The 129,309-nt window shown below is 39.7% G+C and overlaps 6 protein-coding genes across 8 annotated transcripts; 1 reads left to right on the top strand and 5 right to left on the bottom strand.

The window, feature by feature from the left end:
* Positions 1–5,924: 5,924 nt before the first annotated feature.
* arhgef40 (Rho guanine nucleotide exchange factor (GEF) 40) lies at positions 5,925–47,277 on the bottom strand. 2 transcript variants are annotated; one of them, XM_044341470.1, is made up of 27 exons: positions 47,057–47,277; positions 38,519–38,608; positions 37,564–37,671; positions 34,203–34,488; positions 32,506–33,664; positions 31,997–32,235; positions 31,720–31,866; positions 30,773–30,887; positions 30,031–30,124; positions 29,807–29,893; positions 28,723–28,839; positions 27,524–27,622; positions 27,207–27,358; positions 25,522–25,660; positions 24,825–24,944; positions 22,930–23,121; positions 22,298–22,810; positions 20,749–21,170; positions 20,038–20,287; positions 18,919–19,008; positions 16,454–16,660; positions 14,841–15,020; positions 14,343–14,523; positions 12,937–13,047; positions 10,653–10,762; positions 9,077–9,120; positions 5,925–8,821 (listed from the first exon to the last, which is right to left on the bottom strand). In XM_044341470.1, exons 1-26 carry the CDS (start codon positions 47,057–47,059, stop codon positions 9,094–9,096), a joined length of 5,238 nt encoding a protein of 1,745 aa, XP_044197405.1. In that variant the 5' UTR covers positions 47,060–47,277; the 3' UTR covers positions 5,925–8,821; positions 9,077–9,093. The 2 variants fall into 2 exon arrangements, with proteins under 2 accessions (XP_044197405.1, XP_044197404.1); XM_044341469.1 differs by having other exon boundaries at positions 31,720–31,908.
* Positions 47,278–54,932: 7,655 nt separating this feature from the next.
* On the bottom strand, positions 54,933–62,196 carry LOC122974471 (mucin-22-like). Its single transcript, XM_044342505.1, has 8 exons — positions 60,279–62,196; positions 59,805–59,906; positions 58,488–59,690; positions 57,843–58,445; positions 57,508–57,770; positions 56,056–56,562; positions 55,213–55,404; positions 54,933–55,082 (listed from the first exon to the last, which is right to left on the bottom strand). The coding sequence occupies exons 1-8, from the start codon at positions 62,194–62,196 to the stop codon at positions 54,933–54,935; spliced, it is 4,938 nt and encodes a 1,645-aa protein (XP_044198440.1).
* Positions 62,197–65,178: 2,982 nt separating this feature from the next.
* On the top strand, positions 65,179–66,547 carry LOC122974542 (zinc finger protein with KRAB and SCAN domains 1-like). Its single transcript, XM_044342580.1, has one exon. The coding sequence runs from the start codon at positions 66,140–66,142 to the stop codon at positions 66,488–66,490; it is 351 nt and encodes a 116-aa protein (XP_044198515.1). The 5' UTR covers positions 65,179–66,139; the 3' UTR covers positions 66,491–66,547.
* Positions 66,548–74,857: 8,310 nt separating this feature from the next.
* LOC122974539 (putative ferric-chelate reductase 1) lies at positions 74,858–77,076 on the bottom strand. The gene is made up of 6 exons (XM_044342578.1): positions 76,955–77,076; positions 76,619–76,810; positions 76,393–76,488; positions 75,777–75,909; positions 75,466–75,648; positions 74,858–75,315 (listed from the first exon to the last, which is right to left on the bottom strand). Exons 1-6 carry the CDS (start codon positions 76,982–76,984, stop codon positions 75,272–75,274), a joined length of 678 nt encoding a protein of 225 aa, XP_044198513.1. The 5' UTR covers positions 76,985–77,076; the 3' UTR covers positions 74,858–75,271.
* A 23,411-nt stretch (positions 77,077–100,487) lies between these two features.
* si:cabz01007794.1 (putative ferric-chelate reductase 1) lies at positions 100,488–103,388 on the bottom strand. Its single transcript, XM_044342579.1, has 6 exons — positions 103,264–103,388; positions 102,928–103,119; positions 102,710–102,805; positions 102,247–102,379; positions 101,953–102,111; positions 100,488–101,798 (listed from the first exon to the last, which is right to left on the bottom strand). Exons 1-6 carry the CDS (start codon positions 103,291–103,293, stop codon positions 101,755–101,757), a joined length of 654 nt encoding a protein of 217 aa, XP_044198514.1. The 5' UTR covers positions 103,294–103,388; the 3' UTR covers positions 100,488–101,754.
* Positions 103,389–114,623: 11,235 nt separating this feature from the next.
* On the bottom strand, positions 114,624–127,460 carry LOC122974014. Of its 2 annotated transcripts, none has more exons than XM_044341846.1 (22): positions 127,162–127,460; positions 126,419–126,491; positions 126,243–126,308; positions 125,586–125,642; positions 125,414–125,485; positions 124,769–124,828; positions 124,615–124,674; positions 123,279–123,338; positions 122,773–122,844; positions 122,594–122,656; positions 122,188–122,265; positions 121,615–121,674; positions 121,385–121,444; positions 120,979–121,050; positions 120,133–120,210; positions 119,909–119,962; positions 119,461–119,490; positions 117,431–117,505; positions 117,285–117,324; positions 117,124–117,169; positions 116,459–116,873; positions 114,624–115,404 (listed from the first exon to the last, which is right to left on the bottom strand). In XM_044341846.1, exons 2-22 carry the CDS (start codon positions 126,488–126,490, stop codon positions 114,928–114,930), a joined length of 2,067 nt encoding a protein of 688 aa, XP_044197781.1. In that variant the 5' UTR covers position 126,491; positions 127,162–127,460; the 3' UTR covers positions 114,624–114,927. The 2 variants fall into 2 exon arrangements, with proteins under 2 accessions (XP_044197781.1, XP_044197780.1); XM_044341845.1 differs by having other exon boundaries at positions 117,431–117,508.
* Positions 127,461–129,309: the final 1,849 nt, after the last annotated feature.

A 129,309-nucleotide genomic window follows, 5' to 3' on the forward strand; every position in this document is an offset into this window, starting at 1 on the left:
ATGGTTTCCACACACATGCCTTTTTTTCAGTTGCCAACCGCTTAGTCGTGACAGGTGCACATATCCTCATCTTATTTGTTCTGCCATGGTTTGGAGTGCTTTCTTGTACTACAATTTCCTTTTTATAATTTTCTTTACAACAATTTTAAAATAAATTTTTGGCCCCTAGAGGGCAGACGACCTCCAAAACAAGCTGCAAGACACACAGCCCTGACATATTGTTGTCTTATAAACTTGTTATGACTAATGTGGCTGACCAATAATGGACTGATTCTACCTACATGTATTGTGTATCTATCCAAAACTTGATATATTGCATTTCTCTGTGCCAAAAACTATTAAAAACATGTCAGTGAGTTACACCTTTGCACTGGATGATATGTTCCTTCACCCCAAAGAGTTTTGGTCATGTTAGTTTGTTTAGAAACAGCTCCAAAGACTAATAACAGCAATGATGTTTTCAGTCTCCGGAGAGTAGTTCTTTGTAAGGCCGACACCACAGAGAACGCGCTGGAACGTGGTGCCGGTTTACAGAGCTTTGCTAGCTTGTTGTGCTACATATCTCAACCTCTTGACTTTATAGTAAAGTTATTGACAATCTACAATGTAGTACAAAAGTCAAGAGGTTGTGATATGTAGCACAACAAGCTAGCGAAGCTCTGTAAACCGAACTGCATTCTTGCATAATGGCCTTACATGGAAATACTCTCTAGAGACTGAAAACGTGATTTGTCGACAATTAGAAAATTATAGAAAATCACCGGCCATGTCCTTAAAGTCAGATATTTAGCTTTTTTTTTTTTGGCTTGTTAGTCCACCAACTTCCAAGAAAAATATCTTTTGCTGTTAGATTTTTTTACTCTCTTCACCAGCTGGTCACTAATGCGTCTGTCTGCTGGGTTTATGCTGGGCTGGTAGCATTTTGCTGAACTTAGCTGCTGCTGGAAACAAGGCTGATGAGAACAGTGAAAATGAACCGAACAGTAACTTTGCCTTAAAACCAAAACAATTAGCTAAGAGAGGGTGAAAGAACTGCAGAGTTGGGTGATGATTCTCTGTGGGTTTGTCACTGTGAGTGACCCCCTTTTCAAATTGTTTGTCATTGGTTTTTCGCTGTTATTATAAAACATACCGGTTGATGCTGCTTTAAACATCACTTAAAAGCACAATCTGCAATTGGTGCTCAATACGTTTTCTTCTTTCAGTCACATTTCAGCCAATGCGGTGTACATACTGGACCTTGTATTGAAATGGGGGCACTAAATGAGGATTGGGCCTTTAATTACAGCCCTCAAATTAAAAAGTACCTTGTTGCTTTACACCTACCAGAGAGGATGAAACCGTTGTTCTCATTTAGGGTTTCAGGATCCATAAACGTTGCCTACAGACAGCTGTGAGTCTTATCTACCAAGTTAATATCTCATTCTATGGGAATCTGTTTGAATTTATATCCATGATCTAGATGATTGATCTTGATTTGGAACATATCTCAGCGTGCTTTGGGAGCTCTATCATATTATCCTTGGTCAAGAAAACAGTTACTTCAATAAGTTCAACAAGTCCCGATTGAACTCAAATATTATTATTAGATTTTCGCCATCTGCTTTATCTGCTCCATCTGCATCAGCATTTATAAGTATGAAGTACTGAGTTTAGAGTAGACTTTTTGTTTTTCCTACAAATTGTTCTCATGTTCCATTTTCCATGTGAGTGGCTTGCATGAGCGAGCATGCAGTAGAAGGGCAACAATGAAACAGTAGAGTCAAATCTACAGTACGTGGGCCAGGATGTGCGTGGAGTGGCGAAGCCCACACGCCTCTTCCACCACCTCTCAGCCTTTACCAAAGAGAGTTACAGAGCGAGATAAAAATGGTATCACAACAACAAAAACCCAGTTAAATACACTGTTAAGTAATGAATGCAGGAATTTTCACCTTTCCTGTACATTTTGTTTACCTCATCCTCTCACTGTTAAATGCTTTGATTTATTCTTCTCAATAACAGGGCTCCAGTCTAAACAGCATTTAGATGTAACCTCTTCCTGTGCGTGTTTTCTTTCTTTCCCAACATATACTGTAGATGAATATCAGTTAGTTGTTAGTCTGAAAGTTTTCCGGCTAAAGGCCTTGGTTTTAACATTTAGAATTGATGTGCTCAAACACTGTGTGAAGGTAAATGTTGGCTGGGAAATTCAAATGTCTTTGCTGACGCAGAACATATCTCCTGGATCAGCCATTGTAAGCCTGCTATTGTGTATCTGAGAGTGACTGACTAAGTCAGTGGCATATGTGCAGTGCATGCTTGTCTCAGTGTGTGTACATAGTAAATCAATGTGTGTATATGAGCGCACACGTTGCACATTTTGCATGTCAGCAGCCTATATATGTGTCTACAAGTGCATATATGTATGCATGCTCTGTCTGCTGATGTGTTCCTGCAACTGTACTCTGTAGTGTGTGTGTGCGTGTGTGTGTGTGTGTGTGCATGTATAGGTGTGTGTGTGTGTGTCCCTTTCTCTCTGTTTGTGTGTATGCTCATGGTACATATGTGTACGTGTTTGCGGCTGCCACAATGGCATCATCACCCGCCCCTGACGCTTTGATTGTTTTCTCCGCCGCAGCAGAAATGCACCAATTAATATGCAGAGAGTGAGTGAGACAGAGACACACACACACACACACACACACACACACACACACACACAAAACACAAAAAACAACAACAAAAAAAACAGCCGTGAGGGAGGGAGACGAAGAGGGAGGTGTGATGGAGAGAGGAGTGAGGGGGGGGGGGGGGGGGGAGAAGAGATGGCACAGAGAGAGGGAAAGAATAGGGGGAGATGAAATGAATGATGAGGGGAAAGTGTGTGTATGTGTGTGTGTGTGAGAGAGAGAGAGAGAAAGAAGGAGATGGAGTGAGATAAGGGGCGAGGGTGGAGGGGAGTGGGGGGGGGGCATAGATGGAGGGGATGAAATTTGATACATGTTTGAGTAAAAACAAGAGAAGGAGAGAAAGAGAAAGGAGTGAGGGATGAGGCGGGGTGAGGAGGAGGAGATCAATATGTACATATTCAGTGAGATATGGTGGGAAATCAATTGAAAGGAGGGGAGGAGGAATTGATTCGGGGGGAGGAGGAGGAGGTGGAGGAGGTGGGAGGGAGGAGGAGGGGGGGGGGGTCACAAGGAGGGAAGGGGGGGGGGAGGAAGGAGACGAAGGAGGAGGAGGAGGAGTGCAGAGGTGGAGTGATATGTGGCTACGGCTGCTGTCCTTTTTGTCGCAGTGTCAGGGTATTGATACTGTAATACACTCCCCCTCCACCCCACACACACACACACACACACACACACCATCACCCTCACCCTCACCCACCCCCCACCCCCCCCCCCCCCCCCCTCACAATGCTGCCGTGACAACGGCTGTCGCGGCGACGCCTACTGGCACAATGCAGCCACAATACTGAGGGCACTGAAGCATCACACACACACTCAGAGAGAGAGAGACAGAGAGAGCATAGCAGGCCAGAGAGACAGAGAAAGAGGAAGGAGGGAATGAAAAAAAGAAGAAGGGGAAAAAAAAAGGAGGAGGAGAGATTAAGAGGGAGGGAGGAAGATGGATGGATAGAGAGAGAGAGAGAAAGAGAGAAAAGGATGGAGATGGGGATGGAGATGGAGGGAGGGGAAGGGGACGTGGATTGATGGAGAGACAGGAGCGAGGGGAGGAAGGAAGGAAGGAAGAAGGGGAGGTGGAGGAGAGATATGGCGGGATAATATTACATGTGTAAAAACGCCGGAGGGTGTGTGCCCATAGAAACATGTTTAATGGCTTTTATGATTGCAGGGAAGGTTGTGTGAGGTGCGTTTTTTTTTTTTTTTTTTGAGTTATGTATGCACTGCATGTGTGCAAACAACAAGGTGTTTATGGTGTAATGTGAGTCCATGTTGGACGACAAATACAGCTTATAAACCTCATATGTTTATATTTATACATACCTGTGTCTAGACTTTGCGTATGAATATGTATACATGTGCAACCATGTATGTATACTGTATATACTATTATTCGGCTGGAATTTTGGAATAAATTATTGATCACGCTCACTCGCTCCTTATAATAGTATATTTGAGCAATTTTACATTATCCTTGTGATCACATCTGCTGTGTTGACACTTGATTACTCTCTTTATGAATCATATATGACAGTACATTATAAGCCTGCTGCTATTTTGGCCAAGTCACTCCTGTGAAAGAGATTTTTAATCTCAGGTTGGCACTTTCGTGGTTGAATAAAACGGGAGAAAAAGCTCACGGATGAAGCTGATACAGTACTGTAACAATGCAAATAAAGCTGCAACGGTTAGTTGATCGACAGAAAATGAATCGCCAACTGTTTTGATAATCAAGCGATCATTTCTGAGTCATTTTTAAAAGATGAAATACAGAAATTCTCTGGTTGCGGCTTCTGAAATGTGGCTGTTTTCTGGTTTCTTTGGTCTTCAGTGACAGTAAACTGAATATCTTTGCGCTGTGGACTGTTGGTCCGAGACATTTTAGGTTCCACCGTGAGATTTGGGGATTGGTGATCGACATTTTTCACTATTTTCTGACATTTTATGAACCAAAACGACTAATCGATTCATCAAGGAGCCTTAAATGCGAAACAAAAGTGGCGCTTTAAATCTGAAATCAGCATTCAAAGGTTGTTTTTTTTAAGTGTTCATTGTGGTGGCGGTTTGTGTCATTGGTGTCAAACTTGTACTCAAAGCAGAAAAAAATAAAATAAAATAAAAAAAACACACATCACTGCCTGCTTTGACCTCCCTTTGCCAAAATGTCTGCGCCGGCATATTACTGTATCTCCCCCCAACATGCACTCTCATTTACAAAAGAAACGCTTGGCTGGCTGCCTATAAGTCAGTTTATCCGCGTGAGATGACCAACGTCCCTCTTTTTCTTTCCCTTTTTTTCTCTCTCTCTCTCTCACTATCTCATACAGTGTGTGTGTGTGTGTGTATGATCTATAGTTCCCTCCCTCCATCACCCCCCCTTCATTCCTCCCTCCCTCCCTCACCCTAACCCTTCTTAATATGATGTAAAAAGCTAATCGCATGCAAATGTCTGTTGTCCCGGTAACCGGGCCTGAAAAATCCCTTTGATGTTTCCCCCGACTCATTCTCTTCACGTTCTCTTTGTTCGCCACAGTCTCGCTGCTTTGTCAACATCCCCCCTTTTACCCCGCTCTCTCTCTCTCCTTCATCCATTCTGCAGCTCTCTCGGCCCTCTCCTAGTTCTCTCCATTAGAAAAAAAAAAAAAAAAAAAAAAAGTTCTAACTCTACTTTGTGTCTCCCTCTTTCTATAAGCCCCCCTCTCTATTCTTCCTCTCTCTTTTTTCCCCCTGCCTCCTCTCCCCCTCGTGCTCCTGCTCTCCCCTTGACTGTGCCTCTCTGTCTGTCTGCCCCTTCGCCCTCGCTCATTTCCCATCATTCCCACCTACTGTCTCCTGTCCTCCTCTGTCGCTCCCTTTCTCTCTCTCCCTCAGTTCTGCCCCTTCCTGTTGCTCCCCCCCTTCTCCCCCTCTCCCCCCTTCTCTCTCCCCCCCCATTTGCCCACCCTTTATCTCTCATTCCTCTCTCTATGTCCCTCACACTCGCATGCACAGATGGACACACACACTCTCAGACATGCCCTCCCTCCTTTCGAGAATTTGATCCCTGGAACTATTTGATATGGCGCTGCACTGTAGTTATCTAATCATTCTGGTTTTTGTGAGGCCCGGTGGAAGCAGCAGCACAGCTGGCTTTCAGAGACCACTCATTACAGCGAGTTTGGGGTTACAAGGCTACAGGCCTCATTTTGAGGTTAGACCTGCAACAAGGTTCAAGCACAACCTCCAACCCTCCCACCCACTTAAATCCCCTCCGGGAGGTTTGGAACTTCCATCCAGTTTTAATTCAACACAGAAATGTAAAAAAAACAGTCAATTTTCATCAAGTAAGCATAACATGCATTTCCAACATTCCTTCCAAAAAAAAAAATGTAAACATCAGGCAAAAGTGTGTCGTAGAAAAGAGCAAGAGAAAAGTTTCCATACATTAATACTGCCTCGCAATGGCATACAAATGTGAGGGATTCTGAATATGACAATCTATACTGCAGCGAGAATGAAAGATGGTGTTCATTACGTTGCTTCCAATATAATGCAATGTACCAAACAGCTAAAGGCTATGAAGTGTACGGGCTTCTCCAAGCCAACAAATTACATATTGATTCAGAACACGGCTCAATAGCCATTTGCAATTTTTGAATTTGGATGCAGATATGAAACGTGCTAAATCTGATAACTGCTGCTGCCGTCTGCAGACACAAGCTTGACCTCCCGCTGCTGCTAGCTTTCGCTACCTGATGGTTTCATATTGTACCTTAACCGTGATATTGTTTGATACACACACTATCCAATCAAACTGGTGAGTGGATGTTGATTGCTTTTACTGACTGTATGCTTACGGTCATAAAATATGAACCACATCATCGACAAAATATTCAAACCTAGAGGATGCCTTTTTTTTTTTGTGGTTGCATTGGATGAAAAGTTCCAGATATCTTGTACATCATTTTCTACATGTTTCTTTATAATTCAGTATTAATACAATGTACAGTATATGGGAAGAGTCTGAATAAAACTCAGCAGTGTAACATGTATGTCTATTACTGGACCCACTAGTGAATCTTGTGGTGTAGCAGAGGTTAAACTGCTGTTCTGCAGAAGTGAAAGTTATTTTTATCTTTTGTTCCACTTGCTTTGAGACATGGCATCTCAATATTTAGGATAAAGCAATCCCCTGACATCTCAGTAGCACCATATCAAACATTTTAAGCAACTGAAACAAGACAGAGAGTCTACAGCAATGATAGTGGCTCTGTGCTTTAAGCTAAATGCTAACATGCTCACAATGACAGTGCTAACATGCTGATGTTTAGCAGATATAATGTTCACACCGTCTTAGTTTAGCGTGTTAATATGCTAACATTTGCTAATTAGCACTGAACAAAAAGTACAGCTGAGGATGGGAATGTCAGTTTAGCATTTGGTCAAAACCAGAGTACAACAAACGAAAACTGCTAAATGAATGTCAGGGAATGACCAAAGTGATTACAGCTCAGTTTGACATGAACATATGAAGCAAATTTCATGACAGTCCATCCAATAGTTTTTGGATGGCTGACATTTCACAAAAAAAAACCCCTCCAAATGTCAATCTCACGCTGGTGATAGAGGAAAAGTCACAAAAGTCAGTAGGGTTCATCTCCAGAGACCACGAATGTCTGTACAAAATTTCATGGCAATCCACCTGATAGCTGTTGAGATATTTCAGTCTAGACCAAAGCGGTGAACCAAACGCTAGCATGGCTGAAAAAAAATCTGATCCAAACAAGCTGAAAATAAGCATTAAGGGAACTCTAGGTTCTTTGGGGGAAACCACTTTAAAGTCAGGTTTGATTAAGTTACCTCTTTAAGAATGATCAGATGTAGTTCATGTCTCCTGGCTGCAAGCACAAAACCAATAAAACCAGAATAAAGCATTTTTAACAGAACCTCCTTTCTCCATTTTATGGAGAGAGCATTTCAATCAGGAAAGCTTAGACTAAATGTTAAGACAATACCTCTTTGTACACATATCAACATTGCACAGACACCCATTTTATACATTTGGTATACAGAATATGGCATCTTATATCAAAAGGTATAGTATTAAATTCATTACCAGTACTTACAAGTATACCAAAGAACATTTTAAGGCACCAATAAGCTCATGTTGCTGACATAAGTTACACTTTAAAGAAGACTAAATACCATTTTGCCCTTAAAAACAATACTATTAGCTTAAACATACACAGTAACAGAATGTATAGCAGTCAGATATGATTGGACGTCCTTTTCATCATCAAGGCAATGTTTACTGTACGTGTTCAGATGTAACCTTGCCTGTCGTTGATTTAGCCACTGTACCAGGCTCGAAAATGGCCACAGTGTGTGTGTGTGAGTGTGAGCATGTGAATGTGAACAGTGCTCCACTGTCTTATAACAATAAGAATGACTGCATGTGTTGAGCGACACTGTGTGTGCGAATGTTTGTGTGTGTGTCTGTGTGTGTGTGTGTGTGTGTGTGTGTGCATGCTCACACCACCCCTGCTTCATTTACATAGATGCTATCACACCTAGCCTATATCACGCATTTTTACACAGGCTGTGGGGAAAAAAAAAGCCTACAGTACTCCATTCAGCGTTATGAAAATGACAAAGTACACAATACATTCTAAATCTGCAATCCTACGGTGGATTTACGCCCCGCATATTACTTCCTGTTTATTATCAGATGCTGGGGCATGTGATGTGTACAGTCAGCCAGCCAGGCAGTCAGTGGTTCAGACCAAGTGGTTTGGCCTAGTGGGGAGCCGCGGGGCAGACAATGGCCGCACTGTGTGGCTGAAGTGCCTTTGGTGTCAATGACTCTGCCAGCAACTGAGACTGGCAGATCCAAAATGGCGGAGCGCAGAGAGCCCTGCTGGTGCTTGTCATGGTTTAAACAGGGCAGTGTTGATCCTTTTTGGATGCAGCTTTTTTTATTTTTTTTTCCCGGGGATTCATATCAGATCTGCTGGCATGTTAGTTGTTTTAAGGAGATGAAGAGGGCAAGAGGAAGAGGGGAAATCGGAGCAAACATGAAGGAGAAGTTCAGATAAAGTCCAAGGGTCTCCTCATGGTCCTTTAAGTCCAGTTTGACTCCCCCAGAGGTGAAATAGAGATGTTCCACGGTCCAGTTTCTGAGAGAAGAAGAAACCAAAAAATTCAAATATTCAATTCTTCTACATCTTGAATTTCATGTTCTTTAAATAAGCATTTTCCAGAGTGCATATGTGATTTCTGTCATTAGAAAAAGAGTCGGTAAAAGGTGAAAAAAATCTCAAAGCGAGCAATGCAGGGATGCGGTGACATGAGCAGCGCATGTAAAGAGAGCAATAACAGAAGGAAGGGAAAAAAAAAGATGAAAGAAACATGTGATGAACACAGTAACTTACTCTTATTGAGATGACAGTTACACGGCTGTAGAGGGAGACTGACTCTGGAGAGAGAGAGAGGGAGAGAGAGAGAAAAAAACAGTCACAGTTTTTATTCTGGGCTAAAATGTGCGTTCATACCACAGCGTGCGTTTGTGCGGGCACAGGCGTCAATCCACCCTCTGTTGTTGAATATGTGCATATCGCTGTCTGTGTGTTTGCCCTATCTGTTTGGGCTGCGTGTGTCCGTCTGTCTGTCAATCTGTTCCCAGCGCAGTCTGTTTGCCAATCTGTCATATTCTGTTTGCTAGATAAGGAGACTGAGAGAATGTGTGTTTGTGTTTGTGTGTGTGTGTGTGTGTGTGTGTGTGTGTGTGTGTGTGCACAGAGCAAATTCATTTAAAAACTACCATCGAGATGGCTGGAAGGTATTGCTGTTTCTTACAGCTAAGCAGATGCATGCACATTGTCGACAGTTTACTGACATATAGAAAGCTTTGCTGTTTAAAAGGACACTTTTCATATAATTCACCACACTGAAACTGTATCATTCCTACTGTAGTGTGGCTCTAGTAGGTAGAAAACCATTTTCATCCGGGGGACTCCCTACATTTTTGGTACATGTGGGCCTTTTTTGACCAAATAGTCCTGGGAACCATGGAGCCTCAGGAACTAAATTGATTTCTTTGTGAAATACTGTTTGCAGTTCCACAGCAGCTGGATGACAATCAAGATTTTTTTAGTACAAAATAAACACTTTATAAGATGTAACACATGAGAAAAAATAAATAAATCTTGTGCTGAAAAACCTATAAACCCAAATGGGCTTATGAATGCAGCTCAGCCAAAACATAATCATGCATGTTAGGCAAACTAACTGGGAACTTTTGTTGCCTGTCTTCCCTTCCCTTTCTCTCCCCTAATTTCTTGTCACCACCAACTCTATGTGCACGGGAGATTTCAAGCATCCACGGCACACTTGTATAAGCTGCACAGTCATGTCCAAACTAGTTGTGATGTCACAAATCCTGCTCGTAGGTACACGCCTTTAACTTAAAGTGAGCTCAGAGAAGCTCGCCACTTTCAGCACGCGAATGCGAAAGCAGCCTTTAAGTGTCAAATTCTGCACATACATCATTCTGCACAATAAGCAAAACCCATTTTTGAGCGGAAGGGGACTTTTAAAGTAGAGCTTTAAAGTTGCTTGTTTTTCAGAAAAGTCAGCAAGCCGACTGTACAAAACTTGGTTTACACTTCATTAACATTACAAGAAACTCTCATCCCTTGTTCTAATATTGATACTCGTGACAGCGAGTTGCAATTTAAATGAATGTTGTACTCTCCATGGAGCAGTCTCAAGGCTGCTGGGCCATTTATATTTCCTAAAAAACCCTCTGTGATGGACAAGCACCCATGGTTCCAACGGGAAAGAAAACCCCCCCCTTAACCTTCTGTTGTCACTTCACATTCCACACTTTTCAAATCTATTTTTAACCATGGTAAAGTTTTGAGTAATCTGTGCCAATAAAAAGAGTCTTTATCCACTTTTTGGGATCACTAGATTGTGTGTGTGTGTGTCCCTACGCTGTGAACCCACCTGTGAGTAACTTGTTGATCCAGAGTTTCTCTTGGGGTCCCTCCCAGACGCTGGGGATCCCCCCTCCTTCTGACTGCCGACAGAGGAGGAGTCTGAGCAGCTACTGTGGACTGAGATAGCAAATAGCATTAAAATACATCCAGTAGGTGTTGGACACATTTAAAATATGTATTTCTCTCACTGCAGTGCAGGTAATGGAAATTCAAATAATGATGCCATTCTATATTTAGACATCATTTGCATGAACTGGATGCTTGCCGCTCACATTTGCATTGTGTTTATGCACTTTTACAATGTAAAATATCAGTGTACTGTATCACAATGTTTTCTTGAAGTGAAAAAACTGAGGGACCCGGCACGGAAGAGACAAAGAGAGAGGAGTCAGAGTGAGAAGGCATTTTCTCATCCTGTTCAATGAATTTCTAACACCGTGTTCTGTCCCAGAGGACAATTCATGCATTGAAATCCTGAGCTGCTGCACTCAATGAGACACCTGGTGAGCAGTATGTGCATTACACCAAGCTATGAATGGGAAATGACTTTGGCTCTAGGGCAACTGCGGCCTTTAGAGACTGGATGGTGGGTCTGGAATCTGAGGAATTACAGTATATTTCAGATTGGGTGTTTTATTTTCTTTTTTTCTATTTTTACCATGTGGATGGAACTCTCTTCTTAAAGGGAAACAAGATTTTATAGCATCAATCTGTAGTGTGTGTTCCAGGAATAATTTTTGTGACAAACAACTTTTTTTTTTTTTTTTTTTTTAAATCTGCCTGTCCTGGTTCTATTTAGCTATATTTTCCAGGTAGGATTAAGGCTATATTTCAGCACGGAAACTGTTGCGAACCTGTGAAACAGTATGTGTGGGTGGAGAAAGCCCTAATGTTAGTGATAGCATTAAGTATTATAGTAACACCAAGGGTTTTTCAGTGACTTTAACTAAAAAATGTTATTGGCTGTATTTTTTTATAGATTTCAAAGTAATGACAAGTTTCTTTCAATTTTTATCACTGCCTGAACATTGACCACATATTTACACTGTGATTTTAGGAACAGAGATAGACAATATGGCTAAAATCCTTATTAAAGCAGCACAAATCAATGTTCTTATATTAACAACAGATTAAATGACTGTGTTTATTGTGAAAGGTGTTGGTCATAGTGGCGAACCCACTATGACCACTCTGCAGTTCCCCTCAGTTTTACTGTGCGTTTTAGCATCTTTTAGCTTATTGTTTCGGTTTTACTGTCTGTTTTGGTTCACTGCTCTCATCAATCTTGTCTCCAGAGACAGTAGGAAGCTCTTTTCAGTGAAAAAGCTCTAAAAAAGCTACTGTATGCTACCTGCTCAGCACCAAAGAGCAAACAGACAAAGTTAGCAACTAGCTAGTGAACGAAGTTGAGCTTTTAGCTGCTTAAGAGACAGAAATGTCTCTCAGGAGTTGGTGGAGACAAAAGTGCTATATGAAGAGTGAATATTGGACTTATATTTGTTAGAAGGACACAAACATGACTCAGAATCAATGCTAATGTTGCTTTGTGTTTGCGTTTTAGTATAGTAACATGTTAGCTGTATCTGCTTTATATAATGACATACAGTTGCTTCATATCATCATGCAATGATTCTGCTAAAAGTCAGTAGAGGAATCAGAAATATACAAGAAATGCAAGATAAATCGGCAATAGCTGTCTCTAGGATGGATGTTTCCTTTAATATTCTCTGTTTATGGATACAGTACAGGAAGCGGGATGAAGACACAGTGTGAATGTTGTGATGGGGTTTGATCATAGCAGAAGTAAAATGTCTTTCCAGAGCTGCATATTCTCTCCCGTCATGTCACAGCTCTTCAAAATTTCTCAGTGTGAGACAAATATCAAAAATTCATAGAGTAGCCTGGGGGCGCAAGATTGAAAACCACCCCCCCCCCCACCCCAAAAAAAAAAAAAAACATGTACTGCGTTATTACCTTGTCACATGAGGAGATACACCCAAGAACCGTTTTGTTTCCTGTCTGTAATCTCAGGGCCAAATCACTTTCAGTTCAGAGAGCACATCTGAACAATCCAGTAATCCAATCTGATCACAACCAACTTCCCAAAGCCACAGTTCAGACTGAAACATGTTTTTTTTTTTAACGGGAAAATTTGTTTTCCCCAAAAAACTTTGATGCAAATGCGTTCTTCCTGTGCAGTTCCCCTACGAACACAGTGCCTTTAGTATCTGCAGCATCCCACACATAGTGTCAAAGTGTTAAAGATGTAATCCTTCTAGAGAATACAATACCTCTGTCACTGAGACTGCAGATGGAGTCCAGCTCTGACGCTTGAGTTCCTGTTGCATCTAGCAGCAGCTTACTGGAAACTCCCATACAGAGTGACTCCTTCAGACACAACTCTGGGACAGCAGAGAGAAGAAATCATTAAATGAAAATGAAGAAAATGAACTTTATCATCTGAACTAACTGCCTAAAAATGTGTTAGTCCCTTTTTTATATACCAGCTGCAGTGCATCTTATCCTGTGTGATACCGTAATCTGAACCAACTACAGGAAGTGATCCTGAGATGCGAGGTTTTATGGATACGAGGAGATGGATGGGTGGTGACATTCGATAGCCAACATTACCCTGTGTTTGGAAAGCTGGGCTTAAACAAATGGACGACAATCAAATAACAGAGTTGACTGATGCTGATATTTCTTGTTTTGTCTTGTTTTGGCTCTTCTCTATCTCTAATCAGGCCACAGGGCACGCAACTTGTGAGTTAGTGGGGTTTTTTTTTTCCCAGTTTATTTTTTTACAAGATAAATTTCGATAAAAAGAGCAAGTGTAGTGTCACTTTTCTTTACAAGATGAATTTTCTGTCTAAACTCAAAAAATAAACTACTGACTAAAAACTGTCACCACTGAGGTTCGGAGCAGATTTTCACACTTACTTTCCACATCACAACAACAACTTCAGCATGCAACCATGCTCACAGTGATAATACAAACATGCTGATGTTTACCAGATATAATGTTCACGTTCATAAGATGTTTACCATCTTAGCTTTAGTGTGTTAGCATGCTAACTTTTGCCAACAACAAAAACTACAACTGAGGCTGATGGGAAAGTTATTAGTACCCAAATTATAGGACAATTTGAACATTTGACCTGATAATTGTGCTACATGAAAAGTCAGGAGATCACCAATGTGACAATTCCAATTAAATTTCAGGGGGACATGAACGTCTGAACCAAATTTCAACCGCATGGTGGCGCTAGAGGGAGAAAAAATCAGGGATCATCAAAAGTCATCAGGATTCATCCTTTGGGGACCATAAATGTTTGTTCAATCCATCCAGTAGTTGTTGAGATATTTCAGTCTATAACAAAGACTCTACAGAGCGACTGACAGACCGACAACACCATCCTTAGAGCCACGCCACAAGTGTGGCTAAAAAAATGGCAAAGTGACCCTACAATGAACTGTTCACCCGTCAGTGGTGTTGTCCTGCTTTATAAGGAGCGTATGGTGGGATCGTGTGCATAAAATGAACGATACAAGATCAACAATATGGGAAAATCTCTTGACAATGCCGAACTTTAGACTTCATTCCAGTTTTGTGTGGATTATAGATTGATGAGGGTTTTCTAAAAGTGTCAGACAGAGTTTAAAGTTGAGGCCTCTGGGGTCAAAGGTCATACTGTACCTGTGTTGTTGATGGCGTGTGTCCATAGCAGATGGGCAATGTCTTGAGCCCAGGTCTTCCTGGATTCCCTGTCCTGAGCTTGCAGTGTGATGAAGTCTCTGGTCCTAGAAGCCTGTCGGACCCAGACTTCAAACTTCAGTCCCTCCTCGCCTACACTCTGAGTCAGACCCATCTCACCCGTCTGCGGGGAAAAGAGGATAGATTTGTTAAAATAAAGAAGAGGACTCAGGAAAAACTAAAGGAAATGTCAGAAAACGGTGAAGTCCAACTGAAAGTAAAATAAAGAAAAGTAAAAAAATCAGAAAAGTAAGCAGCTCAGACTCAGTTTGTCTTATTCTGCTTTCAATTTAATCAATACAGAAAGTGGATTTTCCTCTTCAAACACTGAACGTTTGGCAGAGAGCGAGATAATGAAAAGTGAAGAAGAAGAAGTGTGTGTGAAACAGAGAGAGGTAGAAGAGAAAAGACTGTGTGTGTGTGTGTGTGTGAGCTCTGTACCTTGATGCTGTGTTTGTAGCTGTAGGCGGTGCGTCCCGGGCCGGTGCTCTTCTGTTTGGTGAAGACGACGACATGCTGGTAGAGGAAAACGTTCCTCACGCCCGCCCGCTTCCTCCGAGCTCCCCCGCACACCGTCAGCTCGCCCTGCCTCACCAGCTCGCCGCGCTCCGCCACCGGGATCTAAAAATCACACATTACACACACGCATCACACATTAGGATGCGCTTATCTTGGCTTGAGGCCCGAGCCCAAGGCCTTACTCCGCAAGATACTATCTTAATTTTTTAATCTTAAGAGGCCATTTAGTCTTGAATCATGTTTTCTTTGCCAGAGGGTTGAAATAACTTCACTTGTTTCCAATCCACTTTCATTTGGTTAATTAATTATCTTAAAACAAGTAACGTTATCTTGAAAAAATAGGCAGATTACTGCGCTGGAGAATCCATAACACACCAAAAAAAAATGTTGCTGGGAAAAAAAAGGGCCAATCAGTACAATTTTTGCTGAAGAACAGTTATAAATTTGAGGGTTTTCATGGGGTTGTTGACACACTTACTACCTGACAGGAGCTGAGATGTGTTTTGTTTTGTTTTCGGAGCAAAAATCTCAAACCGTCCCCTCCTTCACCAACTCAAGTTGTCAGTTTCCAGGCGACTTGCGAGACATTGCAGCTACAAAGCTTTATTCTCAAGTCAATAAAAGAAAAAGTACAAAGCAGTATTATTACTACAGTGCCTCGCATGGTGACATATTCCCATCTTCACAAGACACTTCTTTCTATTGGATCTTTGCTCTAATTGGCCAGCTGACTCATGTCTTTTGTACAACTGTGACTTTATTGTTCATGTCAATTACAGGGTTGAGACTTCGCCATGCTGTCGCAGCTCCTACCAGAGACAGAAAGAGGTTGATAAAAATCAAATGTTATGTAATGCTCCTTTAGGATTCACTATTAGACTAGCTTACTTTCTATAGTCGCAAACAAACTCAAGCTTTAAAAAAAAAACAACAAAAAAAAAAAACGCCACACCACGCTCTGACAATAAAATTTAAAAGGACTGGTAATCCAGCAGCGAGCGGTGACACAGAACTTTATTTTTAAACCTCTAGAGATGTGTCGGTCATGATATAAGTGATGCTTCATATGATTATGAAACATCCACATCCACACCCACCTAAACACACACACACACACACACACACACACCTGCACTTACAGTAATTTCACCTGGAGAGCTTTTGCAGCGCGATTTGAAGTAGCTCAATGGGAGTGTTTGTGCTGCCGTAATGTCTCCCTTCGCTCAGAAGGGGGAGGAGAGGAGGTGTGTGTGTGTGTGTGTGTGTGTGTGTGGGAGTTAAACATTTGTCACAACCAGCTCTCATGGTTAACCTAAAGTGTATTTGCACTTTTCTATACTGCAAATAGACACCAATAAATTCATTTTTTTCTCAGAAGAATGAAAAAAAATGTAAGTAATGAGCCTTAGATAAAAGATACAAAAGTGATAACAACTTTGTGACCTCCACAAGATGAGTTCATGTCCCTCTAAGAAAAGAAAGTGGGACTTGATTCACAGTCGCACAGAGTCGTAAACTGGGACAGGCGTTCTCACCGGACATCCGACGATGAGGTCACTGGCCCGGAGGTCCTCGCCGTGGCGCTGGGCGTGTCTCAGGATGGAGAGCGCAGAGTCGGAGGCAGGGTTGATACCCCCGAGCTCCTCCAGGGCCTCGCAGTACTGCTCCAGTCTCTGAGTGGGAGCCTGAAGGCAGTGAGGGAAGGATAGAGGGGAGAGGGGGGACGCCGCAGGGAGTTTGGACTGGAGGAGAAAGGAGGGGGGGGGGGGGGGGTTAGACCTGGTGGACTCCTCTGGTGACCCCATGTCACATCGAGCCTTATGAAGAAGTCAACTGTAAATCAAACCAGGGCTCTGTCTGAAATCATTCATTATATAGTACAGTATAAAGTGTGTGTGTTGTCTGTTTAGTGAATATTATCATACTTTGTACGGCATACTTAGCCACAGTGATGGTTACGGATCACGATTATTACAAAAAAAGGCCATTTTAGACAGATGAAATGACCTGAGAGGTGTCCAAAATATTTTTTCCAAAAGTTTGAATTTTGCCATCTAACACACTACTGTATATGGATCAATATATAAAATTCCCTATGTAGTGAGTAGTAAATAGTGAACAAATGACTTGTTTCAGATACAGCCTAGATGTACGTATATTTTGAACAGGTATCAGTATTCAACTTCCAACGTAAGAAGGTAATTTTCCGGGTGAAAGTGAGGAAATTGAGTGTGTTTCTATCATGTGACAGTCAGTTTTTCTATGGCAAATACAAATTGTGTTGTTTAATAGTAAAATTGTGAAAAACTCTGAAAGAAAACAAAAAATAATAATTTTTACTAGTTTCATGTATGTAAGTTCGACATGCAAGACCAAAATTAATCAGAAATATAAAAAATATAAGGAAACAAACATTCAAAATCACACTTTTTCATTACATATTATTATTATTATTGTTATTATTATAATAACACCAGTTACAGATGCATAGCTTGTTAATTCACAACATAAATTATAATAATTACACATTACAATACATAAAATGTACAAAAAAATATAAACCAAACAGTGACACCAAACCAAAAACAAAACATCTGAACAACATGATGTCAGAGAAGAACTTGTGAATTCACACGTCTCTATGAGGAGACTCGATTATTACTATTATTATTTTTACTGTGTATATTCGTGAGTGTTTTAAACAAATATTTGTTGAATATTCATGTTAAATTATCAAACCTTTTTAGATTAAGCTTATTATGGTCTCTTCAGAGATACTATAAACATGAACAAATAAATTATTTGATTATTCAATGACTACTACATGTGTATGTTGTTGCTTTTCAAAAATCTATTTCAGCTGAAGAGCTCTTTTGGTGAACTACAATTACTGCACCACTTGAAACGTATTTAATCAGGAAAGTGATTGTTTTAGTCATTATTCTTCAAATTCACAGGGAGCCAAGCTTGATTTTACAGGCATTATTGGTTTAAAAAAAAAGTCTCAAACTCTATTTTTCATTTCCACTGATCACAGAAACCACGTGAAAGTAGCCGCCGCATGATCTCTTCATCACAATAAAACTCATCGCCAAAATGATCACCATAATCATTTAGCCTCAACACCAGCTTCCCATCCATCACCATCACAATAACCATAAACCTTCTTGTAGCCCTGATCCTCAATGTGTTCAAGCTGTGTTTTTTATAGTTTATTTGATAGGAAAAGACACAATGTACAAAGACAAACTGAGAACAAGCTATGCAAGTATCACAGTGTTTATACCAGATGCTACAGACACTATGATATGCTAATGGGTGCTAATTTAAAGCTACTGCAAGACGTGACATGAGCTCACGCTGCCTCCCTGTGGTGGTTTGGTAGAAATGCTCCTTTATGGGACACTTCACAACTTGAATGTAGCCTCAGAGATCTTAAGCGCTGTGATCTCTCCTTGTAAAGTCATCTTAGTAATCTCATGATGCTGTAGATGTATTAGTTTTAGTTAATTGTAGCTTGCGAGCTCAAATTACTTTCCCTATAATCCGCCTTTAATTGTCTTTTCTAGTGTACATTAAACATGTAATTAGCTTTACTGTATACAGCTCATTTTTAATTGCTGCCACAGTTGGATAAAGCAACTTTAATTGGTTTGTGCTTGTGATGTGTTCCAAAATTACTTATAATGATCTTTCAACACTGTGATTTGAGGGATTTTCTGAAAAGAAAATATGCAAATAAAAAATCTTACGACCCTGACACCCGTATTATCTTTATAGATTCAGGAATGTGTGATCATCAGTGAGAAAACTTGGCACTTTTCTCTTGATTGAGACTGTAATTATTTCTTCAGTGAAATGACAGCGGAAAAAGCAGAGAGACACAGTAGGTAATACTGGTCATACTCTTCAGATCAGATGTTTCTCCAGTAACTCTCTGATGTTTAAGATTATGAAAGAGTTCAGTTTAATCTGAGAGAAGCAAGGAGAGAGTTCTTACCTTAAAGAAGTCAGCAGCCTGTGTTACCAGTGGAGAGTCCAGTTCTGGTTTAGTCCTGATGTAGTGGGAATACTGCAGAAACTGCTCCCGCTGCATGCGAGAATGAGACGTGAAAAAAATAAATATGAATAAGAGAATTAAAAGTTGAAGTTTCATAAATCTGATCAATTCCACAATAATTGAGTTAGAGAAAAAAACGATTATTTATTCTTTCCTTAATTTGTAACTACTGTTTTGAGTGTTAACTGAATACAATTTACTTATCTGATCTTTTATTTGTGCAATTTCAGTAAATCGTAAATCTAAATCTGTAACATTTTTATATAAATAATGTCTGATACTGTACTCCATATTACACATTTATGTAACATAAAAATAACTCAACCAGTTCTAAATCATCTGATGCGCATGATGTGACTCATCAAAATTCTTCCCTGCTTTCTAAAGAAAGCATTGACTGCCAAATTAACATGAATTCTTGAGATATTTGACTCAAAACACATCTGTATCCTAGAGTCTCCAAATAAGTGTGAATAAACCTTTTCTAGCCCTGCAGGCTGTTGCACCAGCTATGTTTAAGTTCAAACATAGTTTAGTAGGAACAGATTACACCCTATAGTTACGACGAAAAGTTAAAATTTACACCTTTCCTAAAGTAAGTAAGTTATTCTTCATCAATTGTTGTCACAGAGGAAGGAAAAGATGGAAGAGACTAATGATAGAAGGCTAGAGGACTTTTTTTGTTGGTGACATATTACAATCTTTTACAGTTATGATGACACTAACAGGCACTCTCAGTGTTGTGTAAAGTTACTGTTACTTGGATCATCTAATCTTTCATTACTTGCCTCCAAATGTCAGACAATTAAATTCTGTCATCAAAGATGTCTTCAATAAAATACAGTGACATTCACAAGGAGGTCTCTGGTAAATCTTTATGAATAAAAACATTATTTTTTTTAACAACTTAGGTCTCATTTTTGTGGTTTCAGTCCTCCTTCCAAGGTCATTTTTATGTACAGTCAAAAGTCAAGCAAAAAACTCTATTTCCATTTCACAGTTTTGTGCATTTTTACTTTAACTCTAACAAGAATAAAGCTTAGTTCCTCCTGAACTTACATATTTACTGAAACAGTCCTGCTGCAACAAACTTTGCAAAAGAGCCCCCTCCATGGCAGGTAAGAGGTACTGCGAGTGAAAGGTGCTCAGGCTGGCCCAGATGGGGAAGAGGGTGTCAGCCTTCCCCCTGATGGAGGCCGGGGTGTCTGAGAGCTCCAGTAAGGGGAGGTAGGTCTCCTCCACCCCCTTCAGGACAGTCACGTACTGCCTTTCAGAACTCAGCATCCTACACCAGAGCAGGTACAGCTTACTGCAGGGCAGAGAGGGGGGGCAGGACACGTCAAGAGGAGCAAGAGAACCGATGAGAACATTTGCAAAAGAGGAACAAATGTGGGTGTAAGAGCAGAAGCGGGAGGGAAGAGGAAGTAAAGATAAGCAAGTAAGATAGCGGTAAGCAATGTAGAGAGATCAAACAGTTAGTGATGATAAAATTATCTGAGATTGGATGTTGACTGATAAAATAGCTCTGAAACAGACTTCAGTTGTACTTAAATTATCCCAAGAAGGATGAATCACGTCTCCCTTTCATCTCAGCCCAGCCTGCTACTAATGTAATTTATAATGTTGGTCTTGTTTTGGAACTCTCAGCCAACTCAGACCTTCTCTCGCTCATTTTCTCACACACACACAAGCTCCCACGCAGACATTTCAACAAAAGTAAAGAAGGGAGAAAATAAGCTAAAGGAAGGAAAAAATGACACAAACACACACCTCTGAGCAGTGGATCCCGCCCTGTCTTGCCCTGTTTCCCTCTCAGTCCTGCCCAGCAGCACGTGTTGCCGTGGTGACCCCGTGTGGTCCACCACCTCCTTGCTGCTGACCTCAACCCCTCGGATCAACACCCCTCCTCCTCCTCCTCCTCCTCCTCCTCCTCCTCCTCCTCCAGTGCTCCCTCCAGTGCTCCCTCCAGTGCCCCATCCAGGGATTGCTGCAGCCATGCTGGTAGTGATGACCGGGTCAGCTATCGCTCGTCGCCCCAGCCAGGACATGGGGGAGTTACGGCTCACCCCGCTCACTGGGGACTCCGCAGGTTTGGGGCTGGCCGTGCCTCTGCGGGGGGCCAGGAGAGCCTGGAGGTCGAAACTTGGGTGTCGTTTCCTGGGCGGCTTGGGAGGGAGCGGGGCATCTGGGGACTGTGAAGTGAGGGAGATGGTTATAAGTATGACGTTAGCAATATGTTGCCTCTAGCCGTGATATAATTTTGGAATTAAATTTATAAGACAAACAGACCAAAACTGGAATATTAAAAAGTCAACTCTTTTACACCAGACAAGGCCAGTTGCCAAAAAAGATATTAAAGTTCATAATAGTGGTTTTAGACCATTAACTTCACTATTTCTTGTATTAGGTTCTTCCAGGCAGTCTGCGGTTTCCTTTTATTTCAGTACATTATGAAAATCAACCTCCAGAAACCTGTTTGAGATAGTTGACAAAACAGTCTCAACTCCACTTACTCACTTGTTCCTGACCTTTTGATCATATTACATGGTGTTTGTCAGCAGATGGAGTTAGCTTGGCTGTCGGGGAACTGTAGATTTTCAAAGTTTCCATTATTCCGAGCATTTTCAGGACTTTCCTCTTCTTCTGCTGATGACGACCAGACTCCAGAACAAGTGAGTAAGTAGACTTTGAGTGTTTTGTCAACCTCTGTTTCCAAGGTAAAGAATGAGCTGTAATACTACACATTTTGGTACCTTTGTTTCTAACTATAGTTATGTGGTTATTTCAGGATAATGCAGATGTTAGCGAGGAATGTTTTGAAAAAACTCTCCAAGTTGATGCATTCAAGGACACTCTGACATTTGATAGTAGGTTGCAAATGGAAAATATTGCTGATGGAAAAGTCTGAGATGGTACCAGACATCCTATCAAAAGGACAAGCTGACCTATGAGCTGGTAGCCAAATAAAGACTGAATACTCCTCTGCAACCCCCCTGAGACAATTTCTTTAATAGCCCCATGTTAATTTTAAACACTCTTTCATAAGATTTTCCACTGACTTCTGTCTTCTTTTTCTAATTCAATTGGTCAAATTTAAAACCACTGAATAACAACATGAAGTGTCAATTGGCAGCTACAGTCTGAAAGCAGTGGTACTGTACATGAGTCAAACCCTGCTGCAAATGTATTAAAAAGTCATTTCTTTTGGTAAAGGTCAAACATCCCTCTTTTTACAATGCTGTAAAATAAAATAGAACAGACAATATGGCAAGTAACACAGACATGATATATTCCATAGCAATGCAATGCACCAACTCACGCTCTTCTTTGCTGGATTCAGAAGGTTCTGCAGGAACTTCCCTCCTCCGGCTCCCCCTGCTCCTCCCCCTGCTCCTTCTTTCTTATTCCCTTTGTCCTCTCCTATCTTCAGTGTGGAGCAGGTCTGCGGTCTGAACAGTGATGCCAAGGATCCCCAAGACTGCAGACCCCCTTCTCCTCCTCCAGCTCCCAGCCCCCAGTCTCCCTCTCCCTCTGGGCCCATCAGGTCCCACAGGCTGCTGGCAGACGGCGTCTTGGGCTTCCCCTGGCCTTGATTCTGGGCCCGTTCCGTCTGGAGGAACCTGGGTTTCACTTGTGCTACGGTCCGCTGGTAGCGCTCTACCGTCTGGGTCCAGAGATCCAGGAGCGCCCCGCCGCCCAGCTCCATTGCTAACGACCGTGCATCCTGGAAACGGGACGGGGGAATGGGAGGGAGGGAGGCAAGGGGGCAGGTGGAAGAAGAGGAAGAGGGGGAGGAGGAGGTGGAGGACACTGCATCGCACCACTGGGTGGCCTGCACAGGAGATGGGAAAGAAAAAATGACTGTTGTTTGCCCTTAGGAACATTTTAAACTACTCATGTGTGTTCATAACTTCCTGCACACTTAACAGATGCCTTCCTGTGGTGCGGTACCTCAGTCAGTGTGGACAGCAGCCTCTGTGTGTTGTCCAGGGTGGTCCAGCAGTCAGACAGACAGTGAGACATGTCCCTCAGCTTCTCCCTGACCGGAGGAAGTCGGATCTGGACATCGTTCAGGCCTGTCCAGTCCAGCTCGCACCAACCCTCCAAATCGCTGAGCACTGACAGAGTCTCGCTGTGCAGCTCCTAAAAAATTCAGGAAGATCCACCGTGATGTCTTTGCCCAGAAAAACCCTGACGTATGAACTGTACAGGCTTGACAAGATATACTTGGGAAGTCATGAATGGAATAAACATAACTGTTCTGCTGGGAAAACAGCACATTAGCCTTATCCACAACAATAAAAGGAATATCCCACTGGACAGCAAAGTGGGTTTAAAATACATCTGTTTACATTTTAAGGTTTAGTTATTGACTCCTCAAGTCTTTCAGTGAGTAATTCAGAGTGACATGTGTACTAAAGGCTCTTGCAGGGCTAATATGATTCATAATCTTTGAGTTGAGATGACAAGAGACATATTGTTTTAGTGGAAGACATTTAGGCCTTTTCCATACACATGTGCTGGCTTGGCTTGACTCGGTTTGACTTGGCGCATCAGCCCAGCGCGGCAGGGATTTGCATCTCCATTATAACAGGGCTACCCGCTTGAAGGTGTGTCTTTAACTGATGACGGACTTATATTGAGTCAAAAGCAGCAGGCTGTATACATCATGGCTGTGACTGGTGGTCGGTCACGGCTGTAACGCGGTGCATAAACATTCATTTCCTATAAATTCTTTGCAATAAAAGCCTTCCGTTAAGTTTGTCAGCGGAAAGCTTTTAATATGAAGCAGCAGCGGCAGGAAATGTTTTCATCAGCAGTAACTTAACATGGCTTCGATACAGATGAAAGCGATCAGGAAACGGTTCAATAAAGCAGATATCTGAAAGTACAAACAGAAACACAGGAGAGAAACTAAACTTCAAACCACAGAGATTCAGTTAGACACAGAGACTTTTTAAAACAGCTTTCTCTTTGGTCTCCAGCACAGACATTAGTGCAGACTCGCAACACACACTTGTTTGAGGAGGAGAAGACGGGGGGAAAGGGGGGTCGTCATGGGTCGGCTGCGGTCGGTGAGACGTCACCGCAACATGCTTAGAAGCAGGTTGGGTGCGCTTTGATGGTCCATCTTAGGCGTGACTTGACGCAGTAAAACTGGTAATGGAAACGCAAATCAATGCGGTATGGTATGAATTGGCGTGGCCAGCCTCCACTGTGGTTATGAGTGAGAATTATTGGATAATGGTAAATATATAAATGTAGTGTAACAGTGGCAGAAGAGTAAACAAGTCTGTGAATTGAAGCAGTAATTCACCAATATCTATCTAAAATTAGCTAACATTAGCTACCGTAAGCTACTGGTCATACCAGACCAAATAAGGATGTATAAGCAAAAGCCCTGAATGTACTGAACTGAGCAGTGGTACATTCGATTACTTTAAATTTTACTTTTCATTTGAAACAGGAAGAAGATGTTATTTTATATTTTGAAAGCTACATACTTTGACTTTAAAGACACTATGTGTAGGAATTGTGCAGTATGTGATTACAAAATCTCCAGATTTTAACCCTAAGTTTTTGTTAATAGAAAAAGTAGACATTTTCGTTGAAAATCATTCTTGATACTAACACTGGATGGCGCCAAAGTAAGGAATGTTCAATTTCCACACACGCTTTAATTTTAAGAATTCACCCATGATAGTGAGTGCATTGAAATTGTGTGTTTTAACATGAAAATAACACAAACAATATTAAAAAATTACAGCAAAGCAGCATTTTTCATGTATAGAAGCAATTCAATATGTGTAAAAAAAAAAGCCACGCATTAAAAACCGAGCACTCACATTAGCCGTTTCTCTGAACGTCTTGAACTTCTGTTGTTTGAGTGAGAGTCTGCTGAGAGAGAGAGGGGGTTCCTTGTAGTCATCCAGCTGTGACTGGACTTGCTCAATCTCCTTATCGCACTGGGAAATAAAAACAAGGAGAGAGAACGCAGGGTGAGAGGAGGACACAAGTCCGTATTTGACTGCATACTGTACTGCGACGGATGCTTGTTGCACTATGTGGACAAGTTGAGGGAGTAGAGTCATTATGATTCTAAAATGAAACATATTTTGCAGAAAACACATAATTCACAGAGGCAGCACTAAATAACAGCAAATCAGGGCGTTTCCATCTGGCGCCTGCTGGGAACAGAGAAGGGTGAGTCAGAGCAGTCAAAACTCCTTTTAGACAGTGCAATGCTGGACACCGACGTGTTGCCTAAAAACAGCCAGTCAATTAACATCCCTAAGGCTGTCTTACAGCTGGATAAACAGAGTGTCATGATCAGTAGGTTTGTCTTTGCTCAACAAATTTCCTCTGAAATTCGACAATATCTGAGGTGAAAAAAAAAGCAATTACTTAACCTTTTATCTATCATGCATCAGCAGCTAGTTCATAAGTTTGCGCGCAAGACTCAGGAAAGGCAGGAGAACGGAGAAATTCCAGCTGTGTCAAATCAGAATTAAATCACACCCGTCTTCTTCCTTCCTTACTCACCTTTTCCAGTTTGTCCACAAGCCTGGCTAGTCGTCCAAGTGCCTCCAGGTCGCGACCTCTCTGATTGGACACCCGGACGAGCCGGTGGAGGGCGTCGTCCACACTGTCGTAGAGTTTAGAGGTCGCAGTGAGAGCAGCCCTGAGGAGACAAAAGTCAATTAACCGTTGAGCAGGTAATGACAGAAGAGCAGGAGTGAGAAGCTGCTTTTTTCTGTTATTTTTTAAAATTCTCAGCCAAAAATCACCCATTTTGGCTTGTAGGAAAGATGTAATTATGAAAAACAAAAAGCCTCGCAGACCATCTGTCTAGTAAAAAAGGAAACACATCAGCCTATACTTGTATTTGGCCTCTTTCTCATATAGCCTGAGCCAAAACTCATTACTGGATAAGAGGAACAGCCACAAATACAACAATCTTTAGATCTATGCTGTAGTTGGGCACAAACAAACAAGCTGCATTGCTCTGTCCTCCATTTGATGTTACGTTCCCTTTCTCCTCCAGCTGGTTTTCATTTTTTGGGCTGAAAACAACTTTTTTAGGATGTGGAGTATTTTTAACCTGTAACTAACTCATCTTGACAAAATAATCCCACAATCATACATTATACAACACATGGGAAGGCTGAGGGCATGCAGATCCCTTCTTTCCCTTGGGACCAAGCTGCTTGTGTAAAGTGGTTTCTGCATGTGAGTATTTGCCCAATTAAAATTGTTGTGTATATCATGAGTTCTTTAAAATAGTCCAACTTCAATGGCCCTGACTGATTCAGATTTCTGCAGTGTGCAGTCTCATTAGCATCACAACAAGAGGAAGCCTATTATTATCCAAATATATGCAAATGCACAGTGCGACTCAACATAGCAAGTGAGATAGTTCTAAAAAAGCCTCTAGGATAATATTAATTAATATATCATACATAACAATACAGTGTATTATCTAAGAGTATTCCATCAATTTAGCATTGCACTCTAATAACAATGTCAGACTCACAATATACAGTTTAAAATCAATATATTGTTTTTTATTCCAAACATTCTTCTTCCTTGTCAAAACCTGGCGCCTACATTACCAACAATGCAACTCGACATGATTCGCACAAGTGTACAGATTCGGGTGTGTTATGCTAGTATCGGCTAACGTGGCCTCGAGCTGCTAGCCTTAAGCAGGGATGAGGAAAGGGCTACAGAGGTCTCACTTCTTTCTGACTCTACAACCCCAGATTTTTTTCATTCTCAAACTTGTAGTCTTCAACCATAACCGACGCTGACTTATGTGACATCACTTGAGGCAATTTATCAGGCTTTGCGTGGCTCACGAGAGGCTTTATACAATTTTTTTCACATATGCAACAGTACTCCCCAAGACCTGTAAACAGAGTTTAATGTGTAAAAAAGAATGAAATTCCCCTTTAATACAATGGTGTGGGTATTTTAATAATAATAATACTGACCAATACCTTCCATGTACTGTTTCAACATTCATTGGTGGTAATTGTCAGTATTATGCTACATGAAGGAAGCTAATTCTGTGTGAAGTTAGCGGTGATGATGCATTCCTATGTTTGGTGCTATGTGGGAATTTATGCTGTTGATTATCAGAAGACAAAAGAATGAAATATGACAATAAAAGGGATCACAGGAACCCCAAACGTTCTAGCACAGCATAAAAATGAGGCCTGCGCTACCTGCAGTCCGGCGACTTCTGTGCCAGTCCAGTCGTGCTATTGGTTAACCCTGCCAGCCAGGCCCCACCCCTTTGCTGCAGCTCAGTTAAGCGTTGGTCGGCCAGGACGCTCGCCATGAGCTGTCTGTGTCTATCAATGCTCAGAGGAACAGCCTGAGGAAGAACAACATGCTTATTAATGTTTCTCTGGAGACATTTTAAAGCCAGCATACATAAATTACCAAACTGAACTTTGGCTTCCATCTGATACACTCATGACTGATACACTCACTCATCACTGATGCACTGATATAAAGAGGTTAAAATTCATATCTTAACCTTGATGTTGTCTGGCATTGGCTCAGTGTCCATTGACTGCAGTGTGTCTCCTAGGAGTGAGAGAGCACTCTCACAACGCTCTGTCAGACTCTCGAGGCTCTGGAGAGAAATAAATGGGGAGGTGGGGGGAGGGAGTTGGAGAGGAATCAGTGATTTCGGGCTCGTCTTTCATCAAATTAATTCATAGTAACTAAAGAAAATTGCATGAAATCCTTTCTTTCTTATATGTTTTTCCAACATCCATGAGAGAGGTCAGAGAAAAGTCCGAGGACAGGAAAATGTTTTGATCTGTTTGGATAAAGTAATATAAACTGTCAGGGGAAAAAGCCATTAAGAGTCCTTGTTCTTGGACCATCTTTCCTTGATTTATCCTCCACACCCAGTTCATCATGAGTTTCTGAAATCACAGACCACCGCTGGACGACCACTTATTCCGGCCAGCATCTTCTTATCTCTCCTCCCTTCTCTGTAAACTTCGCCTTCTCTCCAAACTCTCCTTCTTTCCTTTTTGTGGTTTACTGTTTACATCGAGGAACAACTAAATCCTCAATAAGAAACAAATCAAGAACTTACTGCTGATCTACCTGTTAGGCACCATGAACAGGAGTTGCTGTACTTTGCTGTGGTGTTATCTTTGTTGTGTTTACTCTGCACTCATTACACACTATTAGATTTAATTACCAAAACAAGAAATCAGTCATCATACTGAGAGACATGTGAAATTTCCTCCTTAACCTCAGCCTGTAATTAACATTTAGAATAAACTTTTGTCGATGTAAGTCAGTACAAGAACTACTAGTGCTACAGCTGAGAAATAAAACAGATGATGGATTTTCACACTGAAATTAATACTGGAATCAATTCTCCCGCTGTGACATATTGGTATCTACTCTTGAGACCGGTGTGTATATGCAATAACCAAACTGTTAACTCCTCTGTGAGAGAATGTAATTCATACAAGTGACATGAACCTGAATAATTCTGCAAAAAGCATAGATATCACTTGATCTTAAATGCCTGAAGTGATCATTTCCTGCTCAATTTCCTCAAGACCAATCTAATTCACGCTCAGGTCAGGAAATCTGGCAACCTCAGTTCTGTAACTCTACCACTGAATAGAAAATTTAGTTGGAATAAAAGAAAGAGGAAAAGAATGGAAAAAATGTTTATTTTCCAAAAAAAATACATGAGTTTCTCACCAGTCTAAAAGCCAGCCAGTCTGAATGACAGTGGGTGAAGTCTCCATCCATCTCTTTGGGCAGCTGTTGCTTGTCTACATACTGCTGAAGGACCACTGTTCCTCGCACCATGTGGACCTGGACAAGACAGGACAGGATTAAGGACACAATACGACAGAGTTAGGATCTATGTCAAAATGATGAGAGATTTTTAAAAAAGAAGGCATAAACATAAGATATGAAGAGTATAATGCTGTAGCATGTAGACTGTAGATACTGTAGACTTTAAAAAGTTAATAATATTTTGCAATGACAGCTACAAATATGATTTTTTGCTCCTTGACATATTTTTTTGAGGTCAAAAAATGCTAAAGCGTGTCTCCTCCTATTAAACTCAGATCACCTACATTACTTAACTAATCAACAGGAATACAAACAGTTACTGTACTACTAAACTACAAAATGATCCCAAGAATGCAAGATGCAGAGCCAACAGCTGTTTTTTTTTCTAACAGTGTTAACATCTTTTGGGCGGGACTTCCCTTTAACATGGATGGTTTTAACACTGCCAGGTCGAAATACAAACCACATGGCAAGAAGAATTTTCTCATGCGCGTGTGAAAGAAAGAACTTGCTAATCAATGCAAAGCAATGAGCTGAATTACCAGAAAAATTGAGAGGTATTTGCAAACTCAAGATCAGCCAAATGCATGGAAATCAGACTTATTTATATTCAAGCACCGTGCAAATATGCACTACAGCTAAGAGCATCTGACATTCATCAAATTTCAGCAAGGAACAGAAACAAAGAATGGTTTATAAAATGTTATTTCCTCTTGTATTTCCTCATTTTGCATTTTGTATATGAGAGCAGTCATCCCTGTTGTTATGATAATAGGAAAAAGGAGTTTCAGGGACTTTCATTTTGCTAATGTTTCCCCCCACAATTGGTTTGTGTTCCATGTAGGTTTTCTACCTGTGTTTTAACATTTACATTTGCAAATAAAAGACATAAAACTAATTGAACTAAAAGGAATAACTGAATGAAAAATGTTGTATGTGTTTTTGTTGGTCCATAAATTGTAAACATAATTTATGAGCTCACCTCTGCTCCTTCCAGATTATGAGAAGGGGGCTCCTGTTGCTCCTCCACCAAAACCAGAACAGATCCAAGACTGCCAGGAACCAGCACCTGGAACACACAAAAAAAAAACGCACACATAAAAACACATGTGCTTGAGCTACTTGATCACATCTGCAGGCAAATTAAATCACACAAGCAAACATTTAGCACATTTGGCTAAACAACGCTTTATTTTTCTGTCTCACCTGGAACAATTTAAGTGCAGAGAGGCAGAGAGCGGAGGGTGGAGAGCGTCTGCTGTCCATTAACACCGTGAGACCTTTTTCTTTGGCTGCAGGCCTGATGAGGAGAGAAGTGGATGTAGGGTTAAAACAGGGGCAAACAGAAGTTAGAAGAGTTGTACTCTGAAATGAGACTTCTGTGATATGAAAAATAACTGTGTATGCCTACTCTTCCAAAATTATATATTTAGTTTAAAACCATTTATAGTACTTTTTAAAGGATGGCTACAGTAGTGTGTCTTCATATAATTTCTTCCCAAACCTGTTGTGGAAGTTTTGTTTTAACTTGCTGTGAGTGTGAGGTAAACTGGAAATCTTAGATATGTTTCTTAAGGTGACTTTGACTGAGTTTGTTATGGTTTTCTCAGCTTTTTGGCACATTTTCTGTTTGTGTAGCCCCACCTTTTGCTATATTTGGCAAAGTCAGCAAAAAGCAAGTCAAGTCAAATACAATAATGCAGCACGTTTGACTAAACAAGTTTCTAAAACAGCAGAGTAACGAGAAAAAAAATGACTCAAGTCGAAGTAGGCGTGCAGCTGAAAGGAGTGCATGAGCAGATGGTGAATCAAAGACAACAGGGATTTTATGTTATTAAAGGGGGAGGTGTGCAATGAAATATTATCCTAAAGCAATGACCAAAGCTATTAAAACCACTGAAATGTATCTCTGAATTAATTTTCTGACTGGAAGCAAATGCAGCCTTACCGAGTGATCCTGTAATAGCTGGCCAGGACCCGGGCCATCTCCTCCTCACAGAAACCTTCTTCTGATCCATCTGTCTCTGTTACAACCAGAGCACGTCCCAACCTGTCCACTGTACCTGGGGTCGGTAGGCATTAAGCATTGAGAGATAAGGCCAAGATAAAGTTGCTGCATGCTGAGACTGATTAGACATTACACTGGTTTATTTGTGTTTTATAATGGTATCACCCACTTTGATTTGGGATAGCAATTTTTAAAGCTTTGGAGCTACAAAAGGAGCATCTTTTTCCCTAATTTCTAAGAAGATTTATGGACATTTATCCACAATGGACATCAGATATATTGATATCTCTGGAGAATGTAAGTCACACTGAATCTAACAGTATGTGTACCATGTATGTGTGTTCAGATTTGACTGAGTTATGACTAAGACGATGAAGAAGAAAAAATGGGTGCGATTTTTGATTGGGTGCTAACACCTGGGAAACAATGGATGCGTGAGCAGCGCCTGTGCACTGCAGAACCTCTTGCTTTTCATTTCGGCGCCTATGTTAACAGGTTAGAGCAGCCACACAGCTGTCTCACATGGGCTGCTGAGTCGTGTCATCTAGAGATTCAAGGTCTTGCCTTTTTTCTCAGCGTGATGCACGCGGTTCTCAGCAGAAATAGACAGGGAACACGATAGAAAGATAGGGCTGCCAGTGGCAGAAGTGCCACAGCAGTTCAGTGACGCACATGCACTGCTGAGGTTCAGGCATCCAGTGTGTCCCAGGCATAAGGGTTAAAGCCCACATTAGCCCACTTATGTACATAGGTGTACAGGACAACAGCAACAAAGAGAACAACAAAGTCACACATCTACAAGACTAACTGCAAAGGCTCTCCATGTGCTGGAGAGTTTTGAGGCTGACTAGCATGACAAAAATACATTAGACCTGTAAAATACTTGCCTGTCAACTTTAGCTTCCCTGACTGGAGAAGCTCGGTGTCCAGTTCCCTAAGCAGAGGAGGCTCTTTGGGTGTAACGCCATTTAGTTGGTCAGGACACGTCTCTGCTGTCCCTGCCTCCTCATTCGAGTGGTTAAATAAGGATGTGCCTGATTGACCATTACAGACAGGCAAAGATTCAGCTTTTGTCTCTGTCAAGAGATACAAAGGTTATAGAAAATATTCTAGTGGTATTTTAGAACCTAATGTTCATGCATTAAATTTCAGTTTTCTTCACACCTGCACTGCTTTTCTTTGTGTTTTCTGTCCCCTCATCAGTTGATGTGCGCTCTCCATCGGGTTCGTGGGCCTGTTCTTTTGGCTCTGATTGGTTCTCTTCTGTGATTGGAAGTTGTGTTGAGGTAGAGCCAGTGGTGGGACTTGGTTGAGGAGTTTTACCCTGCAGTTTCGAGACCCTCTGGTGTGCACGGCCACCAGACCTAGCCCTCCCTTTGGCCCCCCTTCCCTTCCTCTTCCTCCTTAAGACAAAGCACAGGAAGGTTTTAATAAGGTACAAAAGAAAGTTAATAATTACATTGTTCAGACATAATGTTCTTCAGGATTTGTTTAAGATGTGTCTTTTGCATCATCGGCTTCAGGCCTATATGTGTGTAAGTTCGGACAACCTGTACCTTGTGCCCTGAGGTTTACACCTAAGTGTTACTGATTTGTACTTTCATATGTAAGTGCGAAAAATCAAAACAAATAAGAAGAAAGAGCTTGGTGCCCCATAAGAGGTAAATCTGTACCTTGGAACTCTGAATCCTGCGGTTTTAACTTCCTTTCCTCTGGGACACACTCTGTTCTCATTTTTTCCGTCATCCCTTTCTTCTGTCACCTTTGCATTGGATGAACTCTTCATTTTAGTTCCACTGTTAGTGATCTCTCCGCCTGCTGAAACTCCAGTGAATGGTCTTTCTGGTGCATCTGATGTCGGGGTGGTGGCATCACTGTCTTCGCTCAGTGGTTTTTCTGTATCCTCAAAAACAGAGTCTGAATGAGATCCATGATCTGAGTGGCCCTCTATAACATGCCCAACTTTGTGGTTCGTCATGTCAAGGATTTCATTTGTGACCAAACTATCGCCACTCTCAGAGTCTTTACTTCTATGGTCATCTCTGCTTGGCTGTGTGAGCCCATTAGTCTCTCTCTCCCTTCCCACGCCAGGCCTCCTCTCTTTGAACGGGCCATCAAAATAAAGCCGGTGGTTTTCCAGGCCCTCAGAGTCTCTACTTATTTTATCTCCTTCATCTGAGTCATGAACAGAAGAGGAGTAAGACCGCCTTCCTCTGCCTGGTTCAGTGACCCCTGTTGGAGGCCTAGGCGATAACACGTCACCTTTGGGGGTCACCCCATCTCTTTTGGCCCCAAAGGCAGCTCGAAAGCTGCCAAATCCTTCCATTCTCCCATAACCCCAAGCTTTTCCTTTCCGGAGTTTAATGGCCTTACCTCTCCTACACAGAGGCAAAGTCTTGGTCTTACAGATCCCGTGCATCTCCAGGTACCTCTGTCTTGGGTCAACCCCTCCGTCAGGACCACCTCTGGGCTCCAACAGCTCTACATAGTCCCCGTCAAGCTGAGGGTGTCTTGCTGTCCGCCCGAGCCCATCTTCACTGCGCCTTCGCCGGGGAGCAGCAGACTCGGAGTCCAAGCCATCTGGTAAATCATCATCTTCCTCCTCATCCCAGGACCAGGAGTCCAGTTCTCCAGAGGATGAGCCACCCCAGCCCCCAAGGGTGCTGCCCCCCTCACTGGGTAGGCGGTTGGATATGGAACCCTCGTGGTTGGACATCAGGCCCAGCTCCTCAGAGGGGTCGTGGATGAATTTCGGGTAGACAACCTCCTTCCATGGAAGGCGCACCACACCATCACATGTACTGACCAAGCAGGTGTCAAGACCCCCACCAACTGTGAAGCGACAAGAGAGGAGTAAGAGTAAATTAGAACATTGTGTGCTACTTAAGCCAAGTTTACTGTATGTCAAGTCATTCTACTTAAAATAAGAAGACACCAACATAAGCTGGGTGGAAAACAAATGTTTTCAGTTTTAAATTTTTGTTACGTCATTCTTTAGCTCTGTTGCTAGGTTTTTCTTACTGCCCACTGACACAATATATCACTCCTATCTCTTGTTGCCCTTCCAAATGTTCGTAAATTTGTCTCCACTAGACATGCACACATCTGTTTTCCCTGTAGTCTTCTTCACAGTCAAAGCTGCAAAGGTTTAACTAATTTTCACCTAAAAACATGATAATAAACATAATCCTAGATTAGATTAACCTCATAGACTTTGTCCTGACTTTTAACCTTCTAAAAAAAGAAATCAGATCAGAAATTAATTTTAAAAAATATCTGTTTTATCCTGGTTGTTTGGGTAGAAATGCTTTCTCGTGTTTGATGTGAGAACAAAAAATTTAAACGTAAGTGAAGGGCATCCTTCCCTTACCTTCCCTCTTGTGGCCCCGTTCTTTGTTGACACTGTGTAGCCACTCCGTGGTGAACACAAGGGGGTGTTGGGACTCAGGTACCAAGATTTCCTGGACAGTGCGTCCCCCAGGGGCCAGACATTTTAGGGCCAGTCGAGGGCAGCGTGTAGAGAAGGGCACCACCTGCAGGTAGAAGTCATTACTGCGCAGGAGCCTCCAGTCTAATGTGGAGAGCTGGACGACCACTTTTTCACCCAGACACAGGGGCCAGCCAGAGTGAAGGAACAGGCAGCCCAGGTACTGAGACTGAAATGAAATGTAGAGAAGTAGAAGAAGAAAAGGAGAGGCAGAATGTGTATTAGATGTATAATTAAAATTACCAACTATCTGCATTAAAATTACATCTTACATGCATCTACAAGTCTTCTCTCTTTACCTCTTGTGTTGTGCAATCACTGCTCTTTTGAAATCTCATCTTTCAGAGCCCCCTCTTGCCAAAAATCGTATCTAATGCTCACACACAATCTGGCCCTACCATTCACAAAACACAACCCGCATGAGCCAGTTGGAACCCTCCTGCATGTCTGTGTTTGGCTGAGGTACTCGGATGAGTCGAGTTTCTAGAACTGATACCACACCAGTCAACAGAATTCACAAGCTCAACTGGTCAAAAGCCAATTCCACATACAAATGTCCCGACATGTGACTCACACGGTGTTTTCTAAAGTGTAAAACTGCTTAGCTAGCATGACACAGTGAAAAGACTCTAAATAGCTGCCCAGAGTCAATGTGAGTCACACAGAAACATGCAGATAACCAGCTCTTCACAACAGCCAGCCACTGTTAAAGCAGTTCACTGTTTTATAAGCAGAAAACACATCAAGTAGCTCTGTAAAACTGAGAAAATCAATCTAAATCATGCACACTAAACAACATGGGTCTAAATATAGAAATTCCTACAAGGAATAGTAGAACTCATTTATTTAGGTAGAGGAGAGAAGGCCCCTAGTGTGAGCCTATGCACCATTAATCTACCGATCTATATAGAAAAATACACCTTCATCCAAATACTATTCCCACCTAAATCAATCTTGTGTCGTATCTAATATCCCTTCTCTCTCTCTCATAGTCTGATGTATAAAACTCACCCAGAACCTCTCTCTGCTGTTCCCAGTCACGTCTAATCGACTGACACAGGGCTGCTCCCTCCCCCTACATACCCTCCAGACTCACGAGACGTGATCGAATTATATTCCTGATTCGACCTCTCCTCCATCTTCTCTTTTCTCTCTCTCTGTCCCTTATTCAATTTCTTCCCTTATTGCCTCCCTCCTGTCTCTTTGCGTGTCTGTTCTCTTGCAAAGTGGTAAAGTTTCAGGGGAAACAAAATTGTGATATCTGTCAGGGTGGATATTTGCATTAAAAAGCATGTGTGACTTTTGCTCTTTTAAAAAGTTTGTCTGTTTTGAGTCAGTCCACATTCTGTAACTCTCTGTGTCTCCTTCAGTCCCCCCTCCCTCCTCCTCCTCCTACTTCTTCCTCAATGTACCCCAGTGTTTACTCCTTCTTCACCGCCTCCCATTTCTCAACCATTCCTCAATCAGCCTACTATAGTCTGCGACTTCCAGCATCTTCTCTTTTTTCGGACACACACACACACACGCGCGCACATGCAACCACGGTGAATGAAAGCCATGTTCATTCTCTCCTTCCACTCCCACCGCTTTTCTGTTACTCACTCTCGCTTTCTCTCACAGCAGTAACACACTCACATATGGAAGGAATTAACGTCATGACTCACAGTCTAACTCCCGTCCCAGGCAGCTCTACTCAGCGACAATGAAAACATAGTTTGCTCACAATGCATGTGCATGTGTGTGTGTAAGTCCAGGAAAACTGAAGAGGGAAATATGAGACAGTTCTCAGCCTGCCAGCTTGTGCTAAACAGTGTGTGCTGTTTATCTTTGCGTACGTGTGTATCGGAAAGTAAAATAAAAGGAACGCTGTTCAGTATAAACCTCCGAGCTTTGCTTTACGTACATGTTGCATCTTATTTGTTTGTGTGTGAGAAGCACAAAGTACGAGAGAGTGCACAATGTTTGCATAGTAGTGTATCCTGTGATACTATTTCCATACATTTGCTTTTGTGCTTAAGCTTAACAACCAGAAATCCTTTACTTATGCTTCATTTCACCATATTTCACGCGTCTCTGTCTATTCAGTAGAGCTTCCAAGGCAGGACACACCTACCTCTGCAGGTCACAGCGGCTGATAAATCTCAGATTTCACCAGCCACTTTCACTAATTTTCCTTCCAGCTAGTGTTTTAGAGCTGACTGGACCCTCCACAGTGTAGTTAGTAACCGGCGTAGGGTCACGCATGTGTCAAATTATGCATGCCTTGAACTCTCTCTTTGCACTGGGGTCTTCATGACACCAGATACTGTGACACTCATTAAATTCATAATGTGGTGCAGCACTGGAAAATGTTCAAATATAGTGTCATTTTAATGGTCAGCATTCATGGAAGTGAAGTCTTGTGACCTCACCTTTTCTTGTCCTTTAAGACTTGAGACTTGAATTATGACTTTGTTTCAACTGACTTGAGACTTGACAAGACTTGAGACTTGATTTGGAATTGCACTAAAACACTTGTGAAAATGTGAAACCTTAGTGAAGACTCATTAAGGTTTCTTACTTGTCCTGACTTGTCCTGACTTGTTCTGACTTGTTCTGACTTGTCCTTTGGAATTTGAGACTTGACTGAAGACTCTCAGTTGACTTGAAATCAAACCTCAGAATTGCTTTAACGACTCGTGAAATTTGGCTTGGACTTGTCCCAAAACAGAAACAAGTTGAGCCTTGTGAAGACATAAGACCTCACATGGCCTTGATGTTTAGGACTTGAGACTTCACTTTGACTTGTATCAATTGACTTGATCTTGCCCTAATAGGCTTAAAAATGTGAAGCCTTATAAAGACTTGTCCACCAGAACTAGAGGCTTGACTTAAGGCTTGTTTTGACTGACTTGGACTTGCCTCAAAAGGCTTAAAAACAAATGAAGCTTTAGAAAGACGTATTATGTGACTTTGACATGACTAAACACTTGCCTTGAATGTCTCAATTGACTCTGTCTTTCCCCAAAAGACTTAAAAACAAGAAAAACCTTATTAAGACTTGTAACTTTCCTTTAATCTCTTTTTGACTGACTTGAGACTTGACTTGGACTGCCACACAGACTTTCGTGCATTAATTTGAGTCAAAGAGCTAACAGCTGGTACATTTCTCACTCTACACTTCTTTCATTTGACAGATGATTGTGCTCTGATTATACAGCTTTGTGTGTGTTCTCATCTGCAGTGTTTGCAGTCTGGAACTCACACAGGCATGCTGCTGGAGTTTGTGCAGGAGGTGCTTGGCAGGAACGAAGTAGTCCAGGAGGTAGCGAAGACTGTCATGTTGATAGGTCGACTCCAGGACAGAGAAGACCTGGAAAAATATGTAGAAGGGGCAGATGATTAGCACAAAACAAAAAGCTGTAGACTTCACAAATCACTGCTTTCATTGTGAAAACCTTTCTTCTTCGAAACATCAACTTCTCATGAAGTAAGAACAGTCTTTGTTTCAGTTGCACTGCCATGCATTTGTGACTGTATCCAATGGATTTCGAAAGGGTTTCGTTTGCCCAAGAGTGGAAGAATTTCCTCGACTCAGACAGCATGTAATCAGAAATTCAAAACGTAAAAATCACAAAGGCTGCTTCACTTGATCCTTATTATTTCATCAGGCAGTTTTATTTTTCCATAGCAGCAAAGAATTATGAATGGGAGCTACATGGCAACTTGGAACAAACCAATTACAAAACTCTCATTATTTAACATACTGAGAATGGGTTGTTGCTGAAACAATGCTTGAAGGAAAATATGAGGATTACACATGACAACACATATGACTTTTGTGATGCTAAGCCGAAGATAAAAGAGCGTAAAGTTGCACCTGTAAGATATCAAATCACTTTTACCCAGCTGACCGCTCTTTCCTACAATGGAAGTTCAAACTTCAAATGAAAAGAGTTGAAGTGTTTGGCAGTACAGGTCATGTCAAGATCCTGGTTTGTGGAATAGAGTTTGACTATAATTGACCAGCTAGATAGATTTTGTTTGTGTTGGCTTCTAGCAGCAGTTTATATCCGGAGAAGGCCATTTTATCTGCACAGAACATCGCCTTCCCCACATACTCCAACACCCTTATCATTTAATTGAATCTGCATTATTTATATACCCATGTTTATTACTGCAAAGACTAGAATTAAGGTGTGTGTGCTTGTGAGATCTACCTGGGAGAGGAGGGGCGGCGCTGTGCTCTCAAAAGGAGGATAAAGAGACGAGAGCGCCCCCTGCACACAATCCTCCATTGCCTCCGAACCCTGAAAGAGAGAGAGACAAAGATGGTAAGAAAGGGTTAATCCATAAACGGACAGTGAGTCAACTCTAATGTCTGTGTTTGTGTTTAACAGCCGGCTTGTCTCGCCTTTTGTTGACACACATACACACACACACAGTGACAAATATACACACATACTCTACTTTCAACTTCCTGTTGTATGGTCTGGGGAGTGTCAAACATTTCCTTCGAGGCCCAGTGAATGTAAGTACCCCCAGAAACAAAAGAGTCAAACTACTCCCTAATACACACACACACACACATACACATAAGTACATACCGTACATGCATGTGCAGATGCATGTACATTAACATGCACGCGCACATACACGTGCACACACACACACACACACACACACACACACACATCATAACACTGGGCCGGCCAGTGAGGTGGAGGGTGACAGAGCAGAGTACGCAACACATACAGTGTTTATTTTTCTACATGGCCTGTTGGCATGGCAACCTGCAACTTTTTCTCTCTCTTTCCTAACCTCTCTCTTTCTCGCTCCCTCCCTCCACACTTCCTCTCAAACCTACCATCTGCTTCTCTTCTCAGTTTTTTTTTTATCCCCGTAGCTGCTCTTTCTTTCCTCATCTCTCTTTTTTTTTTTTATACCCAACTTTCTTTGTTTCACCTCCATCCGACTCTCTGAATATCATCTGACAACAATTATGTCGAGATTCTCTTCAACAGTCGGCATATTGTGCTGAATAACTACAACGACCGAGGGGATGGACAGAAAGCCATGGGAGAAAACCCAGAATGGGTAGAACAGAGTGTACGGAAAAAGAGAAGAGCGGCTAGCGAGGGAGGCCAGGAGGGAATGAGTTGGTGGTGGTGCGGGAGGTTTATGGAAGAAGATCTAGGTTCAACAGTATGTGAAAATTATTTTTGAGGTTTGTTTATATGTACAGAGGGGGTTTGGGGTTAGCCACAGAGAAGGATAGAATGAGTACCAAAAACAGGAAAGTATTTGTAGTTTTTCTGAGACTAACTTACGCAACTCAGTCTGAAACGTCCTAGCAAAATTAATTAAAATGAAGGTTAAAACAAATGTCAAGAATTGTTATTTTACCAAAGCATGGAAGAAAGAAGGAGAAAATGGAAATTTAGACTCTGAAGAGAACAAGCATTAAGGTGGAAAATGACTGGGGCCACTGGAGGTCAGTTTCTGAATGGAGGGTTGAGAACCAAAGAGGAAAGTCTGAGACTTATAAACAAGACAGAACATTTAAAAAACGTCACATCCGACCTACAGTATAACTCTAGTTGGAGTCCTGTTCTGCTGAGGTTGCTCAGGGTCATTCACAGGAGATGTTACGTCTTGTTTCCTTATCCACTCTCTTGGCTGCAGAGCAAATGTTTTCAACTGTGACTTCAGTCCTTATGGCATCAACAGCAGAGTGACACTGGGCTCAAAATCCTATCGATTTATTTTTCCATAGTCACAGAAGAATTTTGGAAAACAAATGACAAATCTTGCATAAATGTTGCTGAACATGGCTCAGGTTTCCAGAAGCAGAGAAGCTCAAAGGTCATCTTAGTGTGCTGGGTTTCAGTGAACAAAACCACTAATTCTCCAATAAGTTTTTTTTTTTTGGCAGGCACACATACTGTAAAATGCTCATATTAAAAGGACATAAGAGTAATTATTTAATTCATCCTTTTTTATCTTAAAAAAGTAAAGAAATTCTGCCATTTCATAGAAGTTTCTGAGCAATTAACCTTTTTAGGAGTCATTACATTGAAACAAGGCAGAAAAAAAGCAGCGGTGCACTTCATTGCACCACTCCACACTGGAAACAAGTTAAATTAAGCCACCACATTTGAAGATATTCTCTTTCTTTACAAAAACAAGCAAGATTTTAAGACCAAGACTAGATTAAATAAGTTGTAAGAAGTAAAAACAGACAGTTAAAGCAGACATATGTTGTTGTTTGATACTGTAATAGATTTGGAGATGTTTCTTACTCATGTATAAAAGTCTCCAACATTACTCTCTAACTTAAATGCAACACAAATCTTGCAATGTTTGAAAAAGGGGTTCAAGTCGGTTAAATTAAAGTCTGTGTAAAGACATACCGTACATCTTTTATACAGGAGAAGGTGTCTCACTGTGTAGAAGATGGTAAACAACAGTCAGTCACAGAGCGTGCTGTAATAGGTGTAGTTGTAAAAGAGGTTCAAACTGCCTTCTGGCTCACTGACAGAACATATTTAGTCTAGTAAAAGCACAGCGGGGGGTTCAGGGGATTGCAAGGCAAGACAGCAGGAGCTTCCTCTTAGACTGAAACCTTTTTAAAGCATCCCACAAGACTTGAGTTAATTCAACATGATGGTGAATGAAAGTAAAAGCTAAAACATATTGCTGATCTGACAGTGGACACTTTCTGATGTCGTTTTAATGTCTGTTTTCTCAAATGCATGACACTTTTTTGTATGTATCTACTGTAAGTATGTACTGTACTGTATTCAGCCTTTGCACAGCTTCCGTACATTCATCAGAATCAAGCTGAATGGGAACGACTGTAAAATTTGAGTTCATCTGGCTCAATAGAGCCTCTCAGTATCAAATATGAGGTTTGTGTTTGAGAGCAGCCGCACAACAATGTACCACTCATAGTGCTTCATTACTTAAGTGTTGGTACAAATGGGCCATTGAAGTTTGAAGAGCTTATCTAAAACCACTTTTTAAACTCATTAGCTACAATTTCATACCAACACTTTTGTTGATATTGTGACTGGCAGACAAGCTAAAATCAATGTAGCTTACTTAGTTTCAAGCTAGCTCGCCTGCAACAATATTTGGTTTGGATGTGTGATGAATAATTGTATGCCACCAGAGCCTTTTACACCATGTTCACTCAACATTGACTCTCTTTGTGTTTGCATGCCTGTATACACAGTTTTCGACAGGATACACCACTGATAATATCCAAAGAATGGAATTTCAGTCTGGCAGCACAATACAGACTGCTGTCTAATAGAGAAGAAAAGAGTGATGCTGCTTTTCTATCAACTCACAAAATCCTGTAAAATTAATACTGCTTATTTAATGTATTAGCAACACAGCTATGTCATATGTTTGGTCTGGGTAACAGGTCAAGATGATTTATTCAGCTATACTTCACTCCTGTTTAACCTAGCTTACAGTGCATCTGATGCAATTAGTTAGTCTTCCTTTCGTTCACAGAACCGTGCATACACATAAAACAAAGCCCTGATTAAATTTGTAAATTAAGTTACTTTTCAGAGTCCAAGACAGAAGGAAACTTTCATGAAAAACCTGGCGCCTCTTGAAGGGACTAAAGGTGTAATCCACTTACTCTTCAGTCGGATACTTGATGCTAATGCACTCACATGTCTTACTGTAAGTAAGTCACTTTAGACAAAAGCATCTGGAAATCGAGGCTTTGCATTTATCAGACATGTCCTTGCAAATGCTACCAGCATCATTTGCATTCTTTTTGAGAACTAGCTGTACACACATGCATTTCCAAAGACGACCAAACTAGAAAGACGATGAGGAACAAGTCTCAGCTAGGAGCTTGACAGGAAACATGTCGGATTATTTTAGAATTAAAGCCTCCACCACAGAAGTGCATGTGACTATTCATACTTAATAAACAGACTTGTTTCTAAGCAATGCCTTCCTAGTAAATGTCTTTCAAACACATGTCACCAGTCTGGAACAAATTGTGCAGCGGGGAAAGTACTGCTCAGACTCAATTGTATTCGCTAAATGTGTTAAGTGTAGTTAAAATAGTACAAACAAAATATTAGGGGTAATACGGAGAGTCATTGCAGTTTTTATAAAGTTTTTAATGAATTTACCAAATACATGGTGAAATTATGTATACATGTATTTTGTAAAGATACCCTCCATTGATGTATTAAGACATAAAAATCCTCTGTTTAGAATAATAAATTGTGTTTGATCTGAGTTTTATTCACAAAAAACTTCAATTACATTGTTAAATATCCTTAAAATTACTTCCACTTTCTCCCTGAAAAATCCTGAATCTATGAATATGCAAATATGTTCTATTTCAAAAGTTTACTTGATGACTCCTACTTAACTAAAAAGTCCATTGTCAGTGTATGTGCACTGGAGGCTTCAAGTTTCCACACCACATATGTATAAGTTGCATACTGGACCACTAATGGCTCCCAAACTAGTTGTGATGTCACAAATCATACCTCTGAGTACACGCCTTAAACTCAGATTTTTGGTGAGCGAAATGTTCCACTTGCAGCAGATGAATGTGAAAACAATCTTCTGGTGCCAAACTCATTCTGCACAATGAAGCTTAAACATCCAAATGAAGGAAGAAGAAGACAAACAGATATTTGGGTGGAGGGGAACTTGTTAAAAGTTATTGTGAAACTGAAATTCCATATTTCAGTTGCATGGTGACAGCTGAGAAAACTCCATCCACTGAGGAAAACTGTGAAATGTGGTTGAAAGTGCTGGTCAAAAAGTATTAAGTGAACCATGTTTTTCTTTCTTTTGTCAGGCTGTATGAATAATATAACAACTGACTCAGAGCTCCCATGAGACTCTGGGTTGTATCATGTTGTTTTTGCTTACTAATTTACAGATTGACAAACCGTCAGGATCAGTTTTTATCTGCTTACTGCTCTGGCACCAAAAAATATCAACATGGGTGGCATTTGCAAACGTCACACTCACTTTGTCCACTGTTATTTACGGTCAAAAGTGTGTGTGTATGTGTGGAAAAGTGTGTTCATGTCAGTGAAGACAGCGTGCATGAGTGTGCATCCTCCTATTTGTGTGTTGAATACAGACACACTGTACGGGATCGGGGTTTGTCATTTTTGCGTCAGACTTCCTGTCTTTCTCCCATGTACGCAAGCTGAAACGGAAGAGGCAGCCATAGTCATCCAAACAGATGCTTGATGCAGAGAGAAAAATAGGAGAAGGACAAAGCAAGAAAGTGAAAACTCAAGTGGCTTTGTAATGTACTGTATATAACACTTGAAACGTCCTTCAAGCTGGTTTAACTTATTGATGCATGAGTGAATAGAGAAACTGATTGAAAGGGAGACAAAGTGACAGAGAGACATTGAGAGAACTATAGAGAGAGAGGGTTCAGACAGAAAGAGGAAAAGAGAAAAGACGGAGGAGGAGGAGGAGGAGGAGGCTGACCAGTGGGAGAGATCGATGGGAAACAAGAGCAGCACCAACTATGATAGAAACCAGATGTAGACCCCTACAGTACACGAAGGACAGAGAAAGAGAGGAAGGGAGATAGAGCAGAAAGGAGCTGGGAGAAAGGGGGGCTGACAGAAGATGACATGATTTGTATAAAAAAAAAAAAAATAGAAAGAATGCAACAGAGAAAGAGGGATCAGAAAAGTAGAAGAGGGGAGGCGTAGAGAGGAGACGGGGATAAAGAGGCAGACAGACAAAGGGGGAAAAAAAGGATGAGGAAAGAGGAGAGCCCCTGAAACTGATTTCCTTTCTTAAATCTTCCTGTATAATCTAACCTGACATACAGTAGGTCAAACAGCTTGCCGAGATCTTTTATGGATTTAAGTGCCACAGTCTGTTGCTGAGGCAAGTTTCACACAAGATGAGATTTCACACAACCCTTCATCCATTCATTGTCTCATATTTGAATAGTGCGTAAGGTACAAGTAGTGTATCATAAGAGATGAGAGATCGTGGCAGTTTGATACATTTGGTGGTGTTATTGGTCTTTTTGGCGGCTGAAATTTCCCAATATAACCTACAAAGTAGCTTTAAAGCAGCTATAGTCAATATTTATATGTTAACAATGGATCACAGTTATGAACTCGACTTTGAAAACTCTCCCCTCAGCTCTAGCTTTGTAGCATCTTTCAGCTAACTGCCTGCAGCTTTACTGTTTTGGTTCACTTGTGTGGCTCTCATCAGCATTGTTTTCAGCCTCAGCCGGCAGCTGTTTTCAGCAATGAAGCTCTAAAAACTGACTTTACACTATATACCCAACACTAAACAGCAAACAGGCAAAGTTAGCGACTAGCTGGTGAACACAGTGGAGCATTTCGCAGCTTAAGAACCAGATATTTCCCTCAGGAGTTGGTGGAGACCAAAACAGAGCTAAAAGGAGAGTCAATATTGGACTTAAACACAACTTGAAATGCAGTGGTCAAATGACAATCAAATGACAAAAGGCAAGATCAAAGAGATCAAAACTACTTTATTTGGAAGTAAAACTGAAAGTAAGCACACCTGAATTGTCAGTAATAATCCTTACCTGCACAGAAAAACTATGTGCGCACAACTACGGTAAGTTTAGTGGGTGAAAATTGAAAATCAGTAAGAGACGTAATATTGAATAATTCTACGCCATTCATGTATCTGGAGAGCCGACAGGAAGTCAACTGGCTCGATCAGATAAGGTTGGCATCTTTCCACATCTCAGCAATTAACTTGGTGAGTGTGTTGTCCTTATTACTCATAGAAACAATGGCCAAAACTACAAAAATAAGTTAAACTGTCAAAAAAAAAAAAAAAAGCAAAAACTAGAATTATCCTTCAATTTCAAGATCACATTTTCTATGTATTCCGAATTTTTACAACAAAGTTAAGATGGAATTCATGCTGAAATGCAAATTAAAAATAAACAAACTGCTTGGATGTCCCATAAAGACGCTGATTCGATGCCCACGAGTAACAGAGTTCAGCATTGAAAAGTGACCATCCTTTTTCTGCCTGCACTGTATGTGTCAGAGAGTCTTGACAATCACAGGAAACTCAGTTAAAGATTCCTGTGATTGACAACATAGCTGACCCCGTCTGGAGAGTTTTAGTGCTGTTATCTCCACCCGCCTGGTACTCCAAGCAGATTAAAACAAACACAGAGAATCATTTGCTAACTTTCATCAGACTTTTTTTTTTTTTTTAAATCTTGCCAAACTCCTCGAGGATTGTTACATCCCATTTGAGTTTCAAAATCAGAGCACGCCAGACAGAGGGAATGGAAATATCCTCTGTCACATATTCTTGGCAAAGGCGTTCAGTTTGTGTGTGTGACTGTATGACTTTGTGTGCGTGCATAGCTCCTTGCTGATGCATTTTAACACCTATGTGCATGTGTTAGCAGCCATGTTTGTCCCTGAGCGAGTATGTGTGATTGAATTCATTCCTCTTGCGGTGTTTTTATGTACTGGGCAAATGTTGTTTGGATGATTGGTCACTAAAACAGCTGATGCAGTCACTCCAATGAGCTCGGTGTAACAGAACAAGTATTTTCACTGATGATTTTGCTGTGATTTTGCTGTGTTTATGTGGTTTGTGTGTACATCTGTTGTTGTTTTCCATTCTAAACTTTCCCAATTGGCTACCGAGGGAAATGAAACTGTACAGCACATGTTCTTCCTGCCCTGAAGTCCATGCCATCCCTTGTTCCCCTTTCTCTCTCTTTTTTATTTCTCTCTCTCTCTCTCTCTCTCTCTCTCTCTCTCTCTCTCTCTCTCTCTCTCTCTCCCGCCCCCCCTCTTTTCTCCCAGGTCCAATGTGGAAAATGCGGCATCACTGAAACCACCGCTGCTGCCGTCCAAGTCTCCTAAAATAAAAAGTAACCCTACCCTCCTCTTTTATTCCACTCTTTCCCTCTCCAGCTCTCCCTTTCTCTCTGCTTTTTTCACTTCCTCTCTCTGCCAAACTGCTCCACCCTGCCCCGCACACAGAATCGGGGGAACATGATCTAAAATTTTTTTCTGTTAATTCCTTTCTTTCTTAATTTTATTTGCCTCCTTATATGTGTGCGTGTGTCTGCCTGCCTGCCTAACTCATCTCTCTGTCTCTGCGCCTCTGTATGTCACTGATCACACCATGTGTGGGTGGAGATGGTAAACAAAATCCCCAGAGATGCAACAGAGGGTTTATTCTCTTTCTTGGAGCCCCTTATTCCCTCTACAAGTCAACCACAAAAAAGACACCCAAAGTTAAATCATGTCATTAAAATTTGCTTGCCATTGGGATTTGACAACTTTGTACGCAATTAAATACACTGCTGACTTATCCTCTAGCCAAAATCCAATGCGTGCCTCTCTGAGAAGTGATGAAAAGATACATAAAAGTAATGCTGTTTGAAGTTTTCAAAGCACATATGGATGCCTGGATGTTTGTTTAATGCTAAAGTATCCTAAATCTGACAATTTTAACTAAATTTAAGGGAGGCAAAACTTTAAAATGTCACGTTACCATAAGTTAAAAACAGAAAACCCTATAATAACAGCTTACAGGACTTAAAAAATGAAAATAATGGCACGTGCCCTATGTTTGGAAATATTTTGTGATACATGACTAAAGCTTGAACAATAACAGTGTCTCTTCTTTTGCTAGAAAACTATTTTTTTTTAGCATTTCCCGGACAGATCTGGACTCTCCATTTGCTTAAAAAAGTGGGGACTTACCATGACTTCAGTCGGGAATTCCTACATAGTCCTCAACTCCTTTCCTGGATTCGCTTCCTCTCCGCATTCTCCGCAAAAAAACTTTCTCCCTTCACTTCTTATAAAAGTCTTATTAAACAGCCTCCATTACTTCCTTTGACTGATTTCAGCGCGTAAAGAAAAAAGTCTGCCTCTCTTCCCCGGCCTTCCACACTCTGCGCTGTATTTCCCAGCCCTGGGAATGTCCAAGCTGCATATCCCACCCCACCCCCTTCCCCCACCCCCTTCTCCGTCTGCCCGGCAGTCCCACGCACTCCCACCTCCCTCTCCTCCTCCCTCTTCTCCTCTCACCTAACAAGAGCCCCACAGTCCCTCTCAGCGCTCAAACTTTCCATTTTTTACCCCCAGAGTAACTTAAATGAATAGACAATAAAAAAAAGCCGTTACCCCACCCAGTGCGGTGTAATTGCAAAAAGAAACTTCTGATGTTTTATTGTTTGGCTGTTGGAGAAATTGCACGTTCTTTATACTCAGTGGGAGATAATTAGTCTCTTTGTAATTAAGCTTAATTTAATAAAAATGTGGCAGTCCTAGAAAATACTCAAATTATTAATGCTATAGTGTGTCTGTTTCTATTTTCTTACAATGGCTGCGAAAGAACCACAATGATAAAGAACAAACACTTCACACTTTTTTTTTTTTTTTTTTTTTTTTTGCAGAATGGATTTTACCCCACGTTGTTGAGGTTGTAAGCGGTCTTAAAGATGGCTCTTTTGCCGCCCATCTGACATTAAAGAAGGGTTAAAGGAGTACTCCACCCATTTTGTATTGGACTTCCAAAAGCTTGGAGCTTGCAGAAAAAAAAGAGAATGGTCAAAATCCATCCATCAGAGCTCAAAATATCCTGACTTTAAGATCCCATGGGTCATGCTGCCATGATGTGTAGAAATGTCTCCTTGTGACATCATCAGGGTTATTTCCTCAAACTTTAGACAGCTTTGCAAAAGATAGCCAGCCCTGATGGGAATGTAAGGTTAACTCTTATGACTCTGATTTTAGTAAGGAAGTAAGTTATCTAAGGGATTAAATGGTGTGAGAGTAAGATTTACACCATGCAGCATCTAAATTAAAAGTTCAACTTGAGATGTAATGATACAGTGTTTGATTTCATGGGAATCATACAGTAACACAGACCCTTACCTAGAATTTACAGACTCAACTAAATCTGTTATCCTGCTGTCTGTTGAGAGCTCCTTAAACTTTCTATCATCCAATTCAAGGGGGAAACCAACCCTAACGTCGCCAACTCTGCATAATATTTGGCTTTTTTTCAATCAAAAACTATAAAACTATCCTGAAGAAGGAACATAAGGTTTTTTTCTCTTGTCAAGTTTGTCCTTTCAACAAACATTCAATTTTCCGGTATATGTTTTACTGCACCATCTCTTCATGCCATATCCAGTAGATTTCCAGTACAGTGGACAAGTTTATAGCATGGTGAGAGCGGCTTACTTCTTATAAACATAAAGTCACATTTTAAGTTTGAGTTGCCATGACTCACAATTTCTTATGGCTCCTACTGCTTTATTGCCCATGTTAGTGTTAAAGTGGTTGCTATAGCACTGCTCTTTGTGTTTAGAGTGAAGTGAATGGAGTGAAGGAATGGAGTAAATTTTGTACATAATAGTTCAACAGCACCTCCTAGTGTTCATAGGGGGTTATCACATTGATATAAAAACAGAAGAGAAAAGAGCTTCTGTAAAGAGGTGATCCACTGGTAGGAGACCTCTTCTTTAACTTATTATTTAATTTTGTTACTACATGAAATGCATAAAGAAATATCACTACAATAGATGGAGGCAATCACTTTCATTTTCAATCCCTCTAGCTGAAAGGATTGTGCCACACCGATAGCAGGATACTGTATCTAATAGAGAAGTTTGCCAATGCTTGTATTGCTTCCTTTGTATAATTGTGCCTTTATATTATTCTGTTATGGAGTTTAACTGACAGGGTTCAAAGAAGAGGGGGGTCGTGATGCAACTGTATGACCTGAGTGGGGAGATCATAAACTTAAAGGTCCAAAACTAGTTGCCAAATATTTATTTCCATCATTATTCCTTCTTTTTCGTTTGATTATTCATTATTAGCCGCTCAATTTGACAATCCAATCATTCAGCTTCATTAGCAAGACTTAAAAAGTGACTATTTTGCATATTTTAGCATGTTATGACTCACCAGCACAATATGGAAATCTATTCACTCTTTCTTACCTCAAGGTCAGTCAGACAATTACAGAATATGCAGCATTGTCTGTTGTTTTATGTTGATAATTCAGTTCTGCATTTCATATCTCCAAGGTCTTCCACACACATTTTTTATCTTTATACCTCCTAAACCATCTGAAAGGAAAACTAAAAATATGTTACGTAGGAATGCAAGTTCCTTCCCCTGTGAAGTTGTGAGTTTTGTTGTTGTTGTTGTTGATATTACGAGTATGAATTTCTATTTATTTTTAAATTAGTGGTGATTATGTGCAGTTATGCATGATTTCAGTAAGTCCAAAATTTGCGGATATTTTTAATAAAAAGCAAACATGGTGAACCACAGCAGAAATGCAAAAACAATCCAAGAAAAAAAAAACATTTAGATTAGATACTCTTACTGTTTGGTGGCAGGTATCTCACAGACACCTCCAACGGAAGTTTGTAGCAGAAGGGCAGAGACAAAAAGATATGAAACAGCTGCTTCAAGACTTTTACAGTCTTGATGTGCTTCTTTTTTTGTGTAAGATTTTCCCCAGTCCTCTGTAAGCATGGTGAAATTGAGGTTTGGTTACATGAGGTTACAGTCAATGACCTTATCCCATGTATGAAGAGAACAATGTTCCATGTTTTATGCAGAAAAGTTGTATCTTGAGGAGCCACCCAAAAAGTAGCTTTTATGATCCAAGCTGTGCAGGCAATTCCTGTTTCAAACTTGAAATATATAGGTTCCAATACACACAGTATAGTATAGTTCACTATACTATGGATGTGCACTCCATCATCTGCACCTAGAGGGGCAGAAGGAGCTGGTGAAGGCATTGCAGCGATGTACTATATGGGCATGCATGCATTGCAGTATATGAAGTGTAAGCCCAACCTGATTGGCAGATAAAGTTGGAGAGCTCCTCTCCAGGCTGGTCTTCCCAGAGAAAGCGTTCTCTCTGCTGGCCGTTCCTCCATAAGGGTTGGAGTAGCACTCAGGGGCAGACTCTTGTGGCTATTTGGTGAATTTCATGGAAATCCCAGGCATTCAGAACCACCTGTCACCCATCATGTATCTGCCAAACAGATGTTTTAACAGATTTCCACTGACAAAATGTTGCTGTTTATGGACTGTACACTGTTTTTTTGGATGCTCTTCATAACCAGTCCAAAGCAACAGGTATCAGGTTCTACAGCAGAAATATTTTGATATTCTGAAACATTTTGGAACTCTTCTGGAGGGATGAACACCATTCTTCCAAAAAGATGTTACCTCATTTGGTGTTTTCATGATGGTGGTGGAGAGCGCTGTCTAACACATCAGTCCAAAATCTCCCGTACGTGTTCAATTTGGGTTGAGATCTGGTGACTGTGAAGGCCACAACATATGACTCACATCATTTTCATACTCATCAAACCATTCAGTGACCCCTTATGCCTTGTGAATTGGGGTATTGTCACCCTGGAAGAGACCACTCCCATCAGGATAGGAATGTTTCATCATAGGATAAAGGTGATGACTCAGAACAACTTTGTATAGATTAGCAGTGACCTTTCCCTCTAAGAGGACAAGTGGACCCAAACCATGCCAGCAAAATGCCCCCCTCAGCATAACAGAGCCACCAGATCCCTTTAATGTAGTTTTTCCTTTAATTTATCACCCATCTGTATATTGCTAATTTACTGTAACATGGGCAAACATGACATTCTGGTTGTTAGATCTAATTTTAAAAGTGTCTTAAATGCAGTGGTGGAAGAAGTATTCAGATCATTTACAGGCCAGGTGTGATTGTGGCAAAGGCTTGATCTTTCGCTCCGAGTGTGTTTCTTTGCTCAAAATAAATGATTGTGGCATTCACTGGAGAATGTGGAGATTTAAAAAGTTGAATGCACAAAATGAAATAAGTTATTAACTTAAATCTGTAACTTGACTTGGTTTTCTTTTCGAGTTTGTGCATTTTCTGCAAGCTGGTGTCTGTATTCAGCTGAAGATCATTTGCAAGGGAAGGGACTCCACTCTGTAACACTACTGTACAATCACAAGTGGACAAGCGTTTTGTAGTTCAACAGAGTGATAAATGCAGTCTTGCTGATTGTGTCACGTCAGTTTCAGGAGTCAAATCCTCCCAGTTAAAGTTTCATTTATATCATATCAACAAAGATGATAATTTTTAAACCAAAACCTCCAGTATTTGGATCAAGTATCTCGTGAAAGATAATGTGTGCTGAATTTAGTGAGCTTCACATGTTATTTCATGTGCTAGATACATATTTAATCAACGTTGCATATCTTCTGCTCCTGTGTTTATATTTATTGTTACCATTTTTTATTGTGCATACTGAGCATCTTTGGCACAATTTTTCTTTTAGGATAATTTTAGGTTTCTCTTATCTAATTTTCCATTTGTAGCTTGTGGGCATTGGGCAGCATTAACATAAATATATGTATGAAATCAGCCTTTGTATTGGTAAATACCCAATATTAAACGATTTGGATCAGAGCAAGGGCCAAAAATCTTGATCAGGACATCCCCAGTCTCCAACTTTATTTATATTAGATTTTCTCTATTTTTTCTACAGTTTGTCTATTAGCGATGTGCTGGTATCAAATTTTCAAGCTAGGATTATCATAGGTTAAAAAAAATCTCAATAAATGGTATTATCGTGATAATCACGTTTCTTGAAATCCGTCTATTGGTGGTAATCTATAGAATATAGATTGCCTTGGATTTTATTCACCGAACAGTGGTCTATATGTTCCAAATGTTATTTGATGGACTCTGCATAAGTAAGTATTAACAGCTAAATTAGTTTTTAAAAAGGCAGAGAAATTTGTAAATGCACACAGGATGTAATAACAGTGATACTTAATATCAGCCCATGCATGAGGGCTTAATTTTAAGCACATTGTTGAATAATCAACAACATGTACATACTTTCTCTCTCATTCATTCAACATTCACACCACACAGAATAATATAAGATATAATGTTAAAAACATACGTCTGCTATTTGCTGGCATCATTATGAGTGACAGGAAAAGAAAAATATATTATTCATTGGCTTGCTTTGTGTGTGTAACAAGAAACATAACACATACATATTAATCTGCTGTGACACGCACAAAACAAAATAATTATGGTCCTTCATAAGGGCACATCTGCCTATTCTGAAAGTAAACAAAAGAATATAATGATTTTAAAATAGTTATTCATTCAGATTTGTGACAAAAAAGCCTACAATTTGACAACTTTGTACTTCTGCAATTTACCATAGGATATTTTTCTGGCATCACAATTCAATAATTTGACGGTTCCAGGCCTTACCGTGGATTTGCTGAGTCATGAGATATTTGCCTGACTGTAATAATGTGGGCTTAGAATGTAACCAGATCCTAACTCTCCTTGAAAAATGTATAAAGCCTGACATCTACAGGTCAAAGCCAGGTACTGCTTAACTTGATTTGGTTTTGAGGTTTGGTTACTTGTAATGGTTCTGATTGTAATAGTGCTTCTCATTTGTGCGTCATTCTAGCAATTTAATTATATATATTCTACATTGATTTGCATCAGCGGCATCTGCCTGCAATTATGTAGCTCATAAGACATAAATTCAGCAGTCTTATGGTTACAAAACAAAGATAAAAGGATTACATATAACATTCAGTTAAAAACTCTTCAAAATTAATTGATTTCTTTGTTTCAAAGCTTATTGCAGATGTGACAGCAGTCCTTAAGGCTGCAGAAGAGTGACCTCCCTCCACTACTCCCTCTTCTTTACCTGCGATGAGCTGATACGACATAAGCATGATCCTAATAATTTGGGATATACTGTGTAGCTTTAACCTCCTTTGAGATGTTTTAAGTTCATATTAAGTTGCATGTGTATATAGACAGTCAAGTTTTCTTGTCTCGATTCACAGTGGTGTCAGTGTCCTCAAAGCATGGCCAGACCCAGCACACCCACAGTGACCAGGAGAGCTATAGTGAAGGATGGAAGAACAGGGAATTTTTTAAACATTGAATTATTAAAAAAGAAAAAGAAATATATATATATATATATATATATATATATATATGTATATATCAGTCATTCTACAAACAAATGTTATCTCCTAAGGAAGATGTTGTGTAGTCTTGGGTATCTCATGAAAAACAACCCTATCTCTTGCTTGCTTACCTTGTGTCAGGGATTGCTGTAGTGTAATGGCGTGGCTAGTGGGGGAAGTGGTGGTGATGGTAGTGGTGGTGTTGTTGGCAAGTTCATTGATGACAGTGGCATTAGGATCTGCCAAGTTTACAACAGGGGTCCGTATTACTGTGGTGGGGGATCCCAGAGCACCAGAAGCTGAAGGTGCAAGAATAAGACAAAAAACATTACTGATATGCTTTAAGCACATGAGAAAATATTATCAGACTCTTTGACTGCTGGAATTGCTGATGATGATGTGTGTGAATTTGTATATTTGAAATGTTATCTTACTGGCGCTGAACGTTCCAGTGGCGACTGAGATTGAGCGACTTTGTGCTCTAGTAAGTTGGGCCGGTATGGTGGCAGCAAATGTACACTGGATTTTCTTTCCATCGACACGGCCCTTCACAGAATTCACGTTCAGCTGCAGAGAAAAGACAGTTGAATGAGTTTTCAATGGTTTATTAATGTAAGCAATATTTATATACCAGCAGGTGATGATGGATTGAATTAATGTTTGCCTCAATATTGTATGAGCAGCAGGTGATTGAACCATTAAATGTCTCTGTTCAGTATTTGATTTGTGGAACAAAAGAAGATTACATGGAACAAGCCTTATATAAGCAAGGAGAGACATTCATATCATAGAATGGATCCTTATATCTGTCCCTGTCTCAAAACATAGAAATCAGGTTCATAACTAAACTCAATCAGCTGTAACTATCATTGTCCATGTACATTTTTTTAAACACATTTGTATATCATAGTACTATATATTAGATTTTTTCTTATGCAGGAAAAACAACAATAGAATAAAAGGTATGCCAGACCGCCATGAAATAGAGGTGTGCTCGAATACAAATACATTATTCGGCAAAGCACAAATAGTGGGTTTCATACAAATATTTTAAAAATTATTTGTTGGGAGTGTTCCCCAGAGATAAAGCTGAGCTACTGACACATGCAAAGTGCTTCCAAGGGACTCTCAATAACCTGTTGTTCCACTTCTCCTTTCAACAAAGTTAGGTTGTAAAAAATAGGCAATAACTGAAAAGTGCAAAGCAATAATTGCCATTGAAGTTTCTCCCTACATGTTACATGGTGTGCTGTCTCTGTGTTATGGGTGTTTACATAGGTAGACCTCTGTCTGCAATGAGGCAATAAGTAAACTTTTAGCTCAGTAGTCAGCGCAGTCCTCTATGATCTGGGAGACTCAAAACCTGGTGTGGGGACCTCCTTTGTAAGATACTTTATTCATGAACACTTACTGTTACACTTTAATTTTCTAAAATTAGAAGTGTAATAAAAACAGGACTTTTAAGCTTATTTCCACTTTTATTCGAATACAAATACAAATAATTTTACTGCCTCAACAAATACAGATACAAATACAAACACCGGGCCCTCTGCACATCCCTACCATGAAAGTGGGCTCCAACAGGCTAATATATATATTCTCACCCAGCTCTATCACCACCACTACACTGAGCCATGTAGAGCCACGTACTCACCTCTGTAAGAGTCAGCTTGTTATTGTCGAGGAAAGCACTAAAGAATTTTACAGCGCCATTGTTGTTTGCACAAATGTAGCAGGTGTCATTACCTCCCTGTGGTGCAAAACCAGAGACAGTAATTAGTAGTTGTTGACATATATGACTTCAAACAAACTATATGATTGGCTCAGGCTTAGGCTTCATGTTACTTTCATCTGTGGGTGAGTGATAGAACTTGACGTACCACTGTGGCATCAAGAGACAGGCAAGCAGAAAGGTAACCATCAGACTCTCCCGAGAGGCCAAACTCAAAGTTTCGACTGCTGGTCGGCTTGGCAGAAATAAAGAAACATGATCCTGCTCGTGAGGGGTTGCAGCCAGAGGGCTCAGCTGCACAGAGCTGTTTGCGCCCACAATCTGCCCTGGAGACAGGTGTCTGCAAGGAGAGGAGAAAGACTTAAGAAGGTGCACTATGATGAGGTTAAACACCATCAATGGAAGTGAATTTTACTTTATTCAATTCTGTTCTATTTCATAGTCTTCTTTGAGTTTCGTTAGCATCACTCACCTCCAAAGGTTCTACTGTGGTGTTGGGCATCAGTGGGCCAGCAGTCATAGTGGTTGCTGCTGTTCTTGTGGTTCCCGTGATTGCTGCAGGGGTTGCTGCTGCTGTGATGTCGGCTGCTGTGGTTGCTGCTGCTGTTGTATAGGCTCGTGTGGTTGCTGCTGCTGTTCTGTGGGCTCCTGTGGTTGCTGCTGCTGCTGCTGTGTGGACTCCTGTGATTGCTGCTGCTGTTGTGTTGCCTACTGCTGCAGTGGTTGCTGTTGCTGTTGCGTGGGCTCGTGTGAGTGCTGCTGCTGTTATGTGGGCTCCTGTGATTGCTGCTATTGTTGTGTTGCCTACTACTGCAGTGGTTGCTGCTGCTGTTGTGGGGGCTCCTGCAGTTACTGCTGCTGTTTTGTTGCCAACTGCTGCAGTGGTTGCTGCTGCTGTTGTGGGTGTTGCTGTGGTTGCTGCAGGGGTTGCTGCTGCTGTTGTGTGGGTTCCTGTAGTTGCTGCTGCTGTTGTGTGAGCTCCTTTGGTTGCCGCAGGGGTTGCTGCAGCTGTTGTGTGGGTGGCTGTGGTTGCTGCAGGGGTTGCTGCTGCTGTTGTGGGGGCTCCTGCAGTTACTGCTGCTGTTTTGTTGCCAACTGCTGCAGTGGTTGCTGCTGCTGTTGTGGGGGTTGCTGTGGTTGCTGCAGGGGTTGCTGCTGCTGTTGTGTGGGTTCCTGTAGTTGCTGCTGCTGTTGTGTGAGCTCCTTTGGTTGCCGCAGGGGTTGCTGCAGCTGTTGTGTGGGTGGCTGTGGTTGCTGCAGGGGTTGCTGCTGCTGTTGTCAGGGCTCCTGTGGTTGCTGATGCTGCTTTGGTGGCTCCTGTGTTTGCTGCTGCTGTTGTGTGGGTTCTTGTCGTTGCTGCAAGGGTTGGTGTTGCTATTGTGTGGGTTCCTGTGGTTACTGCAGTGGTTGCTGCTGATGTTGGTTGGGCTTCTGTGGTTTCTGCTTCTGTTGTGGTACCTCCTGAAGCAGAGGTTGCTGCTGCTGTTGTGTTGGCTCCTGTGGTTGCTGCTGCTGTTGTGTTGCCTCCTGATGCAGAGGTTGCTGCTGCAGTTGTTTGGGCTACAGTAGTTGCTGCTGCTGTGGGGTTGTCTAATACTGCAGTGGTTGCTGCTGCTGTTGTGTTGCCTCCTGATGTAGTGGTTGCTGCTGCTGTTGTGTTGCCTCCTGCTGTAGTGGTTGCTGCTGGTGTTGGGGGGGCTACTATGGTTGCTACTGTTGTTGTGTTGCCTACTGCTGCAATGGTCGCTGATGCTGATATGTGGGCTCCTGCGGTTGCTGCTGCTCTTGTGTTGCCTCCCGCTGCAGTGGTTGCTGCTGCTATAATGTTGGTTTGTGTTGGTCCTGGTGCTGTCATGTGGGTTTCTGTGATTGCTGTAGGGGTTGCTGCTGCTGTTGTCTGGGCTCCTGTGATTGCTACTGCTGTTGTGTTGCCTTCTGCTGTAGTGGTTGCTGCTGCTGTTGTTTGGGCTATTGTAGTTGTTGCTGCTGTGGGGTTGCCTAATACTGCAGTGGTTGCTGCTGCTGTTGTGAGGGTGGGGGTGGCTGTGGTTGCTGCAGGGGTTGCTGCTGCTGTTTTCAGGGCTCCTGTGGTTGCTGCTGGTGCTGTGGGGGCTCCTGTGGCTGCTGCTGCTGTTGTGGTACCACCTGATGCAGAGGTTGCTGCTGCTGTTGTGTTGCCTACTGCTGCAGTGGTTGCTGTTGCGTGGCCTCGTGTGAGTGCTGCTGCTGTTGTGTGGGCTCCTGTGATTGCTGCTGTTGCTGTGTTGCCTACTGCTGCAGTGGTTGCTGCTGCTGTTGTGGGGGTTGCTGTGGTTGCTGCAGGGGTTGCTGCTGCTGTTGTGTGAGCTCCTGTGGTTGCCGCACGGGTTGCTGCTGCTATTGTGTGGGTGGCTGTGGCTGCTGCAGGGGTTGCTGCTGCTGTTGTCAGGGCTCCTGTGGTTGCTGCTGATGTTGTGTTGCCTCCTGCTGCACCGGATGCTGCTGCTGTTGTTTGGGCTACTGTAGTTGCTGCTGTTGTTGTGTTGCCTACTACAGCAGTGGTTGCTGCTGCTGTTGTGGGGGTTGCTGTGGTTGCTGCAGGGGTTGCTGCTGCTGTTGTGTGAGCTCCTGTGGATGCCACACGGGTTGCTGCTGCTATTGTGTGGGTGGCTGTGGTTGCTGCAGAGGTTGCTGCTGCTGTTGTCAGGGCTCCTGTGGTTGCTGTTGCTGCTGTGGGGGCTCCTGTGGTTGCTGCTGCTGTTGTGGTGGCTTCTGTAGTTGCTGCTGTTGTTGTGTTGCCTCCTGCTGCAGTGGTTGCTGCTGCTGCTTTGTTGGCTCCTGTGGTTGCTGCTGCTATTGTGTGGGTTCCGGTGGTTGCTGCAGTGGTTGCTGCTGATGTTGGTTGGGCTTCTGTGGTTGTTGCTTCTGTTGTGGTACCTCCTGATGCAGAGGTTGCTGCTGCTGTTGTGTTGGCTCTTGTGGTTGCTGCTGCTGTTGTGTTGCCTCCTGCTGTAGTGGTTGCTGCTGCTGTTGTTTGGGTTATTGTAGTTGCTGCTGCTGCTGTGGGGTTCACTAATACTGCAGTGGTTGATGCTGCTGATATGTGGCCTCCTATGGTTGCTGCTGCTGTTGTATTGCCTACTGCTGCAGTGGTTGCTGCCACTGTCGTGGGGGCTCCTGCAGTTACTGCTGTTGTTGTGTTGCCTACTGCTGCAGTGGTTGCTGCTGCTGTTGTGTTGTCTCCTGTTGCAGTGGTTGGTGCTGCTGTTGTGAAGGTCCGTGTTGGTCCTGCTGCTGTCATGTGGGCTCCTGTGATTGCTGCAGGGGTTGCTGCTGCTGTTGTCTGGGCTCCTGTGATTGCTGCTGCTGTTGTGTTGCCTCCTGCTGCAGTGGTTGCTGCTGCTGTTGTTTGGGCTATTGTAGTTGCTGCTGCTGTGGGGTTGCCTTCTGCTGTAGTGGTTGCTGCTGCTGTTGTTTTGGCAATTGTAATTGCTGCTGCTGTTGTGGGGGTTCCTGTGGTTACTGCAGTGGTTGCTGCTGATGTTGGTTGGGCTTCTGTGGTTGCTGCTTCTGTTGTGGTACCTCCTGATGCAGAGGTTGCTGCTGCTGTTGTGTTGCCTCCTGCTGCAGTGGTTGCTGCTGCAGTTGTTTGGGCTACAGTAGTTGCTGCTGCTGTGGGGTTGCCTCCTGATGTAGTGGTTGCTCCTGCGTTTGTGTTGCCTCCTGCTGCAGTGGTTGCTGCTGGTGTTGGGGGGGCTCCTGTGGTTGCTGCCACTGTTGTGGGGGCTCCTGCAGTTACTGCTGTTGTTATGTTGCCTACTGCTTCAGTGGTCGCTGATGTTGTTGTGTGGGCTCCTGTGGTTGCTGCTGCTGTTGTGTTGTCTCCTGCTGCAGTGGTTGCTGCTGCTGTTGTGTGGGTTCCTGTGGTTGCTGCAGTGGTTGCTGCTGGTGTTGGTTGGGCTTCTGTGGTTGCTGCTTCTGTTGTGGTACCTCCTGTTGCAGTGGCTGCTGCTGCTATTGTGTGGGCTCTTGTGGTTGCTGCAGGGGTTGCTGCTGCTGTTGTCTGGGCTCCTGCGATTGCTGCTGCTGTTGTGTTGCCTTCTGCTGTAGTGGTTGCTGCTGCCATTGTGGGGGCTTTTGTGGTTACTACTGCTGCTGTTGTGTTGCCTCGTGCTGCACCGGATGCTGCTGCTGTTGTTTGGGCTACTGTAGTTGCTGCTGTTGTTGTGTTGCCTACTACAGCAGTGGTTGCTGCTGCTGTTGTGGGGGCTCCTGTGGTTGATGCTGCTGTTGTGTGGGCTCCTGTGATTGCTGCTGCTTTTGTGTTGCCTCCTGCTGCAGTAGTTGCTGCTGCTGTTGTTTGGGCTATTGTAGTTGCTGCTGCTGTGGGGTTGCCTTCTGCTGCAGTGGTTGCTGCTACTGTTGTTTGGACAATTGTAGTTGCTGCTGCTGCTGTGGGGGCTCCTGCAGTTACTGCTGCTGTTTTGTTGCCAACTGCTGCAGTGGTTGCTGCTGCTGTTGTTTGGGCTATTGTAGTTGCTGCTGCTGTGGGGCTGCCTTTTGCTGTAGTGGTTGCTGCTGCTCTTGTTTGGGCTATTGTAGTTGCTGCTGCTGTGGGGTTGCCTTCTGCTGTAGTGGTTGCTGCTGCTGTTGTGAGGGTTGCTGTGGTTGCTGCAGGGGTTGCTGCTGCTGTTGCGTGGGTTCCTGTAGTTGCTGCTGCTGCTGTGGGGGCTCCTGCAGTTACTGCTGCTGTTTTGTTGCCAACTGCTGCAGTGGTGTCTGCTGCTGTTGTTTGGGCTATTGTAGTTGCTGCTGCTGTGGGGTTGCCTTCTGCTGTAGTCGTTGCTGCTGCTGTTGTGGGGGTTGCTGTGGTTGCTGTAGGGGTTGCTGCTGCTGTTGTGTGGGTTCCTGTAGTTGCTGCTGCTTTTGTGTGAGCTCCTGTCGTTGCCGCAGGGGTTGCTGCTGCTGTTGTGTGGGTGGCTGTGGTTGCTGCAGGGGTTGCTGCTGCTGTTGCCAGGGCTCCTGTGGCTGCTACTGCTGCTGTGTGAGCTCCTGTGTTTGCTGCTGCTGTTGTGAGGACTCCTGTGGTTGCTGCTGCTGTTGTGTTGCCTCCTGCTGCACCGGATGCTGCTGCTGTTGTTTGGGCTCCTGTGGTTGCTGCTGCTGTTGTTTGGGCTCCTGTGTTTGCTGCTGCTGTTGTGAGGGCTCCTGTGGTTGCTGCTGCTGTTGTATTGCCTCCTGCTGCACCGGATGCTGCTGCTGTTGTTTGAGCTACTGTAGTTGCTGTTGTTGTTGTGTTGCTTACTACTGCAGTGGTTGCTGCTACTGTTGTGTTGCCTCCTGTTGCAGTGGTTGCTGCTGCTGTTGTGTGGGTTCCTGTAGTTCCTGCCGTTGTTGTGTGGGTTCCTGTCATTGCTGCTGGGGTTGCTGCTCCTATTGTGTGGGTTCCTGTGACTGCTGCTGCTGTTGTGTTGCCTCCTGTTGCAGTGGTTGCTGCTGCTGTTGTGTGGGTTCCTGTAGTTCCTGCCGTTGTTGTGTGGGTTCCTGTCATTGCTGCTGGGGTTGCTGCTCCTATTGTGTGGGTTCCTGTGACTGCTGCTGCTGTTGTGTTGCCTCCTGTTGCAGTGGTTGCTGCTGCTGTTGTGTGGGTTCCTGTAGTTCCTGCTGTTGTTGTGTGGGTTCCTGTCATTGCTGCTGGGGTTGCTGCTCCTATTGTGTGGGTTCCTGTGGCTGCTGCTGCTGTTGTGTTGCCTCCTGTTGCAGTGGTTTCTGCTGCTGTTGTGTGGGTTCCTGTGGTTGCTGCAGTGGTTGCTGCTGGTGTTGGTTGGGCTTCTGTGGTTGCTGCTTCTGTTGTGGTACCTCCTGTTGCAGTGGCTGCTGCTGCTATTGTGTGGGCTCTTGTGGTTGCTGCTGCTTTTGTGTGGCCTCCTGCTGCAGTGGTTGCTGCTGCTGTTGTGTGGGTTCCTGTGGTTGCTGTAGTGGTTGCTGCTGATGTTGGTTGGGCTTCTGTGGTTGCTGCTTCTGTTGTGGTACCTTCTGATGCAGAGGTTGCTGCTGCTGTTGTGTGGGTTCCTATGATTGCTGCTGCAAGGGTTGCTGCTTCTGTTGTGTGGGTTGCTGTAGAGATTGCTGCTGCTGTTGTGTGGGTTCTTATGGTTGCTGCTGCTATTGTGTTGCGTCCTGCTGCAGTGGTTCCTGCTGCTGTTCTGTTGCTTCCTGATACAGTGGTTGCTGCTGATGTCGTGTTGCTTCTTGTTGCAGTGGTTGCTGCTGCTGTTGGGGGGGCTACTATGGTTGCTGCTGTTGTTGTGTTGCCTACTGCTGCAGTGGTTGTTGATGCTGTTGTGTGGGCTCCTATCATTGCTCCTGCTGTTGTGTTGCCTCCTGCTGCAGTGGTTGCTGCTGATGTTGTGTTGCCTCCTGCTGCAGTGGTCGCTGCTGCTGTTGTTTGGGCTACTGTAGTTGCTGCTGTTGTTGTGTTGACTACCACTGCAGTGGTTGCTGATGCTGTTTTGTGGGCTGCTGTGGTTGCTGTAGCTAATGTGTTGCCTCCTGCTGCAGTGGTTGCTGATGCTGTTGTGTGGGTTCCTGTAGTTGCTGCTGCTGTTGTATGGGTTCCTGTCATTGCTGCAGGGATTGCTGCTGCTATTGTGTGGGTTCCTGTGGCTGCTGCTGCTGTTGTGTAGTCTCCTGCTGCAGTGGTATCTGCTGCTGTTGTGTGGATTCCTGTGGTTGCTGCAGTTGTTGCTGCTGACGTTGGTTGGGCTCTTGTGGTTGCTGCCTCTCTTGTGGTACCTCCTGATCCAGAGGTTACTGCTGCTGTTGTGTGGTTTCCTGTGGTTGTTGCAGTGGTTGCTGCCGCTGTTGTGTGGGCTCCTGTGGTTGCTGCAGTGCTTGCTGCTAATGTTGGTTGGGCTCCTGTGGTTGCTGCTGCTGTTGTGTTGCCTCCTGCTGCAGTGGTTGCTGCTGCTGTTGTGTTGCCTCCTGCTGCAGTGGTTGCTGCTGCTGATTTGTGGGCTCCTGTGGTTGCTGCTGATGTTGTATTGCCTCCTGTTGTAGTGGTTGCTACTGCTGTTGTGGTGTTTTCAGCGTAGGTCCCCACAAACATCCAGGACAGCGTCATTAAAAGGACAGTGAGGACCAGTCTGTCCATGCCTATATTAGGAAGGGGAAGATCCTGTTAAATACAGTAATATAATAAGACACCTCAGCTGCAGTTAGTTGTCAAGTGAGAAAATTTTTAAAGGTATAATATTTCACTAAACATAATACCCAAGGGGAGGAGAACATATATGTCAGTAAAGAAAAATTGATATTTAATGTTAGCACCTTTTTAATTAAATTTGCTCTGAGGAGTCACATGGTTCATTGGAAAAGAAAAACCTTTTATGAAATTATGAACCACTGATATATCATCAATGTGAATAACTACTGTATTATAATAAAAATACCAATGAATATTTTAATCAATAATGAAAAAAACGTGTATTTATTTCCTCTTAGACTAAGCACAGGTCTAATATGTAATTTATCTTACTGTGCTTTCAAAAATGTCGTTAGGCATAAAGAAAATCAAATGACAATTTGTGTGAAATTATATTTATTCTCACATATTTAATCTACTATTACTTAAATCTACTTAATATTATTGAAAGTAAACTGAATTTGAATCACATAGTTTGAAGTTGAATATATTCATTTGGAACTAAATTCCAATAAACTTGAAAGTGAATGTAATCTTATGAAATTGAATTCAGTTGCTCTGAAACTGTATTTGATCCTCACTGAAAATTCAACTCTCTATATACTTCCACATTCAGTTCTCATAATTGAAATTCAATTCTTGACATTCGATTTCTGTTCACTTGAACACACATCCAGTTGTTGAGGAAGAGCAAATAAAGTGCAGATTCACAGATTCATATATATTATACTTTCATACAAACCTGTGAATCGAGCCTATGGTCATGCTTCAACATGCTGAAAACTGATGGTATTCAGCTCGGAGTATCGTGTCCAGAAAACTGAGGGGGATTTTTGTGCAGTTTCAGAAAATGAATTCGATCAATTTACGATGCTATTAGTATTAACAGAAGCCCACTCAGACCAAAATGTTACCATGGCGACAGATCAGGTGCCAGACTCATATAAAGTAATTTTTCTCCAAAACGGTAAGACATAAAACTACAGTCTTTACACTGAATAGAGAAAACACTTTAGGCTTTCAAAATATCCAGCTCCCATTGGTCTTTGATATCATTGAGAGAAAGCAGTCGTTACAGTATGTGAAAAAGAGTTCTGTGAATCTTCTCACCGACCAGATGTGTGTCTCAGTGAAATTAATTTGAATTGTGAGAACTGAATGTAACTGGAAGTATCTAGAGAGTTGAATCTTCAGTGCGGATCAAATACAGTTTCGAAGCAACTAAATTCAATTTCATAATATTACATAAGGTTTCAAGTTTACTGGGATTCAAATCCAAACTAATAAATTTCAATAATCTGATTCGAATAATATTTTATAATGCAAATATTCAAGTTGAACATTTCAAATTCAAATATAAATGATTCAAATTCAGTTCCTGGTGACACATATTTCTGCCTACATGAAACACATAATTAATTGCTTACAAAATACTTAATATAAAAAAATAATAAAAATAAGAACAACTATTTACAAAACAGTAAATAATTAACCTAAATGGAAATTAAAAAGAAATTTATATTCTATTGATTACATGTACATCATATGTCATTCTTCCAGAAGTCATCAAAGAATAGAGAATAATGTAATGCGTATTGCTTTAGCCTACTTGTAGGTCTTATTATCTTCAGTTTGATAGATGAAACTGGAAATGAAGCAAAAAGATGTGCAGGTCCATAAATGAAGATCTCTTTGTAGTTTTATTCTCAGGTGTGGCTTACAGGTGAACCGGCACCTCTGATGTCTTTAAGAAGCTTCCAGGTAAAGACACCTGTTCACTGTGTGTGGCTATATTACGTCCCTCTCTCTGCCTTCTTGTTTACGAGGTTGTTTTGGCTTCCTTGCTCAGGAGCCAGTGGGTGGGGTTGGAGAGGACATCAGGGAACTACCTGCACCTTGGTAGTTTAGGCCTCCAGCCTATTTACGTGTCTTCTTTGTTGACCTCTGTCTCTCTTCCTTCCTGAGGGGTGTACTACGAAGCAAGTTCAACATACACAGGCTTTCTTTGTGTGAGCTGGCTCGACAAACCCTAAACTCGCGATCAGAGATAAGTGGTATCACGACGGTGGTCATGAACTTTCTTTGTTGACCCAGGCTTTCTGCTTCAGAATTTGTGCGTGTCCCCATGAAGAGGGGTGTTTGGTGCATCATTTGACACATAGAGAGGAATGCTGGCAATTGCTGATTGTGTGAATTAATTAATTATAAAACCAATTCATAATTAGTTAATATACTTATTTACCACTCAATGCACTCTCCGTGCCTCCCACATCCAAAGCTCTTAAACTTTAAACTTGATGCAGCAGATTTAAACATTATTCTCAAGAAGTGCATTCAGATCTGACTCTGTCCCATAATGAAGGATAAGTGGAAATCACTTTAGTTTTTGGTCAAATCAAAGTGAAATTAATATTACATATTTAATATTATCTGTGATAAATACCAATACACTAATCCATTTTATTCTATTTTTTGTTCAAAGTATTTCTTCATTAATTTCTTGTTTTTTTTAGTTTTCTTTTAAATTTGAAATAGTTTGATATATTGTAACAAAATCCCATCCCACAAGTAACCCTAACCTATTGCAGCATTACAAATTTACAATATGTATTATAATATCAAATCAATAGTAATTATGATACAAGACTAATCAATTTTCTATTCGATAATATTCTAATAGCTGTAGTACCAGCAGTGTTAAACGAATCTGGCAGCAAATCAGGTGGTTAGTGAAACGGCGGCGCTTTTTATTGCTGATTTAAGCCGAAACTCGGACCAGGTTAAGTTTGCAGTATTAGTTACCATGGTGATATAGCCAGGTTAAAGGAGAGCCACCTTTGTGACATTGAAAACCCTGGCTTTAGGCTCAACATACTTTGCTAACCCACTAATCTCGCTTTGTAGTACACCCCTCAGGCCTCCACCAGCCAGAGGGGTGTACTACAAAGCAAGTTCAACATACCCAGGCTTTCTTTGTGTGAGCTAGCTCGACAAACCCTAAACTCGTTATCAGAGATAAATGGTATCACGACGGTGGTTATGAACTTATTACTTGAACTTGTTAACCCGGGCTTTCTGTTTCAGGCTCCATGCGCGTCCCCATAAAAGGGGACGTTTGGCGCGTCATTTGACTCTTTATCCGCACAAAATGGACTGATCGTGTGCCGCCTACTTCAGTCAGGAGGAACAGGTCATTATAATGGAGAGCTATGAAGAATAGAAATACATTATCACAGCAAAAAAGGCAGGAGAGGAATGCTGGCAGAAAATTGCTTATTAACAAACTGTAAATTTGTTAATGAAAAAACTAATTCGTAATTAGTTAATATATTTATTTTACCACCCAATGCACTCTCCATGTCTCCCAGATCCAGAGCTCTTTAACTTTAAACTTGATGTGGCAGATTTTAACATTATACTCTGTTGTGGGTTGCAATGTGGACCCAAACGCAGACACAGATGAAATAAATAAATGAAATAAGGCTTTATTGCCAGGGAAATGGGGAATGGAGGTGGAAGGAGTGGGGGTGAAGCAGGCCGAGGCAGAGGACTGGAGGGCTGAGATGAGTGAGGGACAATGGCAAGGTCTGGCAGAAGGGAGCAGGTAGTGGTGGGCTGGATAGTGGGCAAGTGGGCAAGCTGGCAAGCAGGCGAGTGGTGGTGGTCCAGGAGCACTGCAGAGAGAGATAGCAGTTTGCAACAATATCAAACTTGGAGAAACTACTATATACAAGTGAGAAGCCTGAAGCGTAAGCTACCATTGAGTAGAAACAACAATCTAGCAATGAGTGGATGAAGAGCCGGGATATATATACTGCAAGCTGATGAACTGATGAGAAGCAGGTGAGCAGACTGGGAGAGGTGATGAGCTGATTGCAGACAGGAGTGAGTCATGGCAGCAGAGGACACGTTTGACTACAAGAAGGTCAAAGAGGTCATCCTTGCCAAATATGAAATCAATGTTGAAGTCTATCGGCATAGGTTCAGGGAACCTGATATTCGACCTAATGAGAACCCGAGAGAGTTCCTCAATCGACTTAAAGACTTGTACGACAAGTGGATCCAACCAGAGAAGAGGACCAAGGAGCAGGTTGGGGAGATCTTCATTCTGGAGCAATTCTACTGCTCCCTCTCCCCAGAGCTCAGAGTGTGGAGGAAAGGAATCCAGAGTCAGCATGGGAAGCAGCTCAACTGGTGGAGACCTTCCTGGCAGCCTGACAGGGGTCCAAGAGCTACCACTTAGAGGCTCCCCACAAGCCCTTCACTGCACAGGGTAAGCCATTGGGGTCAGGAGGAGGAGGTGGTCCTAGAGAGTAGGGATGTGCAGAGATCCCAGTATTTGTATTTGTATCTGTATTTGTTGAGGCGGCAAAATTATTTGTATCTGTATTTCTGTTTGAATAAAAGTGGAAAGAGGCTTAAAAATCCTGTTTTTGTTTTTATTACACTTTTAATTTTAGAATATTATCATGATTACTGAGCTGAAACTTTACTCATCGCCTCATTACAGCCAGACCTATCTATTTGTACACCCATAACACAGAGACAGCACACCATGTAAAATATAGGGAGGAACTTCAAAGGCAATTATTACTTTGCACTTTTCATTTATTGCCTATTTTTTACAACCTAACTTTGTGGAAAGGAGAAGGGGAACAACAGTTCATGGAGAGTCTTTAAGAGCACTTGCTTGTGTCAGTAGCTCAACTTTATCTCTGGGGAACACCCCCAACAAATAATTTTTAAAATATTTGTATGAAACAAATATTTGTATAAAACCCACTATTTGTGCTTTGCCGAATAATGTATTTGTATTCGGGCACACCCCTACTAGAGAGCCAGAGCCAGCTAGGCCCCTAGAAAAAGTTGGAACTCCTATGAATGCAAGGTCATCTGCTAAGCCTGTCAGAGTGAGAATTGTATCATAGGAAAACAGCAAGTCACTACAGTTAAGATCAATGGTGAACTGGCCCAAGCACTTCTTGATACTGGTAGTGTGCAGACGCTAATACACCCATCACTAGTCCAGAAGGAGGGTCCCCAAGGAGTTGGTTCGGTCATGTATGCTAGTAAACATTGTCACTAGGTCGCAGACTAGACGTTGTAATTTCAGGAACCTGCATTTGCTCTGCAGACATTCCTTTTTGTTTTTGCTTTTGTCATTATTTAATCTTTGTGCACATTTTTAGTTTTGGGGAGTGAGGTTTTCACTTACAATAAATCTGCCTACAGCCCTAAACAAATCGTACAGTATGTACAACAGGAAGGGCATCATAACAGAAACAACAACAAACGCAGACGAGGAAATTGTAACAAATGTGGTAAAGCGGAGCATTGGGCTAGGGAGTGTAGGAGTGGTCATCATCAGAACAGGTCCAACAACCCAAACCAGAGTCACCAAACATGGGACCCCCCTCCTTTGCTTTGCCACCCCCCCCCCAGCTCAACAGGCTGCTGATGTGCAACATGCACAATTTTACAGTAAAGTATAGGGAGGCCATGGAGGGACAGGATCAGAGCAACCATTTCCCATTCAAGCAGCTATAATTCAACTTTCTAATAATTACACTGAAGATCCAATAATGTTCTTCAGGTTAATGGTAGTAGAGTCGAGATTTTGGTAGACAGTGAGGCTACCATTCATTGCACACTAGATGGATTGTTTTTAACCCTCCCTGATGAGAACGTTGCTCAAGCATTTCAGTTTTCGCAATCCACTGTTGACTGTTTGTATTGTTGGACGTTGCCAGATTTCAATATTGTTTCCAGTTTCACAGTATCCAACATTCAAAAAATTCCATAACAGACACCACAGACAGGTGTTGCACAGATTCCATTGGAATAATGAGACAATATGCACTGACGGTGACCTGAAGCTCCATGCAATGTGACCTGAACTAACACAGGTAAAAACATTTCCGTTTTTAGAAACCAACGAGCCCACAGGCTAACTTTGCATACTGTAGATACATTGAGTTTGACCATGTCTGGGCATATACTATTTGTGATATGATCTGCGGGAGTTTAAAGATTGATGACCGGGAACAAAAACCTCAGATTTGGAGACAGCATCATGCACAGACTGCTGTATTGACAATTTCTTCATTCTCCAAGTTTGGGCCTGGACACTTTCCTCACTGATGAGTTGACCATTGATCAGCAAATCTCTGCATCAATCATGTTATGGACAAAGACATACACAGAGAATAAACAATGGCTTAGATTGACTGGCATGAAAGTCACGGCTTTGCCCTCTTGAACCTGTTTGGTTGGCATGGCAGTTGTGGATGTCTTTTCATGCGAAACTGGCCTTGTGATTTAGTGGATACTCCTTTGGTGAATCATGGCATATAAACACACAAACATCAGACTTATATCAGATACTAACAATAGCCTTCATCAGTACAACCTTATGGCAAGCATTGTATCATAAAAATGTTGTAATGCAACAAGCTAAAAATGAAGAAGTAATTGAAAAAGTATGAGTTGCTTCTCTAGAACAGTATCTAAAATAAACTCCTCTTTGTACAATTCTACCGGACCATTTCTTTAGTTGACATCAATCTGTTGAGTGAATCACTTTTTGCTGGTTTCCTAGAATGGGAGAAGATAAAATTATAATAATTATCCTATTTCTGGATCATCTATAAGGCTCATTGTTTATTTTGGTATATTTGTTTATTTTGGGTTTTTTTGTTTTGTTTTGTTTTGTTCCCAGTTTTCACCTTAATATGGCCAGATTTTTACAAGGAGCAGGTAATTATAACACCCAATGGGTTAAATTGTCACAAACAATAACAAAGTGATGCTTGTTGTCGTTTTATCTTTGAAACCATCATATTTGAGGCAGTGGTGGAAGCAGTCATATCCTAAACTTAAGTAAAATTAGTATTTTTTCAATATTTTAACTATTTTTGCTATGAGGGTCCACTGCGATACTACAGTTTAATAATTGTGCATTTAACACCTTACTTACATAAAAGTAAGTTGTATCAGCAAAATCTAAAGTATCAGTAAGTATCAAAAGTAAATGTACTTACTATGCAGCAGAATGGCTCCTTTTAAGACTTATATTATTATCATTATTACTGGAGTATTGTTACCGATGAATTAACATGTAAGCAGCTTTTTAATGCTGCAGCTGATTGAGGTATTATATATTTCTTTGTTGCTTCACTTTTTTTCTTTTCTTTTAAGCTGTCACTGACTAACAACATGGACTGGATAGCCATATGTTTACACTGTGCTTACTTTCACAACTCTATGTGCAAATATTATACATCAAATATTTACCTTGTGCTCCTTTTTCCAATTGTGTAAATACCCCAGCAATACTGCTCTTGAACATTGCATTAGGCACATCACCTTCATGTTGTGTACACAATGAAGAGAGTAGAAGAGAGAGCGAAACCTATCAGTTGAGATCGGTCAGTTCTGTGCTTCTTTTAACTTTGGCTACCAGAAATAACTTTCTTGTGAGTAGGTCAGGATGTATCGTGCTTCTCTGTATATGTCACAGAAATTGTGCTCACATTCTTTCACTTTGTGTTGCAGAGCGACAATCAGAAGATTGGCATCTTCAATCACATTTGCAGGTGCTGTTCACTTGCCAAACAGATCCCACTGATTGCAGGTGCTTTAAAGGCATAACATGTTTTTGTGATGGATGTGATATAATCTGACTTGGACATTTGGAGTGGCTAGCCAACTGTTTAAAAACATGTTAGATGTCCAGCAATGGGTTGCCATGGAACTGAAAAGAACTAGAAACAGCTAAAACACTCTAGAACACTCTATAATCCATAAAGCATGTTGTGTTGTGTGAAATTCTCATGAAAACTCCACCATACAGTAGGACTAAATGGCTGTAAAACCAAACCCTTCCCGGTCTTCATTGTGTTGGTCAAGGCAGCAGGTCTGTAGTCATTGGACATATTAAAACATCCCTTTATTTTCCAGGTGTTTGGTGCTCTCTGAAGACTTGCAGAGATATTGACTATGTCAAGTATGACATCACACAGCCTTTGTGCACCTCAGGGCTAACTCTGTCAAGGCCTGCTGTCTTATACATGTGCAGCCCATAACCCTAAGCTATTTTGCCAACTCAACAACACAGATGGAAAGGTTCTGTGGCCGTTGAAGACTTGTGAATAACTCTCTACAGCTTAATTTATTTCCAGAACAGCCTGACACCCATTATAAATGGTGACACCTGTGTCATTTAATTATATGTGGGTCTGTCCATGACCATTATGTGTGTGTGTGTGTGTGTATCAGGGTTGGAACTGATTCAGGATAATTAACAGTAATTATATCATCAATTTTAGGGCGAATGTCCTAATTCCACTCTTTTGCATTCACATTTTGCCATGCCATACACAGGTTGGGCACGATGTATTGTAACATGTTTAACTGATACTAGTGTGCTGGCAACTTTATGTGAAAATGCTTTTTAGTTTGATTGAAAATGGGTACATTAATGTTATGTGGTCCATTGTTGAATTACTAGGTGAGAAAAAGAATGTGAAGTGTATATGAAGTGTAAGCCCAACCTGATTGGCAGATAAAGTTGGAGAGCTCCTCTCAAGGCTGGTCTTCCCAGAGAAAGCGCTCTCTGCTGGCTGTGCCTCCAGGGGTTGGAGTAGTGCTCAGGGGCAGACTCTTGTGGCTACCTGGTGAATTTCATGTAAATCCCAGGCATCCAGAACCACCTGTCACCCATCATGTATCTGCCAAACAGATGTTTTAACAGATTTCCACTGTGACAAAATGTTGCTGTTTATGGACTGTATACTGTTTCTACCATTCTACAGCAACAGGTATCAGGTTCCACAGCAGAAATATTTTGAGATTTTGAAACATTTTTAAAGCGTCATCTTTATGAAGTTATGTAGGACTGTGACTGCAACTAGCAGTTTATTTAATTCTGATGAATCTATCAATAATTTTCTTTTCAGCTAATGGCTCAGTCTACAAAATGTCAAAAACAATTGAACAAAGGCTCATCACAAGTTCTGATAAGTTAAAAGTACATTTAAGAAGCTGAAATATCTGAAAATGTTTGGTATTTTTGCTTGCTTGAATAAGTGAAACAATGAGTCAATTATTTTATTTACTTTTATTTCTTTATTTTTGAATGACATTTTATTTAGTTTTTCTAAGTAATGACAATAAAACATGGTGGACACACAAATCTAAATTTAAAATAAGATTAATAAATACAAATAAAAAATAAAGTCAATTGTCAAAAGAGTTGCCAGTTACTTCTATGTTGTTCGACTAATCAATTGATCACCTAATAATTTCGGCTCTAATGTTTCTGTGCAATAGGTTTGTCATGAACTGTGGCTTCAATGAGAGTTGTTAGCAAAGCATCCATGCATGTCAGTCTTGGAATGGCAGCAATGCAAATTAGCAAATATACAGACACAACATTGGGACTTGTGTCTTTTGCGGATATATGAATTTGCAGAATTCAAATCCTCAAGCATTGGACTGTATGGAAAAGGAACAGGGCAGCACAAACGCACTCTCAGTTTATTCCAGTAACTTGAGCATCTTTTTTAATCTTGAAAAAAATCACACGATCTTGCCAATAACTCAAAAACTAACTGGAAGAGTGGGTGCAGTTCAGCTTTATCCTGTTTAAACCTGGAAACACATTTATCAATTTCATAGGTTTTCCACTGAGGGCATATAGGCTACAGGAAGTTTCCTCTCCCATTAATCATCTCATGACCTCTTAGATTTATCTGGTGACCCTTCGGAGGGGCCCAACCCCAAGTAAATGTGGAGGTGGATCTAGTTTGAACTACTTTATATACACTTAGGTAGTTCAGTCCAGTGGTTCCCAACCTAGGGGTCATGCCCTTCCAAAGAGTCACCAGATAAATCTGAGGGGTCGTGAGATGATTCATGGGAGAGGAAAGAAGAAAAAACAAAGATACACAAATCTGTTTTCAGTTTTTGGACTTTTTCTCTAATCTTTGATTTTTGCTGAAATATTGGATCATTTGAACATTTATTAAAATAAAACCACGTGAGAAGTTTAGAGGAAAAAAATCACTATTTGGTGGAGCTGTTAACAACTCATAGACATCTGAAATGTGACCCCGACTACACACTGCTTTTTATAAAACATCAAAAGCCAAAAAGGTTGGAAACCACTGGTTTCATCTTTAACAATGTGTTGTATTTTAAAAGCTTGTTATATTATCCATTGTGTCAAATCTTCATCTGAAAAATAAATAAAGCTGTCAAATAAATGTAGTGGAGTAGAAAGTACAATACTTCCCTCTGAAATGTAGTGGAGTGGAAGTATAAAGTAGCCTAAAAAGGAAATACTCAAGTAAAGTACAAGTATCTCAAAATTGTACTTGTAGTACTGTACTTAAGTAAATGTGTTACTTTCCACTGCTGCTGTGGCTAACCTAAACACAGGTTTGGAGCGTTATTACATTTGAGAACCATGTTTTGGTTGACGCAGAGTCAGCACATATTTCAACCTCATCAAGCAGCTCTTCCAGGCCAGGTGTGATTGTAGCAAAGGCATGATCTTTCCTAGTGTATATCTTTGCTTAATATAAATTATTGTGGCATTCACTGGAGAATATGTAGATTCAAATACTGTAGTTGAATGCACAAATGAAATAAATTATTAACTTAAATCTGTTGGTGACTTGACTTGGTTTTCTCTTCGAGTTTGTGCATTTTCTGCAAGCTGGTGTCTGTATTCAGCCAAAGATCATTTGCAAGGGAAGGGACTCCACTCTGTAACACGACTGTACAATCACAAGTGGATCACAAGTGAACAAGTGTTTTTATAGTTTCAACAACACCAACAGAGTGATAAATTTAGTCTTGCTGACTGTGTCACGTCAGTTTCAGGAGTCACGTTCTTCCACTAAAAGTTTCATTTATATCATAACAACAAAGATGATCATTTTTAAACCAAAACCTCCAGTATTTGGATCAAGTATTTCGCAAAAAATAATGTGTGCCAAATTTAGTGAGCTTCACATGTTATTTCATGTGCTAGAAACATATTCAATCAACATTGCATATCTTCTGCTGCTGTGTTTATATTTAATGTTACTATTTCTACTTTGCATACTGAGCATCTTTGGCACATTTTTTTTCTTTTAGGACAAATTTAGGTCTATCTTATCTTATTTTCAAGTTGTAGATTATGGGCATTGGGCGGCATTAACGTAAATATATGTATGAAATCAGCCTTTGTATTGTCAAATACCCGATATTAAAGGACTTGGATCAGGGCCAGGGCCAAAAAACTTGATAAATAAATAAATGTATAATTGCAATAATCATGTTTCTTGAAATCCTTCTATTAGTGGTAAAATATAGATGAATGACTTCATGATCGCCTTGGATTTCATTCACTGAAAACTCGTCTGTATGTCCCAAATGTTATTTGATGGACTCTGCATAAGTAAGTGTTAACAGCTAAATTAATTTTTAAAAAGGCAGAGAAATTTGTAAATGCACACAGAATGTAATAACAGTGATGCTGGGCTCTTACAGGCCACTTATAGCTAAACAAAATAAAACTGCGGATGAAAGGAGGATTGTTGCTCTGTGTTCACGGTGTCCTCTGAAAATGACAAAAATCACAATAATGATGGTAATGGAAATGGTTGATTCTGTGAGATGCTTCACTGCGGTATAAAGTAGAAGCAGTACACCGGCACACCTATAATGTCTGTAGATAATATTTCAATATGAGTCACTGCCTGCTTTATAATAAATTGTCCATGATTGTGGTCATTGATTTCTGACAATTTATTAATGACACCAGGAGAACCAATCTGTGTAAAAATAATTATTTAAAATTTTTTTTAGTAAAAGTACAAATGTTACATAATGTAATGTGCAAAATCAGTTTCACCAGTATTTGGTATCATAAAGCATTCTTCATGAGCAATTGCTCATTTGCATGTGTTCTCGCACATGCATAGATCCACACACACACGCACATGAAAATATCAGCCCATGCAGGCTTCATTTTAAGGACATGTACATACTTTCTCATTCATTCATTCAACATTCACACCACACAGAATAATATAAGATATAATGCTGGCATCATTATGAGTGACAGGAGAAGAAAAATATATTATTTGTTTGCTTGCCTTGTGTGTATAAAAAGAAACATACACATACATATAAATCTGCTGTGACATGCACAAAACAAAATAATTATGGTCCTTCATAAGGGCACATCTGCCTATTCTGAGAATAAACAAAAGAATATAATGATTTAAAAATAGTTATTCATTCAGCTTTGTGACAAGAAAAGCCTACTGTTTGACAACTTCTGCAATTTACCATAGGATATTTTTCTGGCATCACAATTCAATAATTTGACAGCTCCAGGCCTTACCACAGATTAACTGAGTCATGAGATATTTGCCTGACTGTAATAATATAGGCTTAGAATGTCACCAGATCCTAACCCTCCCTGAAAAATGTATAAAGCCTGACATCTACCAGTGAAAGCCAGGTACTGCTTCACTTCATTTGGTTTTGAGGTTTGGTTACTTGTAATGGTTCTGATTGTAATAGTGCTTCTCATTTGTGCATCATTCTAGCAATTTAATTATATATATTCTACATTGATTTGCATCAGCGGCATCTGCCTGCAATTATGTAGCTCATAAGACATAAATCCAGCAGTCTTATGGTTACAAAACGAAGATAAAGGGATTACACATAACATTCAGTTAAAAACTCTTCAAAAATATTTGACTTCTTTGTTTCAGAGCTTGTAGCAGATGTGACAACAGTCCAAAGGCTGCAGAAGAGTGACCTCCCTCCACCACTCCCTCTTCTTTCACCTGCGGTGAGCTGACGCAAATAAGCACGATCCTAAGAATCTTGGATATACTGTGTAGAGTTAACCTGCTGGGAGATGTTTTAAGTTTATATTCAGTTGCATGTGTTTATGGATAGTGAAGTTTTCTTGTCTCGATTCATGTTTTCTTGTCTCGATTTGGCGTCAGTTTCCTCATAGCATGGCCAGACCCAGCACACCCACAGTGACCAGGAGAGCTATAGTAAAGGATGGGAGAACAGGCAATTTTTTAAACATTGAATTATTAAAAAAAAAAAAGATTGATTAGCCATTCTACAAATTAACAGTATCTCCTAAGGAAGAAGTTATAGTCTTAGATATCTCACGAAAAACAACCCTATGCTTACCATGTGTCAGGGATTGCTGTAGTGTAACAGCGTGGTCAGTGGTTGGGGCAGCGGTACTGGGGGAAGCGGTTGTGTTGGTGGTGGTGATGGTGGTAACTATATTGGTGATGGTGGCATTAGGATCTGCCAGGTTTACAACAGGGGTCCGTATTACTGTGGTGGGGGATCCCAGAGCACCAGTAGCTGAAGGTGCAAGAATAAGACAAAAAACATTACTGATATGCTTTTAGCACATGAGAAAATATTATCTTCGACTGCTGGAATTGCTGATGATATGTCTGTGAATTTATAAATTGGAAATGTTATCTTACTGGCGCTGAACGTTCCAGTGGCGACTGAGATTGAACGACTTTGTGCTCTAGTAAGTTGGGCCGGTATGGTGACAGCAAATGTACACTGGATTTTGTTTCCATCGACACGGCCCTTCACAGAGTTCACGTTCAGCTGCAGAGCAAAGACAGTTGAATGAGTTTACAATGGTTTATTAATGTAAGCAATATTTATATACCATGCAGATGATGATGGATTAGGGTTTGCATGAGCAGCAGGTGACTGAGCCATTAAATGTGTCTGTTCAGTATTTGATTTGTAGAATGAAAATAAGATTACATGGAACAAGCTTAATATATGCAAGGAGATAAAGAACCATTCATAACAGAATGGATCCTTATGTCTGTCTCTGTCTCAAAACATAGAAATGAGGTTCATAACCAAACTCGATCAGGTGTAACTATCACTGTTCATGTACATTTTTTAAACAAATTTATCATAGTACTATATTAGATTTTTTCTTATACAGGAAATCCAATAATAGAATAAAAGGTATGTCAGACTGCCATGAAAGTGGGCTCCAACAGACTAATATATATATTCTCACCCAGCTCTATCACCACTACTACACTGAGCCACGTAGAGCCATGTACTCACCGTTGTCTGAGTCAGCTGGTCATTGTTGAGGTTAGCGCCAAAGAATTGTACATTGCTATTGTTGTTTGCACAGATGTAGCAGGTGGCATTACCTCCCTGTTGTGCAAAACCAGAGACAGTAATTAGTAGTTGTTGACACAAATTGCTTCAAACAAATTATATGATTGGCTCAGGCTTAGGCTTCATGGTACGTTCTTCTGTGAGTGAGTGATAGAACTTAACGTACCGCTGTGACATCAAGAGACAGGCAGGCACAAAGGTAGCCAGTAGATTCCCCTGAGAGGCCAAACTCAAAGTTTCGACCACTCGTCTGCCTGGCAGAAATAAAGAAACATGATCCTGCTTGTGAGGGGTCGCAGTCAGAGGGCTCATCTGCACACAGCTGTGTGCTCCCACAATCTGCCCTAGAGACAGGTGTCTGCAAGGAGAGGAGAAAGACTTAAGAGGGTGGGATAATGTGTGATGTGTGATGAGGTTAAACATCATCAGTGGAAGTGAATTTTTACTTTAGCCAATTCTGTTCTATTTCATAGTCTTCTTTGAGTTTTGTAAAACCACTCACCTCCAAAGTTTCTACTGTGGTGTTGGGCATCAGTGGGCCAGCAGTTGTAGTGGCTGGTGCTGCTGTTGTGTGGGCTCCTGTGGTTGCTGCTGCTGTTGTGTGGGCTCCTGTGGTTGCTGCTGCTGTTGTGTGGGTTCCTATGGTCTCTGCGGCTGTTGTGTGGGCTCCTGTGGTTGCTGCTGCTGTTGTGTGGGCTCCTGTGGTTGCTGCTGCTGTTGTTTGGGCTCCTGTGGTTGCTGCTGCTGTTGTGTGGGTTCCTATGGTCGCTGCGGCTGTTGTGTGGGCTCCTGTGGTTGCTGCTGCTGTTGTGTGGGCTCCTGTGGTTGCTGCTGCTGTTGTGTTGGGTCCTGTGGTGTTGGTGGCAAGTTCATTTTTGACAGTGGCATTAGGATTTGCCAGGTTTACAACAGGAGTCCGTATTGCCGCGGTGGGGGATCCCAGTTCACCAGAAGCTGAGGGTGCAAGCAAAAAACAAAAAACATTACTGATATGCTTTCAGCACATGAGAAAATATTATCAGTCTCTTCAACTGCTGGAGTTGCTGATGATATGTGTGAATTTGTTTATTTGAAATGTTATCTTACTGGCGTTGAAAGGTCCAGTGGAGATTGAGACTGAGAAACCTTGTGCTCTAGTAAGTTGGGCAGGTACAGTGGCAGCAAATGTACACTGGATTTTGTTTCCATCAACACGGCCCTTCACAGAGTTCACCTCCAGCTGCAGAGAAAAGACAGTTGAATGAGTTTTCAGTGGTTTATTATTGTAAGCAATATTTATATACAAGCAGTTAATGATGGATTGAATAAATGTATGCTTCGATATTGCATGAGCAGCAGGTGACTATACCATTAAATGTTTCTGTTCATTATTTGATTTGTAGAATGAAAAGATTACATGGAACAAGCCTTATATAAGCAAGGAGATAAAGAACCATTCATAACAGAATGTATCGTTATGTCTGTCTCTGTCTCAAAACATAGAAATCAGGTTCATAGCCGAACTAGATCAGCTGTAACTATCACTGTTAGGGTCCATTTTTTTAAACAAATTTGTATATCACCCAGCTCTATCACCACCACTACACTGAGCCACGTAGAGCCATGTACTCACCACTCTCAGATTCAGCTGGCCATTGTTGAGGACAGCGCCAAAGAATTGTACTTTGCCATTGTTGTTTGCACAAATATAGCAGGTGGCATTACCTCCCTGTTGTGCAAAACCAGAGACAGTAATTAGTAGTTGTTGACACAGATGACTTTAAACAAACTATATGATTGGCTCAGGCTTAGGCTTCATGGTACGTTCTTCTGTGAGTGAGTGATAGAACTTGACGTACCGCTGTGACATCAAGAGACAGGCAGGCAGAAAGGAAGCCGGTAGATTCTCCTGAGAGGCCGAACTCAAAGTTTCGGCCGCTGGTCTGCTTGGCAGCAAGAAAGAAACATGATCCTGCTTGTGAGGGGTCGCAGCCAGAGGGCTCAGCTGGACAGAGCTGGATGCTCCCACAATCTGCCCTAGAGACAGATGTCTGCAAGGAGAGGAGAAAGACTTAAGAGGGTGCACTATGATGAGGTTAAACACAATCAGTGGAAGTGAATTTTTACTTTAGCCAATTCTGTTCTATTTCATAGTCTTCTTTGAGTTTTTTAACATCACTCACCTGTAAAGTTAATACAGTGGTGTTGGGCATCAGTGGGCCAGCAGTTGTAGTAGCTGGTGCTGCTGTTGTGTTGGCTCCTGTGGTTGCTGCTGCTGTTGTGTTGGGTCCTGTGGTGGTGGTGGCAAGTTCATTTTTGATAGTGGCATTAGGATTTGCCAGGTTTACAACAGGGGTGCGTATTCTGTGGGTGGGGGATCCCAGAGCACCAGAAGCTGAGGGTGCAAGCAAAAGACAAAAAACATTACTGATATGCTTTCAGCACATGAGAAAATATTATCAGTCTCTTCAACTGCTGGAGTTGCTGATGATGTGTGTGTGAATTTGTTTATTTGAAATGTTATCTTACTGGCATTGAAAGGTCCAGTGGAGACTGAGACTGAGAAACCTTGTTTTCTAGTAAGTTGAGCCGGTACGGTGGCAGCAAATGTACACTGGATTTTGTTTCCAACAACACGGCCCTTCACAGAGTTCACCTCCAGCTGCAGAGCAAAGACAGTTGAATGAGTTTTCAATAGTTTACTATTATAAGCAATATTTATATACCATGCAGACGATGATGGATGAATTAATGTTTGCCTTGATATTGTATGAGCAGCAGGTGACTAAACCATTAAATGTCTCTGTTCAGTGTTTGAACAAAAAGAAGATTACATGGAACAAGCTTAATATACGCAAGGAGATAAAGAACCATTCATAACAGAATGTATCGTTATGTCTGTCTCTGTCTCAAAACATAGAAATCAGGTTCATAGCTGAACTAGATCAGCTGTAACTATCACTGTTAGGGTCCATTTTTTTAAACAAATTTGTATATCACCCAGCTCTATCACCACCACTACACTGAGCCACATAGAGCCATGTACTCACCTTTCTCTGAGTCAGCTGGCCATTGTTGAGGACAGCGCTAAAGAATTGTACTTTGCCATTGTTGTTTGCACAGACGTAGGTGGTGTCATTACCTCCCTGTGGTGCAAAACCAGAGACAGTAATTAGTTGTTGACACAGATGACTTTAAACAAACTATATGATTGGCTCAGGCTTAGGCGTCATGGTACGTTCTTCTGTGAGTGAGTGATAGAACTTGACATACCGCTGTGGCATCAAGAGACAGGGAAGCAGAAAGGAAGCCGGTAGATTCTCCTGAGAGGCCGAACTCAAAGTTTCGACCGCTGGTCTGCTTGGCAGAAAGAAAGAAACATGATCCTGCTTGTGAGGGGTCGCAGCCAGAGGGCTCAGATGTGCAGAGGTGTGTGCTCCCACAACCTGCCCTAGAGACATTTTTCTGCAAGGAGAGGAGAAAGACTTAAGAGGGTGAGATAATGTGTAATGTGTGATGAGGTTAATTACCATCAATGGAAGTGAATTTTTACTTTAGCCAATTCTGTTCTATTTCATAGTCTTCTTTGAGTTTTTTAACATCACTCACCTGTAAAGTTAATACAGTGGTGTTGGGCATCAGTGGGCCAGCAGTTGTAGTAGCTGGTGCTGCTGTTGTGTTGGCTCCTGCGGTGGTGGTGGCAAGTTCATTTTTGATAGTGGCATTAGGATTTGCCAGGTTTACAACAGGGGTGCGTATTCTGTGGGTGGGGGATCCCAGAGCACCAGAAGCTGAGGGTGCAAGCAAAAGACAAAAAACATTACTGATATGCTTTCAGCACATGAGAAAATATTATCAGTCTCTTCAACTGCTGGAGTTGCTGATGATGTGTGTGTGAATTTGTTTATTTGAAATGTTATCTTACTGGCATTGAAAGGTCCAGTGGAGACTGAGACTGAGAAACCTTGTGTTCTAGTAAGTTGAGCCGGTACGGTGGCAGCAAATGTACACTGGATTTTGTTTCCAACAACATGGCCCTTCACAGAGTTCACCTCCAGCTGCAGAGCAAAGACAATTGAATGAGTTTTCAATAGTTTACTATTATAAGCAATATTTATATACCATGCAGACGATGATGGATGAATTAATGTTTGCTTCGATATTGTATGAGCAGCAGGTGACTAAACCATTAAATGTCTCTGTTCAGTGTTTGAACAAAAAGAAGATTACATGGAACAAGCTTAATATACGCAAGGAGATAAAGAACCATTCATAACAGAATGTATCGTTATGTCTGTCTCTGTCTCAAAACATAGAAATCAGGTTCATAGCTGAACTAGATCAGCTGTAACTATCATTGTTAGGGTCCATTTTTTTAAACAAATTTGTATACCACCCAGCTCTATCACCACCACTACACTGAGCCACATAGAGCCATGTACTCACCTTTCTCTGAGTCAGCTGGCCATTGTTGAGGACAGCGCTAAAGAATTGTACTTTGCCATTGTTGTTTGCACAGACGTAGGTGGTGTCATTACCTCCCTGTGGTGCAAAACCAGAGACAGTAATTAGTTGTTGACACAGATGACTTTAAACAAACTATATGATTGGCTCAGGCTTAGGCGTCATGGTACGTTCTTCTGTGAGTGAGTGATAGAACTTGACATACCGCTGTGGCATCAAGAGACAGGGAAGCAGAAAGGAAGCCGGTAGATTCTCCTGAGAGGCCGAACTCAAAGTTTCGACCACTGGTCTGCTTGGCAGAAAGAAAGAAACATGATCCTGCTTGTGAGGGGTCGCAGCCAGAGGGCTCAGATGTGCAGAGGTGTGTGCTCCCACAACCTGCCCTAGAGACATTTTTCTGCAAGGAGAGGAGAAAGACTTAAGAGGGTGAGATAATGTGTAATGTGTGATGAGGTTAATTACCATCAATGGAAGTGAATTTTTACTTTAGCCAATTCTGTTCTATTTCATAGTCTTCTTTTAGTTTTTTAACATCACTCACCTGTAAAGTTAATACAGTGGTGTTGTGCATCAGTGGGCCAGCAGTTGTTGTGGCTGGTGCTGCTGTTGCGTTGGTTTGAGCGTAGATGCCCACAAACATCCAGGACAACATCATAAAAAGGACAGTGAGGACCAGTCTGTTGTCCATGCCTGGAGTAGAAAGGGAAGATCATTCCGTTAAATACAGAAATATAATGAGACACCTCAGCTGCTGTTCGAAGTTTTCTTCGTCTGAAAATGAAGAATTTGTGTGCAATTTCAAATAGGGATGAAAACTAGGGATGTGCAGAGAGCCCAGTATTTGTATTTGTATCTATATTTGTTGAGGCAGGAAAATTATTTATATTTATATTTGTATTTGTATTTGTATAAAAATGGAAATAGGTGTAAAAATTCAGTTTTTGTTTTGAATTCAGTTTCACTTTTATTTTTTTGATAATGCAGTAAGTTACAATAAGTGTTCATGAATAAACTATCTTAGAGTGGAGGTCACACCAGGTCTCGACTGGAGGGACCCAGATCATAGACGACTGTGCTGACTACTGAGCTAAAACTTTACTCATCACCTCATTGCATTACGATACAATTAGTATTAACAGAAGCCCACTCAGACCAAAATGTTACCATGGTGATGGGTCAGGCACAAAACTCAAATAAAGTAATTTTACTCCGAAACGGCAAGACATAAAATTACAGTGTTTATGTTGAATAGAGAAAACACTTTAGGCTTTCAAAATATCCAGCTCCCATTGGTTGTTGATATTGTTGAGAGAAAGCATTCGTTACAGTATGTGAAAAGGAGTTCTGTGAATCTGCACTTGATTGCTCTTCCTTTACGGCCAGATGTGTGTCACTGACCTGAAATTGAATTTTTTGAGAACTGAATGTGGAAGTATATAGAGAGTTGAATTTTCAGTGATGATCAAATACAGTTTCGGAGCAACTGAATTCAATTTCATAATATTACAGTAATAATACATAATATTACATTCAGTTTCACGTTTATTGGAATTCAATTCCAAACTAATAAATTCAATTTCAAATTGTGTGATTCGACTTTAGTTTTTTAATGCATTTAGTTGAGCACTTAAAATTCAAATATAAATGATTCAAATTCACTTTCTGGTGACACATTTCTGCCTGCATGAAACACTTAATAATCAATTGCTTAAAATATACTTAATTAATATTTTAAAAAATTAAAAAAAAAGAACAAGTATTTACAAAAAAATTCCATTGATTACATGTACACCATATTTCATTCTTCCAGAAGTCATTAAAGAATAGAGAATAATGTAATGCGTATTGTTCTAGCATACCTGTAGGTCTTATTATCTTCAGTTTGATGGGTGAAACTGGATAATGAAGCAAAAAGATGTGCAGGTCTGTAAATGAAGATCTCTCTGTAGTTTTATTCTCAGGTGTGGCTTACAGGTGAACCGGCACCTCTGATGTCTTTAACAAGATTCCAGGTAAAGATGTGACACCTGTTCACTCTGTGTCGCTATTTAAAACGATGGTGGGAGGGAAGAAACATCATGGATGATGTTTCCAGAGGGCGTGGTGAGGTGATGAATAAGGGAATAGGGGCTTAAGGGCGTGTGTGATGGAAACCACACATGAAGCCAAGTCACTGCACAGCTAATATTTTTCGTTTGTGATGGTGTTAATTTTCTCAATTCTTTACTTCCTTGAGGCCTCACAAAGCTCTTAACCTACATCGTTAACCTGATGAAGACACAAAAACAAACACTATATTTACTGTGTATAGTGTCTTCCTGGATAGTTCTTTTATCTGATACAGCAGTCACACAGTAACTTCATGTAAAACAGCTCCTTAGTTGATATAATGATTTGAAAAGGTTTACATATACTGTATGTGAGTGGACAGATGGGGGTGGTCCGGTCTCTTTCTTTTTCTACGTCAATTCTAAGACCTATTCTATTTAAAATCAAAGTGACAGGGGTGAAGTTAGAGCATTGTTCAGTATATGCTATTACTGGTTATGTGTGTATTAAGAGTGAAAAGTGGGGCTCAAATTTAATTACAGGTGAGAATGTGAGAAATCAAAAAAGAATGCAGAAAATAATCACAATTATCTACTACTGTGCCTCTGAAAGTCATTAAATAGTGTGGATCATAATGTGAATGTAATGTCTAGAGCTGCAAATAGTTATTTTCATTGTTGATTAATCTGCTGAGTGTTTTCTTGATTAATCGTTTGGTTTATGAAATGTGAGAAACTTGTGAAAAATTACTGTGACGTCATCTAATGTCTTGTTTTGTTCAACCAACAGTCCAAAAGCCAAAGATATTCAGACTACTATCATGTATCACAAAGAAAAGCATGAAATCATCACATCTGAAAAACTGAAATCAGCTAATATTTGGCATTTTTGCTTAAAAAACGACAAAAGATTAATTGATCATCAGGGTAATTCATTTTCTGGTAATATCTTTAATTTTTTTTTTTTTTATATTTACTCCTCAGTAATTTTCTGACATTGGTGTTGTCATTGTAATGGACATTAGTGTTTATAATAACTACCCAGCTTTTCTTTCATTCCCAACAAACCACTGTTACCTGGAGATTTACACCAATCACTCTGTGTGTTAGCAGTTGTAATACTTAACATTGATACATACACACCTATTCTTTTGAATAGATATGTCTGAAAATATAAACTTTGCACTATATAAGTGTAAACTAAAATAACAGTGTCCGTAATCAATTTTTATGGCTTAATGGTCATGAGTATGTAAACTCAAATGAATAGAATAATTTTATGGACAAAGACACACACAGAGAATAAACAATGACTTAGCATGGCATGAAAGTATCAGTTATGGCTTTGCCCTCTTGAACCTGTTTGGTTGGCATGATAGTGTTGGATGTCTTTTGATGTGAAACTGGTCTTGTGATTTAGTTGATACTCCCTTGGTGAATCATAGCCTTTTAAGAAGATAAATATGCAGACATCAGATACTAACGATAGATTATATCAGTACAGCTAAAACTAAAAGCTAAAGCTAAAAATGAAGACGTCATTGGAAAAGTATGAGTTGCTTCTCTAGAACAGTATCTAAAATAAACTTCTCTTTGTACAATTCTACTGGACCATTTATTTAGTTGACGTCATTCTGTTGAATTAATTACTTTTTGCTGGTTTCCCAGCATGGGAGAAGATAAAATCATAATAATAATACTTCTATCTCTGGCTCATCTGTAAGGCTCATTTTTTGTTTGTTTGTTTGTTTTTTTCAGTTTTCACCTCAATATATCCAGATTTTTGTGTGTGCGTGTGTGTGTGGACATAGTCATGTTCTAAACTTAGTAATTAGTAAAGTTAGTATTTTTTTGATATTTTAACTATTTTTGCTATAGGGGTCCGTCGTGATACCACAGTTTAATAATTATGCATTATAAAGAAAAATCCTGCTTTCAAAACCTTACTTAAGTGAAAGTAAGTTGTATCAACAAAATCTTTAAAAAAAAAAAAAAGTACTTACGATGCAGCAGAATGGCTCCTTTTAAGACTTATATTATTATCATTATTATTAGTATTATTGTTATTATTACCAATATGTAAGCAGCTTTTTAATACTGTAGCTGATAGAGGTATTATATATTTCTTTGTTGTTGTTTTTTTTGAGCTGTCACTGACTAACAAAATGGACTGGATAGCCATATGTTTACACTGTGCTTACTTTCACAACTCTACACTGTAATGAATTTCTCTGTAAAATTACAGTAAACTACTAGCAGCTGTAGTTGCCAGCAATATTATGTTTTTTCATAGTGTTACCTTACTGTAAATGTTACAGTAAATAAATGAAAAGTTTTCTTCTTATTCATATTAATAAAAACACTATAAATTGCAGACATATACTGTAAATAACAACGTGTCTTCAATCTTAATGGTCCAGTAACGAGATCAGCTCAGTTTTAGATTTAAAAATGCATAAACCTTAACATCTAGCATAATAGAGGATGAGTCAGCTTATGGAACTGAACATTTATTCAAAGGGTTTCAAATATGTCAAGCATATTCAAGTATGTTTGAAAAAATAATTCTCAAGGTTCATGCCTTTTCAAACAGGGTCAATGTAAATCTGTTAATTATAATATCCTGAACTGCCAGCGAAACTTAATCATGAGTCTAAACAGCAACTGCTTTGCAAACTATTGTTTAAAAAAATATAAAAGCACAAATAAACAGATTGAAGGATAAACAATTTGTAATGCCTTCAAATGTCCTACGTTATAAATGGCAGAAGGCTGGCATTCACGCTTCCAGGCTCACAGCTCATAGAGCGAGAAAGAAACAAGAATGAAAATTGAGCACAGAATGAGAGAAAGAGAAATGAAACAATTTAATGGCAGAAAGAAACATTTTAAACAAGGACACCTAATTTCCCTTTATGAAGTGACGTCAAGTTCTTCAGAAGAGTGGTGATAAGGATTCACTGTGAGCTTGTTTGTCTTCTTTACTTTCCCCGACTGGCCTCTGTTCTCCTCTCAGGGTTAATCACAATTAAAACGACATTTAACAAATCACCTGTTATGTCCCAGGTTTTGGTACAGCTTGGCAACAAACTACAGTATATTTGCAGCAACCTAGCGACAGCTTAGAAACAAACTTGGGTTGAGCTAGGATTACCAATATAACCACTCTGTCTTTTGGGGCGTAGCAGCAAACATGTCTTTATCAACTTGGCTACATATAAACTTTGTGCTCTAGATAGTAGGCTATTATTACTTATGAATGCAAGTAGGATAAACAAAGTGTAGGTATATACCAGGCCAGACTAACGTTGGTATTCACTAATGTGTGGTTCAAGAGATAGCAGCCATCTTAATATAATCTTTAAACTACACTTGCAAGCAACAATGAGAATAATGTTTAAATAACAATAATTCAAACTTCCAACTGAAGACCCCTACCTGAAAAAATGCTCTTTTGTGCCTGCCCGGTGCATGCTCAGATTATGCCAATTGGTAACACTTGACAATACAGCCCACATTTTACGGTATAACTTCTCATCACTTATCATGTAATATCCTGGAACTTACAGTGTAACTTCCTCGTATGAATCCGTACATATAAAATACTTACCGGTATTTATTACTGGTATTTTAATGTAGGTACAGTGGAAGAAAACAAGACAATGAGAAGCGAGGGAGTAACAATAGGGGATTTAAAGTGTAACTTCTCAACATTTACTGTGTAACTTCCCGGTACTTATGGTGTAACTTCCTCATATGAAGCAGTACATACGTATATGGTTGAGGTGCATTAAAATCAAATGTTTTTGCCCTTTGCTCATGGCAGTTATGACAATAATTTTTTATGCGTGTGTGTTTGGCAGGTGGGCAAGCTTCATCCACACTGCAGTGATTTATTATTTTTATGTTTTCTGCTTCATTGTATGAATTTGAATAAGAACAAGTTGAGAAATGGGTCTATACTTTTCAAAATTAGCTCCTAGCAGCCATGTTGGTCCAGCACTGCAGCAGCTCATAACGGGCAAACTTACCTCTTTCAAGTGCACAGCTATGGAAGGCTTGTATTGTCATCATCATCATATGTGCCCAAATACACATATGTTAGTCAGCATAGCACAAATAGTGTTTTTTTTATTAATATTTGTTTCATACAAATATTTTAAAAATAATTTGTTTTGCTGAGCTACTGACTAGCACAAAGTGCTCCCAAGGGACTCTCTATAAACTGTTCCCCTTCTCCTTTCCACAAAGTTGGGTTGTAAAAAATAGGAAATAAATTAAAAGTGCAAAGCAATAATGGCCTTTGAAGTTCTTCCCTACATATTACATGCTGTGCTGTCTCTGTGTTATGGGTGTATAAGTAGGTAGAGGTCTGTCTGCAATGAGGCAATGAGTAAAGTTTTAGCTCAGTAGTCAGGGCAGTTGTCTATGATCTGGGAGACTCCAGTTTGAGACCCAGTGTGGTAAGGTAGTTTATTCATGAGGATTAAGCCTCTTTCCACTTTTGTTTGAATACAAATATGAATAATTTCGGAGCCTCAACAAACACAGATACAAATACAAATACTGGGCCCTCTGCACAGCCCTAGTATATGTCACAGCAATTGTGCTCACATTCTTTCACTCTGTGTTGCAGAGTGACAATCAGAAGATTGGCATCTTCAATCACTAAGATAATTCAGATGTGGTGCATTCACAGGTGCTGTCCACGTGGCAAATAGATCCAACTGCTTGCAGGTGCTTTAAAAGGCATAACATGTTTTTGTTTAAAAACATGTTAGATGTCCAGGAATGGGTTGCTATGGAAATGAAAAGAAAAGAAAGAAAAAGCACAAAACAAGAACCAAATTAAACCAAATCATGTTAGCTGTATAATGTATATTCTATAAGAAAAAACTAGCACACAGAGTGTTACCACTGCTTGTGAAATTTTAATTCATATTTTGGACTTTTTGGAAATCTGTTTTGATACTGAGTGAATTATCCTTGTGAAATAAGATACATTGAAATGAATGCAAAATGTTTGTTTGCAAGAGCAGAAAACTCTGTACTCCATAAAGCATGTTGTGTTGTGTGAAATTCCCATGAAAACTCTCCACCATACAGTAGGACTAAATGGTTGTAAAACCAAACCCTTCCTGGTCTTCATCGTGTTGGTCAAGGCAGCAGGTCTGTAGTCATCAGAGATACTAAAACATCCCTTTATTTTCCAGGTGGGTGTTGCTCTTTGAAGACTTACAGAGATGTTGACTATGTCAAGCAGAATATCGCACAGTTATTGTGCACCTCAGGGCTAACTCTGTCAAGGCTTGCTGCCTTATACATGTGCAATTCCTAACCCTAACACTAACCCCAACCCTAACCCTAAGCTTTTTTGCCAACTCAGCAACACAGATGGAAAGGTTCTGTGGCTGTTGACAACTTGTGATTAATTCCCTCGCCTGCCAGCTTAATTTACCTCCAGAACAGCCCAGTCCCCATTATAAATGATGACACCTGTCATTTAATTACATGTGGGTCTGTCCATGACCATTTTGTGTGTGTGTGTGTCTGTGTGTGTGTGTGTGTGTGTGTGTGTGTGTGTGTATCAGGTTTGGAACTGATTCAGGATAAGTAACAATAATTATAACATGAGTGTAAGAGGGAAAATCTTTATTCCATTCTTTTTCCATTCACATTTTGCCATGCCATACACGGGTAGGGCATGATGTATTGTAACATGTTTAACTGATATTAGTGTGCTGCCAACTTTGTGTGAAAATGCTTTTTGGTTTGATTGAAAACAGGTACATTAATGTTATGTGGTCCATTGTTGAATTCCTTGGTGAGGGAAAAGAAATCAAAACTTCACACTGAAAGATTTTAAAGACAAACTAACAAGTGGTGTGATCTGCTAGTGCAGTGAGATAATTTGACACATTTTTAAAAAAAAAAATCCATTTTAGCATTATTCCTTCATTGAAAAACAAACATCTGCCTTCTTCCAGCTTCTTTCAAAACACTGACACTTATTAGAAAATGTCTTTAAACAAGTTGATTTGTACTGGAAATGGTGAAATACTAATACTGCATTGGAAGTTTTTTAAGAATCAAGGGCTAAATAACATTAACAAACATTACATGATAGAATGTAGATTTTTTAAAATTTTGTGGTGTTTTTGTAGTTGTCCTCTCTGCTGCCTTTCGCTGCTGCTAGAACATTAAACATCATGCTGTGTACTAAGGATGTGCCAACAAAAAATGGCTAAGGAGTTATGAATAAACCTCTTCATCTCTTTCTCATCATTTTACTCATGTAAAATAATGTTTATTTATAGAACACTTTTTTACAAAGATACAAAAAGCTGTGCTACACATAAAACAACAGTATGAAAACTACAATAACACAATAGATAAAAAGTTATTAAAATGTTTTTAAGAAGAATAATCTTTGTTTACTTCAACATAAGTGAGTCAAATGGAACTTGGCACCATAAACACGCTGGAGCAGATTCTTTCTGTTCTGTTGCACAATAAGAATCAACAAAAACCCTCTCATCAGGTTTAGATAAGACAGATTTCCTCATAGCTACATGTTCCTTTTACTGTAAACCCTTTCTGCAGGCTCTATTAGATTTGTAGCTGTAAAAAACAAACAAAAAAAAAAACAACATTGTATGCAGCTTCTGGAGAGTCATTACTGAAATGAGTATTTGCACATAGCCACTGTAGTAAGGCTACTAAATGCAGTGTTTTGTAACTGAACTAATGATGAGATGAGGTGCGGGTTTGGAGATGGGTGGACAACTCAGGAGAGGGGAGTGAACAAACAGGTAGCCGATTGGCTAGGGAAACTACAGGGAGCAGGACAGGGCTGATGAGGCTAACACAGGGCAGGTGTGGGGGAAACAGAGCAGGGCAGGGGTAGCGAGTCCAAATGCAGGGCAGGTATGGAGAGAAAAATAGGCCAGGGAGGAGTGTAGGAACATAGAGCAAACTGAAAACCAAAACCCAGAAAACACTAACTCTCAATACAACCCACACCAGCCCGTCCAAGAACAATCAAAAACACAGACCCAAGTAAATAACACCCTAAGCTAAACAACAAAAGTCCTCCAAACTCACCACCCAAATCATAACAAGTAAAACCATATGACCAGAGGCCTGTACTTTGTATCTGTTATCAACTAGCTCAGTCAACCCGGGGTTTTCCTATCCAGCTATGAGCACGTTCATGTGAAAGAGGCAGGGTTTTTCATTACGAGCCACATCATCAGAACCATGAATGAAGTACCTCATGATATGAGATGACACTGTGATATCAAGTACCTACAGAAAACGTCTGTTTTACGAACAGCAAAAGGTCATATTCAACGAAGTGAAATGTAAACAAGTCTGTAATCATACAGAATAAGACGATGTAGAAACACTAGCAATAATTTCCACATATTAAAAGTGGGCTACAGCTTAAAATACATGTAGGAATTATTATATATGACTTAAGTACTGAAGGAATTTTTTGCTTTTTAGTTGGATGATGAAAAAACCATTCTGAATATGTCACATAAAAAACTTAAAGTAATGTCAGACTGTTTCTGCTACCGAAGCAAAGAGTGGAAAAGTAGTTAATGACTGATGAGGTCTATCTGACTAAAATGTTGCATTTATAATCATGGGAGCCAAATAACAATGTTGATTATTTCTTTTAATAAAAGACAAGCTTTCAGTTTTTTTCCAACTATCATCACACAGTTGTCTCATGTTATTCTGAGCTGCAGTGATGGAATCAGAGTGTAAAATCATCCGCACTGTCAGTTGACTAAACTTTGCACATTTAAAATCAACTAAAATCATCATTATGTTTTTAGTGTTGTACACGATCTCTCTGTTTTTAGAAGTTTTCTACTGACCTATTAAATATATATTGCCCTTTTTTACTTGTCACTTTATTATAACTCAGGACTTTTGTCCATGTTGGGATCTTGTAGGAATGATGACTCCAGTGATCTGATTGGTCAGTGGTCAGGGTGTTGACAGATTGTGATCGGATCCTCTGAAGTTAACCTGCTCCGGAGCAGGTTAGCTGTTCAGCATAAGTTACCATGATGATGTACCCCAGTAAGAAGTGAACCACCGTTGTAGGACTGAAAACCCAGAGTTAAACCTGAAGTTACCTCGTTAACACCAAATCCTGCTTCGTAGTACAGGCCTCAGAAGGACTTAACAGAAGTGCAACACAGGAAACCCCAAAGAACACAAAAACACAAAGAGTCCAAAAAACACACAAAGTCCAGGCAGGATGTGACAAACACCTTGTTTAGGACATGATAATACTTAAAAGAAGAGATTCATACACCATACTTTGTGCCTTATTTTCTCTTTTACTCTTACTTCTATATACATATTCTTAAGATTATATACACAGCCTATGTACATACTCCTACTGTGGAGCAACTGGAATTATGTAAGTCCACTTAAAGAGTTAAACTCAACCTTTTGACCTCAACTCTTGTTGGGATTTCGAAACTTCAAGTGAGCTAGCTTGCACGTATTTCAGTGGAACTGCTTTACAAGTTCTTTTTATATACTTCCTCATTCAGAAGAAGCATGTAAACATAAACTGCTCAAACAAGTGTTGTGGTTGTTTTTCCATGAGCCTTTAAATGGCATGTGGTATGGCCTTCTTGCTGTGCAGTTTGTACATTGTATTATGCAGCACTGAAATTTACTTTACAGCTTCTGTTAACTTCTGAAATGCTGGCTGAGCCAGATGCAATTAACTCAGGAATTCATGAAAAACGGCTTTTAGGAGCCTTACAAACAAACAGACAAAACTTCCACAACTGAGACAAGTCATTTGATACAAAAAAAGACAGACAAGTAAGCAGGAAACCACTTTTATTGAAAGAAACTAATGACACAAAAACATTGACAATAAATCAACTGTTGGTTTAGTACATATAATTAAAATTACTACTATAAATAGATATTAAAAATATTTTACTACATGTAAAATAATAACAGTAATGGCAATACTACAGTAACTGCTACTAACCACCAAAACTACTAATAGAAACTTTGAAGGTTTGCTTGGGTTTTGTGATTTTATGACAGCTCGACAAGTTTCTTAAGATCAGAGTTCAACAGCTCCTCATCCTCTTCCTCTGCCCTCCTACATGTTTGTGTTCTGGTTGAGGTGCTTTTGTAAGATGCTCTCAGTGTACTTCTCGAAATCCCACTCCTCAAATGTGTCCCTCAGGAGGTTGACGGTCCCTTCCTGTCAGGTAGTGAGGAGATTGGGAATGTGGAGGGGAAACATCAGCTAATAAAAGGGATCACCAATAAATAATTTTAATCATAAAATATCTTCAATATCTAGCATACCATCTACTGTTCTCCCCCATGCCAATAGACCATCTTCATCCTGGAAATAAACAATTTTAGACTCATTTGAATAATTCTATATGCGCAAATTAAATTGTAAACATGCATCATGTAACATAATATTATATCACATAAGATAAGCATACATCTAGAGGGTCCAGGACTGTTCCTTCACTGGGAACTGGTACTTCAGCCATCTGTAGGGTTTGAACTTCCACTGCCTCCTAGAACAGAGAGGTACTGCACACTGAACACAATCTTTGGACAAACTTTCTTCAGAGCTGTTAGAAAGTTACAAATTAATGAAAGAGCAATCGTACAATCTGAAAATCCTGTTTTGTTGACATTTGTGGTTGAACCGTTTAACCTTGCTGTATCCCGTCTTCAGAACACAAGAATGCTTTTCATTGAGGTTTAATGGATCAATGCTTTTCTGTGGTGAAACATTAATGAGGAGTTAATGCAGCAATATAAAAACATCACTTTGCATTGGCCAAAAATGATGCCTTTCAGATCCTGACCGATATATCAGCTGATATTAGCTCATAGCAGATATATCATTATCACGTATATGTCAGCCAATAAATGACAGGAAATTGAAATTGAGAAATGCCATAGATATGATATGAAACAGTGTCACTCTATAGTTTATTCACCAGACAGTAGTGATGAGTTTATTGAACTGTAATATGTCATGACTCCACAGTCATGTCAAGTTATGGGCATAGAGACAATGTGTTTATATCAGGAAGTGAAAAGCCTTGAGCAACAAGAGGCATACTGAATCCATAACCTCAAACCCACAAGTTATCAAAGCCTGACTGAACCTCATTCCTTTATAATTGCAAAATATTTAGCGGTTATTGTGGTATATTCATACCTGTCTAATTGCTATTAGATGGAACATATTGTAAAGTATTGTATTTCTTGCAATTAACCAGTCTTTTTATATTTCTATGAATATTAGAGTGATTGTGGGTTTTTTAAACCACCTTTTAGAAGCCTCAGAAGGCAAGTGTGCCAAAGACATTTGTATTTTTGTAGTGTATTAAAAGGCTTTTTATTTTTAAAAGGCTTTTTATTCTTAACCATCCATTTGATTGGACCAATTATGCAGTGTAATGATATATGTTTACTGGTACCTTTGTTCCAAACCCAAACATCATACTGGGAAGAATCCTCCTTATTCTAAAAAGTCTAGAGAAGAAATAAAAAGATATAACTCTTTACAGCCCTCCATGGTAAAAGAGAGGATTAACTGCATGAATAATAATACAAAAAAGGACAGTTAGACTTCACCTTGACAGAGTGTTAAATTACATGTTATGTTAACAAATTTGAATGTGACCACTGGTTTTCATACCATAGCGCTCTTCTTCAGTTCCTCCTATAGCTGGCTTTTCACCTTACTGCTTTTGTCAACATCAGTGTACCAAATAGACTGTTTAGAGGTTGTGGGGTTAATACACTTACTACAGTATGACAAATGAGGTGATCACACATGGTAGCTTCAAAAATACCTTGTATAAACCATTACACAAGATCACAATTGTGCGTTTATAGCCACACACTGTGCAGTGTTGAATGTAAGAATCTGTGACGAAACACTGAGATAGCTAACAGACAGATGGATCTAGTTTGTGAAGAGTATTGGGAAATAAGAAGTCATGTGTTGTGTGATGTGTCGTGTCATGTCAAGTGGCACCATTGGTATGTTTTCTTAATGACTCTAAGATCAACACAATGACAGGGAGGATTCGCCTTTCTCTATAACTATTTGGCTGTCTGGGTCATGTCACACACTGATGAACAAATATTAGGAAAAATGGTTCCTTGTGGTACGTTCACCTGACAAGTGCATCACACTTGATGGACACTTTGCATTTTTCTGTCTACTTTCAGTATTGACTCCACTCTGTGCAACAGTAAAATAATAACACAATGGATAAGATGTCAGTAACTGTTAAAAGCAGTGTTTAAAAATATACCAGTGATACTTTTTATTAAAAGGGATTTCAGATGCATCTCTCTCTCTCTCAACCCTAGATGGCATCACATGAATTGGATGAAAAGGGATAATCGTTTTCGTAGCAAATTCTTCAAGCCACATTAATATAAATAGATGTGATTTCAGTCCTACATGTCTCTCTATAGTGCTGTCATCCAAGTTTTCAGTGCTGAAGGAGTGCTTACTGTGAATAGGCTGGGTGACCTAATGAGAAGAAAGAGATGGATGAGAGAAAAAGCAAGAGCAGTAGGGTCTAAAAATGTAAAAAGAGTAGTGAGGTATTGACATTTAGACAGAATCAAGTTTTGTTGCTGGCATCTTAAAGCCATGTTAAACTGGGAAATTAGTTCATTAGTTATGAACACTAGCAATTAATTCAGCAAATCAAAAATATTCTTCAACAAGATTTACAATTATTGTAAGAACGTTGTTTTTGTGTTGCCTTTACAATCATTAAAAGATTAAGAACAACAACAACAACAAAAAAAAACATAACTGTAACCTGTACTTTGAGTGAAGAAACTGTATTAGGAACCACAGAGTCTGTCTGACACTCCTCTTCTGGCATCTACATCACAGCAAAATTATATTATCAAGATAAAATAGTGCAGTTTTTGGCATATTAGGTTAAACATAGACTACTACACCGAGTTAGCCATCATGAACTTGTAACACTGGAAATTCAACTCCTGAAGTTAATGCAGGTAGGAAGTTATCTACTGCACATTACCTGTGAGTAAGACTTAAATGGGTTTTCTGTATCATCCCAGGGTTCTAAAATAAATAAATACATGTCACATGAATAGAAATAAAAATGCAATGATGTATTCATTCCATTCTTTTATCTATGATGCGTCAGAAGCTGTTCAAAAACAGTAAATGAAAAGAATTTCATCACAGTCGAGGATTTGAATTTTTCTCTACTTTGGCGCCATCTAGTGGTAATAGTGAATGAGTGTGGTAAAACCAACGTAGGCAACTTTTTCAACACAGTGGAGGATCACTCCAGTATGACAGTTTTTGGTGTCATCAGGCTTATATTTCTTTTCTGTTTGCTGTCTCAAAATAATCTTATATTTCACAGAACCTTGGCAATATAGAAATATAAGATAATAATTCACAGTAACCAATTCAGTCCTGCTTTGTTTAGGAAATAAGCAGATCCAAACATGACTTAACCTTTTCACTCCCTTCTTCCTTGAAAAAACAGGAGGCTTTCCTCTTTTAGCAATAGTCAATTCAAAACAAGCTAATCTGAGGGCAAAGGGTGACCCTACTCTACATGAGTATTTATTTTGTCCACCACCTACACGATCAGTTAAAAAAGGCTGTTAGGGGTCTTTTGATAACACATTTAACTGCTCAAACTGACCTGTTTTTCTGACAAGTTGTTGTTGAATGCTAATCTTCCATCATTAGAGAAAAAGTCACTGCGTAGAGGCTGGGTATCCTGGAAAGACAAGATGCAGTTTCAGTACTGTTTTAGAGTTCTGAAAATTCAGATTGAATTTATGGATGATTTGCCTTTAGATTAGACTAGACATTATGTTAGGTCAACATGTTAAGCTTCCTCTCTGCATTCTCTGCAAAAACTTTCTCCCTTCAGTTCTTATAAAAGTCTTATTACACAGTCTCCATTACTTCCTTTGACTGATTTCAGCTTGTAAAAACAGTCTGTCCCTGGCTTTCCACACTCTGCGCTATATTTCCCAGCCTGGGAATGTCTAAGCTGCATATTCCACCCCACCCCACCCCGCCTTTTTTTCAATAAAAGCCTATAAAACTGTCCTTAAGAAAGAACATGACAAAATGTTTTGTTCTTATCAAGTTTGTCCTTTCAACAAACATCCAATTTCCAGTATATGTTTTACTGCACCATCTCTTCAAGCCATATCCAGTAGATTTCCAGTACATTGGAGAAGTTTATAGCATGGTGAGAGCGGCTTACTTCTTATAAACACAAAGTCACATTTTAGGTTTGAGTTGCTATGACTCACATTTTTTATGGCTCCTACTGCTTTATTGCCCATGTTAGTGTCAAAGTGGTTGCTATAGCACTGCTCTTTGTGTTTAGACGGCTATGATGGAGTGAAGGAATGGAGTATAATAATTTAACAGCGCTTCCTGTTTCAGCCTCCAGCTGAAATGTATGAAAATGTTCGATATTTTTTCTTGATTGAATAAGTGAAGCAATGAGTCAATTATTTTATTTACTTTTATTTCTTTATTTTTGAATAACATTTTATTTAGTTTTTTTAAGTAATGACAATAAAACACGGTGGATATACAAATCTAAATTAAAAATAAGATTAATAAATACACATAAAGAAATTAAGCCAATTATCAAAAGAGTTGCCAATTACTTCTATGTTGTTCGACTAATCAGTTGATCACCTAATAATTTCAGCTCTAATGTTTCTGTGCAATGTTTCTGTTTGTCATGACCCGTGGCTTCAGTGAGAGTTGTTAGCAAAGCATCCATGCATGTCTGTCTTGGAATGGCAGCAATGCACATTAGCAGATATACAGACACACAACATTGGACCTGTGTCTTTTGCGGATATAGGAATCTCCAGAATTCAAATCCTCGAGCATTGGACTGTATGGAAAAGGAACAGTAAGTAAGTAAAATTTATTTATATAGTGCTTTTCACAGACATTAGTCACAAATTGCTGTACATGAGCATAATGCCAGAAATACACAATCTGTAATAAAAATACACAGTAAAAAATATTGAAGAAAGAAAAAATAAAAATAAAAATACACAATAAAAACATATAAACATAAATTTCTGACTTCTTAGAGGTTACCCAAATGCCTTTCTAAACAGGTATATTTTCAGCTGGTTTTTAAATGAATAAACAGAATCAGCAGACCTTAAGAATGCAGGCAGAGCACTCCATAGCTTAGGTGCCACGGCCTCAAAAGCTTGATCACCACAGGTCTTAAAGTGAGTGCGTGGAACAGAGAGAGCGTTTTGCATGTTAGACCTGAGAGAGCAAGCCGATGTATATGGGTGTAATAGTTCAGCTACTTAGGCAGCCAATGAAGAGTTTTAAGTATAGGAGTAATGTGAGATTGTCTATTTCACCTGGTGAATAGTCTTGCGGCAGTATTTTGGATTGTCTACAGACGATTGAGGCCCTGATATGCCCACCCAATCTCGTAACCTCTTTATCAGGATATGATGGTCAACTGTGTCAAACGCAGAACTGAGGTCGAGTAGTACCAGCACAGAACAATCATCCGCATCAGAGGACATTAAAATGTCATTAGAGACCCTCAGAAGAGTAGTATCAATAGAGTGCTGTTTTCAAAGCCCAAACTGAAACTTATCATAAATATGGAGCGACAAGCCTTTCGCAAGAGAAGCGTCTAGGTAGAGGAACTGGAGGTGACAGAGAGCTGCTGGACCCAGGAGAAGTCAGAGGGGATGGAGAAGGAGAAGGCAAAGGAGGAAAGTCATGAAGGTCCAGGATGTCATACTTATTCTCCAGCTGGATGTTGTATTGGGGGGCACCTGGGAGGAGTGCCCCCCTCTCTTGCTGCAGGCACCGACTAGTGACCAGGGCTATTGGTGGGATGGAGTGGAGCCAACCAAAGCTTTAGGTCTAGCCCCAAGCCGTGTCCAAGAGTCATCTGATACAGTGACTGGAGGAGCAACAGCAGTAGCAAGAGAGTGTGCAATGGCAGGTTCTGAAGGAGTGGCAGGATAAGGGGCAGTAGCAACAGGTTCTCAGGCACAGGCTGTGTTGGTTGAACAGGCACATGCACTCTCAGTTTATTCCAGTAACTTGAACGTCCTTTTTAACTTTGAAAAAATCCCATGGTCTTGACAATAACTGAATTTCCCACTGTGGTTATTTTAAATACCAAACACTTGGGATGGAAAACTAACTGGAAGAGTGCAGTTCAGCTTTGTCTTGTTTAAACCTTGACAAACATTTATCAATTTCACAGGTTTTCCACTGAAGACGTATAGGCTACAGGAAGTTTTATTGGATTCACTAGCAACAGCTACGAACTAACAGGTTGGTTGACAGCCATTGTGTTGTTGTTTTTTTTTTGTTGCAATAGCTGTAGGGTCCCACACCAAGAGTGATGGATATGGATATGCTGTGTGTGATATAAGGATATGCTTGACACAAAAATTGGCAGGTGGTTAGATCCATCATTTCTTGTGGTTGGTCTGTCACTGTTACAATGATGCATCAAGTGCATGAAAATTACATATTATTGCTGTATTGAATGTGTCTGTACCACTATAACTTTGGATTTTTTGAACATGTATTGAAATTGAACGATTTAAATCAGAGGGGTAATGAGATGATTAATTGGAGAAGGAAGAAGAAAAAGCCAAGCCCTGAATTTTTCTCTAATGTTTGATTTTTGGTAAAATATTAGATCATTTGAACATTTATTGAAATGAAACCATGTGAGAAGTTTAGAGGGAAAAATCACTATTTGGTGGAACGTTTAAACACTTTTCCTTCTCAGACATCCAGTAAGTACTATCACAGGTGTGGAGCATTATTACATTTGAGAACAATGTTTTTGTTGACGCAGAGTCTGCACATATTTCAACCTCATCAACCAGCTCTTCCAGGCCATTGTGGCAGTGTGGCAAAGGCATGATCTTTCGCTGCTTGTGTGTTTCTTTGCTCAAAATAAATGATAGTGGCATTAGCTGAATGCACAAAATGAAATAAATAAATGAAATAAACTTAAATCTGTAACTTGACTTGGTTTTCTTTTCGAGTTTGTGCATTTTCTGCAAGCCGGTGTCTGTATTCAGCCAAAGATCATTTGCAAAGAAAGTGACTCCATTCTGTAACACCACGGTACAATCACAAGTGGACTGAGTGTTTTTATAGTTTCAACAACACCAACAGAGTGATATATTTAGTCTTGCTGACTGTGTCACGTCAGTTTCAGGAGTCACATTCTCCAAGTTAAAGTTTCATTTATATCATATCAACAAAAATGATCATTTTTAAACCAAAACCTCCAGTATTTGGATCAAGTATCTTGCAAAAAATAATAATACGTGTGCCAAATTTAGTGAGCTTCACATATTATTTCATGTGCTGGATACATATTCAATCAACATTGCATATCTTCTGCTGCTGTGTTTATATTTATTGTTACTATTTTATTGTGCATACTGAGCATCTTTGGCACAATTTTTTCTTTTAGGATAAATTTAGGTCTATCTTATCTAATTTTTACGTTGTAGATTATGGGTATTGGGCGGCATTAACGTAAATATATGTATGAAATCAGCCCTTGTATTGGCAAATACCCGATATTAAAGGACTTGGATCAGGGCCAGGGCCAAAAAACGTAATCAGGACATCCCCAGTCTCCAAGTTTATTTATATTATATTTTCTCAATTTTTTCTACAGTTTGTCTATTAGGGATGTGCTGGTGTCAAATTTTCAAGCTAGGATTATCATAGGTTAAAAAAAATCTCAATAAATGGTATTATCGCGATAATCACATTTCTTGAAGTCCTTCTATTGGTGGTAAAATATAGATAAATGACTTCATGATTGCCTTGGATTTCATTCACTCAACAGTGGTCTATATGTACCAAATGTTATTTGTTGGACTGCATAATAAATAACATCAAATACAGTTTAAACTCTGTAAACAAAAGTAGGTTGTTCAAAGACAATGAAGTGGAAATAACTTTAAATGCAGGTCAGTTTCTGTGTCTCTATGCACCAGTTCATATTTTGGAAATTCATGGATTTTTCCTGATGAATTTCTGGAGTGCAAGAACTTTGTGTTGTCTGCTCGGTGTTAACAGCTAAATTAATTAAAAAAAAAAAACAGATAAATTAGTAAATGCACACAGGACAAAATAACAGTGATACCTGACCTTATAGGCCACTTGTAGCTAAATGAAGTGATAAATGAATTATGAATAATGAAAATGAATAATAACTGTTGATGAAGGCAGGAGTGTTGCTCTGTGTTCCTGTGTCCACTGAAAATGACAAAAAACACAATAATAATGGTAATGGTTGGTGGTGCTGATTCTGGCTGATGCTTCACTGCAGTATAAAGTAGAGGTAGTATAGCAACATATCTCTAATGTCTATAGATAATACTTCAATATGTGTCACTGCCTGCTTTATAATAAATTCATTGATTTCTGACAATTCATTAGGAGAACCAATCTGAAAATATTTATTCCAAAAAAAATTAAGTAAAAGTTTAATGTTACATAATGTAATGTGCAAAATCAGTTTCACCAGTATTTGGTATCATATAGCATTCTTCATGAACAACTGCTTATTTGCATGTGTTCTCGCACATGCATAGATCCACACACACGCACACACACACACACATGAAAATATCAGCCCATGCAGGCTTCATTTTAAGGACATTGTTGATGATTCAACAACATGTACATACTTTCTCATTCATTCATTCAATATTCACACCACACAGAATAATATAAAATATAATGTTAAAATTACACGTCTGCCATTTGCTGGCATCATTATGAGTGACAGGAAAAGAAAAATCATTTGTTTGCTTGCCTTGTGTGTGTAACAAGAAACATAACACATACATATAAATCTGCTGTGACACGCACAAAACAAAAATAATTATGGTCCTTCATAAGGGCACATCTGCCTATTCTGAGAATAGACAAAAGAATATAACGATTTAAAAATAGTTATTCATTCAGCTTTGTGACAAAAAAAGCCTACTGTTTGACAACTTTATGCTTCTGCAATTTACCATAGGATCTTTTTCTGGCATCACAATTCAATTAGTTGACGGCTCCAGGCCTTACCATGAATTTACTGAGTCATGAGATATTTGCCTGACTGTAATAATGTGGGCTTAGAATGTAACCAGATCCTAACTCTCCCTGAAAAATGTATAAATCCTGACATCTACCAGTGAAAGCCAGGTACTGCTTCTCTTCATTTGGTTTTGAGGTTTGGTTACTTGTAATGGTTCTGATTGTAATAGTGCTTCTTATTTGTGCGTCATTCTAGCAATTTAATTATATATATTCTACACTGATTTGCATCAGCGGCATCTGCCTGCAATTATGTAGCTCATAAGACATAAATCCAGCAGTCTTATGGTTACAAAACGAAGATAAAAGGATTACACAAAACATTCAATTAAAAACTCTTCAAAATTAATTGACTTCTTTGTTTCGGAGCTTGTAGCAGATGTGACAACAGTCCAAAGGCTGCAGAAGAGTGACCTCCCTCCACCACTCCCTCTTCTTTCACCTGTGGTGAGCTGACGCAAATAAGCACGATCCTAAGAATCTTGGATATACTGTGTAGACTTAACCTGCTGGGAGATGTTTTAAGTTTATATTCAGTTGCATGTGTTTATGGATAGTGAAGTTTTCTTGTCTCGATTCATGTTTTCTTGTCTCGATTTGGCGTCAGTTTCCTCATAGCATGGCCAGACCCAGCACACCCACAGTGACCAGGAGAGCTATAGTGAAGGATGGGAGAACAGGCAATTTTTTAAACATTGAACTATTAAGAAAAAAGATTTATTAGTCATTCTACAAACAAACGTTATCTCCTAAGGAAGATATTATAGTCTCAGATATCTCACGAAAAACAACCCTATCTCTTATGCTTACCATGTGTCAGGGATTGCTGTAGTGTAACGGCGTGGCTAGTGGTTGGGGCGGCGGTAGTGGTGGTGGTGGTAACTTCATTGGTGACGGTGGCATTAGGATTTGCCAGGTTTACAACAGGAGTCCGTATTGCCGCGGTGGGGGATCCCAGTTCACCAGAAGCTGGAGGTGCAAGCAAAAGACAAAAAACATCACTGATATGCTTTTAGAACATGAGAAAATATTATCAGTCTCTTCGACTCCCGGAATTGCTGATGATGATGTGTGTGAATTTGTGTATTTGAAATGTTATCTTACTGGCATTGAAAGGTCCAGTGGAGACTGAGATTGAGAAACCTTGTGCTCTAGTTACTTGGTCAGGTACAGTGGCAGCAAATGTACACTGGATTCTGTTTCCATCGACACGGCCCTTCACAGAGTTCACGTTCAGCTTCAGAGAAAAGACAGTTGAATGGGTTTACAATGGTTTATTAATGTAAGCAATATTTATATACCATGCAGATGATGGATTAGGGTTTGCATGAGCAGCATCAGGTTCATAACCAAATTCAGTCAGCTGCAACTATCACTGTGCATGTACATTTTTTTAAACAAATTTATCATAGTACTATATTAGATTTTTTCTTATGCAGGAAAACCAACAATAGAGTAAAAGTTCTGCCAGACTGCCATGAAAGTGGGCTCCAACAGACTAATATATATATGCTCACCCAGCTCTATCACCACCACTACACTGAGCCATGTAGAGCCATGTACTCACCTCTGTCAGAGTCAGCTGGCCATTGTTGAGGACAGCGCCAAAGAATTGTACATTGCCATTGTTGTTTGCACAGACGTAGGTGGTGTCATTACCTCCCTGTGGTGTAAAACCAGAGAAAGTAATTAGAAGTTGTTGACACAGATGACTTCAAAAAAACTACATGTTTGGCACAGGCTTAGGTACTTTCATCTGTGAGTGAGTGATAGAACTTGACGTACCGCTGTGGCATCAAGAGACAGGGAGGCAGAGAGGTAGCCAGTAGATTCTCCTGAGAGGCCAAACTCAAAGTTTCGACCACTCGTCTGCCTGGCAGAAAGAAAGAAACATGATCCTGCTTGTGAGGGGTCGCAGTCAGAGGGCTCATCTGCACACAGCTGTGTGCTCCCACAATCTGCCCTAGAGACAGGTGTCTGCAAGGAGAGGAGAAAGACTTAAGAGGGTGGGATAATGTGTGATGTGTGATGAGGTTAAACATCATCAGTGGAAGTGAATTTTTACTTTAGCCAATTCTGTTCTATGTCATAGTCTTCTTTGAGTGTTATAAAACCACTCACCTCCAAAGTTTCAACTGTGGTGTTGGGCATCAGTGGGCCAGCAGTTGTAGTGGCTGGTGCTGCTGTTGTGTGGGCTCCTGTGGTTGCTGCTGCTGTTGTTTGGGCTCCTGTGGTTGCTGCTGCTGTTGTGTGGGCTCCTGTGGTTGCTGCTGCTGTTGTTTGGGCTCCTGTGGTTGCTGCTGCTGTTGTGTGGGTTCCTGCGGTTGCTGCTGTTGCTGTGTTGGCTCCTGTGGTTGCAGTGGCTGGTGCTGCTGTTGTGTGGGCTCCTGTGGTTGCAGTGGCTGGTGCTGCTGTTGTGTGGGCTCCTGTGGTTGCTGCTGCTGTTGTTTGGGCTCCTGTGGTTCCTGCTGCTGTTGTGTGGGTTCCTGCGGTTGCTGCTGTTGTTGTGTGGGCTCCTGTGGTTGCTGTGGCTGGTGTTGCTGTCGTGTGGGCTCCTGTGGTTGCAGTGGCTGGTGTTGCTGTTGTGTGGGCTCCTGTGGTTGCAGTGGCTGGTACTGCTGTTGTGTGGGCTCCTGTGGTTGCAGTGGCTGGTGCTGCTGTTGTGTGGGCTCCTGTGGTTGCAGTGGCTGGTGCTGCTGTTGCGGTGCTTTGAGCGTAGATGCCCACAAACATCCAGGACAGTGTCATAAAAAGGACAGTGAGGACCAGTCTGTTGTCCATGCCTAGAGTAGGAAGGGGAAGATCATTCCATTAAATACAGTAATATAATGAGACACCTCAGCTGCAGTTAGTTGTCAGGTGAGAAAATATTTAAAGAAAATGAGAAAATGTTACCCAAAGGGAGGAGAACATATATATTACTAAAGAAAAGCTGTATTTAATGTTAGCACCTTTTTAATTAAATTTGCTCTGAGGAGTTACATGGTGCATTGGAAAACCAAAACCTTTTTTGACATTATGAACCACATATATATTATCAATGTGAATAATTACTGTATTAAAATAAAAATGTCAATGAACATTTTAATCAATAATAATCAATTTATTCTCTCTTTTTAAAGAGCACAGGTCTAGTGTGTAATTTAGCTTACTATGCTTTTCAAAAATGTTTGTAACTGTAAAGAAAATAAAATGATAATTTGTATGAAATTATTTTTGTCATCATATATTTAACTTAATATTACTTAAATGTACCTAATATTACTGAAACTATGGGCAGAAATATGTGTTAATAGAAACTGAATTTGAAACATTTATATTTGAATTTGTATTGTTTAACTTAAATAATTGCATTGAACTGAATTCAATTTCATAATATTACATTCAGTTTCAAGTTTATTGGATTTCAATTCCAAACTAATAAATTCAATTTCAAATTGTGTGATTTGAATTCAGTTTTTCAATGCAAGTATTCAAGTAGAGCAATTCAAATTCAAATATAAATGATTCAAATTCAGTTTCTGGTGACACATTTCTGCCTACATGAAACACTTAATAATTAATTGCTTAATTAAAAACAAGAACAAGTATTTACAAAACAGTAAATAATTAACTTAAATGTAATTTAAAAAGAAACTAATATTCCATTGATTACATGTACACCATATGTCATTCTTCCAGAAGTCATCAAAGAATAGAGAATAATGTAATGCGTATTGTTCTAGCGTACCTGTAGGTCTTATTATCTTCAATTTGATGGGTGAAACTGGATAATGAAGCAAAAAGATGTGCAGGTCTGTAAATGAAGATCTCTCTGTAGTTTTATTCTCAGGTGTGTCTTACAGGTGAACCGGCACCTCTGATGTCTTTAACAAGCTTCCAGGTAAAGATGTGACACCTGTTCACTCTGTGTCGCTATTTAAACGATGGTGGGAGGGAAGAGACATCATGGATGATGTTTCCAGAGGGCGGGGCGGGGTGATGAATAGGGGAAGTGGGGCTTAAGGGCGTGTGTGATGGAAACCACACACAATTTTGCCAAGTCACTGCACATACAACATGCTTTGTCCGTGATGGTGTTAAGTTTCTCAATTCTTTACTTCCTTGAGGCCTCACAAAGCTCTTAACCTACACTGTTAACCTGATGAAGGCACGGAAACAAACACCATGTCTACTGTGAATAGTGTCTTCCTGGATGGTTTTCTTATCTGATACAGCAGTCACACAGTAACTTCATGTAAAACAGCTCCTTAGTTGATATAATGACTTGAAAAGGTTTACATATACTGTATGTGAGTGGACAGATGGGGGTGGTCCAGTCTCTTTCTTTTTCTACGTCAATTCTAAGACCTATTCTACTTAAAAATCAAAGTGACAGAGATGAAGTTAGAGCATTGTTCAGTATATGCTATTACTAGTTATGTGTGTGTTAAGTGTGAAGAGTGGGGCTCAAATTTCCCAGATGTTTCATCTTCTAGAGAGCTACCTTTGGGCTTTTGACTGCAGAGCTCATTAAGGTGTGTAATTTGAATGGCTTTGTTGCTACCGCCCGCCATTTGCATCCATTAAATGAGCTCTCCACACAAACCCCCACCAGAGCAAATTTATTTTTGCAGTGAGAGATAGCATACGGTTTGTGTGCATGTTTGTGGCACAGATTGGTAATGACACCAGTCATGAGACCGTTGACACAATGTCAAGAACAGGTTTGGCAGTGGCAGGGCAAACTGTCCTGCACGCGTCAATATCACCATTGTGTTGTGTGGTTTCCCATGAATGCTAACCCTCCCTGTCTATTGAGCAAGCAAGTCTGAACAACTTAACTGTCAGTCTATAAAAATGGACAGGTGTAATTATTCAATGACGTCTGAGCCAACCCCTCCACCCCACTCCAAAAAAAGGTCGTAAAAAATGTGCGTAAGTTTAATTACAGGTGAAAATGTGAGAAATAAAAGAAGAATGCAAAAAATGATCACAATTATCTACTACTGTGCCTCTGAAAGTCATTAAATAGTGTGGATCATAATGTGAATGTAATGTCTAGAGCTGTAAATAATTATTTTCATTATTGATTAATCTGATTATTTTCTTGATTAATCGTTTGGTTTATAAAATGTCAGAAACTAGTGAAAAATGACTGTGACATCATCTAATGTCTTGTTTTGTTCGACCAACAGTCCAAAAGCCAAAGATATTCATTGTATCACAAAGAAAACCATGAAATCATCACATCTAAGAAGAAACTGAAACCAGCTAATATTTGGCATTTTTTTAGATTTTATCCTCAGTAATTTTCTGACATTGGTGTTTTCATTGTAATGGACATTAGTATTTATGATGACTAACCAGCTTTTCTTCGATTCCCAACAAACTGCTGTTACCTGAAGATTTAAACCAATCACTCTGTGTGTTAGTTGTTGTAAAACTCCTAGTAGCTGTAACTGTACATTGATACACACATACCTATTATTTTTTATTTAAGTACGTAGTCCTAACCTTGGTAATGGTAGACTATAGCAAACTGTGAAAACTTGATTGAAAATGATTCCTAAACTCTACAGTGCAATGAGGTACAAAAACTGCCGAGACAGAAGTTGGAGAAAATGCATAGTTATGAGTAGACCTTGAAAACCGTCCTGGGATCAGGAGTTATGTTCAACTTAACATGCTGCACAGCAGGTTATTTTAAGGCATCAACTGTCATAGTAACAGACACAGACTTCCTTTAAAACTGTTTCCTGGAACAGTGTTTTTTTTACGTCCTGTGAGGAATCCTTACATTTCTGAAAAACTCCTTCGGGGAAAAGATAACACAATACATGACTGAAAATATAAACTTTGCAATATATAAGTGTGAACTAAAATAACAGTGTTTATAATCAAATTTTACAGCTTAATGGTCGCAAATATGTAAGCTCAAATGGATAGAATAATGTTATGGACAAAGACATACACAGAGAATAAACAATAGCTTAGATTGACTGACATCTCAGTCACAGCTTTGCCCTCTTGAACCTGTTTGGTTGGCATGACAGTGGTGGATGTATTTTCATCTGAAACTGTGATTAAGTGGATACTCCTTTGGTGAATCATGGCTTATTAAGTATATGAACGTACGTAGGTCAAATTTCTATCAGATACTAACAATAGCCACATCAGTACCGCCTTATGGCATACAGTGCATCATAAAAGTGTTGTAATGCAACAAGCTAAAAATGAAGAAGTCATTGGAAAAGTATGAGTTGCTTCTCTAGATCAGTATTGAAAATAAACTCCTCTTTGTACAATTCTACTGGACCATTTATTTAGTTGACGTCAATCTATTGAATTAATTACTTTTTGCTGGTTTTCCACCGTGGGCGGAGATAAAAATAATAATAATAATAATTCTATTTATGGCTCATCTGCAAGGCTCATTATTGGGTTTTTTTCAGTTTTCACCTTAATATAACCAAATTTTTATAAGGAGCAGGTAGATTTAACACACCAAAATGTTTTTGTGGTTCATGCTGCAAGAGTTAAATTATTGTTACCAACAATGACAAAGCGATGCTTGTTGTCTGAAGCTTTCAGTTTTACTTTTGAAACCATCATATTTGAGGCAGTGGTGGAAAAAGTGGTGGAAAAGTAAAATTAATATTTTTTTGATATAGCTATTTTTGCTATTGGCGTCCACCATGATACCGCAGTTTAATAATTATTCATTATGAAGAAAAATCCTGCTTTCAAAACCTTACTTCAGTGAAAGTAGGTTGTATCAGCAAAATCTAAAGTATCAGTAAGTATCAAAAGTAAATGTACTTACTATGCAGCAGAATGGCTCCTTTTAAGACTTATATTATTATCATTATTATTAGAGTATTATTACTGATGAATTGACATGTAAGCAGCTTTTTAATGCTGTAGCTGATTAAGGTATTTTATATTTCTTTACGTCACTGACTGACAAAATGGACTGGATAGTCATATGTTTACACTGTGCTTACTTTCACAACTCTGTGCAAATATTATACATCAAATATTTACCTAGTGTTCTTTTTCCAATTGTGTAAATACCCCAGCAATACTGCAGGTGAACATTGAATGAGGCACGTCACCCTCATGTTGTATACACAATAAAGAGAGTAAAAGAGAGAGCGAAATTTATCAGTTGAGACCGGTCAGTTCTGTGCTTCTTTTAACTTTGGCTGTCGGAAATAACTTTCTTGTGAGTAGGTCAAAATGTATCATGCTTTTCCGTATACGTCACAGCAATTGTGCTCACATTCTTTCTCTCAGTGTTGCAGAGCGACAATCAGAAGATTGGCATCTTCAGTCACTAAAGACAAATTCAGATGTGGTGCATTTGCAGGTGCTGTTCATTTGGCAAACAGATCCCACTGATTGCAGGCGCTTTGAAGGCATAACATGTTTTTGTGATGGATGTGATATAATCTGACTTGGACATTTGGAGCGGTTAGCCAACTGTTTAAAAACATGTTAGATATCCAGCAATGGGTTGCCATGGAACTAAAAAAGAAAAGAAAGAAAAAGTACAAAACAAGAACCAAAATAAAATCATTTTAGTTGTATAATGTATATTCTATAAGAAAAAAATAGCACACAGAGTGTTACTACTGCTTGCAAAGTTTTAATTCATATATAATAATTATATGTTGTGTTGTGTGAAATTCCCATGAAAACTCTCCACCATACAGTAGGACTAAATGGCTTTAAAACCAAACCCTTCCTGGTCTTCATCGTGTTGGTCAAGGCAGCAGGTCTGTAGTCATCAGAGATACTAAAACATCCCTTTATTTTCCAAGTGGGTGGTGCTCTCTGAAGACTTACGGAGATGTTGACTTTATCAAGCAGAATATCGCACAGCTATCATGCACCTCAGGACTAACTGTCAAGGCCTGCTGCCTTATACACATGCAATCCCTAACCCTAACACTAACCCTAAGCTCTTTTGCCAACTCAGCAACACAGATGGAAAAGTTCTGTGGCCGTTGACAACTAGTGATTAATTCTCTCGCCTGCCAGCCGATCCCCATTATAAATGGTGACACATGTCATTTAATTACGTGTGTGTGTGTGTGTGTGTGTGTGTATCAGGGTTGGAACTGATTCAAGATAACAATCAGTAATTATATCATCTAGGTTAGGGTGAATGTCCTGATTCCACTCTTTTGCCATTCACATTTTGCCATGCCATACACGGGTTGGGCATGATGTATTGTAACAGGTTTAACTGATACTAGTGTGCTGCCAACTTGAAAATGCTTTTTGGTTTGATTGAAAACGGTCACATTAATGTTATGTGGTCCATTGTTGAATTACTAAGTGAGAAAAAGAAATCAAAACTTTACATTGAAAGATTGATCAGATATATGTTTGGAGATAAAAAATACAAACTAACAAGTGGTGAGATCTGCTAGTGCAGTGAGATAATTTGACCCAGTTATATAAAAAAAAAATCATTCTAGCGTTATTCCTTCACTGAAAAACAAACATCTGCCTTCTCTTAGCTTCTTCCAGCTTCTTTCAAGACACTGACACTTATTTCTAGAAAAATTGTATTGGAAACAGGGTGAAATACTAATACTGCACTGGCAGCTTTTTAAGAATTAAGGGCTAAATAATAGGCAAACATTACATGATAAAATGTAGATTCTTTAAAATTTTGTGGTGTTTTTGTAGTTGCCCTCTCTGCTACTCTGCTTTTGCTGCTGCTAGAACATTAAACACCATGCTGTGTACTCAGGATGTGCCAACAAAAAAATGGCTAAGGAGTTATGAATAAACCTGTTTGTCACTTTCTGATCATTTTACTCATGTAACTTGTGTGCTTGATTGTTTTAATTGTGCAAATTTATATTCGCTTTGTCCTATGGGCCAACCTTGCATGCATCCAACCATCGCAAATGGTCATGATCTGCACCAGAACACTTTTAAATGGGATACTTCCTGAACATGCAGAAAGGTGACATCTGAGGTCAATGTTTTATTTGCTCACGGCTGGTCTCAGCCACAAAAATCCAGCTCTGCTCGTTTATCTGCATCACTGCCACATTGCGTTGAGTTTCCCCAAAGGTTTTACAGTAAACGTCTCACATAAGACCTCAGGCATCTCTTACTGTCTACCTCCTTCTCTTATCTGACCTGGTCTCTCTCTTTCCTTCCTACTTCTGGTAAAGTACCTGTCTGACACGTGGCACCACAAAGAAAAAAAAACCCAAAAAAGAAACAAGGTCAACCAGAGCCAATGAGTCTGTGTTTGTGTTGAGAGTATAGTACTAAACATCAGTTCATATATGTATGAAGGGAACAAAAAATGATTTTCTAATTTTTGTCTAAAGCCCATGTCATACAGTTGTTGACTTTTGTGAAGAGTAAATATTTCACCACATCCCTGCTGTCAAAGATGAGAGTGATGTTTACTTATGTGAAGCAAGGCTAATAAAAGTTTTTCACAAGGCAAGCAAAGTCTTTGCTGGTAGTTTCACTTAACATAACTGAATGGAAATGCATTTACTGAACTGAACTGAAAGGAAAAGGAATTTTTGAAATGAATCAAAGCGTAAAACTTAAAGAATAGGGTCTTTCATTTAAAGTCTTGAATGTATAAAGAGTTATGAAAATTACAATCATCAGTCAGTTGTAGTTATTGGTCATGGAAATTCCATTTATTGCTCAAAAGTCAGGTGATCCTTACCAATGGGTATTTTTATATTTCTCCTTCATTGGTTAAAAAATGGTTCTTTACACCACATAATGAGTCGACTCCCTCGTCATTATGAGATTGTGACCCACCAAAATAGAAAATGAGTGAACTTCAAAATAAAAGTTAAAATAATTAGTCCTGAACAAATAGTTTGGTCTCAGGGTTTGTGTCACCATCATGACACACTTAAAGCTTTTTTGCTGTGTAGTGTTTTGTTTCTTCTTGATCTTCCACTCTCTGCTTTTGTTTAGCTTTTACTACTGCTCCCATTGCAATTTTGCTAATACTATAATGACTATGGCTGCTACTACTGTACAACTATTACCAATGGTACCGCTACATTTGCTGTTTGTAGGAATGTTGCCTCTAAAAAGTACTTCTGCTACTGATGCTCATGACAAATAACACTGTGCCACCATAATCAATAATACACTAGTAATTATTACATGAAATCCCGGAATCCCAAATAGATGACATGCAATTTAGTTCTCACTACTGCTCATATTAATGTTTATTTAACACTTTTTACAAAGTAACAAAAGCTACACATAAAACAACAGTATGAAACCCACAATAACAAATTGGATAAATTAGGTAAAAATGTATTAAAATCAACAAAAGTAACAGTAAAAAGAATTAAAATCCATTAAAAAACTAAATTGAGGTGAACTGGGATATGTTTTCTTTCTTAAGTGTGTTTTTAAGAAGACTTATCTTTGTTTACTTAAACATAGGTATTGGTCAGGAGTTTAGGTGCATATTGGCAGCAACATAAACAACCTGGAGCAGATTCTTTCTGTGTTGCATGATAGGAATCAACGAAAAACCCCATCACCTGGTTTGGATAAGAAAGGTTCAAGTTTCCTCATAGCTACATGCTCCATTTACTGTAAACCCTTTAGGCATGCTCTTCCTCATGGGGATTTTTTTTTTTTTTAAACGGAACAATTGGAGGTTCAAGCCAGGGTTATTATAGTTTTGTATTTTTCTTTAGTTTTTATTTTTATTTTGTTTTTAGTTCAGTTTAATTTCAGTTAGTTTCCAGAGTGAGTTTGCTGGTGTCAGTTTAGTTTTTATTGTTTAAAAATGTTTAGTTTTTATTAGTTTCAGCATTAGTTTTTTTATTTATTTTTTATTATTATTATTATATGGGGGGTATTTTTCAGGGGCGAGATTTAAGAAGTTCAGAATAGGTATTACAATACGAACACAACACTTTGTAAAGGCCATTTACTCACAGTCATGTAAACATCCCAGTCTCAATAAACATATGCACCAATGCCTCCTCATGCTTGCCAAATTGACAATTTTTCATTTTATTTCAGTTAAAATGTTTTTTCACACCTAGTTTTAGTTTTGTAGTTTAGTTTCAGTTAACTATAATAACCTTGGTCCAAGCATGACACTGGGCCCCACACATTACATCCACATTTTACTTACTGTTAAGTGGACCGTACACTTTAAATCAGAATCAGAAACCAATTATAACCAAGTTATAGATTAAGTCTGTTAATCTGCCAGTAAATATTTAATGGACTAATAGATTATGTTTATCTTATTAGTGTTAATTAGTAATAAACACTTAAAGGTGCTTTTGTAATGTTAAACCTGCATTTTTAAACCAGTATGAATAAGTCTCACCACTATGTTTTCGGTGGCCAGAGTTCCAACTTCAGCAGGATGTTGCTTTCTCTCTGCTAGATGTGTAAGTAAGCAACTACTTTCAAACACTTGGCTCTATTCATATTGTAGCTGTAAAAAAGAAAAGAAAACAAACAAACAAACAAAAAAAACCCCCACTGTATGCAGCTTCAGGAGAGTCATTAATGAAATGTGTTTATTTGTACGTAGCTACTGTAGTAAAGCTACTAAATGCAGATTTCCTAATAATTTGTGGTTGAGCTGACTTTCTACTTTCTTTATGTAAGAATAAATGCCTATGCTCATCTTTCTATTGAAAAATATACTTATTTCATGTACACAATACGTAGAGTTAACACCTTATATAGGACATGATAATACTTAAGAGAGGACATTCATACATCATACTTTGTGCTTTATTTTCAGGAAAATATATATTTACTCTTACTACTATGTACATATTCTTAAGATTATGTACACAGCCTATGTACATACTCCTACTGTAGAGCAACTGGAATTATGTAAGTCCACTTAAAGAGTTAAACTCAACCTTTTGATCCCTGTAGCGGTTAGTACATATTGTAAACACAGTTAAACGAGGTTAATACCTAACGAACTGTAGAGTTATCGCTGAACAATTTCTTCACTCTAAATGTATTTATTAGTCACAGTCCTACATGCTAAACTCACATTGTTTTAAGTATCTTGATGAGGCAACAACAGCTTCACAAAATTCTTGATCTAATCTTTAAAAGATATGATAATCTCAGTGACAAGGACATATCGACCAAAATATGACCAAATTCAGTATTTTTTATAAGGTACACCAGAAATAGGTTGTGTATATGATGGTTTAGAGGTCAAACTAGAGCCGCTATTGTCCTTGAGGGGTGAAATGTGTTGTAATAAATAGCCGTAAACATATCAACAATCTGACAATTACAGATGCATAATAACAGACAAATGAGAACATGAGTTGGTTATTAAAAAGGAATGAACTTTATTGTCCACTGAAAATTATCTTTGGGTTTCACCATGCAGCTCCGCAAAAAAAAAAAAAAAAAACAACAGTAGAAAATAAACAAAATAGAAGAATAAATAAAACAAAATGGATGAAGGGCTAAGTTTTTGTGAGATTCAGAGTAGACAGAGAGAGAAGTAAATTTAGCATCCTAATTGTATTTGCAAGAAACACAAACAAAACAAACTGAAAGATGTCTGAGCAAACAAGTTCTTTCTTGAGAACTTGGATAGCTGGATTGTAATCAAAGCACATTTTGAGACTGTGTTGTATGTGACTAATCCGCATTAAAGACTTAAATGGCTAACAAGAATTAAAGGGATTTACAGAAAAAAAAACACTTAAGTAATGTTTTTTCTGTAACATTGGTTTACACAGTCTTGAGTTTAGTCTGTATATCTTTTGTGTATTGTATTTGATGTAGTACTGGTCAGTGTCATTTTTTTGTACAGTTCGGTGTTTTAGAGGTCTTTATTTATGGTCCACAGCAGAATGGACTTCCCCACCTAACTCAAGCTCTCTTAGAAGATGAGACAAATTCAACCTTGGCCTGTACAGGCAACAAGGTATGATAGCAAACACTACACAAATTTGCTAGACACTCTGTTTCCCTCAAACTTAATTTATTCTGTTGACACTTATTCCTGTTATTCCTGTTCAGAAAGAAGTGTCCTCAGTGGGATGAGGTCAGAGGCTGTCCTTGCATACACTGGGTAGAAAGTATGCGATAACAATGAAATCCATCGGCACCCTAACAAGTCCAACCCATCTCAACTCTTGTTGGGAATTCAAAAATTCATGTGGAACCACCTTATAATTTCTTTTTAGATACTTCCTCATTCAGAAGAAGCATGTAAACATAAACTGCTCAAACAAGTGTTGTGGTTTGTTTTTCCATTACCTTTTTAAAAGGAATTTGAGCCATGGCCTTTGTGCTGTGCTTGTCCATTGTATTATGCAGCACTGTAATTTACTTTACAACTTCTGAAATGCTGGCTGAGACAGATGCAATTAACTCAGGAATTCATAAAAATGGCTTTTGGAACCTGACAAACAAACAGACAAACCTTCCACAACTGAGACAAGTCATTTGATACAAAAGAGACAAATCAACAGGAAACCACTTTTATTGAAAGAAACTAATGACACAAAAACATTGACAATAAATCAACTTTTGGTTTAGTACATCTAATTAAAATTACTACTTTAAATAAATATTAAAAATATTTTACTACAATGTGTAAAAGAGTTTTACACAACATGACCCTATACAGTAATGACAATACTACAGTAACTGCTACTAACCACCAAAACTACTAAAAGCAACTTTGAAGGTTTGCTTGGGTTTTATGATTTTATGATTAAGACAGTTTTGGTTTGGCAAAGGTTTTGGATTGGATCCCTATCCACTGTTCCTTCATTCTTCAAGCTCAACAAGTTTCTTAAGATCAGACTTCAACAGCTCCTCATCCTCTTCCTCTACCTCCACCTCTACCCCATCCATAGTTTTCTGCAGCTGTTCCTTGATGCGGTTCAGCTCCAGCAGCCCATCCTGCAGGTCCTTACAAACTTCTCGGATCTTAGCTGCAAACTCTGTCTTTGCACCCTTTTTCAGCTCCATGGAATCCTTTGCCAAGAAAAAGACATCGAGAGCCAGGAAGAGACCTGACATAACTCCAGTGGTGACACTCATCACCTGGGCAGCTTTGGCAGCGCCACCTGCAACACTGAGGACCTGAACGGTGTTAATCAGGCTCTCTGTGTTGATCACTAAAGCTTTGCCGGCACGGCCGCCCTCCTTCATTACATGTTTGACGTTCTGGTTGAGGTGCTTCTTTGAGATGCTCTCAGCGTACTTCTCAAAATCCCACTCCTCAAGTGTCTCCATCCCTTCCTGTCAGGTAGTGAGGAGATTGGGAATGTGGAGGGGAGAGGTAAACATTAGCATTAATCAACCATAGTTTTACACCACTGGAATTCAAAATGATGCTCTTGATTTTGGTTGGCATGAAAACCTGAATATCTATCATTGGCACGGGACTGGAAAACTGAGACACAAATATAAAGTTTAGGTGGAAATGTAAAAATAAAATTAAGCAATTGCCAATTATGATTACTTTTTTGATTCCTGAAATCTCAAATAGCATTTTCATAGTAAACAATTTAGACACCATATTCCATTCTTTCATCGTGTTTAAAAAAGGGGGGTTATAACCCCTGCACATATTTCAAATCTGAGGCAAGTACATTTTTTTCATACTCAGGAGGTAAAAAGAACATGGTCATGAGGTTTTAGCATGACTGTAAAAAATCATGGACGCAGCCATTGGTTTATGGACTCTCGTTTTGAAGCCTCAAGTTTGGCATTTTGAATGTTGCCATCTTGGATCTTTGGAGCCAGAGGTGACCATATTTGGAAGAGAGGGTGGAGCTGACCCTAACCCTAGTGGCTATCTGCTAGTTTGCTTAACACGGTGCATTTACAATCCATGGTTAACTGTGATAATGCTAATTCTCGCTAGCAAAAAACAGGCTTAAAACCATTAAAACGAAATATACTTACCAGAAAAACTGAACATCTGACTAAGAGGGTCTATTGTCAAATTTAAATTAATTGGGACCATAATTTACAAAATGATCATGCTATATTGAGGAAGACTTGAAACTAGCGATTGAGGCCATAAACTCCTTGGGAAAATGTTTACTGAGGTAATAAATCAAGTGAGAAGTAGGGTCATTTTCTCATAGACTTCCATACAATCTAACTTCTTTTTGGAGCCAGTGCAGTCGTCCCTAACGGCCATTAGAGAGAATGCAGGTTTAAGGCACTTCCAACCTGGCTTCAGTTTTCAGACCCGGAAAAACCCGCTTGGGTTTTAGCAGTATGTTTGCAAGCTTTGTATGCAGCTGAAATACACAGGCTGAAAACCCTTCTTTTAGTTCCTTACCTGCAGAAAGTCCAGGCACTCCTTGATGTCCTTCATCTCCTCTTGGTAGTCTTGGATCATCACCTCCACCTTCTTACGGTCTGTCTTGGAATGCATTGTGTCCGTGATGTTGGCTGAGGCAGACGTCACTCCGCCTGCTGTAGCTACACCTATGCCAACTGCTGTGACGATGAGCGATGTACCTGCAGTGAAGGGTGCCAGGATGAGGCCGGTGATGGTGGTGACAGACCCCGCAACACTGGCCAACCCACCGCCGACACTGGCCGTGACTGTCTTCTTATGGAAATTGTCGGCTGAATCGGCCAAAGCGAGGAGCTCCAGGATGCGCTGCTGGAGCGAGGCGCCACGCTGGTTGAAAAGGCGAACAAAGAGACGAGCTGCCATAAAAACACGATCAGCTGCTTCTTCCACCACTCTGAGACAAGAAAACAAGATGTTATGGGAGAAACATTTGACTATAATGCAACTTATAATAGCCAAAGTCCGGTAAGATTAGATATCATCTAGGATTTCAGGAAACACAATATTGTGATAGAGCTTAAAAATGCTGTTTTTAAAAAAGGCATTGTGTTTTGCTTCCCCTGCCAAAATTGGCCAGCGCTACTCTAAAGCCCTGAGAATAAGTTCTACAAGCAATTTGGTAACTTCAGTAAAAGCTGACTTACTCTTCAGCCTCATCGTTCTGGTTGGCCTCATTCCACTCATCCCAGCCTGATAGAGAGTAAGGAAATTGTTACAGCTACAGTATAATGTAGGTTTCATCTGCAATAAATGGGATCACCAATAAATTATTTCAATCATAAAATATCTTCAATATCTAGCATACCATCTACTGTTCTCCACCATGCCAATAGACCGTCTTCATCCTAGAAATAAACAATTTTAGACTCATTTGAATAATTCTATATGTGCAAATTAAATTGCAAACATGCATCATGTAACATAATATTATATCACATAAGATAAGCATACATCTAGAGGGTCCAGGACTGTTCCTTCACTGGGAACTGGTACTTCAGCCATCTGTAGGGTTTGAACTTCCACTGCCTCCTAGAACAGAGAGGTACTGCACACTGAATACAATCTTTGGACAAACTTTCTGTTTCTGTTAGAAAGTTACAGATTAATGAAAGAGCAATCGTACAGTCTGAAAATCCTGTTTCGTTGACATTTGTGGTTGAACCGTTTAACCTTGCTGTATCCTGTTTTCCGAACACAAGAATGCTTTTCATTGAGGTTTAATGGATCAATGCTTTTCTGTGGTGAAACATTAATGAGGAGTTAATACAGCAATATAAAAACATCACTGTGTGTTTGCATTGGCCAAAAATGATGCCTTTCAGATCCTGACCAATATATCAGCTGATATTAGCTCATAGCAGTTATATCATTATCACGTATATGTCAGCCAATAAATGTCAGGAAACTGAAATAGAGAAATGCCAAAGATATGACTTGAAATGGTGTCACTCTATAGTTTATTCAGCAGACAGTAGTAATGAGTTTATTGAGCTGTAATATGTCACAACTCCACAGACAAAGTTATGGGCATAGAGGCGACATGTTTATATCAGGAAGTACAAAGCCTTGAGCAGCAAGAGGCATACTGATCTACAACCTCAAACCCACAAGTTATCAAAGACTGACTAAACCCCATTCTTTTATAATTGCAAATATTTAGTGGTAATTGTGGTATATTTATACGTGTCTAATTGCTGTTAGATGGAATATCGTGAAGTATTGTATTTCTTGCAATTTACCAGATGTGGTCAGTCTTTTTATGTTTTTATGAATATTAGATTGATTGTGGGTTTTTTAAAACCACCTTTTAGAAGCCTCGGAAGGCAAGATTGCTAAATACATTTATATTTTTGTTGTGTATTAGGCTCAAATTTAAAAGGTTTTTTATTCTAAACCATCCACTTGACTGCCTGGGATTTAATTTTGTATGCCACACCCTGCCTATGGATTTAGATGTTCTACCCCCCATTGTAAAAGTTACTTTTTGCTTTTAAAAGAGTCATTGAGTGTAGAGGACACCAGAAGCACTCCTATTACCACTAATAGTTTCTATATTATAAATTTAAATATATTATAAATATACTGTAAATATTACAGATATATTCATTATCGTCTCAGCCAAAAAGGTTAGCCAGTTTCAGTTAAGATTTATGTTTTATGTAAAAGTAATGTAAAGTAAAAGTATGCCTACACAGACTACATACACCTTTTCTATCATTTAATTGAATGTTTATCAGGTAAACAGTGAGACTACAATAGTCTTTTATATTTAACAAAATCTTTTCTTTACCCTTTTATAATTAACAATGGCATCCGAAGCAGGCTCCATTTTCATTTTCTGTGGCATGTTAAATAGGCTCTAAGAAAGCTCATGGGTCCCACGTGATAGAGAGATGAACTTGCCAAGAGGAAACGAAAAGACAGTGGAAAGGAATAGAATGAACCTGAGCAACATCAGGCTGCTATGGTGGAGTTAAGATAGGACAACATAGTTAGAGAGAAATCAAACAAGAGAACTCTTACCTGTACTCGACATTACTTGGGCAAATAAGGGTGATCCCCCAACCACTCATCCTTTTAAATAATGTCCTGCCTTATTTATTTAAACAGGAACATGTTGAGCTGGGATGATGACACTATGCAAACTGATTTGCACACAAGTGTATTTGTGCTGGAAAACACTAAGTGTAATTTGCACTGTGCGGAAACCCTTCCCCCCAGCTTGGCTGTAGCTACTTTCAAATCCAACTTAAAAAACAATAACAAACTTTATTTCTGTGCCTTTGGTGATTTTCTGTACTCCACTTGTACTTCCTTCATTAAATTTGGGTCTTTTTATCATTGCACTATACTACTACTTTCTTATACCTTTTTTCTAAAATTTGTGTTTCATCCTATTTAAAATAGTTCCAAAAATTTTGTATGTGTGTGTGTGTTTTTTTGAAAAGTACAATAGACATAAACTTGTGTTGCCTACTAACCTGAGTGTCAGATGAAGCTGCAGCAGATTCCTGTGTTGTTAGAACATAAATAATAAAAAAATTGTAAATGTAAAATAATAATAATGACAATAATTCTAAAATACATAACAATTTGGTTGAGAGAATACCAGGAGTGTGCAAAGCTGTCATCAAGGCAAACAGTGTCTACTTTGAGGAATCCAGAATATTAAATATATTTTGGTTTGTTTAGCCTTTTTTGTTTACTACATTATTCCATACATGCTATTTCATAGTTTGGATTTCTTCATTATTGTTCTACATCGTAGAAAATAGTAAAAAAGAAAATAAAAGCCCTTGAATGAGTGTGCCCAAACTTTTGACTGGTATTGTAGAAAACTGTAATTTGTATTTTTAGGCACAAAAAGTAATACTATTGTGCAAGGTAATGGACCAATTATGCAGCGTAATGATGTATATTTACTGGTACCTTTGTTCCAGACCCAAACATCATACTGGGAAGAATCCTCCTTATTCTAAAAGTCTAGAGAAGAAATAAAGAGATGTAACATCTTTAAGGCCCTCCATAGTAAAAGAGCACTAACTGCATGAGTAATAATACAAAAAAGGACAATTAGACTTCACCTTGGCAGAGTGTTAAATTACATGTTATGTTAACAATTTGAATGTGACCAAAGCCACAGTTTTTCATACCATAGTGCTCTTCTTCGGTTCCTCCTTCTGCTGGCTTTGCACCTCACTGCTGGTGCCAACATCAGTGTACCAAACAGACTGTGGAGAGTTTGTGGTGTTAGTGTTCTTACTACAGTATGATATATGAGGTGATCACACCTGGTGGCTTCAAAAATACCTTGTATAAACCATTACATAAGATCAAAATAGTTTGTTTATAGCTGCAAACTGTGCAGTGTTGAATGTAAGAATCCGTGACAAAACACTGAGATAAGCAAACAGACAGATGGATCTAGTTTGTGAAGAGAATTGGGAAATAAGAAGTCATGTGTTGTGTGATGTGTTGCGTCATGCCAAGTGGCCAATGCGTCACCATTGGTATGTTTTCCTAATGATTCAAGATCACCACAATGGCCTATTTATTAACATTATGTTTGGTTAATATCACACCCCAACAGACCAGGGAGGATAAACCTTTCTCTATAATTATTTGGCTGTCTGGGCCATGTCACACACTGGTAACAAATATTATGAAAAATGGTTCCTTGTGGTATGTTCACATGACAAGTGCTTCACCCTTGACAGACACTTTGAATTTTTCTGTCTAGAAAGCATATTATCAGTGTTAACTCCACTCTGTGCAGCAGTAAAATAAAAAAAAAACACAATGGATAAGGTGTCAGTAACTGTTAAAAGCAGTGTTTAAAAATGTACCAGTTATACTTTTATTAAAAGGATTTCAGATGCATCTCTCTCTCTCTCTCTCCCTAGATGGCATCGACTAAATTGGATGAAAAGCAATAAACATTTTAGTAGCAAATCTTTCAAGCCACATTAATATCAACACAGATGTGATTTGTGTCTTACATGTCTCTCTATAGTGCTGTCATCCAGGCTTTCAGTGCTGACGGAGTGCTTACTGTGAATAGGCTGGGTGTCCTAATGAGAAGGAAGAGATGGGTTGGAGAAAAAGGAAGAATAGTTACAAGCAGTAGCATTAAAAAATGTAAAAAGAGAAATGAAGTATTGACATTTAGAGAGTAAATTATACTGATGACAGAAACAAGTTTTGTTGCTGGCATCTTAATAGTCAAAATAAAATGGGGAATTAGTTCATTGGTTATGAACACTTGCAATTAATTCAGCAAATCAAAATGGATTTAATAATCAACATGATTTACAATTACTTTAAGAACGGCGTGCTTTTGAGACACGCCTACAGTCATTAAAAGATTAAAAACAACAAACAAAAAAATGTAACCTTAACCTGTACCTTGAATGAGGAAACTGTATTAGGAACCGCAGAGTCTGTCTGACATTCCTCTTCTGGCATCTACATCACAGCAAAATGATATTATTAAGATAAAATATTATACTTTTTTTCCATATTGGGTTAAACATAGACTACCACATTGAGTAAGCCATCATGAACTTATAAAACTAAACACTGGAAACTCAACTCCGGAAGTTAATGTAGGTAAGAAGTTATCCACTGCACATTACCTGTGAGTAAGACTTAAATGGGTTTACTTTCTGCATCATCCCCTTGAACACCCCAGGGTTCTAAAATTAAAAAAAAAACAAAAAACCATGTCCCATAAATAGAAATTAAAAAGGCAATGATGTCGTCATCCCATTCTGTTATTTATGACACATCAGAAGCTGTTAAAAAAAAAAAACAGTATATGAAAAGAATTTAATCTTTGTGGAGGATTTGAATTTTTCTCTACTTTGGTGCCATCTAGTGGTAATAGTGAATGAGTGTGGTAAAACCCTAACCTTGGCAATGTAGAAATATAAGATAATAATTAACAATAACCGATTTGGGTCCTGCTTTGTTTGGTAAATAAGTAGATCCAAACATGACTCAACCTTTGCGTGAAGCAAATGTTCACTCCCCTTCATCCTTGAAAAGATAGGAGACTTTCCTTTTTTAGTAATAGTCAATTTAAAACAAGCTAATCTGAAGGCAAAGGGTGATCCTACTCTACATGAGTATTTATTTTGTCCACCACCTACAGGTTCAGTTAAAAAAGACTTAATGGGGTCCTAACGTGTTTAACTGTTCAAACTGACCTGTTTCTCTGGCAAGTTGTTATTGTCTGCTAAGCTTCCATCGCTGGAGGAAAGGTCACTGCGTAGTGGCTGGGCATCCTGGAAAGACAAGATTCAAGGCAGGAAAAACTAACTGATATGGAAAATGCTTGGAATGTTTTTAAATTGATAACTTAGATATTGCAACTCCTTTCACAATGGTGGAACAATTTTGAAATCAATGAGGGGACAAATTAAAATTACCATACAGGATTTGACAAAACTCAAAATGTTTGATCAGTAATAAAGGATGGAATCTCTTGTAATGTTAATAACACAGAAACATAACAACAGAAAAGTAAGATAACAAACAAGGTTTATTAGATGATATTTTTCTCTTACAGATATAAATTATTAGTATCATTATCATCGAGATTACCACTGGTACCTTTGACTGCGAGGATTTGAATGGGTTGACTTTTTGCATCACCCCTGCGATCCCCCCTGGGTTCTAAATGACAAATATATTCATTGGACAACTGAAGTCTAAGCATAACAACTTTAAGAAATCACAATTCCATATGGACAAGGCTGTGATTTAGCGAATCAGTACAACAGGATATATACCTGTTTTCCTTGAAGTTCTTTCACAGTCTCTTGGAGATCTGCAGAATCATTTTGAGGATTGTTCTTGGGTACCTGTAGCCAAGAGTTGACACAGAACGTAATTCTTTGCACAATTCTGCGATTTTCAATTGCTTGATATCAAGCTACCTTCCTGACTCTTCTCATTTTTACCTCTATGAAACCCTGTCGTTAAAAATGATATCCTAGGGAGACAGTTTTAGAGATATGAAAATTCAGATTGAATTTATAGATGACTTGCCTTTAGATTCATGATTTCAAGGAAGAACACCAACAAGTGTAGAAGTGATCACATCACCTCATCTAGACATCACCTTTAGTCAACATGCTAAGCTCTTCTTAATCACTTGATCTCATTTAATTTATGTCCACTAGTCCCAGTCAAAAGCAGGTCAGCTCTGAAGTTGCATCTGTTGTTTCTGATACTTTGCCTCATGAAAAGAGGCAAAGTATCAGTATCTTGCTTACAAGAATTGTAGAGACAGTACCTGTGCGGAAGTCTTGAACGGGTTGACTTTCTGCATCACCCCTTTCAACATACCAGGGTTCTGTAACACAACCACACAAATGGGTAATCCTGTGCTCCATGAACTAAGTTTTTCAACTCTAGCAATCAGTGGTGTAACAGAACGTAGTTGATTCATGATCCATGCGGATCACCCCCCACAGTTCGGTACGCATATGAACTGCGGATTAACTGCATAATTCAATGTCTCATTGGAGACAAAGTAAACAAACTGCTTTAAGTACAAGTCATGGACAGACAGCATGTCGCTAACAGGGAGTTTGAAGAGCAACGACCAAACCAGCATCTAACAGGTCTGAAGTGACATCTGCAGGTATGTTAACATGCTGTTTAATGTGCTGCAGCTGAGCAGCTAATTAGCTATCTAGCTGCTAACTGACATTAGGAGTGCACTTTTCCCTGATGAATGTTTGTTTGGTGGCTCATTCAACAAACTAAGCTGCAGGACAAGACACGTGTTCATATTTGTAAGTTATCAACAAGTTTTGATGAAGTTTCATTCTCTACCATGTTTAAAGCAGGATGGTATCATGCTTCATATTGCGCTTTAATTTAACAATTGAGTATTGAATATTTTATATATTTATATAATAAAATTTTATTTAAACATAGGACATCTTCGATGTTTTTTTCGTTTAAGACCATGGGCAAAAGTTCCTTGCTTTGAGTGTTTTACAGAACAATAGAAGGCAAAGTTATATTTGTCTTCCTTTTTTTTTTTTTTTTTGCTTATCTGAAAAATGATCCGATCCATGACTCCGAACCATGATACGATCCAAACCGTGACTTTTGTGATCTATTGCACCCCCAAAAGCAACGCTATGAAAACTTTGCATTTTCTAAAAAAAACCTCAAGCGTTATTCCAATTACAGTAATGAATCTTAGAAATGTTAGTATTAGTATAGTATAACTACAAAACTCAGCTTGCATTTTAAAATGAAAAGACTACAGTAATAAACAACAGATAGATTTCTGCTGAAGAAACATTCTTATATACACTTTTAAAACATAAAATGTCCTATAGGGGAATTTAACATCACACTGGACAGTTGCAGTTGAATGCATACCCTCCCCTATTGACAATAATCAATTGCAATATAAAGTGGCTGCTAAGGTAGTGAGTTGACAGTTAATGCAAAAGACCATGAAAACCATTAAACTGTTAAGAGCAGCAATTCCTTCTTTCAGCTGACAGTCTGGAAACCTGATCAGGTTTACTTTACTAAGAGGTTATGGGAGAAAATCTGGTTTCTGATCAGGTTACAACAGGATACAAAAATATTCATCTTTAACCCACCTGATTTGCGTCTGAAACCCTACCCTGTTCCAGTGACTCTGAAGACGGAGCTTTAGAGACCTGCGTGAGAAAAACCAGCTGAGTGGATGCCGTATTGTCTGAAACGGATCATTTTATAATAACCATTGTAATATGCAGACAATGCTGTGGTTACCTGGGAGGTAGACTTGAATGGGTTGACCTTCTGCATGACCCCTTTCAGCATACCAGGGTTCTGAAATACAGATTTCACAAATCATTGCAATTAACTTTTAATACCAAACTCCACTCCTCAGAACATACAGTGATGCTTTACATTGTAGTCATGTAATAAATTACTGATTATAGGCACTTAATTACTGAACATAACAGGAAAAACATCCATACTGTGGCTCTGCTTTTTATTGTCAAAACAGGAATAGAATCTCTCCATTTAAAGTACTGTTAAGTTTGTACACTGCACATTTTGAGATTATTTTTCATGGCTTACTCTGGAGATGAAGCCAAAGATAATTAGCTTCCTGCCTTGTTTGGACAATGACATTGCTGTTTCACTGTTTCAAGTGTGTTTTTGTAAAAAAGGTATCCTAATTACTTTTTTAACTTTATGAAATGTACCAGTAACATTTTATACATTTAAAAATACTAATTGGTTTGTCATTGTCTCATTTTTTGGTAGAATAAATGCAGAAAAAGAAGAGAAAATCCCACAGGATGTTGTTCAAACAATGAGTGGCTAAATTAAAAAAAAACAACCAAGTACAATATTTATGCTTTGATATATTTGAGTTGGTATAATTTATATTTGAGTTCTTCTCACCTGTGTGGAGTCTGTAGCTGTGCCCTGTTCTAGTGACTCTGAAGAGGAAGTTTTGCTGACTGCAGGGGGGGCCTGAATATAGAACAAAAGTTCAACCATATTTTACATGACATACTCAAAATTATGAAAATTACTGTGTCATGGGTTTTTTTTGTTGTTGTTGTTTTTTTACCAGTGAGATAGACTTGAATGGGTTGATCTTCTGCATAGCTCCCATCACACCCGTCCTCTGATGTTTGTGCAAACAGACACAGTGATTTTGACAAAATATAAATCAACCTTATAAATCAGGACACCTTCTAATAGTTTTGCTCTGATAAACAGTATAAAGTAATCATGTCCTCCATGTCTGACAGACTTAGAGCTGCAACGATTAGTTGATTATTGATTAGTTGCCAGCTATCAAATTATTCACCAACTATTTTCATAATCAATCATTTTGAGTCTTTTTCTTTTTTAAAAAAAAAAAAAAAGTCAAAATTCTCTGATTCCTGAATGTGAATATTTCCTGGTTTCTTTAGTCTTCTATGAGAGTAAACTGAATATCTTTGATTTGCTGACTGTTGGTCGAGAGAAGAGAAGACATTGAAGGGTGTCATCTTGGGCTTTGGTAAACAGTAATAGAAAATTTGCACCATTTTCTGACATTTTATGGACTAAACAACTAATCGATTAATTGAGAAAATCAATCTACAGATTAATCAAAAATGAAAATAATTGTTAGTTGCAGCCTTAGACACAATGTAAACATTGTTGCTTTCCTACAAGAAATATTCTAGTGGGCAGACCATCTTGTGTATATGGCTGACATGCGAGTGTGAACATTCACCTGCGAGGCTGCAGTCGTTCCTGCATCCTCTCTGCTCAGGCTGTGTGTGATGGGGTTGTCCAGATCCTGGAGTTGAATCAAAAGTATCAATTGATAGCATAAACACATGTAAACAAACAACCACCCCCACCAACAACAACCCCCCCCCCCCCCCCTCCCCCACAAACACTCCATACCTCCTTGCTGGGTCTAGGTGGGACCACTGGAGTTGTGGCTGTTGAGTCTTTATCTCTTCTGAACATGTTCATGCTGAAACACAAAGTGTTTTCTATATAATAACGGGTGATGAGGCAAGAAAACGTGGCTAAAAATTCATACAAACTGACAGCTTTAAAACACAATTGTGCTGGAAAAACAGCATGGCCTATGTGGCTATCATCACTGGCTGCCCTCTCTATGGATAGACCGACACACCAAATTCCACTCAAATATTTGACAATTTAAGGTACACTGTCTAACTGGCACACTTAGAAAAGTCTTTAAATGTGAGTTGACTGCTTTAATGAAAATTTTGGTTTTACTGAAAAAATCGGTTTGAATCACATCCACCATATGGCGTATTTCTCAATTATATTTCCATTTTATTTTAGGTCATATGCTTCTGAGGTCAGTTGTTATATAATCAGAGCGCTTATAAGGAAAGTTGTACAAGTGATGCTTTGGTAAACAAGATTCAGCCGAATTGAAAATGTGTCCAGCTGAGAGGAAACATGTCTATGGGTGGCTTCTATACCGAGTTAACAGAAAAGGAAACAGACATTTGAACTGACGGAACTTTTAACACGATTCAGTTGGTGTCGTCTTCCTACAACGAGCACATACCGACACACTGCATTGTATGTTAGATCCACCACTAGAGAGGAATGTTTGACAACACAAAACGGCAGTTGCTAAACAATGAACCGAACAGGGTGCCTACCTCAGTGTTGAATCAAACAAACAAAAAGCCAGAAAAAACGTTGAGTTGCAAAGCAACAACAGAGGTTTAAACGAGTTTTAAATCTTCTAATACAGTGCAGCTACTTCCCCTTCATAGCGAAGAGAAGTCAAACTGGTTTGGCAAGGCGGATGTCAGGAGAGTTGGATTACAGAGTATAATGTGACTCTTGCCTGCTCTGATTTCAGAGAAAGTTTTTATTTAAAAGGCAAACAATGCAGTCGGAGTATCGATGGGTCGCTGCTCTACACTCTCTGCTTCCAAATGACATTAATGTGAGTAAGGGGCGTCACATGTCTTCATGAAAGGTCACCTGTGCTGGGCGTGGCCTCTTTCCTCTTGGACCTTTTTTTTTTCCATGGATCTTTTTGAATGGCAGAGGTGGAAAGTAAATAAGTAGGCCTACATTTACTCAAGTACTGTACTTAAGTAAAATTTTGAGGTACTTTACTTGAATATTATCATTTTATGCTATTGTATACTACCATTCGACTATATTTCAGAGGGAAATATTGTACTTTCTACTCCACTACATTTATTTGACAGCTTAAGTTACTTTTCAGATGAAGATTTGACACAATGGATAATATAACAAGCTTTTAAAATACAACACATTGTTGAAGATGAAACCAGTGGTTTCCAACCTTTTTAGCTTTTGACGTCTTACAAAAAGTAGTGTGTAGTAGGAGTCACATTTCAGATGTCTATGAGTTGTTAACAGCTCCACCAAATAGGGATTTTTCCCTCTAAACTTCTCACATGGTTTCATTTCCATAAATGTTCAAATGATCCAATATTTCACCAAAAGTAAAATATTAGAGAAAACACTGATTTGTGTACAGAACTTTATTAATACTGAAGCATCAGTGTGTTAGCAGCCTGTTACTGTTGTAGCTGCTGGAGGTGGAGCTAGTTTGAACTACTTTATGTACAGTTAGCTAGTTTAGTCCAATGGTTCCCAGCTTAGGGGTCGGGCCCCTCCAAAGGGTCACCAGATAAATCTGAGGGGTCATGAGATGATTAATGGAAGAGGACAGAAGAAAAATCAATCTCATGATGTCATATATGAACCATAACTTTTACTTTAATACTTTAACTACATTATGCTGCTAATACTTATGTACTTTTACTTAAGTACGATTTTTCATGCAGGACTTTTACTTGTAATGGGAGTATTTTTACATTGTTGTACTGGTACTTTTACTTATGTAAAGGATCTGAATACTTCTTACAGTGCTAAGGAACAGTATACATGTAGCTAATTTCTGGCATTTAAACTCTGTGTTTTTTCTCCTAATTTCTATCTTATATTTTTTCTGTCTATTTATTCTTTCATTATTGATATTTTATACACTTTCATTCTTTTTCACACTTTTAACACAATGAAATTCACTAAGTATTGTGCTTTCACCTCCTGTCAAACTCTATATTTAAAATGATGTATTGATCAAGTTTGATAGTTATGTCTAACAAATGGTGCAAGTCAAAAGCGCCTTCATAAAACCTTATGCATATCTCAGAATAGCCTAATAGGTAAACACAATACCGAGGCATGTCTGCTGACTTAAAGCCTCACTCAAAAACAAACATGTGCAGGCAGGAAGTTTGGGTGCAAACAGAAAACACAGCAAACAGGACACATTTGCAAACAGTCTTTATTCACAGATTCAGTGTTCCATTAAAATATTTGAATATACTAAAATATAATATTTGATATTTTAAAACATTTCCATTGAGGTTAAATTAATGAAGGTGGAAGACCATGATTCAGAGTTACAATAACAGTACTTACACATATGCACAGACATATTTACTTAGAGGAAACATGCTATGAGCAAAAGTGTCTCCAGTTTTTGTAAAGAAAACAGAATAGTTAACAATATGAAGGAATTAACAAAAGCTCAAATGTAACCAAATATGTGTGCACAGAATGCTTCTATAAACCATCTAGACACAGATGACAATACATGTTTTGTGCAATAATTTTACATTGTCAATGTAATGTGTTTATGTTATCAACATTACCAGCAACAAAAACCTGCAGATGGAAATTGTTGAAAATTTTGCAACTTGTGCATCAGTAAACAACAAACTCCAGGTTTAACGATGACCATCAAGCTGATTCAACAC

The sequence above is a fragment of the Thunnus albacares genome, chromosome 22, assembly GCF_914725855.1.
Source record: "Thunnus albacares chromosome 22, fThuAlb1.1, whole genome shotgun sequence".
NCBI lineage: Eukaryota > Metazoa > Chordata > Actinopteri > Scombriformes > Scombridae > Thunnus > Thunnus albacares.

What these genes read in the sequence shown, in the direction of transcription:
- arhgef40 (XM_044341469.1), bottom strand. An exon ending in ATAATCTGGAAGGAGCAGAG is followed by an intron (nt 28,840 to 29,806) that starts GTGAGCTCATAA and finishes TGTCTTGTCCAG; the next exon opens with GTCCACATGGTGCGAGGAAC. An exon ending in TGAATCCAGCAAAGAAGAGC is followed by an intron (nt 21,171 to 22,297) that starts GTGAGTTGGTGC and finishes CTCACTTCACAG; the next exon opens with TCCCCAGATGCCCCGCTCCC.
- LOC122974471 (XM_044342505.1), bottom strand. Translation starts at nt 62,196, where the DNA reads ATGGACAGACTGGTCCTCACTGTCCTTTTAATGACGCTGTCCTGGATG. An exon ending in AGCAACCACTACAGCAGAAG is followed by an intron (nt 58,446 to 58,487) that starts GCAACCCCACAG and finishes CCCAAACAACAG; the next exon opens with CAGCAGCAACCACTGCAGCA. An exon ending in GAGGCAACACAACATCAGCA is followed by an intron (nt 56,563 to 57,507) that starts GCAACCACAGGA and finishes GCAGCAACCACA; the next exon opens with GGAGCCAACACAACAGCAGC.
- LOC122974542 (XM_044342580.1), top strand. Translation starts at nt 66,140, where the DNA reads ATGGCAGCAGAGGACACGTTTGACTACAAGAAGGTCAAAGAGGTCATC.
- LOC122974539 (XM_044342578.1), bottom strand. Translation starts at nt 76,984, where the DNA reads ATGCCCAACACCACAGTAGAAACTTTGGAG. An exon ending in CCACAGTAGAAACTTTGGAG is followed by an intron (nt 76,811 to 76,954) that starts GTGAGTGGTTTT and finishes CTCTCCTTGCAG; the next exon opens with ACACCTGTCTCTAGGGCAGA. An exon ending in ACAGCAATCCCTGACACATG is followed by an intron (nt 75,316 to 75,465) that starts GTAAGCATAGGG and finishes CCTTTACTATAG; the next exon opens with CTCTCCTGGTCACTGTGGGT.
- si:cabz01007794.1 (XM_044342579.1), bottom strand. Translation starts at nt 103,293, where the DNA reads ATGCCCAACACCACAGTTGAAACTTTGGAG. An exon ending in CACTGGACCTTTCAATGCCA is followed by an intron (nt 102,112 to 102,246) that starts GTAAGATAACAT and finishes TTGCACCTCCAG; the next exon opens with CTTCTGGTGAACTGGGATCC. An exon ending in ACAGCAATCCCTGACACATG is followed by an intron (nt 101,799 to 101,952) that starts GTAAGCATAAGA and finishes CCTTCACTATAG; the next exon opens with CTCTCCTGGTCACTGTGGGT.
- LOC122974014 (XM_044341845.1), bottom strand. Translation starts at nt 126,490, where the DNA reads ATGAACATGTTCAGAAGAGATAAAGACTCAACAGCCACAACTCCAGTG. An exon ending in CAGCTTCATCTGACACTCAG is followed by an intron (nt 117,509 to 119,460) that starts GTTAGTAGGCAA and finishes TCTCTGTTCTAG; the next exon opens with GAGGCAGTGGAAGTTCAAAC. An exon ending in AGTGCCTGGACTTTCTGCAG is followed by an intron (nt 115,405 to 116,458) that starts GTAAGGAACTAA and finishes ACTACCTGACAG; the next exon opens with GAAGGGATGGAGACACTTGA.